At 43.6% G+C, this 144,179-nt stretch overlaps 1 protein-coding gene across 4 annotated transcripts; it reads left to right on the top strand.

Annotated features, from left to right (window-relative positions):
* The first annotated feature begins 61,506 nt into the window (after positions 1-61,506).
* AADAT (aminoadipate aminotransferase) lies at positions 61,507-133,117 on the top strand. Of its 4 annotated transcripts, none has more exons than XM_040418664.1 (14): positions 61,507-61,638; positions 87,026-87,094; positions 104,245-104,413; positions 115,397-115,529; positions 123,032-123,106; positions 123,433-123,642; positions 124,821-124,886; positions 125,179-125,261; positions 125,841-125,937; positions 127,064-127,125; positions 128,397-128,461; positions 130,468-130,574; positions 132,065-132,166; positions 132,876-133,117. In XM_040418664.1, the coding sequence occupies exons 1-14, from the start codon at positions 61,602-61,604 to the stop codon at positions 132,918-132,920; spliced, it is 1,320 nt and encodes a 439-aa protein (XP_040274598.1). In that variant the 5' UTR covers positions 61,507-61,601; the 3' UTR covers positions 132,921-133,117. The 4 variants fall into 4 exon arrangements, with proteins under 4 accessions (XP_040274598.1, XP_040274599.1, XP_040274600.1 ...); XM_040418665.1 differs by lacking the exon at positions 61,507-61,638 and adding an exon at positions 74,580-74,723; XM_040418666.1 differs by lacking the exon at positions 61,507-61,638 and adding an exon at positions 74,617-74,700.
* The last annotated feature ends 11,062 nt before the right edge of the window (positions 133,118-144,179 follow it).

The following is a 144,179-nucleotide window of genomic DNA, read 5'->3' as shown; positions in this document are numbered from 1 at the left end:
TAATGAGAAGTCCCAGTTCTCACAAGATCATGTTGCAATACGAGGCTCTGTGACAGAGAAACCTCCCCTAACAAAGAAGAGAAGTCACTTTTCACACCTCTGTATCTAGACACTTCAGATAAACATTTGTGGCACCAAAAATCTTGGCGGACATTACTTCAGAACAGGGAGACACATATTCATAAGAGAAAGTATGCCATGCTCAACATGGCCTAGAACTAGAATATATATCTCTTTTTTGACTGGTGACAGGTCCTCTTTAAACTAGTATGTTTAGGGTTATTGTCCTGCTGGAAAGTGATCCTCAGTCCCAGTCTCAAATCTCTGGCAGACTGAATCAGGTTTTCCTCAAGACTTGTCCTGTATTTACTGCCATCTATTTCAATCTGGATCAGTTTTCCTGCCAAATGTGCTGCCATCACCATGTTTCACTGTGTGGAATGGTGTTCATGGGGTAAGTGTTTGATCTGCACCACACAAAGGGGGAAATTTATTAAGCCCTGCACTCCAGAATTCTGTCTTCAAAAAGTCGCAAAATAGGGCTCTTGCAACTTTTTGGTCTCACTTGCGCAAACTTTTTGTTTTTTGCATTTTTACACCATTCACTCCAGTTTTGAAAAGTATGTAGAAAAGTGGGCATGGGTAGCTATATTAATGAGTTTCACTACAGATTTATGCTTGGGATTTTTTTTTTTTTAAGTTCCAAAAAAAGTCCCAAAGCCACTCCAGTAGGGGTTGGTGCAAAAAACTGGAGTAGCAATTCTCGACAAATGTGTTAGGTTAAAATCAATACTTACTTTCAATCACCCATCGCTCCCATTGCCATGCTTCCATCCTCCCTCCATCTCTGCTTCCTGTTCCTGCTTTCTCTGCTTACTGAATTTCCTGCTTGTCAAGAGGGAGCAAAAAGCAGAGGCCAGTGGTGGACTGTGAAGGGTCAAAAAGGGAGTGGTGGGGGACAGGTAAGGGCAGTATGAATTTATTTTATTACTTTTCACAATCCCGAGCCTTTAAAAAAAAAAAGGATATGGCTGAGCAGCCATATAGATCTATGTATTTATAGCTGGTTGTCATTTTATTTAACTTCAAATTAGAGAGAGAGAGAATCTAATCAGGTCAGAAAAGGTTTCTCTATGGCTCTCAGATGATCATGGTAAAAAATTGAGACCATGAAAAATAAATGTAGGCACTTTTTCTGAATGGTCCCTAATGTTACATTGGTGATTGCATTGATAAATAATTAGATTAGGTTACAGTTCTCTGAATGAATATATAAGAAGCCCAAAAATATATTAGCATGTGCAGACCTGAATAACAAATGCTGACAAGACACATCCTTGGCTGATCATTAGCACTGAAATTAAGTTACAAGGTCGGATGATCTTTTTGTGTACAGTATTGTCTACATCCATAACAATACCTCAAAGTAGACATCAAGGTCTTCTCACAGCAAAATGACTTAAATACATTTACCTGGGTGCTACAAATGCACTTTAGCCATCATGGTTTGTCGATTTTTCCAGGGGCTTTGGGATGTTGAACACGTTTTCTGAAAGAAAGCTCTTAATTATAAAAAGTGGAGCAGTTTGCAAGGTGCTTATCCTCTATGACATTCCCCGGCAGACAGCTGAAGGCCCTGCAATGCATCTTTCTGACACAGTAATCCTGCCGGGGAAGAGGCTGCGTTTCACCAACAGTTAGAAGCACTTTACTGACTTCAGGCATTTTCCGTTCTTCATAAATTTCTATTAACAAGCCTCTGTTTGCTGCTTGCTTTTAGTGTTATTTGTAGTGTCTCATGTAAACATTTTAAAAGCTCTTTGAAGTAAGAGACAGAAAAATGTATTTGTGAGAGAGCTTGGGGCTCACGCCGAGCAGAACTGGTCTAACAACTGACTCCATTTACTTGCTCCATTGACTTCATTTATAGTGTTTGTGTACGGTGTAAGGATCGGCAATGGGTTCTCTCACAAAGCTTTATTGGACCAGTAATATTATCTCTTTATTTAATGGACTAACTTTGGTCAATGAAGATGGATCAACCTATAAGCATTGTATGTTATCCATTGCCCCATACATAAAAGGATACCCCTAAGAATAAGTAAGGGTGTACACAATTATTGCGGTTTTTAATAGTTTATTTAAAGGGTTATCTGGGGATTTGATATTGATGACCTATCTTCAGGATAGGTCGTCAATATCTCATTTGTGGAGGTCAAAATCCTAAGATCAGCTGTTTGAAGGGGTCACAGTGCTCTGTGAGATATTCGGCCTCTTCCTAGACCAGTGAGGTCACATTCATCAGTCACAAGTTCTAGGCTTAGCCCAGTCCCATTCAAGTGAATAGGACTGAGCTGCAATACCAGGCATAGCAGCTATACAATCTACAGCTCTGTGCTTGGTAAGCTGTGAAGAGACCAAAGTGCTCACCTAAGCTCCGGTGAACGTAGCAGCCTCCTAAAACAGCTGATTGGCAGGGATGCCGGGAGTCTAACACACGCCGATCTGATATTGATGACCTGTCCTGAACATAGGTCATCAATATCAATTTCTCAGATAACCCCTTTAAAGGGAATCTGTCAGCAAATCTAACTATATGTAACCCAAGCAAAAATCTCAAAAGGTAATCGCCAATATGAATAGTGAATCAATTAAAATATAACGTTTAATATAGATATCTAAAATAAAGAGATACTGAAACAAACAAAAATATCCAGTTTTGATAGCAGTGATGCAAGACCATAAACACAAAGGTACAATGGTGCTCAGCGGCACCTACTGGGGACCAATTAAATGTAACCCGATTGTCCTACCACTTCCAGGTCATCAGGGTTGATAGTCCATTTATAGGTCTGATCCCTCTCCAAGAAATTGACAGGACAGAACGGGTATCAAAGACGGTGGGCAGAGTAGGGAAACTATCCTGAACCTATATAGCCCTGTGCAGGGGGTGTTACACTGGCCCTAAAATGGCCTAATTATGGAGCACCCGCCCTGATAAGGACGACCCCATACGGAACCTGTCCTTTCAATAGAAAGCCCTAAATTGCCCTATTCTGAGTTCCCTACATGCATGTTTTGCAATAAAGAAATCGGGGAAATCAAAAGTATAGCGGGGGGAATGATACATAGTGCTGCCTGACACAATGCAAAACATACCCTTCTTAGTATTATGTGTATTTCCCAAGAGCAGAAAATTAACTTTGATTCAAATGCAAATGTGATCTCAAGGTGCCCAGGGGACAGTGCATAACTGTTATAGGAGCCCAGGCATGCCTTCTTCGGAGCCCAAGCCCTGCTCTTTACTTATTCCCCGTATCTCCCCTTGCTCCATCCAGCCCACCACCTCCACTGTGACGTCCCATTCCTCCTTCAAATCTGGCCGACTCAGCGCATGCGCACTAAGTATGCGCACATAGTTAGATTTGCTGACAATTTCCTTTTAATGATATGACTTCTTAGAAATTGAATTTGTAGATATATATATATATAGATAAGATGATGTCTCCCAGGAAATGATTAATACAATTGGTTAAGCAAAACAAAACAAAAAAGTTCAATTAAACCTACCTAACCTCCTCTTCTTATTTCATTTATATGCACAACTATTGTTTTTCAGTGACCACGGTAGTAGTAGCAGCCCACAGAATTTTGTATGTCATGTTCATGACTAATTCCTTCAGTGTATTCCTACTCAGAGACTTGGTCATGCTTCACCCTTGTGTGTCCTAATGAATGTACATAGCATTCCTTACTTCCCACATCCTTGCACAGCCTCCTCTCTGCTCCCTCCGTCTATACATCAAAAATGTGTCCATGCAGCAGAATTTTGTCCAGGCACTGAAAAAACACTGGTTCATAAAATAAGTCTAGCAGAACACTTGAAGCAATGATTGGGGATATCTCTGTATCCATGTGAGACACAAGGCTTGTTCTAACTTTGTTAAAAGATATAGCCCTGTACTATATGATAAATGATTTTCATTTTTTTTTTTTTTTTTGTTACATTACTTATAGGACACTATTAAACCTCTGACAAATGCTCATACCACCTTACAAGTATTTTATAATTAAAATTCAGCTTTTATCAGTCAGCCTCTACCAATATTCTGAGGTGCACTGAAGAGCCACTTCTAATATGATTTATTTTATTACCCTATATCTTGTGGACTAATTGCAATTTGCAGTTCTTATTGTGGTTATTCCAACACAACCTCTGTGATAGTGCTCATTACAGCAGAGAACCCATCAAGTATATAGACCTACCGCAGAGTAATATATACTAGCTTCATTTTCTCACTGTGTAAACTTACATCTACCTTCCACATTACATGAATAACATGGATTATGAGACAATATTTTATTCATTTATACCCATATCCAACCTTTTAATGCTAATCTATAGTCACAATGTTGTTGCTGGTAACAATGCTATTAATAAAAAGGTGACCATATAATTAAATAGGTATTTCTGCTTACATCTGTGTTCCTCTAACCACGACCAGGGTCTGAAGACCAGAGGGGGCTCTTTAGTCAGTTACAATGCTCCTGGATGTTTACTTGCAATGCCTAGCTAAAGTGGTTGGAAAGGTGCCCATAATGCTATAATGCTTGGGGACCCAGTTCACTCAGCGTTTGCCCCTGACTCTAACCCATCTACATAAAGGGAATCTGTCAGCTAATCTAACTATATGCAACCTAAGTCAAAGCTACACAGTGCTGCCTAACACAATGAAAAACATCCCATTTTTAGTATTAGGGTGGGTTCACAAGTTTTATGCCTCCGTTTGACGTATACATTACAAAAAAAGCATACAAAAGCGCAGCACACCATGTTCTTGTATCCTGCATAGTGTTGTAAAAAAGCACACCTTTTTTCACAATGGTAGGAAAAAAAACGAATACTTATTTATTTATTTTTACAATGGAACTCTATGGTGAACGTATGCCACTGTATTGCAGTCTGAGGTATCCGTTTAACGTATATTTTTTTTTGTATACGTTAAAAGGATGGGAAAAACGTGATGTGAACCAACCCTTATGTGTATTTCCAAAGTGCAGAAAAATAACTTTGAGACCACATTTGCATACTAATCAAAGTGCCTACTGGGGTGTGTATAACTTTTATAGGAGCCCAGGCACGCCTTCTGCCGTAGCCCAAACCCTCCTCTTTACTTGTTCCCTGTACCTCCCCTTGATCCATACAGCACGCCCCCTCCACTGTGAAGTCACGATCCAGTTAAACACGCCCCACTAGTAAACACTAGTTTACATACACTAAATAAAAAGACACACATATGCATGTTTTTCTCAATATCTGACATGAAATCAGAATAAACCTTTCTTGTTTTTGGTCAATTAGGATTACCATAATTATTATTATTTGCCAAATGCCAGAATAGAGAGAGAGAATGGAATTTTTATTACTTTCTGCAATGTTAAAAGTTTACATACACTAAGATTACTACGCCTTTAAACAATTCTGGACTGCCCATATGATGATGTTAGGTTTGTTGGCAACATCTGAGTTAATTAGAGACACACCTGTGGATGTATTTAAATGCACATTTGAAACACACTGCTTCTTTGTGTAGCATCATGGGAAAGTCTAAAGAAATCAGCCAAGATATCAGGAAGAGAATTGTGGACTTTCACAAGTCTGGCTCAACCTTGGGTGCAATTTCAAGATACCTGAAGGTGCCTCGTTTATCTGTACAAACAATTATACGCAAGTACAAACAAGATGGGAATGTCCAGCCATCATACTGCTCAGGAAGGAGATGGGTTCTGTGTCCCAGAGATGAACGTGCTTTGGTCCGACATGTGCATATCAACCCAAGAACAAAAGCAAAAGACCTTGTGAAGATGATGGCGGAAGCTGGTAAGATTGTGTCAATATCCACAGTGAAACGAGTACTGTATCAACATGGGCGAAAAGGCCACTCTGCCAGGAAGAAGCCATTACTCCAAAAGAAACATAAAAAATCCAGATTAATGTTTGCAAATGCACACAGGAACAAAGACCTACCTTTTTGGAGACATGTCCTGTGGTCTGACGAAACTAAAATTAAACTTTTTGGCTATAATGACCATTGTTACATTTGGAGGAAAAAGGGAGAAGCTTGGAAGCCTAAAAACACCATCCCAACTGTGAAACACAGGGGTGGCAGCATCATGTTGTGGGGTTGTTTTGCTGCAGGAGGGACTGGTGCACTTCACAAAACAGATAACATTATGAGGAAAGATTATGTGGAAATATTGAAGCAAAATCTCAAGACATCAGCCAGGAAGTTAAAGCTTGGGCGGAAATGGGTCTTCAAAATGGACATACTGCCAAACTGGTTACAAAGTGGCTTAAGGATTACAAAGTCAATGTTTTGGAGTGGCCATCACAAAGCCCCGATCTCAATCCTATAGAAAATTTATGGGCAAATCTGAAAAGGCAGGTGCGAGTAAGGCGACCAACAAACATGGCTCAGTTACAGCAGTTTTGTCAGGAGGAATAGGCCCAAATTCCAACCAACTATTGTGGGAAGCTTGTGGAAGGATATCCAAAACATTTGACCCAAATCATACAGTTTAAGGGAAATGGTACCAAATATTAATGAAATGTATGTAAACTTTTGACTTTGCAGAAAGTAATAAAAATCCCTTAAAACATTCTCTCCCTCTCTCTCTCTCATTATTCTGGCAAATAATAATAATTATGGTAATCCTAATTGACCAAAAACAGGAAAGGTTTATTCTGATTTAATGTCAGATAGTGAGAAAAACATGCATATGTGTCTTTTTATATACATAGTCACATAGTTGATATGGTTGAAAAAAGACATAAGTCCACCAAGTTCAACCAAGGGATAGGTGGTGACCCGAATTCCAGAAGGAAGAGAAACTGATTTCTACACATTTTCATAAACATTAATGTTTACTTTTAAGAAATCATCTAAACCCTTTTTAAAACTATCCACTGTTCCTGCTGTGACCACGTCCTGAGGGAGTCTATTCCACAGATTCACAGTTCTTACAGTAAAGAAGCTTTGACGCTTCTGGAGACTGAGCTTTTTCTTCTCTAGTCGGAGGCAGTGTTCTCTTGTCTTTTGAGGGCATTTGACATGGAACAGTTTTTCACAGTATTTTATGTATGGCCCATTTATATATTTGTATAGGTTAATCGTGTCCCCCCTTAGACGTCTCTTCTCAAGACTTAATAAATTCAATTCTTTTAATCTTGTTTCATAACTAAGACCCTCCATCCCTCTGATCAGTTTAGTCGCTCTCCTCTGTACTTTTTCCAGCTGCAGTGCGTCCTTTCTATGGACTGGTGCGCAGAACTGAACTGCATATTCCAGATGAGGCCACACCAGTGCTTTGTAAAGTGGTAATATAAAATCCCTGCCCTGTGAGTCCATGCCTCATTTAATGACAATATCCTGGTGGCCTTAGAAGCAGCTGATTGACATTGTATGCTGTTATTTAATCTACCATCTACAAGGGCACCCAAATCCTTCTCTATAAGTGACTATCCCAGTGTTACTTTGCCTAGGACATATGAAGCGCGGTGACTATTACTACCAAGATGCATAACTTTACATTTATCCACATTGAACCTCATTTGCCAAGTTGATGCCCAATCACTTAGAGTGTTCAAGTCAGCTTGTAGTTCATTGACATCTTCCATAGACAGCACAATACTACATAGCTTAGTGTCATCTGCAAAAATAGAAATGGTGCTATTAATCCTGTCCTTGATATTAATAAATAGATTAAATAATAGAGGGCCCAGCACTGAACCTTGGGGTACACCACTTATAACCCAGGACCATTCTGAATAGGAATTATTGACCACAACTCTCTGGACACGGTCCTTCAGCCAGTTTTCAATCCAATTACAAACTATACTTTCCAAGCCTATAGGTCTATAATTACCTGTGGATGACCTAGACCTTTTTTTGAATATGAGCACTGCATTTGCCTTGCGCCAATCACTTGGCACTGTACCAGTATCTAGAGAATCTTTAAAAATTATAAACAGGGGCACAGCAATGATTGAACTGAGTTTTATCATGGATTTACCAAATTTTTCAGGAAAAACTGATTTTGGTGGTTGTTGATCGCTTTAGTAAGATGGCACACTTTATAGCATTGCCAGGTCTACCTAATGCTAAAATTCTGGCACAAGTGTTTATCGATAACATCGTGAAATTACATGGTATTCCTTCTGATGTGGTGTCTGATAGGGGGACTCAGTTTTTTTTCCAAATTTTGGAAGGCGTTCTGTACTCGTCTGGGGGTACAATTGTCCTTCTCTTCAGCCTTTCATCCTCAGTCGAACGGACAGACTGAATGCACTAACCATAATTTGGAGACTTATTTGAGATGTTTTGTATCGGAGAACCAGGAGGAGTGGTCCTCATTTTTGTCTTCAGCCGAGTTTGCCATAAATAACCGTAGACAGGAGTCCACTGATAAGTCGCCGTTTTTTGGGGCATATGGGTTCCACTCGCAATTTGGCACATTTTCTGGTACAGAGACTTCAAGTATACCTGAAGAGGAACAATTTTCCTCTTCTTTGTCATCTATTTGGTGGAAAATTCAAAATAATCTAAAAAAAAGGGGCAACAAGTAAAAAAGGTATGGCTGACGAGATGTATGAATGGTCTGGACCTGAGAGTGGGTGATTCTGTGTGGCTGTCAACAAGAAACATTAAGTTGAAAGTTCCTTCTTGGAAGTTGGGTCCAAGGTTTATTGGTCCATATAAGATCACTGCCATTATTAACCCGGTAGCCTTTCGTCTTGAACTTCCTCAGGCTTTGAAGATTCATAATGTATTCCATAAGTCGTTGAAAAGATGTGTCAAACCTGTTGAACCGTCCTCCTTGCCTCCTGCTCCTGTCATGGTGGATAGTTGACTCCCGAATTCTCTGTAGATCCCACCAGTATCTCGTTAACTGGAGAGGTTATGGACCAGAGGAAAGGATGTGGGTTCCAGCGGCCGACGTTAATGCTAGTCGTCTGCTGAAAGCCTTTCACCAAGCTCATCCGGATAAAGACGGTCCTGGGAGTCTGGAGGCCACCAGTGGAAGTCATGGTCTCTCCTGTGACAGGGGTCAGAAGATCTGGTGTTGGTGCTGATGTAGGTTCTCCTCTGGGTTCCTGCTCGTCCGCATACTTTGGAGTTCAGTGTTTTTCCTTTATTTCTTGTTTGTTGTTTTCCCCTACCTTTTGGTATTAGGCCTGAGGGAGTCTCCTGTTCCTTCAGCTGGGAAGGAACAGGTCATCTCTTGTCCGGACACTATTTCCAGGGCATTTTAGGGTCAGATAGGGCCCTAGGATACAGCGTATGAACATTCCTGCCATTAATGTCTATTCATACTGATAGTAGTCAGGGCTTGGTTTAGGGATTCACTCGGTGGTGACCTTTTCCCCTTTCTTTATTTTTTAGGCCTAGTACCTTTTTCCTTCCCTCTCATGGTCGGTGTGGAGTTATCTACCCACACAGCGCCGTGACAGAATCATTTCCCCAACTGGGATTGCTTGAATAGTGTGTGCTGGGTGATGACTGTTTGCTCTAAGAATGGTATTACCTGATGTAAGTTTCCGATAAGTATGAGTCTGGATAATCCTGTTGGGAAAACTTTCCAATGTGATGTCTAAAAAAATAATAGTAAAGGAATAAAAAAGTAAATCTTAGATTGAATGGATTGGCATTCATAATTTCGACAGAGGGAAGGCAGAGACATCGCCCTACCATATAAATAGGTTGTCTATGTATCTACCATACCACTGCAAATGTCGACTAAAGGGATTATCCAGACTGAAAAGGAATTTTTCTTCCCAAAAAGACATAACAAGATTGGCTAAAGAGGGAGAAAATTTAGCCCCCATTGAAACACCACTGATCTGCAAATAATAAGTATTATCAAAAAGAAAAAGATTATGAGTTAAGAAAAAGGAGGTAACCTCCACTATATAACTCTTTAGTTCTAATGTATAATCACTATATTAACTTAAGTGGTGTTGAAGAGTTAGTATTGCTATATCAAAAGGTATGCATGTCTACAAAAACATTACGTCACAGGTAAGCCATGTAAAAGAGCCACTCCATTTCTTATCATAAAACGCCCTAAAAACATCATTTGTATGCTTCAAATAGCACGGGACTCATCTGACAAGAGGTTGTAAAAGTGAGTCTAACCACTCCCTCATCCTTTCGGGGAGGGATCCTATTCTCGACACAATGGGCCGCATTGGAGGGGGTATGACATTTTAGGTAACGAATGTAGGATAGGTGTGACCAGAGAGTCTATGCCAAGATAGTCAAATTGTTTCTTAGAAATCATACCCCGACTGAATCCTTCAGAAAGAAGGTGTGAATACTGACTATGAAAGTTAGATTACATGGGAGCTTTCTGTAAGTGAGGGTATCGGATAACATAGAAACAATTTGATCCCGATAACACTGCTTATCCACCACCGAACCCCCCTTATCCGACATTTTAATAACATTTCACCTATCTAATGTGGCAAAACATTTTATTTGTACACATGCTACATCAACAAAAAGTTTTGCCGCATATGCTATTGATCATATAAAAATCCACCTAGAGGGGGGATATCAAGCGTTTGGTGTTAGATAAGGAAGCTTTTGGGATTTTCCGTCTCAATACAAGATTTCCAAATAGTTAACACTTCGTAAGGAATTAATGTATCAGTACTGATTTATGTTTTGCCTATAGTGAGGTTTTTCCACTAATGGACATTCTAATTATGGTGAGACGCCATTATTTATAGTATTTCCATTCCTGCAAATGATACTTTAATACTATTTTTATATATTTGTTCTTAAAGGATAACTGTCTTTTTTTTTTTTATTTGCTAGTTTATTAGAGCTAGGCATGTATACCTGAGTTAGTCTGTCAATGATTGCTAAAAGATCTGTAATTACCTTATAATAACAGCTTTCATTAATGTCTCCTGTCCCTTTCCACTGCTCCTGTAAAAGACTGTTGCTAGGGCTTGTCTGTCTCCGGCTAGGAAGACAGAGGGGCGGTCCCTCACATTGCATGCCTGGATTAGGCTTCAGTGTGAGGAGGCGTGTCTCTCAGTAATACAATCTGATTGGCTGGCAGGAAGCTGCTGGCTACAGCAAGTTTGTATGTGACCTGAGGGAATGCAGATCCTCATAATGTAGGATTCAAAACAGCCGTAAATAAGGGCGAAAACTCAAGGAAAACAGTGATAAGTGAAGAAACTAAAGATTGCTTTATGCATAATGCTGCTGCATTTGTAACATAGGCTAAAATGTATTTTTTGCAGAAAATATGACAGTTATCCTTTAATTATCAAACACAAGTACTATGGGGTCTTACATTGTTTGTACCCACATCATAATGTTTGTGTTTTAAATCACTTAATACTATGTGAACCCGCATCTTCAGGTGTTGTAGCTCTTTGATTTAGCTCCACCTAGATGCCTTCCCACATCCAGTGGGTGGCTGGCACCCATTATTAGGTCATACATATATTGGGTTCACATACCATTAGTTCCTAGTTATGATTAAGGACGCTTAGGCTACTTTCACATTAGTGTTTTCAATTCTGCTATTGAGATCCGTCATAGGATCTCAATAGCAGAAGAAAACGCTTCAGTTTTGTCCCCATTCATTGTCAATGGGGACAAAACTGAACTGAACGAAACGGAATGCACCAAAATGCATTCCGTTCCGTTTGGTTGCGTCCCCATCGCGGCGTTTTTCTGTCCGCGATGTGGTGCGGAGCAAGACAGATCCGTCCTGACACACAATGTAAGTCAATGGGGACAGATCTGTTTTCTCTGACACAATAGGAAAACTGATCTGTCCCCCATTGACTTTTAATGGTGTTCAAAACGGATCCGTCATGGCTATAGAAGACATAATACAACCGGATCCGTTCATGACGGATGCATGCGGTTGTATTATTGTAACGGAAGCGTTTTTGCAGATCCATGACTGATCCGCAAAAAACGCTAGTGTGAAAGTAGACTTAGTCGTCTGAAACGCATAAACTGGAACCTAGGAAATTCTGCTTCCACACCTATATGTATGGAACGTTCAAATAAACAGTGATGGCCAGTTCGCAGTGTTCGCCAGCGAACACATGCGGGCTGCCATCTTTAGTTAGGTTTCGCTCACCCGTCCGGCGATGCACAGGTAAGCCCTTACCTGTGCCTCGAGCCGGTCTGAAATCAAATGCGCTCACTGGGAGCAGGCAGTTCCGAGAACAGCCCAATGAAGGCACCCGGCGGCTGTTCTCGGAACTGCCTGCTCCCGGTGAGCGCATTCGATTTCAGACCAGCTCGTGGCACAGGTAAGGGCTTACCTGTGCATCGCCGGTAAGGGTGAGTCTAACCTTACTAAAGATGGCAGCCCGCATGTGTTCGCTGGCGAACACTGCGAACTGGCCATCACTGCAAATAAAGCAATATGGACTTTTACAACCAGTGCTGGATTTTTTCTTAAGAAGTTTTAAACTGACCTAGTTGCCCATAGCAACCAATCATATTCCACCTTTCATATCTCAGAGCTCCTTTGGAAAATGAAAGGTGGCATCTGGTTGCTATGGGCAACTAAGCTAGATTTCCTTTACACCTGTTTGATAAATCACTCCCTTAGAGTTTAATGACCTAAGAAACTGAGGGACAATAACATTTTGCCACAAAATCCTTCCAGCAACACATGGCGCACTACAAGACTTATGCTTTTACATGGCAGTAATAGGTAGACTTCAATTTAGTTGAGGTCCAGGTATTATAGCCAAATTATAGGCACAAAACAAACCTTTCCATAATTATAGACATCTTAAATGGAGTCTGTCACCAGGAAATTCACTGTTACCCCAGTGGCCATGCTTTGTAGGGCTAGTCAGCTGAATGTAATGATGGATGTACTTTTAATCCATATGCAGGTAATCCAGGTAATGAACTGAAGGTGGGTCCAAGCTACTCTGTGCACCTATGCTCCTCCTGCTACCTCTGCCAGCCTCTCCTTCTCCTTCCTAATTGACACAGCAAGGCACTATGACTATGCAGGAACCTGGCTCTGACAATCAAGAGGCAGAGGGATAAACTGGCAGAGGTAGCAGGAGGAGCATAGGTGCACAGAGTAGCTTGGACCCACCCTCGGTGCACTTAACTGCTCAATTGCATGTGGATTAGGGTCCATTCAGACGTCCGTAGTATTTTGCGGTCCGCAAACACTGATGCCACACATCGCTGGAACTAAATGGAGGATTCCTATTCTTGTCCGCAGCTGCAGACAAGAATAGGACATGCTCTATTTTTTTGCGGAGCCGCGGACCGGATGTTCGGGGCTGCGGACTGGAAATGCGGATGCGGACAGCACACAGTGTGCTTTCCGCATCTTTTCCGGCCCCATTGAAAATGAATGGGTCCGCACCTGTTTCGCATAATTGCAGAACGGATCCGGACCCCTTCTACGGACGTCTGACATAACCACTATACTCAGAACAGTCTATAGTGCTAATACTCACTCTTAGAGTTCATTCACACATCGGTATGTGCTTTGCGGATCCACAGATCCGCAAAACACAGACACCGGCAATGTGAGTTTCCACATTTTGTGGACCGCACATCGCCAGCACTATAGTAGAAAATGCCTAATCTTGTCCGCAATTGCGGACAAGAATAGGACATGTTCTTTTTTTTCGGGAACAGAATTGCGGACCCGGAAGTGAGGATCCGCATTTCTGGATCCAGACAGCACATAGTGTGGCCCCATAAAAATGAATGGGTCCGCTATTCCGTTCCGCAAAATGCAGAACAGAATTGCGGACGTGTGAATGGAGCCTTACCTGAACCTGGCCAGTGACCAGTGGATGCTTCCTTTCCATTCCTCCTGCAGCAATCCTCTGACCTTTCTTTGGCAGTTCGTTCCATCTCCAGTAACTCTGGACTGAATCCTTAGTAAGAAGAGGTTACAGCAGCCTTCTCTTTCACACCATGTGGCTTCAGCTACACAATCCTTCCTGTTGCTTGCTGCAACCCCTTATATATTGTGTAACAGTGGTATCTATTGTTATGGGTGAACCCTACAGTACCCATGAAATTACATGAAGACAGGGTGGGGCATAGCATGGCACTGCACATTTCAACATAACGCTGTGCACATAGGCTGAATACACAAAACAGACTGCTGATATTGCTAATCTTATCTTAAAGGGAAATTGTCCTACAAATAAAGGAAAATGTCAACATGCAAAAAACACATACCGCAAAGATTCCCTGTGCATATCCCACAGGGTCACTGGTCGTTCTAGAGATCCAGAGCCTGCTCCAAACATGAACCACCGTGAATGAAGTGTTCATCAATCTAATGCTTTCAGGCTCACATAGGAAACAACAGCTATTACAGAATAAATATATATTGCTTTTCAACCAGATGAGTATATTTGTTACACACTAAAGAGACTGAAATGACACTCCAACAACAACACAGATACTCACACAGGATAACCTTATTATAGGATTTCCAACATGGTGACCCTACTAAAGGTAAAATGTCTAAGGAGCAAGGCTGCCAACTTTTCCATATATGCACACACCTTCTGATTTTCCGTTTTTGCATTTTTCTTTTCTTATTCCCAGGAGTCCCAGAGCCATATCTATTTTAATTTTCCATTTACATAGATGTATGAGGGCTTGTTATTTGCAGGACAAGTTGCACATTCTAATGGCACCATTTTATATTGAATTTGGTGTAGTAGGAAGCTGGGAATAACTGCCAAATGTGGTGGAATTTAAAAAAAAATACAATTCCACCATATTTTTATGGGTTTCGTTTTTACGGTGTTATCACAGACTTTGCCTCTGGGTGTTTGCTGTGTAAAACAGCGGGCAACCAGCTGCTAAGGTCAGTGATTTCCATCAGTGATTTTGAGCCAAAACCAGGTGCGGGTCGAAACACAGAACAGGTGCAGATCTTTCCCTTATACCTTATGTCTGTGGAGGCTCCAATCCTGGTTTTGGCTCACAGTCACTGATGGAAATCACTGACCATAACAATGATGTATGAATAAAGCCTAAAACCTCAACTAAAACCTCAACAGGGCACAGCATATACATACAAACACCACTAGTCCTGAAGGGGTTGAAATCCGGGCCTTTTGACCAGTCTCTGTAATGAGAATTAAAATAAAAATGCTCCGTTTTTCCAGATATGGGTTCAAATGTATTTATTAGATTTTATTAACCAGTTTTCTTTCTTTTTATGTAAATGTGCTCCCATAAAAGGCATGCTTGGAGCTGCTTTTCTCAACCATTGAAAGACTGAACTCCGCTGACTTCAGACTTGTGTCTTGCTTTCAGCATTATCTATTATGTATGTCAATCAATAACTCTTGTTCTATGCAATCAGTGTGGAAATGTTCTAAACAGCTTTTTTTCTGACAGCAGGGAGGATTTTGCATCGTTTGCCAGCATAGCATGTAAAACTTAACCTTACATGGAAAACATAGAGAACTTTCAATGTATTCAGCAGACACAGTATATGAATTCTATTTGCATACAGTACACAACACCGAGTATGAAATACGTTATCAAGTTGGCATTCATTATAACAAAATGCCATTTATCTTTAGAGAAATATTGCAAGAGAGATGTATTATGCCATAGGAGTAGATCACGCACATGCTCAGCAGGCATTGCTGAGAATGGAGCAAGCAATTTATATACAGAAGAAAAACTCTTGCTTATTTTAATTTAAAATGACAACGGGTCTATTTTCATAGCACTTTCCATTTACTGATTGCTTGAGAAAAGTCTTGTATATTTTAATGTATCAACCTAATATAGTATTGATTTGGTGCTCGATTCAATTGCTGCTTCATCAACAAGAAAATGTAAAGTAACTTCCCCAAAGAAGGAATCTCCCTTCTTACAATGAACAGCAGTGCAGAACAATGGGGGCGTCTAGTGTAAGGACACCAGTAAATGGAGGGAGGAAACGCTGTACAAGACACTATTTTTACACCGTAAATTCAGCAAAACCCCTTGAGCAGCAGGCCATGAGGTGCTATGGCCTTGAGGACCAGATCAAACGGTTAGATTTTTTTTTTATGTTTTAAATCTCCCCCCCCCCCCCAAAAAAAAAATTAATAAATATTATATTTAAAGGGGTTGTCCGGGTTTAGAGCTTACAATAACACACTGCTTCCGCGCAGCAGTGTGTTCGGTGACATCACCGGCTCTGATGGGCGGGCTTTAGCTCTGCCCTAGCTATTTTACAGGCTAGGGTAGCGTTAATGCCCTCCCATCAGTGACGGTGACGTCAGTAGAGCCCGGTACGTCACTGTAACTCCAAAAAATGCCTTTGCCCTGCGCGATTCAGCGCAGGGCAAAGGAGAGCATCAAAGCATGAACAGCTCCGATGCTCAAGTCAGGGGAGTTGCCTGGGTGAAAATGGGGATATGTTCGGGTTCAGCTCTGAACCCGGATAACCCCCTTTAAAAAGACATATATTTATCAATTAATATCACTATTCCAGAGCCAGATATTACCCCATACAGTATATGTCCTCTATAGTGTTACTGAACAATAACAAAGACCAATATTAACAATGATACCACTACGCAAGGCCCACCTAATACCGTCACACCATAACCACCTATTACCACTATATATGAACGCAATAATATTATCCTACTGTTACTGGATAAAAAACACTATACAAAGACCAATATTACCACCATACATGGACTGCATAGTGGTAGATACCAGTTCTACACAGGTGCTCAGCAGACCATTTAAGTGAATACCTCCAGTAAAGTTACCTCCATAGTTATATATTATCTGATTTTAGTCATTCACTTATCCCATTTTCTCCATCCGGGTCAGATCACTATGATGATTTCTTCCAGCTATGCTTTGTTCTGTAGAGTTTGCTGCCCATATATCTTTGGTTCATAATTTTTCTAGAACTCTTCCTACTTTCCTACTTTCTTCTGTTGATACTCCCAATTCTGTGCCTATTGCTGCCTCGTTTGCCTATTACTGTACCTGCTGTGTGGTACAGTGCCCCCATGTACTGTATTTCAGAAATAATGGTGTCATAACTATAGTCATAATCCAAAAAACAGTAGTAATGCCAGAGATGGTAACAGTGCCTGACACAGTCGAAAAGCCCCCTTTGTGTCCCACAAAGTAATAGTGTCACCTTTTGTTTACAAGCAAGAACTCAATCCAGTGGGTAAAGATAAAAGTTATATAGTCTTTACTGAAAAGCCATAAAATTCATCCACCAAGATACAACATCCAGCTGAATGATTATGTGGAACAAGGAGCAAACTGAAGGAATGGATGACTCTATTAGAGGAGAGCACTACCACAATTAGAATTAAGTAGTTTAAAAGAGATGTGTATGACTATGCCCTTATCCAAGTTAATGAGAAGAGTTGGAGAAGAATTCCCCAAACACTAAAATCTATATTAAAGAATAAAGGCAAAAAGTGAAGCATCAGTCCTCTGTGCATGTAACATTTCTTCTTTCGACCTTGAGTTCTCGGATTTTCAAACACAGGAGCCAGATACTGATCAGGATCATTCACAACATACTCAGAAAACTACATACCTAAAAAAGCTAAAAATAAACACTAAAACAACTTTAAACAACAGAACAAATCCGGGAGGAAGAGAACAGAAAGCATCCAATAATCGTTACACACAAACTCAGGAGATGGGCGATGTAAAGCGAAGATTGGATGTTGTCAATCTCTCCTACCATTGTTTAACACCTGGACAGATAGACATTCTAAGGCTGGGTCTGATCTTTGCAGCAAAGAATTCTTTAGACACGTTTTTCAATCTTAAAAACATTAAAGGGGTTGGACACTTTCTCATTACTGTTGACCAATGTGTAAGTAAGATGACTATTTGACACTTACTAAAATAGCCTTTGTTGATATTCTATGCCTTTTGCTATATTTCATAAGCCATGTCCCCTTGCTGGGCAAATCTTCAGTGCTGTCCGCATAGAGGTGCTGTGCATAAGATGGCAGCTGATGGTCATGTGTCAGGCAAAATGCCTCCATGTGATGTCTTCTCCATTCAAACACACTGCACTTGCTTATACTCTCAAAAATACTTGAACAGAGGAAACATCACATGGAGGTAATTTCCTGGTCACATGACCTTCAGTCAGCAGCCATTTTATATAAATGACCTCCCAGTGGACAGCATAAAAGACTTCACAAACAAGGAGACATACCTTATGAAATATAGAAAACGGTACAGAATTTCAACAAATAACATATTAGTAAGTGCCATACAATTATTTTACAAACAAATTGGTCAAAAGTAACCAGAAAGCGGCTAACACCTTTAATAAATTATTTCAAAAGCTTACGCTAAAGAGACTCTTTCTAGTTACAGTCGATGAGACATTTCATTAGGACTACCCCTTCAACACAGATTGGTGCAAATAATATTTTTAAAAAGATGGATTTTTTTGGAACAGTATTCTTTGTTGAGTCTTTGAGATTTACAAGCACAGTCCATAGAAAAACATGGATTAGTCAGGAATGTGTTATAAAACAACCAACTCGACTTATTATCTTTTACAAGCATGTGTTCAAGCTATGGATAGGTTCCAGTCACTTGTTGTGGGGGACCTCAAGAACTTGTAGGATGCCACTCGAAATTTTTCAAACATACCCTTTCTTACAGGCAGCACCAGACACCTACCAAATTCATAGCTATAAGTGAGTGTTATTAAAATGCCAGATAAAGGAGATTCTGTTGTTATTATGGACAAACATATTTGCATGTCTCAAATATGTGAGTTGTTACCAGAGAGTGACATTTATGAGAGGCTGTCAACTAATCCAGCAGGACAATTCTAAAATGGTCTTAGAGGGGCACGGCCAGGGATTGCTTCCTAACAAATAACAATATTACTTGATAATTGCTTCACAATTTGTCCTTATCCAATATGCCCTCCCCAATATTCACAAGGGGTAAATCCTCCCTATATAAGACCCACAAAATCAGCTTTAGGTTAGGTGGACGAGAGGCTGGGGGAGCTTGCCATCTCCTCAAGCCTCTTGTCACATGAGACTTACTCTGTAGTTTCAATGAAAATATTTGGAAAGGATCATATTGCTAGCTTGACATTATGGGCTTACATATGTCCACTCTACATATGGCCGCACTTAAAGCGAACCTTTCACCTCATTTTCACTTTATAAACTAGCCACAGTACCTTATAGATTATCTTGAGTGTGTTGTTATCCATGTTAGTGCCGCTTTCCTGCGCTTTTTATTCATAAAAAAACCGTCTTATAAAGTTCTGATTTCTGCTCCAACAGTCAGGCAACAAGTCAAGGAGGTAGCCCTTCCCTCTCCTCTGGCCGTACCTCCCCTGCCCTAACGCCGCCTCTATGCTTTGTGATTGACAGCCGGCTCAGTCGCCGGGACGGCGCTTCTGAATCCTGCGCATGCGCCGTCCTCCTCATTCGCCGCGCGATCCCGTCTTTCTGGCGGACAGAAGCGCGACCATGTAACAGGATCGCGCATGCGCCGTACGCGATGCCTGCCTGTCTGCTCTCCCTCCCGTGCGCGCGCTCCACTATCTTCAGGCTCCAAGTGCCCCACGTGATCACTGTAGACTTGCCGCAGATTGCAAGCCAGTGATCATCGTGAGCGCCAGAAAGACGGGATCGCGCGGCGAATGAGGAGGACGGCGAATAAAAAGCGCAGGAAAGCGGCACTAACATGGATAACAACACATTCAATATAATCTATAAGGTACTGTGGCTAGTTTAAAAAGTGAAAATGAGGTGAAAGGTTCGCTTTAAAGCTCTCAAACATCATGTTTATAAGTATAGTTCTTATACGTTGTTACATCTGTTACATAATTTCTTACTCACCCAGCCGGCTTCCCCTACCATCTGGCAGTCCAGGTCAACTCTGGTCCTTCTCAAGCCAGCAGTGGTCCTGGCTGCCCTTGTCTTCAGTAAATGCTGCAGGCTACAGTCTTCATCCTGTTGTGAAGGCTCCTGGTCTGTTCCTTAGGGTGCACGGTGGCTCAATCCTGGCTTTGTAAAGGGAATCTGTCACCAGTTTTATGGTGTCCTAACTTAGGGTAACATAAAAAAGTGACACATCCCCTTAGGAAAATGCTGGGTCACTTTCTTTAATAGATGCAACCGTTTTTCCAGAGTCTGAAACAGTATTAAAGAGTGCCAGAGCATAATGATGAGTCCTGATATTCATGAGCTCCTGGCTTTCCCCGCCCACCTGCTGCTGATTCATATGGATAAAACTGTCAATCAGAGGTAGGTGGGCGGGGAGAGCCATGAGCTCATGGATATGGGGACTCATTGGCGTGCGCTGGAGCTATTAGGAGGGATGACAGCATAAAACTGCTGACAGATTCCCATTAAAGGGGCAGAGCGTGCATATTCAATTCCTTCCTCAGCCTATATTTTATTCTTGCATTTACTGGTTAAAAGGTTGGAAGTTATAATTCAGGTTTTGCTATGACTAATGCATTACACGGCCTAATTGTTGGCAATGAAAAGTACTATTAATGCTATTTCCCAATAATAGGCCCAAGTAAATGTGCTGCCAATCACCCGATAGCCGAGAAAAACACTCATCAACTGTGGACAGTAGCTGCCTGTTTAAATAGCCTTCCTCAGAAAGCATGTGACGCTGGCACGGAGCCTGATTGGTCTAGCGTCCTGACTCCTTGATAGGTCGAGCAACCCCACTGTCAGCGGGGCTGGTTCCCATAGCAACAGAGCGAAGTCTGTGACGCCATCATATTGCAGCCTGACTCGGTACAGGAGCGCAGACTGGTAAGTGTGTGACAATAGTCCTGAGCCAATACAAAACTAACAGGTCAATTAATAATAGAATATTCCAAAGCAGGCCTGCAGGTGGCAGCACTGCATTGGAATATACTGTATCCTGTATTCTGTAATGCAAAGATATCCATTACAGAATACAAGCAGCAATCTAATGATTGCTTATTATAGTCACCTAGGGCTAATAAAAAAAAAAATTTTTTTAGAATATTATATATATATATATATACAGTACAGACCAAAAGTTTGGACACACCTGCTCATTCAAAGAGTTTTCTTTATTTTCATGACTATGAAGGCATCAAAACTATGAATAAACACATGTGGAATTATATACATAACAAACAAGTGGGAAACAACTGAAAATATGTCATATTCTAGGTTCTTCAAAGTAGCCACCTTTTGCTTTGATTACTGCTTTGCACACTCTTGGCATTCTCTTGATGAGCTTCAAGAGGTAGTCCCCTGAAATGGTCTTCCAACAGTCTTGAAGGAGTTCCCAGAGATGCTTAGCACTTGTTGGCCCTTTTGCCTTCACTCTGCGGTCCAGCTCACCCCAAACCATCTCGATTGGATTCAGGTCCGGTGACTGTGGAGGCCAGGTCATCTGGCGCAGCACCCCATCACTCTCCTTCATGGTCAAATAGCCCTTACTTTCAAAGTTTTCCCAATTTTTCGGCTGACTGACTGACCATCATTTCTTAAAGTAATGATGGCCACTTGTTTTTCTTTACTTAGCTGCTTTTTTCTTGCCATAATACCAATTCTAACAGTCTATTCAGTAGGACTATCAGCTGTGTGACCACCTGACTTCTCCTCAATGCAACTGATGGTCCCAACCCCATTTATAAAGGTAAGAAATCCCACTTATTAAACCTGACAGGGCACACCTGTGAAGTGAAAACCATTTCAGGGGACTACCTCTTGAAGCTCATCAAGAGAATGCCAAGAGTGTGCAAAGCAGTAATCAAAGCAAAAGGTGGCTACTTTGAAGAACCTAGAATATGACATATTTTCAGTTGTTTCACACTTGTTTGTTATGTATATAATTCCACATGTGTTAATTCATAGTTTTGATGCCTTCAGTGTGAATCTACAATTTTCATAGTCATGAAAATAAAGAAAACTCTTTGAATGAGAAGGTGTGTCCAAACTTTTGGTCTGTACTGTATGTTTAAATCATTCCCGTTTCCGTAGAATAAGAAATAAACAATAAAAAAAATTAAATATAAGGGCATTGTCGAAATCGAAAATTCCTGTACTAATAAAATATAAAAATATTATTCCCATACGAAAAACCTGGCACTTTCACTTCACCTCCCCCCACAAATTCAAAAGTATTCAAAAAGTCATATATCTTCCAATGGTAACATTAAAAACTACAGATCATCATGCAAAAAATTAGTCCTCACACAGCTCCGTAGACATAACTATAAAAAAGATATGGGGTAAAAATATGGCGATGAAAAGAAAATATGAATTTCCAAAGTTTATAGTATTTTTCAGTATTAAAACACTAAGTAAGGCTACTTTCACATTAACGTTTTGTGCGGATCCGTCATGGATCTGCAAAAACGCTTCTGTTACAATAATACCACCGCATGCATCCGTCATGAACGGATCCGGTTGTATTATGTCTTCTATAGCTGCAGTGACCAGGATGCGGGTTTAATAGTCTATTGTTTGTTCGTGTCGCCAATTGCAGCGTGCGCAGGGTACTGTCAAAGGGCCCTTTAAGGTGTTATAATTCACGTACCAGGTTAGGAATGCCAAAGTGGTGTAATGTCTCTGTATGGTAGTGGTAATGGTGTCAACGGTGTCTCCTACCTGGGTACAGCTGGACTCCTGGTTCACTTGCAATAAATTGAGGGTGATGATAGTGGGAGTAATAGAGGATTTTGCAGCAGAAATTGAGATCCAGACTTTTGGTGAAGTTCAAACTTGTTTTTACTGATTGTAACTTTCATCCAAGCAAGATACAGCTTTTGTCTTAGGTCCCAGCAGGTATTGGCAATGCTTGGCAGGGATTTATCTTCTGCTCTATCAACCTGGAGCTTGCAGGAAAGGATGTCTGCTTTTTAGCTCTATACTGTGGCAGGAATTTGGCTTCTGCACTCTATCTTCTGCTGTCTCGGGACTGACTAGCTGAGGAGGAATGGCTTTTCCTGGGGTCTCTGGATTTTACTCACAGTTATCTTCACAGGGTATGGTTTCTTCCTGGAACTGGAGTGATCTGCAACTTTCTGCTTTGTTTCATCCAGCTGAGCTGCAAAGCTCAGACTGGGAATTTTATCAAATCTCAGCACGAGACTTGGTCCTTGCTATCTTCCCTATGCAGGGAGGGCTAAAACTGGTTCTAACTGTTTTTTCCTCCCTTGCTGAAGGATGTGGGAACCTCCACTTCCCTTCAGCAGGGGGGCAGAACAGAACAGGATTGTTCCACTCTGAACGGCCATAACATTAAAACTATCTCTACCAATGATGCTGCCACCTTCTGGTAGACCTGAAACATTACAAGGAAAAAATTTAATTCAAAATGGTTTTATGCACATTTGTAAGGATATAATCAAAATCACATCAAATGACAATATAACAGCTCCTGAAGGGCAGTAGCGGGGTAAAAGAGTTTAGTAACACAACTCTGGGGTGTTACATAGCCATGACAGATCTGTCTTGAACACCATTGAAAGTCAATGGGGGAACGGATCTGTTTTCTATTGTGTCAGAGAAAACGGATCCGTCCCCATTGACTTACATTGTGTGTCAGGACGGATCCGTCTTGCTCCGCACCACATCGCGGACAGAAAAAACGCTGCTTGCAACGTTTTTCTTTCCATGATGGGGACGCAACCAAATGGAATGGAATGCATTTTGGAGCATTCCGTTTCGTTCAGTTTTGTCCCCATTGACAATGAATGGGGACAAAACTGAAGCGTTTTCTTCCGCTATTGAGATCCGTCAAAGCAGAGTTGAAAACACTAATGTGAAAGTAGCCTAAGAAAAACTACATAAATATGGTATTGTTGTAATCGTACTGACCCAGAGAATGAAGGGCACAGGTCAGTTTTACTACATAGGAAACTCTGTAAAAAAAAATAACATAAAAGTGTGGCGTAATATTTTTTTTTCCAATTCCACTCCATTTAAAAAAAAAATCCCACTATATTGTATGCAATAGTAAATGGTGCCAGTAAAAAGTACAACTTGTCCCGTAAAAAAAACAAGCCCTATGGCTATGTGAACGGAAAAAAGTTATGGCTCTGGCAACGCAGGGGGTAAAATATGAAAACTCAAAAATGGAAAATTGCAAGGTCCTAAAAAGGTTAAATAAAACAGGTATACACAAGAGCATATACACGTATCTTATTCTTTAATAATAGCATAGCCTGCATTATACAGGCAAAGGCAAAAAAATATCCCAGAGTGTTTCTTAAAGCTAGACATTGAATCCCATGGATGAATTTTATGGCTCTTCAATAAAAATTACAGAACTTTTATCTTTAATCCCTGGATAGAGTTCCTGCTTGTAAACTAAGGATCTTCATGAAGAAAAGTGGATCTCTGTCCATGTGGATCCATCAGGCTGAATACCAAAGTGAGCAGTAAGCTGGTTTCTTATATATCTGCACTGCACCACCTTCTGTACCCCACACGATGAGGTGACAAATAAGTGACAAATAATACTGCCAAGACCATAAACATGTGTTACCACCACATAGTGCAGGGCTGCATACAATAGAATATAATTATGTAGGTTCCCTTTAAAGGGGTTGTGCAGTAGTATAAAATTGTACACCTGCTTTGCGGACTCCATTTAGGCCCCCACAGTAATAATCTTCTTTACTAATTTACTCCCAATCCCCATTTAGGCCCCATGCTCCCAAGCCAGCCCCACTGAGTGTAGTACTAGACTCCCATTTAGGCCAGCCCCCGCCATGCTCGGGGTGTCACCCTGCATCAGCTCCGCCACACAGCCTGGAGTGCAGCCTACAAGACTGAGGAGAATCTGATCTGATGACATGTCAGTACATATATGTGTGTCTGGCTTTCTCATAGGCCGCAGGTTGGTTCAGGCCCACGTCCACCATAGACCCTGAAAATACTGATAAGGATGCATACGCCAGCCACTGACCATATGAGCATTTTCCCGACACTGAGACCAAATGCACACGGTGTGCATTACGCATGGCTTGTCCAAGTTAATTTTTTGGGGAAAAATCCACAATGTAATACAGCACAGATAAGTACACGGTACATACATTTTCCACGTGCAAATTTACCGGTAGTGCGGATTATCTGCAGCATCTCAATTGTTTGTGCAGACTTGCAGGGCAGAATTCACCCTTAGCAACGCAAAGTGTGAAATCTTGGGCAAATCCCCATGAAAATCCACGTAATGTAACATGCAGATTTGTTTTGGAAACGCAGCAATGTCTGCAACTACACTGCCATGTGCACCCACCCTAAAAACTGTTCACGTGAGCTCTTTTTGTCACCTACCAATCATCCCAAACCATGTCAGACAGAGTAAGTCCGAGTTCACATCACCGTTATTTTTCCGTGCATACACAACTTTTTTCAGTCTAAAATCACGGATCTCAGACGGAAATGGCTCAAACGGATGCCAAATATGCATAACTGCTCAGGATCCGTTTTTTTTTTTTACAGGATCCAGTTTTCTTCATTTTTCTGTTCTTCTGATGGATCCGAAGAATGGAAAAATTATTGCTGATGTGAACTCAATCTAACTCATACTTTCTCCTCTGCACTGTAGAGAGTGGTACAAAAGTTCAATGTGCTCTCAGCTTTGTCATCATGGATCAAGGATCTGGGCACCAGCGATAATGTACCCTGTAAAGGAGAACGGAGAACGGCGTGTGCCCATTTGGCTAATACCCCAAACCCCTGGAATCATCCAAGTGAATAAGCTCTTCAGACTTCTACGCTGGGAAAAAGTATAAATATACACAGAGCTTCACTCACCACCTTGTAAACAATACATTTAAAATATGTCCTATAAATTCCTGTATGTGCGCTAGCCTTTAATCCTTCATCTCCTTATCTTCAATGTCAGCGTCTCGTCCACTGTTCAGTGGTGCACATAGATCTTGGCCGCTCCTAGTTCTACACGAAAAAGCAAATGGAGAATAGAAACATAGCACAGACCGTCCAGAAATGATGAAGAGAAGTAATCTTTTTTTCTACATATATATTCGCAAGGGAGTCAGTCAAACAAGCTCATCAAATAAAATCACAATTGGATTACAGCCACACGGTCAGGTTTTTACATGTACTAACCAAGATTGGCATTAATTCAGCCATTTGGCTAATAGCTTAAAGATCTCTACACAGTGTTTCAACAGTAGGTTTGGAACAACTGGGTCAACCAACGATTTGACTTAGATCTTCAATTTGTCATCCATTTTTTCTCTTGTGGCCATGTCCAGGGAGGTTCGCTACAGTTCTGTAAACCTTGAAGGGGTTCTCCAGGAATTAAGAAAATAAAAATACATAAGTATTACTTTATTATAAATATATTCCCAAATACCTTTCATTAGTTTTAATGGCTCATTTGTCTAGGGAGCAATCATTAGAAGAAACAAAATCGCCGCTATCCTATTAGTACACACAAAGCCTGTCCTGATCACACAGCAGGACAAGTTACTTCAGAACACTGAGCTAAAGAGCTGCCTTATCCTCCTCTCTGCTCTACTTGTCAGGGATTATGATCCTGAATACAGATGAGAAGATCTTCAGCCGAATCTCAGTAGGAATGGAGTTCATGAGGAGATGTGAAGTACAGAGAGGAGGGACAGGACAGACTGTGGTAATGGGGAGCTGTGGTAATGGAGACTTCAGACAAGAGCTACTGCTCATGAACTCTATACCTACAGAGATTCAGCTGATGACCATATTAAACTGTATTCAGGATCATAATCTCTGACAAGCAGAGCAGAGAGGAGGATGAGGCAGCTCTTTAGCTCAGTGATGTGAAGTAATTTGTCCTCCTGTGTGATTAGGACAGGTTTTGTGTGTACTAATAGTACAGTGGCCATTTTCATTTTCCTAATGATCGCTCCCCAGACAAAACGAGCCATTATAACTAAAGTAAGGTATTTGAGAATATATTTATAATGAAGTAATATTTAAGTATTTTCATGTTCTTAATTCCCAGAGAACCCCTTTAAACTTCTGAATAATATGTACAACCGTAGTAACAAAAACGTCAAGCTGTTTGGAGATGGTCTTATAGCCTTTACCTTTAACATGTTTATCTATAATTTTCTTTCTAATCTCCTGAGACAACTCTTAGCTTTCTTTAGTCCATATTCAGTGTGGTACCCACTATGATACCAGCAGCACAGTGACTACTTTTCACCCATTAGGCTCAGTTCACACCTGAGCGTTCTGAAAGGAGCGCTCTGTATGCGCGATTGTACGGGCGTTTACAAGCGCGCATACAGAGACAAGTGAACGCCCATTGTCGCGCGTTCCCGAAAGTCTATGTACGGGAACGCGCGCCAAACGCCCATAAAAACGCTCAAGTACTTGTTTGAGCGTCGGGCGTTTTACAGCGCGATCGTACGCGCTGTAAAACGCCCAGGTGAGAACCATTCCCATAGGGAAGCATTGGTTTCTCCTTGTTTAGCGTTTTACAGCGCGTAGGAACGCGCTGTAAAACGCTCAGGTGTGAACCCAGCCTTAGGGAAACTGACTGATTACAAGTTTAAAGACACCTGTAATGATAATTACAGGACACACCTTAGTTTAACATGTCCCTGTGGGAAAATTATTTAGAATATTTTCTAGGGGTACCATCATTTTTGTCCAGGTCAGTTTCATTAGTTTTATAAATCATTTTGTTGAACCACAATTCAAAAGCAATGTCTGATTTTCATTAGCTAATTGTCAGTAAATTTTTATTTATTATTAATTTTATCCATTTGAGTTATTTCAGTGGCCATTGTGAGGTTTTTCTTTCTCTAACAATTTCTACGTCCATGTGTGTATATACAGTATGATTGTATTTCCTAAGTACACATTTTACTGTGAAAGAAAAGCCAAACATGCAGCAAATTACTCTAGTCACTTGAAGATACCTAAGAAATCCCAGAATTGTTTTAATCACATTTTATAAGCGCTGATGCAGATATACACCGCATACATGTTAAATAAAGAATTCATATTAAGCACTATGTTAGTAGGCATTTGTGAAATCTGTGTTAGCACAAGTTAGCAAATGTTCCAAATCAATGGCATAACTAATCTAGGCAAATAGTCAGATTTAGTTTTCATAGCTGTCACAATGAATAGTGCTAACGGCTCCTATGACAGCATTGCCTTAAGAAAATACTGCATATTCTCCCACTACTATAGTAACAGTATGATTAGCATTGCATAGCCTGGCATTTCCTGTGGCTACCACTCATTTACAGTAGTGTTATGCTGACATCTAGTGGAGAGAATGAAATATGACTATGATATTTACTAAACCTCAGGAAAAAATTAGGAAGGAACGTTTTCCAACATGACAAAACAGGGTAAAGTTCTATTGAATAACTGATTATATTAATCAACTTCCTACCCGTTTTTGTAAAAAAAAAGCAAGAAATATGTTTAGTTAGGTACATGTCATTCAGGAGTCTGGGGAAGCTGATTGAAAACCAATGGAAGCTCTAAACATAGTCATATTACCTAGAAAACCAAAAGCAGAAGGAACAACAGTAGACTTTATATCTCCCTGCCAGAGTCCTTCTTTAAAGGGTGTGTTCCATCAGGGCACATTAACACTGTAGATGAGGGTCCTTAGCTCAGGAATACGCTAACACTTGGACAGGGGGAAGAACTGCTCACACAGACTCAGTCTGGCAGCCTTTAAAATTAAAAATATCACAGTAAACGATAAGTTCACAAGCTCATGTTTGTCAAGTCAAAAAGAAAGTTTTGCTTTCTCCATCAATAATTTTTGTTGTGGTAATACTGTAACTTCATTAACCCCTTGAGGACTGGGCTCATTTTCACCTTAACCTGTTTAGGACATAGGGCATACCGGTACTCCCTGATTTTCCGGTCCTTAATGACACAGGGCGTTCGGGTACGTCCTATGTATTTCCGATCACCGCCGCTCGGCGGGCGGTGATCGAAACAAGGTGCCTGCTCAAATCATTGAGCAGGCACCTTGGCTAAATGCGAGGGGGGGTCCCGTGACCCCCCCGTGTCGGCGATCGCCGCAAACCGCAGGTCAATTCAGACCTGCAGATTGCGGTTTTGCCTTATGCAGCGGGCGGCAGTGCCATCGGGTCCCTATGCGGCTGTAGGGGGGACCCGATGGCATGGAAGGCAGCGCGATGCCTTTCTGAGGCATCTGCGCTGCCTTCCGGTGACGAGCCTGTGAGATCTAGCCCCCTGTATCTCACAGGCAGGAAGCTGTATGAGTAATACACACTGTATTACTCATACAGCCAATGCATTCCAATACAGAAGTATTGGAATGCATTGTAAAAGGGATTAGACCCCCAAAAGCTGAAGTCCCAAAGTGGGACAAAAAATAAACAGAAAAAAAAGTTTAAAAAATAAAGTTTTCCCCCCAAAAAATTAAAAGTTTCAAGTAAAAATATAAATAAAAACGTTATTTCCCCCAAATAAAGTTAAAAAAAATTTTTTTATTAGGTATCGCCGCGTCCGTATCGACCGGCTCTATAAACATATCACATGACCTAACCCCTCAGATGAACACTGTAAAAAATAAAAAATAAAAACTTACGTAAATTTAAAAAAGTATACATATTAGGTATTGCCGCATCCGTATAGACCGGCTCTATAAAAATATCACATGACCTAACCCCTCAGGTGAACACCGTAAAAAAAAAGGTGTAAAAAAAGCCATTTTTTGTCACCTTACATCACAAAAAGTGTAATAGCAAGCGATAAAGTCATACGCACCCCAAAATAATCAAACCATCATCTCATCCTGCAAAAAATGAGACCCTACCTAAGATAATCGCCCAAAAACTGAAAAAACTATGGCTCTCAGACTATGGAGACACTAAAACATGATTTTATTTGTTTCAAAAATGAAATCATTTTGTAAAACTTACATAAATAAAAATAGTATACATATTAGGTATTGCCGCGTCTGTGACAACCTGCTCTATAAAAATACCACATGATCTAACCTGTCAGATGAATGTTGTAAATGCGGTGCCAAAACAGCTATTTCCTGTTACTTTGCCTCACAAAAAGTGTAATATAGAGCAACCAAAAATCATATGTACTCTAAACTAGTACCAACAACACTTCCACCCTATCCCGTAGTTTCTAAAATGGGGTCATTTTTTGCAAACTTTGTTAACCCTTCAGGTGTTCTACAAGAATTTATGGAAAATAGAGATACAATTTCAAAATTTCACTTTTTTGGGCAGATTTTCAAAAAAAAATTTTTTCCAGTTACAAAGCAAGGGTTAACAGCCTAACAAAACTCAATATTTATGGCCCTGATTCTGTAGTTTACAGAAACACCTCATATGTGGTTGTAAACTGCTGTACGGGCACACAGCAGGGCACAGAAGGAAAGGAATGCCATACGGTTTTTGGAAGGCAAGTTTTGCTGGTCTGGTTTTTTGACACCATGTCCCATTTGAAGCCCCCCTGATGCACGCCTAGAGTAGAAACTCCATAAAAGTGACCCCATTTTATAAACTACGGGATAGGGTGGCAGTATTGTTGGTACTATTTTAGGGTACATATGATTTTTGGTTGCTCTATATTACACTTTTTGTGAGGCAAGGTAACAAGAAATAGCTGTTTTGGCACCGTTTTTATTTTTTGTTATTTACAACATTTATCTGACAGGTTAGATCATGTGGTATTTTTATAGAGCAGGTTGTCACGGACGTGACAATACCAAATATGACTACTTTTTTGGGTTGTTTGTTTCAGTTTCACATAACAAAGCATTTTTTCTTAAATGATTCTTTAGTGTATCCACATTCTGAAAGCCATAGTTTTATTTATTTTTTGGGCGACTGTCTTGTGTAGGGGATGAGATTAAGGTTTGATTGGCACTATTTTGGGGTGCATATGATTTTTTTATCGCCTGTTATTACACTTTTTGTGATGTAAGGTGACAAAAAATGGCTTTTTTTACACCGTTTTTATTTTTATTTTTTTACGGTATTTACCTGAGGGATTAGGTCATGTGATATTTTTATAGAGCAGGTTATTAGGGACGCGGCGATACCTAATATGTCAGATTTTTTTCATTTATGCAAGTTTTACACAATGATTTCATTTTTTTAACAAAAAAAAATCATGTTTTAGTGTCTCCATAGTCTGAGAGCCCTAGTTTTTTCAGTTTTTGGGCGATTATCTTAGGTAGGGTCTCATTTTTTGCGGGATGAGATGATGGTTTGATTGGCACTATTTTGGGGTGCATATGACTTTTTGATCGCTTGCTATTACACTTTTTGTGATTTAAGGTGACAAAAAATTGCTTTTTTTACCCTGTTTTTACTTTTTTTTACGGTGTTCACCTGTGTGGTTAGGTCATGTGATATTTTTGCAGATCAGGTTCTTACGGACGCGGCAAAATCTAATATGTATACTTTTTTTAATTTACTTAAGTTTTACACAATAACAGCTTTTTTAAAACAAAAAAAAATGATGTTTTAGTGTGTCCATATTCTGAGCCATAGTTTTTTTTATTTTTTTGGGCGATTGTCTTAGGTAGGGGCTCATTTTTTGAGGGATGAGGTAACGGTTAGATTGGTACTATTTTGGTGGGCATACGCCTTTTTGATCGCTTGCTGTTGTACTTTTAGTGATGTAAGGTGAAAAAAAATGGTTTATTTAGCATAGTTTTTATTTTTGTATTTTTATTTTTACGGTGTTCATCTGAGAAGTTAGGTCATGTGATATGTTTATAGAGCCGGTCGATACAGACGTGGGGGCGATACCTAATATGTCAACTTTTCTTTTTTTCCCTATTTTTTACCAACTATTCTTTACTTTATTTGGGGAAAATGACGTGTTGTTTTTTCTTACTTGAAACTTTTAATTTTGGGGGGGGAAGGGGACTTTATTTTTTCAACTTTTTTTCAGTCAATTTTTTGTTTCACTTTGAGACTTTAACGTTTGGGGGTCTGATCCCCTTTACAATGCATGCCAATACTTCTGTATTGGAATGTATTGGATGTATGAGTAATACAGTGTGTATTACTCATACAGCTTCCTGCCTGTGAGATCCAGGGGGCTGGATCTCACAGGCTCCTCACTGGAAGGCAGCCCCGATGCCTAAGGAAGGCATTACAGCAGCACGGGGACCCGATGGCAGCGCCGATCCCCGCCGGAATGACTCATAAACACTGCAAACCGCAGGTCTGAATTGACCTGCGGTTTGCATCGATCGCCGATACGGGGGGGTCACAGGACCCCCCTCGGCATTGTCACAGAGTGCCTGCTGAATGATTTCAGCAGGCACTCTGTTCCACCCACCGCCCACCGCGCAGTCGTCCTTAAGTACCGGGCCATCAGGGCGTACCTGTACGCCCTGTGTCCCCAAGAGGTTAAAGGGGTTGTCCAAGTTTTTTTTTTTTTATTAACCAGTTCCTGCCCACCCACATAACTATAGAGGTGAAACTCGAAAAATTAGAATATTGTGCAAAGTTCATTTATTTCAGTAATGCAACGTAAAAGGTGAAACTAACATATGAGATAGACTTATTACATACATAGCGAGATATTTCAAGCCTTTATTTGTTATAATTTGGATGATTATGGCTTACAGCTTATGAAACCCCAAAGTCACAATTTTGAGGTACCCTTTGCTCAGAGGGTATGGATGATTTAGCCGACTAGAGTGTGACACTTTGAGCCTAGAATATTGAAACTTTTCACAAAATTCCAATTTTAAGCTGCATTAATGCAATTCCTTTTAATTTGCGATACCGAAATAAATGGACTTTTGCACGATATTCAAATTTTTCGAGTTTCACCTGTATACATGTGGGTGGTCAGGACATATTTCTGAATGAATGTTTTAAAACATCCATGCAGAGATTGCAGCTGCATGCTAATCATGAAGCTGCTGGAATGGAGAATCCACCGTCAGTTACAGCAGGGCTCCCCACAAACATGACAGGGATAGTTTTTCATCATCCCTGACTTCCCTTCGACTCTATACACAGCGCTCAAGGAGCGCTGCTGACATTGTAGGCTTAGTCAAGCCCAGGAGAGGCAGTTCTGTTAGTGTTAGGGACCCATCTGCAGAAGCCACCTTGAAGCTTGGTAGATAGGCCCGACACACGTTTGATCAAAAATGTGCGCAAAGAGCTTCTATTTTTTTTCTTTTATCGTAGGTATAATACCACTTTCATTTAGAATAATCCCTATTTCCCAGTTTTATTGTTTGTATGTGAGATGTTGTGCTGCCATACCTATCTTTGTTTGCTTTCTGCATGCTAGCTTTATGGATGTGCACCTGCGACTATGAATGTGCTTGTCTAAATTTTCTTGTAGTAGACATTGATAAGGAAGCGGCTATGCCATGTGACCACCAAGGGCCTGGAGTCTGCACAAGCTGGTGGGTCTTAGCAGACCCAAATCAGCTCTACAGTGAGGTTGTACAGCGCTGTATAACTTCTCTAGGGATTGTATTCCTCCTGTAACTATGTCAACCCCAGTTATAGGAGAAATCAGCAATAAAAAATATAATCTTAAATATGTCCACCAAAGGTTCTGAATGACCTTATGGAGGACACAAAATGTAAAATAAAAAAGAAAGTTTTTTTTTAAAAATAAAAGTTTCAAGATTAAAAAAAAAAACTTTTCCCTCATGAAGCTATTTATTATTGTAATGTGTAGAGAAAAAAAAAGGCATATTAGGAATGATATCACATGATCTAGCCCGTCAGGTGAACGCCATCAAAAATAATAAACTAAAACTATGCCAGAACAGCCAATTTTGTCACCTCACCTCCCAAAAAATATCAAGCAATTAAAAAGTCTTATGTATCCTATAATGCAGGCATGGCCAACCTGTGGCTCTCCAGCTGTTGTAAAACTACAATTCCCACCATGCCCTGCTGTAGGCTGATAGCTGTAGGCAGTCTGGGCATGCTGGGAGTTGTAGTTTTGCAACATCTGGAGAGCCTCAGGTTGACCATCCCTGCTATAATGGTACCAATGAAAACTCAGTCCGCAAAAAAACAAGCCCTCATATAAGACCATCGCTAATATGATAAAAAACAAAAATAATGACACAATTTTTTTAAATATTTTTATAGTGTAAAGGTAAAAATAAAAAAATTAAATATACGAATTTGGTATCTCTGTAATTTTACTGACCAGCACAATAAACATGTTGCTTTTCCCACACGGTGCACGGTGTACCCAAAAACCAATGGCAGACTTGCTGCCTTTTCTTTATAATGCTTCCCAAAAAGTGAAATAAAAAGCAATCACAAAACAGTACTAATAATGGCAACTTATTCTACAAAAAATAATCCTTCGCACAACTCCAGCAGTTGATCGAAACCAACATGGCACGCATAAACTAATCCATTAAAATCCTCCCTGCAAAAGATGGTCTTTTCCTTGTGAACCCTGCAGCGTACTCAAACAGCAGTTTACATCTACATTTATGGCATTTCTGTACCCAGCAGAACCTATCTACGAATTCAAGAATACAACCACCTGGGCACAACATATTGGGCACTGAAATTCCATATCTGTGGAAAAATTGCAATTTTCATTTTGCATGGTCCGCTGCACATTAATTTGTGCAAAATACCTGTGGCGCCAAAATGCTCACTCCAGCCCTCAATACCTTGAAGGGTGGTGTTTCCAAAATGGGGTCACTTATTGGGGGTTTCAACATTACTGGTAGCTCGGCACAGTCGTCATATGGATGAGCCACTGTGTCTGTTTAAACCAAAAAACTAGATACATGACTTGCAGGAACGTAGAGCTCCTTTCCCTGTGGTGAATGGTGAGGGATCTGAAGCTCAGACCCCAATGATCAGTATTGATCGCATACAACAAAGATCAGCAACAGACTCCCAGAATTCTCCTTACAAGAACAGCTGAGCAAGTGTGCATGCTGGGAGTTGTAGTTTCACAGCAGCTGGAGTGCCTGCACAATACAGTTCTGTGGTGCAATGTTCATGTACGTTCGGCTCTGGCTACACAGCAATCTTAGGTGCAACATCTGTCCCGTGACCAAGTATCACAGTGTAGCAGTGCAGCCATAGAACTGAATTGGGTCACAGCGTGACTCACAGGTTGCCGCAAACGCCAAATTCGCAAAATATACCAAACCTGATAGTTATTTTAGTTTCATATTTGTCATATGAACGAGTGCGTGGGGGATTGTATGGCGAGGGTGAGCAATAGTGACCCGCTGCAGGAGTGGGGCTTGCACGGGAGGAAGAAGTTGTGGGGAAGTAGCTGGGGGGAGGCCAGTTCAAAAATCTGCTATGCAGCCCAGTCATTTCTAGTTACGCCCCTGACAGGAAGCACAGTATAATAACATGAGGGCTTACTTTTCTCACTGGCACGCCCTAGGCACAACATATTGGGCATTGAAATGGCATATTTGTGGAAAAATTGGAAATGAATTTTTTTTACTTTGCAACATCTTCTGTGGATTAATTTTTGCAAAACATCTGTGAGGTTAAAATGCTCACTAGACCCCTTGGTAAATGCAAGGACAATAAGGAAAAGTTTGCCAAAACCCTTCCCTCTGATGACTGCCATACCCTCACTCTCAACATCATAGATGTCCATAACACACTGAGCAGTATCAACGCTCGCAAGGCTGCTGGCCCTGATGGCATTCCTGGATGTGTGCTTCAAGCATGTGCTGAGCAGCTTGCAGGGGTCTTCACTGACATTTTTAACCTGTCGCTTGCCCAGGCAGTAGTACCAGCCAGGGGCATACATAGAAATCACTGGGCCCCATAGCAAGAATCTGAATTGTGCCCCCTGAACCCGCCCACTACCCACCCCTGGCCCATCCCACCTCCGGTCCTGGCTCCTACCATGTCACACCCCCATTTGCCATTAAAGGGTTTCTGTCATGAGAAATAACATTATGTAGCTGACTGACAGCGATGTGCTAATGTCAGCATTACATAACAGTATGCTTTATAAGCCTCTGTCTGCCGCCGTTCTCTTAAAATAAAGACTTGTATAATATGCTAATGAGCCTCTAGGTGCTAGTGGGGCGTTGCTTCAGCACCTAGAGGCTCGGTCTACGCACCCTTTGGCAGGGTTGGTTGGATAACCCCTTTAACTCCTTGCTGCTGATGCTGAGTGCTTGGCCTTCATATAGTACATGGGACTGATCTTTGCTATGGTTAAACTGTATGCCAACATTTATATTTTAAGTATTATTATTAATTTGTGTTTCGCATCACTCTTCTTCAACAGGTACTAATTTTACCCCTTCCCATCCTACTGGGCCTATACTTAGTTTTTTTTTCTAGTCTCAGACATTCAAAGGGCCCACAGCTCTGCTGCTACATGGCGCATGTGACTTGTATGAAGCATCCCTACTCACAGTTACTCACATTAAAGGGACTCTGTCACCACTTTCTAACCCCCCCTTTTAAAAGTATTGTTATCTCCATGGCGCCCCTGTGATTACAAAGGTGTTGTTAGAAGATAAATTCGCCGTCTCCTTTTGATAAAAAGAGCTTTTATCTAACCTGTCAATCTTCTTGATAAGGTGCCCAGGGCGTTTCTGTTGGTCTCAAGCTGCCGCCCGCCGCCGCCGCTGTTGGTGCCCAGCTCCTCCCCTGATGCTTTCAGCGCCGCCTGAATGTAATGAAATACGCCTCCGGCTCTCGCTCAGTGCCCCCTCCTCCTTTTCAAAGATCCCGCGCGTGCGCACAGGCCTGTGCCTGATGCGCCCGTGCGGACATTTACAATCAGCCTCATTGAGCGAAGTGCGCATGCGCGCACTTCGCTCAACCTCCTCATCAGACGAGCACTGCAGCCGGCCGGCTGCAGTGCTCGTCTGATGAGGAGGTTGAGCGAAGTGCGCGCATGCGCACTTCGCTCAATGAGGCTGATTGTAAATGTCCGCACGGGCGCATCAGGCACAGGCCTGTGCGCACGCGCGGGATCTTTGAAAAGGAGGAGGGGGCACTGAGCGAGAGCCGGAGGCGTATTTCATTACATTCAGGCGGCGCTGAAAGCATCAGGGGAGGAGCTGGGCACCAACAGCGGCGGCGGCGGGCGGCAGCTTGAGACCAACAGAAACGCCCTGGGCACCTTATCAAGAAGATTGACAGGTTAGATAAAAGCTCTTTTTATCAAAAGGAGACGGCGAATTTATCTTCTAACAACACCTTTGTAATCACAGGGGCGCCATGGAGATAACAATACTTTTAAAAGGGGGGGTTAGAAAGTGGTGACAGAGTCCCTTTAAGGCTCCATTCACACGTCCGTGGTGTGTTGCGGACCCGCAAATTGCGGATCCACCATACACCCGCCCGGCACCCCCATAGAAATGCCTATTCTTGTCCGCAAGTTGCGGACAAGAATAGGACATGTTTTATCTTTTGCGGAGCTGCGGACTCGAAGATCGGGGCCGCGCTCCGCAATTGCGGCTGCAGACAGCACACTGTGTGCTGTCCGCATCCATTCAATCCCCATAGAGAATGAATGGGTCCGCACCCCTTCCGCAAAATTGCGGAACGGATGCGGACCCATTTTGTGGACGTGTGAATTGAGCCTAACCCTTCAGAAATGACTGGTTGGGTTCTAAGTTTTGATGTGGTTAGAGGGATCTGCCACTTTAAAGTGCATTCTGTATGTTGGGACCAGGCTGCTGTTTGACAGGAACCTATTTAAAAATAATAAACTTAACACAGTTGTGCTTACTTAGGCTGCCTGAACACTTCAGATCCCCCGCGATCAGACATCTTATTCCCTATCCTTTAGACAGGGGATAAGATGTCTAGGGGCGGAGTACCCCTTTAATATATGGTGCAGAAAGACAATACAAATGTGCCCACGGCCTAACTAACTCCTCCCATGGGCGTCTACCTATGACCCATCCGTATACCCACTTATAAGACCTCTTTACAAAATCCAGGTATCACAGGTTGAAAGGGAGTTCAAGATTGAGGTTAAGAAGTAAATGCCACAATTAAAAATGCTTAGATTCTATAGCAGTTTAGCTCAGGGGGCTGATCGGGACCAACTAGGCCAAAGCACAGATTACTGATCAAATGACATGACAGACACAGAGAAACTACATACCTACGTGCCATCTGAAGTGTGCAGGCAGCCTTAGTAAGCACAACGCCCCTCACAGTGATGAAGGCTATGCTATGGCATAGCATTGTTCAGGGTTTACAATCAGTGTTGCCCAAACTGTGTTAAGTTTATTATTTTTAAATAGGTTCCTGTCAAACAGCAGCCTGGTCCCAACATACAGAATGCACTTTAAAGTGGCAGATCCCTCTAACCACATCAAAACTTAGAACCCAACCAGTCATTTATGAAGGGTTAATGTGAGTAACTGTGAGTAGGGATGCTTCATACAAGTCACATGCCCCATGTAGCAGCAGAGCTGTGGGCCCTTTGAATGTCGGAGACCCTGAGACTAGAAAAAAACTAAGTATAGGCCCAGTAGGATGAGAAGGGGTAAAATTAGTACCTGTTGAAGAAGAGTGATGCAAAACGCTAATTATTAATAATACTTAAAATATAAATGTTGGCATACAGTTTAACCATAACTAAGATCAGTCCCATGTACTATATGAAGGCCAAGCGGCATGCCCTTTAAGTGGCCTAGACCCTCACACAGCGTCCAAACTGAGTAACCACCTGCCAGACAGTAGGTTATGAAGGCTCCCATGTTCCTATCCCATAAAGGGTCTGAGACCACCAAAATAAGTCCCACATACCAAGAGTACCTTAAAGAGGTTTTAAGTTAATACCTGTGAGAGCGGGGGAGATACTAATGCTGCTGTGACCACTTTGTGTTAGATCAGTGCGCCCACGTGCTGGGACCTGTCATTAAGATCCGTCCCATAAACGTGTAATATTTGGTTACCATGTCCCTGGCCCTTTCAGGGTCTGGGACCCCCACCATACACATGACTGAAGTAAATAACTGTAAGACAAGGAGAAAGACACTAAGACTGCTACTGTTACCGCTATGTGTTTGAACAGTGCGCCCACATGGCTGGGAACCTGTGAAAAAGATCCGTCCTATAAACTTGTAATATATGGCTACCATGTCCGTGGCACTTTAACGGTCCGGAAATCCCACCCTGAGTCCCACCATACACAAAATGTACCTAAAATATGATCAAAATAAATACCTGTAATACAAAGAGAGACACTACGGCTGCTGCTGATGCCGGCTGCTGCTGTGACCGCCGGTCATTAAGTTCCGTCCCATTAACTTTTAGGAAATGTCTGCCGTGTCCTTGGCCCTTTAAGAGACTGAGACCCCCACACTGAGTCCCAACATACACAAAATGTACCTGAACCATGATCAAAGTAAATACCTGTAATACAAGGAGAGACACTAAGGATGATGCTGCTGCTGTGACCGCTATGTGTTAGATCAGTGCTGGGAACTGTCATAAAGACCTGTCATAAAGTTCCGTCCCATAAACTTTTATGAAATGGCGTCCATGTCCCTCGCCCTTTCAGAGACCGAGACCCCCACCCTGAGTCCCACCATACACAAAATGTACCTGAGCCATGAGTAAAGTAAATACCTGTAATACAAGGAGAGACACTAAGGCTGCTGCTGCTGTGACCGCTGTGTAGTGGATCCGTGCATCTAAGTGCTTTTCCCAGGCATAAAGATCTGTTTGAAATCCTGGGGACTTAATGATAGGCTCCTCCCCTCCAGGCTTGGTTGCATGAAGAAAAGGTCCGGCAGAAGTATGCGTGACATTATGCTTTGTGCCGCCCCCTGTCACGACCATGGTTGTGGTCGTGACTCCTTGGTTCGCATGCAGTTGTCAGCGGTTTGTTTTATGTTGTCAACCACAGGTGTGAGCTCTGTATCTTGCCTCATGTGTGGTTGCCGTTGGCAACATAAGGTTGTTGGCAGTGGAGCGGCCAGAGCGCTTGCTAGGCGCTCGCTGTCACGGCATGCGGAGGCCTCTGGTAAAGTGTGGTTTTAGTGTTCACTTTCTATGTCTGGTGTGCACAAGGTTTATGTACGTGTGCCCTGTGACACTTCCCTTCACTTGTGGCTGCCCGTGGCAATGTGTGGTATTGTGTACATGTGGTGGCAGTGTCTCGGCCTTCTGGCTGACTCCCAGGCACAGGTTACCTGTGTGTTTCGATGTGTGTGCTGTCTCCCTAGTGTTTGTGTGGACAGCGTATTTGAGCACGGGTTCCAGTCAGCAAGGCTGTGGCAGGTTAGTGTGGAACTGCTTGGTTCACCTGTCATATCCATATGTCTGTTTATGTTCCCCTTCTCCTTGCAGCTTGGCTAGTGAGACTCCTGTTCGTCCGTGCCTAGGAGGAACAGGTCATCTTACCCTGCTCCTAGTTCAGGGCCACCCTGAGGGCTAGTAGGGACCCCAAGATTCCGGAGTATGAGCCCTCCTACCATCAGGGTCGGCTCATACAGCTAGGAGTCAGGGTCAGAATTAGGGACGCGATAGGAGGTGACCTGCTCCCTAGTTCTGTCGTCCTGGCCGAGCAGCGACCAAACATCTTCTGGCATTGCACGGCTGAGGGTTTCCCCCATTCTCAGCCGTGACACCCCCTCTCCAGACAACCAATGTCTGACACCCGATGTCTAACACCTGACCCCTGACGACTGACTGCTGATGGAGTTTTGGCTGATGGCTGACACCTGACAGCTGATGCCTGATGGCTGACACCCGATGTCTGATAGAAAAAGAGGTATATCCAGCTCACCCGTAATTTTCCTGTACATAGGTGCACGGAAAAGACCCAAGTAAGTCCTGATGAAAGTTCATGTAAAGAGGAAGGATCCAGCATCATTGTGAAAGTTTTTGGTCTGGTCTTTATTTCACCAAAAATGACATATACACGTCCAGTGACACCTTCTCCCACTCTCACCCGATTTACGCGTTTCGAACACTGCTGTTCTTCATCATAATCAAATGTGTTTGTTCCGCCTCGGACTAAAATAGGCTCAACCCCCATCCAACCGGAAGGGAGGAGGGGGCCGAACCCAATCGCTGGCGTATCAAATACCTGTTCAGACATATACACCCGTGATACATAAAACTCAATAATGAATAAAAACCATGCATAGGTGGGTATCAGCACTGATGTAGCATTGGCCATATGTGATATATATCTGCCATGGGCTTCTCTGCAGGCAACATCGAATCCCGATATGTCTGCCGTCACATGTGCAGGTTGGTCGCATATAATTCACAAAACCGCAAGGTGCGAATATGGTCCAAGAGATGCAAATCAATTCAGAGACCAAGTTCACTCCTACTCGTATAAGAGATCTCAGTGCATGAAAAACCCAAATGTGTAAGGTAATAAAATGACTAATAAAAACAAGTATAATAAAAACAAGTATAAAAACAAATGGCTTATTAGCTGTTATCTATATGTAGACTCAATAGAGATACATCAATTCCTTTTTCATGTTTAGACCATGTGGCTATCGAGTATTTAATCTCAGAATCCAGAAGGCTTCACGCAAGAGAATCTTTTGTTTAATATTGCCTCCTCTGATCGGGACTGTAACCCTTTCAATTGCAAAAGTCTAAATCCATTAAGGCTGCGATTATGTACACTAATGAAATGGTTCGCTGCATTAGACACTCCAATGGCTGTGGGGTTAGAGATGTAATTTAAATGTTCTCGTAATCTCTCCTTGTATTTTCTACTAGTACTGCCCACGTACATAAGATCGCACAAAGTGCATAAGATGATATAAATTACTCCCGTGGTATTACAATTAATATAACTTTTGATAGGGAAAATTTCAGTATGTGTTGAATTGCTAAATTGTTATGCACGCTACTTTACATGTTTTACAAGGATGACCTCCGCATTTTGTAAATCCTGTGTATTTTAACCAAGTTACTGGGGTTTGTTTTTTTGTAGATATGTACATGGATGGTGATAATATCGTGCCTAAGGTATTAGGTCTTCTAGACACGATCCGGCACCCATCTTTCAATACTTCACGGAGTATGTCATCCTCATATAAGATGGGGAGATACTTTTCAATTACTTTTTTTTATTATAGAAAATTGGCAACTGTATGTAAGCACAAGAGTGGGTTTAGAATCCCCATCTTGTTTGGTAGTACGTGTATTACATATTTCGTTTACATTTTTGTTATTAGTATTTTTGCGCTGGATTTAAGATGATTTGAATACTTTAACAATACCCACAAGTTAGATATGATTATACTACAGTGAGCGGGGCCCGTTGTAGTAGAATACAGTGACTGCACCGGGCCCCGCTGCCATTACAGAACCAGATGCCGGCCCCCAGCCCCTCCTCCCTCTCAGCCGATACACCCAACGGCCGCAGCATTCGCCCCATAAGACGCACTGCTATTTTTTTCCCCACCCCGTCTGATGGGGTGAAAAATACGGTACCTTTCTTCCCAATAAGCCATAGTTGAGGGAGAATTTTGCCCCAATTAAAACTCCTGCAATTTGGACGTAAAACACCCCATCAAATGAAAAATAATTGTGCGTTAGCAAATATGATGTTACTTCCAAGATAAAATCTATGAACATATCTGAATATTTACTGTACTTGTGTAAGTGGTATTCTAATGCCAACAGGGCAATAGCATGAGGAATGGATGGATACAGTGAAACCACATCCAAAGTTAACCATGTATATTCCTTCTGCCACTTTAAGTCATACATGTATCTAAGTACATCAGTAGTGTCTTTGATATATCCAGGAATTCTTTTGACAAGTGATTGTAACACTGAATCCAACCATTCACTCATTCTCTCCGTTAAAGATCCAATACCCGATACTATGGGTCGTAATGGCGGAGGGCTAATGCCCTTATGTACTTTTGGAAGAGCATGTATGATTGGCGTAATTGGTGAATCGACATTCAAAAATTTGTGTTGTTTAAGGCTAATAAAGCCTCTATCCTTCCCTTTGTCTAAAATGGAAACTAATTCTTCCTTGTATTGAGAAAGGGGGTTGTATTTTAGTATTTGGTAAGTTGAGCTATCAGACAAAACCTCCAACATCTGCTGATGATAGGAAGCCTTGTCTAGCACCACCACTGAACCCCCCTTATCAGCCATCTCAAATATGAGATCTGTTTTATTTTCTAATTCTTTTAGTGCTACCTGTTGTTTTTTATTTAAATTGTGTCCCTGTATTGTGTGTTCAGGATTATGTATTGACAATAATTCTTTTTCAATGACCTCTTGAAATACATCCATACTGGGTGTACGGAAATTTATAGGATAGTATTTATTATTGGTCATCTTAAAATCATGTTCACATGTAACCTCCCGAAAATCTGTGCCCTCAGATTGGAGATCTCCGAGACAGACTAAGGATTGTTGCTCTTTAAATGATAAGTTAGCATAATTATTTGTGGTTTTTGCGTCCGTGTCTGTGTCAGGGTCTCCAAGTAGCACAGATGATCCGTAAAAACATATTTTTAATGTTGAATTCCTCATAAATCTGTTTATATTTATAATAGTAGAAAAAAGATCAAAATTTGTAGATGGCACAAAATTCAGGCCCAATGACAGTACATTTTTCTGGTCCTCCGTCACAGGGTATTATTGGATAAGTTAATAACATCTAACACCAATTGTTCACTGTTATCCTCCTCTACTTGTTGTATAGCGGGGTTACCATCGAATGCGGTCTTTTTATGTTTCCGACCACCTCTTCTGCGTTGTTTTTTGGCAATTCCATTTTACCCTTTTGTTTCTTGTTTTTTTTGTAGTAAAATGGCTTCGTCTGAATAGCACTCGATGCCTGGACCTCTCGGCTGTCTTCCTCAATCGATTCAGGTGAGTCACTTGACATTGCAGATGTCTCCAATTCGGAATTACTGAAACTGACCCTGCGGGGTAATTCCGATTTCGATGGTTTTTTATTATTTTTATTGGTGTTTTTATATTTATTTTGGGCATGCTTATTCTTCAAAATGGACTTTGGGGTACAGTGTGGGTTGTCACGTCTGCCCCATTCATACACCTGATTATTATTATAATCATAAAGGTCTCTTTGGAATTTTTTTCATTTCGATTATATTATCCTCCATTTGTTTTATTGAGACCATAATATCCTGTTCCTTCTCTGAAAAATCAGGCAAAGATTCATATTTTCTCAGGGAGTCCTTGCATGCGTCAATTTTAATTTGTATGTTCGTGAGTCTCTCACTTTCATATTCTATTATCAGAGACATAAGTTGTAGTGAACAGTCTGTCAGTGATTTATTCCACTTCGATACAAACACGTTGGAGAATATGGTGGTTGTGATTTTTTTTTTAATCCTTAGCCCCCGTGGTATCATCGATTTCTCCACGTATTTCACAAGGGTTGTATGATCCCACCAGATTTTAGTCTCATGTGTAAGCAGTCTTTCAAGTTCTTGCATTAAACATTTCATATTATGTTCATCACTCAAATTGAGTTCTTGTGCTGAAAAAACTTGATCAGCTTTAGATCTGCGGTCTGAACATGATGCAAAAGCCATGTCTGAATGGATGTGGAGTGGGAGTGTGTTCACACTGTGTTATTTGGTTGTAAGACACAATTTGACCATGTGATATATAGTAATCACAATCAGGAAAACAGCGAGACACGGAAACTTGATTGCTTAAGAAAAAGAGGTATATCCAGCTCACTCGTAATTCTCCTGTAGATAGGTGCACGGAAAAGACCCAAGTAAGTCCTGATGAAAGTTCATGTAAACAAAGAGGAAGGATCCAGCACCATTGTGCTGACGGCTGATGGAGTTTTGGCTGAGGGCTGACATCTGATGTCTGACCCCTGACGGCTGATGGAGTTTAGGCTGAGGGCTGACACCTGATGTCTGACCCCTGACAGCTGACAGAGTTTAGGCTGAGGGATGACAACTGATGTCTGACCCCTGACGGCGTTTAGGCTGAGGGATGACAACTGATGTCTGACCCCTGACGGCTGAGAGCTGACACCTGACGGCTGATAGAGTTTGGGCTGAGGGCTGATGGAGGAGGTATTTTTTGACTGACGTCTGAGGGAGTTTTGAGTTAGGGGGGAAGAATTTTTGGCTGACGTCTGAAGAAGGAGGGAGTTTTTGATGAGGGAGGAGGGAGTTTTGGCTGACGGAGGAGGGAGTTTAGCCTGACGGAGGAGGGAGTTTGGTCTGAGGGAGGAGGACTGATGGAGTTTTGCCTGACGGAGGAGGGAGTTGTGGATGATGTCTGAGGATGTCCTAATATGTATGCCGTACATGCACCCTGCATGGCACTCGTCTTTAATCTGGTTATAAAGCAGTTCCGAATCCTGAAGTCTTCCACCCAACTGCAAGACATCCTGAAAATGGCTAGGAAACTGTGCATGCAATTCAGCCACTCTTAGGCCTCTTGCACATGACCATATGGCTTTTTCAGTATTTTGCAGTCCGCAAAAAATACGGATGACGTCCGTGTGCATTCCGTTTTTTGCGGAACCGAACAGCTGGCCCCTGATAGAACAGTACTATCCTTGTTCGTTATGTGGACAATATTAGGACATGTTCTATCTTTGAACGGAACAGAAAAATGGAAATACGGAAGGCATATGGAGTACCTTCCTTTTTTTTGCGGATCTACTAAAAATGAATAGTTCCATATACGGAACGCAAAAAACGGAACGTAAACAGGGAAAAAAAACGTTCGTATGCAAGAGGCCTTACACTGCAAACCACACCCTCCTTAAGCTGCAAAGGCAGAATAGCATTCCCCAACATTAGCTGATATGAAACGTTTCCACCCATTGGAACTCCACCCTCCACATGTTGGACCGACTATAAGAGCAGAGGAAGGCCGTAAACTATTTATTGATGATGCAGGTGGACAGGAGCACTCCCCTGTGTAACTTCAACGTTAGCCAGTGGCAGCTCATGCGTGACATCTGCTGTTTTCTCAGGCCGTTTGAGGAGGCCACTTTATTTGTCAATTGCCAGGACTACTGGATGAACATCATTTCACTCCTTCACGTCCTGGAGCAGATGCTGATAAATCTGGCTGGACAGGGTACAGGAGACGTCGCACCTACATCTCACGGCCACCTGAGCCCTGTGGGGTCTGAACTGGAGAAGAAGGAGGAGGCATTCACGCACAAGCAATGTATATAGAAATGGCTGGTTTTCCTGCACAAGTGACAGGAGAGGAGCATAAGGAGCAAGAGGAGCTACAGGGTGATGAGGAAGACCAGGCAGATGACCCTGACACACCGTGGCAGTATGCAGTAGAGATGGAGGCAGAGGAATGACTACTGGCTCTCCACCATGTTAGACCTTTGCTACCGCTCCAAAATTGGTGCTTTTTTTACCTGCTGAGAGGGAGGATAAACTAAACTACTACCGAGACATCCTATGTAGTCAGTTGGTCGTTACCTATGTGTGCCATCGCCCATCCTCACGAAGGTCTGAGCGCGGGAGCCCTCTTCGCTCGCATTCCACTGGCATGGCCGCTGGAGGGGGGTGGGTGGCAGGAGAAGCACCAGCTCCATCAGCAGCAACTTAAGTCTGGAGTCTCTAATGAGCAGTTTTCTTCACCCGCCTACTGAAGAAACCACCCATCAGCAGCAAGACTTGGAGCAGAACCTGAACCAGCAGGTGGTGCTATACTTGGACTGCACCCTGCCACCCGACATCCAAGATCCCCTGGACTACTGGGCAGCTAAACTTGATTTGTGGCCGCGACTGGTCGAGTTTGCCCTGGACAAGCTTTCCTGCCCGGCCAGTAGTTTGGTATCAGAGCGGGTGTTTAGTGAGGCTGGGGGCATAGTTATCCCAAGAAGAGCTCGCCTTTCCCCCAAAATGTGGAGGGATTGACCTTTGTGAAGGTGAATCAGGCGTGGATCAGCTAGGATTTCCACAGGCCAGTGTCTGATGCATTAGACTAGATCATTCTGGGTGCCACACCCAAACTTTGTGAAAATAGACCTGTTTCTTCTGGCCACCTGCTTCACCCACTATTCTGTTGCTGCCACCCACCTGATGCCACACACCTACTGCCACCCACCACCTTGTGCTCTTACTGCCACTGCTGTTGCCCCCCACCCTGTGACTGGGCCACTGTGTTGACTACTCATGCGGTTGCCACCTCACCATTCTGTAACTGGGCCACTGTATTGACTCCTCATGCTGTTGCTACCTCACCATTCTGTGACTGGGCCACTGTGTTGACTCTTCATGTATTTGCCACCCTCACTATTCTGTGACTGGGCCATTGTGTTGACTCCTCATGCTGTTGCCACCCTCACCATAATGTAACTGGGCCACTGTGTTGACTCCTCATGCGGTTGCCAACTCACCACTCTGTGACCGGGCCACTATGTTGACATTTCATGCATTTGTCACCCGCACCACTCTGTGACTGACCACTATGTTGACTCCTCATTCGCTTGTCACCCTCACCCCTTTGTGACTGACCACTATGTTGACTCCTCATTCGTTTGCCACCCTCACCCCTCTGTGACTGACCACTATGTTGACTTCTCATGCAGTTACCACCTCACCACTCTGTGACTGATCACTATGTTGACTCCTCCTGCAGCTGTTACCCTCACCACTGTGACTGGGCCATTGTGTTGACTCCTCATGTGGTTGACCCGCTCCCCATAACGTAACTGGGTCATTGAGTTGACTCCGCATACGGTTGCCACCTCACCTCTCTATGACGGTGCCACTATTGCCCCAGTTTGGCCTGGTTGACATCACTATTTATTTTACCCTTCTTCTAATCTGTCAGAAGGACGGAAAAATGAGAAACACAATGGATCCTGTCTTTGGAGCATCCGTAAGGCCTGTATCACACTGTCCCTATTTTGCATCAGGATATGCTCATGATTTGGAAGCCAAAAGCAGGAATGGGTACAAACCAGAAGACATGCAAACTTTCGTGTCATCTCTGTTTTGGATCCACTCCTGTTGTTTTTTTTTTTACTTAGCAATACTGATGGATTACTGACCAAATGCTAACCGTGTGAAGGCGGATGCTCAAAAGACAGAATCCGTTTGTTTGGGGTTGTTCTTATGACGGATGAGAAGAAGGACAAAATAAACAGTGACGTCAACACAAACTTACTACTGACACCCTCCCCACTCTGTCATGGGGCCACTACTTGTATCAGCGTGTAACAAAACAGGTTCTGGAGTACTTCCGGTTCCGGCGCTGAGATGCAGGACACGGAGTGAATGAGCTCCGATAACCGCTCACCCTACCAGCGCACCCGCTCAAAGTACAGCGCCAGAAGGGAGACCGGGAGTGGGGAGGAAGGTCCCCTGCATATCAAACGCATTCGGTTCATGGACCGATACCTTCTGAGGAGTGGGAGCCGAAAGAGTACACGACTTACAGGTGTGTGTGAAGGGGCAATGCTCAGCAAGATGGCGGATTCCCGCCCTGCATCACCGGAGACAGCCTCAGTCGCATTGACACAGTTTCCCACGCAACAAGGTGACTCTAATGTAGCACCGGCAATTGATTATAAGACTCTAGCTATTGAGGTCGCCAGACACTTGGCACCCGACATTAGAGAGACACTTTCTAAAACTCTGACGCAATCGCTGCACGAGCTACATGAAGCAGTAGCACAGCATGACTCCCGCTTGGACGAACTCGAGCGCAGGGTGTCCTCGATGGAGGACTTAGCAGCCAAGTCAGAGAGTGATGCCCAGGAGTTGTTTAAACAAAATGGCATACTGAGGGATCGTCTGGAAGATCTGGAGAACAGATCCAGAGGGAACAATCTGAGACTGCTGGGACTGCCAGAAAGTATCAAACCACAGGCCCTCATGGATATATGCGAGCAGGAGTTACAAACAGCTCTGGGACTAGAAGGCAGGTGCAAGTTGGAGAGAGCTCACAGAATCGGCCCAAACCCAGAAATCCGTGGTGCACGTGAGCAACGACTCAAAGAGGCACCCCCAAAACCTCGCCAGGTTATCATGAAATACCTGGATTACTGCGACAAGGGGGCAATCTTGCGGGCCTTTAGGTCCAGAAAAGAACCACTGAAGATCAGGGGTCACTCAGTCCTATTATTCGCTGATTACTCAGCGCTAGTGGCACGGATGAGGAGAGACTTTAGCCAAGTATGTTCAGCTCTGTATAAAAGGCAGATCAGATTTCAACTGCAATACCCAGCCCGCCTGCGGATGACCTTACAAGATGGCGCTACACGTTTCTTCAGAGATCCACTAGAGGCTGAAGGATGGTGTCAACAACTGGGGACTAAGAGCCGAGGCGAGAGCAAGAAATCCAGATCACCTAACCTGGCAGACCGTCAGGACTCACAAGTGAACCTGGAGGAGGAACCGCCGGCGAGTCAAGATCCTAGGGTTCGGGAGAGAGACTCTCATACAGAAGACCAATGCTCACCGGGCCATAGGAGAGCACACTTCAAGAACAGATGACTGCAACAACTCAATACATTATTGAGTCTTGAGTATCCTTTATTTTATAGTATGCTACCCCAGTTAAAGTAAAAATAGTTCAGATAGTTGTGCATCAGAACTGTATATGCTAACTACATGCCATTGTATGGGTTAATGTTTTATTTTATATTATACCACCCCAGTTTAAGCAATAACAGTTTGGATAGTTATGCACCAATACTGTTAATGCTTACAGGAGGCCATTGCATGGGTCAATGTGTTATGTTCAAGGGGAGGTTGCTGGTATATCAGATATTGTGGAGGCAATGCCACACTAACCTGATAGAGCCAAAGCAAACAAGTGGTGGGTGAAGTTTTGCATCTCAGAAAAAAGGAAGTCGGTAAAGAGTGTGAATTCAGGGGAGAAGGACGGTTTAAATACTACTGTTTATAAGGGGACGAAAGAGGGGGGGAGGGAGTTATAATTTGACGGAGGGGTATCACAGCCTATCTTAACATATAGTCTCGCGGACAGATTCCACCAGTACCTTAAAGGGACACTGACAGGCCAAATCAGCATATATAGTTAGATATATGACATTGCAGGTCTTATACAGTCTTTTAAAGCATATAAGTATCCCCCCTGTCCACCTTATAAAGAGCGAAATATAAAGTTTTATAACCTGCTTGTCCGGTCACCAATCTGCCCAAGGGGCGGCGTTTCATGTGAAAATGCGCCCAGCCAGCCTTCCCAACTGCCGTTCTGAAGCCCCGCCCAGCTCATCAATATTCACTTCGCTGGGCGGCGGCTAGAACTCTCCCCAGTCCCGATCCTGCGCATGGGCAATTCAATTGTCCGGGCATCGTTCATGCCCAATCTTCTGCGCCTGCGCCCCGCCGTGGTTAGATCGCGCCTGCGTACACACACAGCCTGCCTGCGTCTTCGAGGCAGCTGCAGCCTCAGCCATGCACTGTTCAGAGCAGCGCTTCAGAGCGCTGCTCACTCGCATCGTCAAAGGGGTTAATTATAGACAATTGAATTGCCCATGCGCAGGTTTGGGACTGGGGAGAGTTCTAGCCGCCGCCCAGCGAAGTGAATATTGATGAGCTGGGCGGGGCTTCAGAACGGCAGTTGGGAAGGCTGGCTGGGCGCATTTTCACATGAAACGCCGCCCCTTGGGCAGATTGGTGACCGGACAAGCAGGTTATAAAACTTTATATTTCGCTCTTTATAAGACTGTATAAGACCTGCAATGTCATATATCTAACTATATATGCTGATTTGGCCTGTCAGTGTCCCTTTAAGGGGCATTGTGAATAGGATGTCATAATGAAAGTGGTGTCATGGAATGTCAAAGGTTTGCGATCACCGCAGAAACGATGGATGGTGCTAAGACATCTCAAAAAGCCGAGCCCTGATATAGCACTATTGCAAGAAACGCACATGGAAGCAGGGGATTTTGAGCATATGGAAAAATTGTGGGTGGGAAAGGCTGTAGGATCCCCAGCAATCCAGAAGAAGGCGGGAGTCCTGATCCTGCTCAACAAACAGTTAAATTGTCAGGTGTTGCGTCATACAGCTGATAAACAAGGGAGGTGGGTCAGCGCCCTACTTCAGGTACAAGAGAGCCAATATAGTGTTTATAGCATTTACGTCCCGAATTCCAGCAATACCCAATTTTTTTGCGGAGTTAGAACAAACCCTCCTACAAGATGATTGCCCTAACAAAAACATAGGGGGAGATTTCAACTCAGTGGTAAGGGCCTCAGAGGATAGGAAAAGGGAAGGGAGTGGATTGGGGGGGAATAGAGCGCAGGATAGAACCATGGAACAACTAATGGATGGGGTGGGTTTGATAGACCCGTGGCGCAGTCTACACCCAGATGAGAGGAGTTACACATTCTACTCCCATGCAAGGGATTCCTGGTCACGTATAGATTACATCTTAATACACCACTCCTTGCAGGGCAGAGTGGAGTCGGCGACCATAGGAGACATGGTCATATCTGACCATGCGCCGGTGGAGCTGATTCTGCGGGACACCTACCTCAAGGGCTCAGACTATCTGTGGCGGTTTACATCACATATGATCTCAAACGAGGACTTTGTGAATAAAGTAGTGAGCTGGTGGGAGGAATATCAGGATACCAATAAGGAACATATGGGAGAGCCGGAACTGTTCTGGACAGCTTCCAAAGCCGTAATGAGAGGGAGGATAATAAACTATGTATTTGGAATTAAGAAAAAGGTTTCAGCACGGTAGGAGCAGGCAAGTAACAAGGTTAGACGGGCGTACATGGCCTTCTCAAAGGACCCCACAGGGGAAAATAGGCGAGGGTGGACTGAGGCACGCCAGGAATTTGACCAGTTTACAAGAGAAAAGGAGTCTCTGATATTCACATCTTATGAGGTGACCTTATACAAAACAGGGAATAAAGCTGGGTGACTGCTGGCTAACTTGGCCAGGGGTAGGAGGCAACCTCAGTTCATCTCCAGTCTTAAAAACAAGAATCATGATGTGGTCCATGATCCAGCTGATATAAATAACATTGTGGGGGAATACTATGAGGTTCTCTACAGACGAGGCACCAGCCAATTTAACTGACACGCTTCTTGACAAAGTATGCTTACCGCAGCTTACTCAAGAACAGGTATCACGCTTAAACACGGATATTACGGATGAGGAACTTCAATCAGTGATCAAGCGATTTGGAAACTCAAAAGCCCCGGGGCCATATGGTCTAACAGGGGAGTATTATAAAATATTGCGGACACAGATATCTCCTACATTAGTGCGACTATATAATGAGGTGTTAAAGGGGAAGGCCAGACCTGACAAGGAAAATGTTTCCTACTTTAAACTATTACCCAAACCGGGGAAAGACCCGCAGTTTCCAGGGTCATACAGACCCATATCGCTTATCAATGTAGACACTAAAATCCTGTCTAAGTTGATGGCGGACCGTCTAGCAGTCCTGATGCCCACCCTTATAGCCCCGGAACAAGTAGGGTTTGTGCAGGGACGGTCGGCTGTGACAAACATTAGAACCGTTCTAGCTGTACTGGACAGGGTCCATAATGAACCGAGGGAAGGAGAGACTCCAGCCATGCTCACACTGGACGCCGAGAAGGCATTCGACAATGTCAGGTGGGCATGGTTGGACGCGGTCCTAGATAAGATGGGATTCTGTGGACCCTTCCGGGTGTTTCTGTCCCAGTTGTATAGTAAACGATGTGGAGAGAGAGAAGTAACAGAGTTGTGGCACTCACCGGGATGTAAGTAGGTATCTTTATTCAAGCTTCCTTAGAAGTCGACACATGAGGGATCCAAGGGCGGACACAATGTTGTAAGACACTCAAGGAACATCAAGAGAAATTCGAAAATCTACGAGAAGGAGACGCCAAGTTACTTGGCGACAGTAGAGGATGATGAACTGGACAAACATGTACCCACTAAAAATATAGTTATCAATCTTACGGGCTCTGAACTGCCCCCTGGCTGTATCCCACTCCTCAACCGAGGGCTGGGATACAGCTTACCTGGACAGTTCAACCTAGTAGATTTTGAGATTGACTTATTTCTGTCTGTTCGTAAGTTGTACCTCAAAAAGCTGTTTGCTGAGACCCCTCTCCGGTGTCACGATTTCCACCTGTCGGGCAGATTTAATGAGGAGGAGATTGCTTGTATTCACTTCTTGTCTAATACTGAACCAGAGGAGCCTGCAGTCACCATGGGTTACATGAACAAGTACACAGGGGGCGTCGGGTCCACCTTCCTTCCTCCCATGCCGGCCGGCTCGGCTATAGACCTTTTCCACAAACGAGTATTAAGAGAAATTCGTGCGCTGGTGTATCCCGCAGCACCTTCTAATCTAACGATAGAAGAATCTTGCGCTCTTTTGTGGTTGAGTAAACAGACTAGTATGGTCATCAAGCCGGCCGACAAGGGAGGGAATGTGGTCCTAATGCCCAGGGAGTACTATTTGGAGGAGGCACACAGGCAATTGGGAGACCGCACGGTGTATTCTAAGCTTAGGGGGGACCCCATACCTGATGTATCCTCTAAGCTGTTCACCTTAATCAACCATTATGTGTTTAACAGATTTTTATCAAAAAATATGAAAGAACGACTTATTCCGGCCTTCCCCAAAATCCCTACATGGTACTTCGTACCCAAGATCCATAAATCACTGACCCGACCCCCGGGCCGTCCCATCATAGCGGGGATCGGTTCAGTGACTGAGCCTCTGTCTGGTTATATTGACTGGCTTCTCAGGCCCTTGTTAAGTAGTACTCCAAAGTATCTTAAGGATACGGGTGACTTTCTTCGGGCACTCAGCAACTTTGAGTGGCAGGAGGATTTTCACCTTGTCTCCTTAGACGTCGAAAGTCTATATACTCGTATTCCACACGACTTAGGACTTCGGGCAGTCAATACGGTCTTGAGTAAAACTGACAACTGCAATATTTATCGATTTTATCCACGAAGCATTGGACCTTGTTCTTAGTAACAATGTCTTCCAATTTGATGGACTCTGGTACCGCCAGGTACTAGGTACTGCAATGGGCACTCCCGTCTCGTGCACATTTGCCAACCTGTACCTGGCGGTATTTGAAGAAACCTACATCTTTTCGACGGATAACCCCTTTCTGTGCCATATTCACCTGTTTCTGAGGTATGTGGACGATATTTTTCTGGTCTGGTGGGGGATCGAGGGGTCATGCCATGCATTTTTCGATCATTTAAATGCACACAACCAGATGAACATGAAATTCACCATCAATTTTGGTGGTGAGTCTCTAGACTTTTTGGATGTGCATGTCACTATAAGGGATGGTACACTACACACCAGTGGCTATCGTAAGCCTACGGCGACCAACTCCCTCCTCCACCAGACCAGTTTCCATCCACCCTCAGTCAAACGTGCTGTCCCATATGGACAGTTCGTCCGATTACGCAGAATAAATGACACTGATGAAAGCTTTTTTAGGCAGGCCAGAGAGCTTAGTGCTAGGCTTCTGGATAGGGGCTATCCGTCGAATGGCGTTTCAGCAGCTCTTCGTAAGGCCGCCAAATTGAATCGTACCTCTCTGCTTATAGAGAGAGGAATTAATTCCAAACCATCACGCTTCGCCTTCTCCTTTCAATATAGTCCTGCCGCGGAGACAGTTAAACAGGTGATAAACCAGAACTGGGACCTACTGAAAGGGGATTCCTCTCTCAGCAGCCTCACTAATGAAAAACCGTTGATCGCATTTAGGAAGTGCCCCACACTCAAAGACAAACTCGTCAGGAGTGCATTCTCTACTCCTAAGGGCGAGACCTGGCTTGGGAAGCCTAAGGGCAATTTTAAATGGGGTCACTGTTCATTTTGTACACTCAATGTTTGCAACAAATATCTACTTATAGGGGGAATACCACATACTGTGCGGGAATTCATCAACTGCCGCACATCCTATGTGGTATATGTGTTTTTTTGTCCCTGCAAACGTTTTTATATAGGTAAAACTATCCGCCCCCTCTTTGAGCGCATCCGTGAGCATGTCGGCTCCATACGGACAGGTAAAGGTAGCCCACGCCTCATTGACCACATCCGCACTGCCCACGATGCTTATCCGCGTTGCCTCTCCTTTGCGGGGGTGGAGCATGTCCGCCCCATCCCCCGCGGGGGTGACCGGCATCGCCTACTCCTGCAGAGGAAGGCAAGGTGGATAATGCAAACGGGCGCAATGGGTGCGGCAGGCATGAATGATAGGAACGACATGTCCGTGTTTTTATAAACCGTATGCGTTCAGGATAGTTGGGCATTTGTTTGCAGGATGCAACCCCTTGAGATTTTGTGATTTCCTGCTTTTGCTTTTGTTTTCTGTTCTGCATTTGCTATTCTCTGCGCTGAAATGACGCGGCCTCTCAATTTATTTGAACTCTAAAGAACCACATACATCTGATTTTGTATTGCAGTGCTTGAAAAAAATCCCCCCCCGTCATTTATGCATGATCTTACATCAATATTTCGCCTGTTATGGGCACTAGCAAGCGATCTGCATTCGTTTTTGTGCTCATGGCTTTATGTGCTTACATTTATATTTGTTCCTGCTGCTCGCATGTTTTTAATATATGTCATTTATCCTAGGGCGCACAGCTGTGGCTGACGGCGCCGGCCGTCCCCTGTCCGCCTGTATAAAGCGCAAACCTGCGTCATGACGTATACAGCGGCCTGAGGAAGCGCGAAACGGCCGTCGCCGCTTGCAACATTGTGTCCGCCCCTGGATCCCTCATGTGTCGACTTCTAAGGAAGCTTGAATAAAGATACCTACTTACATCTCAGTGAGTGCCGCAACTCTGTTACTTCTCTCTCTCCACATCGTGAACTACAGTCTGGCATTCTCTGTTGCTGAGCACCGCATAGTGGATTTCTTTCATACCGCATCTACGTTGATTCAAATACTGAATAGCGGCTATACCAGTGGAAGCAGTGCCGCCGTGTTTCTCTCTCTCTCCGTGCATGTTCCAGTTGTATAGTAATCCTAGGGCGTGGGTGTATACCTCGGGCTTCCTCTCCAGACCTTTTCCACTCCAGAAAGGCACTTGACAGGGGTGCCCGCTGTCACCCCTTCTTTTCAATCTGGCACTGGAACCCTTGGCGAGGAGTCTGAACCAATTGGAGATATTTGAGGGGATTAGGATAGGAAATAGACAGGTTAAAACTGCATTATTCGCGGATGACATAGTCCTCTTCCTAGCTGATCCACAGAGGCACATTGGGAAGATCTTTGAAATGTTAGAGGATTTCGGGTCATACTCAGGGTAGAAAGTAAATACCTCCAAGTGTGAACTTCTGACTCTATTCTCAGACAAACGGAAGGCCATGCATTTACCACCTCATCTTTCGGTAACGCTAGTGAAATCCCACATAACATACTTGGGTATTAAGATCGGTAAACCTCCACACTCCCTATATCAACTTAACTACCCTCCTCTGATAGCCAAAATACTATCTGACCTATCCAGATGGAAAAACCTACCACTCTCCTTGACAGGGAGATGCCATCTAATCAAAATGATGGAGATGTCCAGGCTCTTATACCCGCTTCAGACAATACCAGTACTCATCCGACATGCAGACATTACACTACTAGAAAGGGGGTTCACTGGATTCATCTGGAAGGGGAAGAGGCCGAGAATAGCGCTAGAGAAACTAAAACTGTGAAAAGAACACGGGGGGTTAAATTTCCCAGAGATCCGAGGATACAACCTGACATGCATGAGCAGACATATCCTAGATTGGATAAATAAGACGTCATATCACTCGAATTTGCACTTGGAAGGGCAACTGGCTGCACCTTGGGATCTGGTAGCACTGCTACATACTAGCTTACCCAAACTCCTGCCCTCAATAAAAAGATCCTTAATATTGAGGGACACAATATTGACATGGAAAATCATGAGGAAACAATTCCAATTATCATATCAATTCTCCAAATACTTCCCACTTTCGCATAATCCTGGGTTTGAACCGGGAACAAATAGCAAGCTATTCCAGCCCTGGGTCTTAAAAGGGATTAGGAAAATGGGAGATCTATTCAAGGAAGGGGAAAACGGTTGGGCCACACTACAGGAAATGGAGGAAAAATGGGATTTGCAGGGACCAAATTACTTACCATATTTGCAAATGAGAGATTATAGCAGGAATCTTGTTAAAGATCTCTCACGGGAGTGGAAGACAAATGACTTCGACACAATACTGAGTCTTAAAACCAGACCTACAATTACGCTATTATATCAACTGCTGAGGGACAGATGGAGATCCAAAGATCGTACGAAAATATTCAACAAATGGGGACAGATACTGGAGATAAAAGAGATTTCCAAATGTACCTACTCTGGTATAACATCTCTATTCAGGACAACAGTTAATGAGAAGTGGCGAGAAACCCATATCAAAATATTGCATCATTCAATTTACGGTTTCAACTTCCCAGGCAGAGCTGGGGATTCAGAACGCTTGATAGCAAGTCCCCGATGCAAGACACCTCGGACTGATCTGTTTCATGGCCTGTGGAGTTGCCACAAGCTGGAAGGGTTCTGGAAAAAAGTGGGCCAGATCCTTAGACGGATAAGCAAGTTTCAGGGACATGTTACGCCAAACATGGTAATATTGCATGTTGCTATAGAATCAGGGAGTACAGATGTGGAAGGGGAACCCGAAAAAGTTTTATCACAAGCGGGACATAGGCTATTGATGGTAGCCAAAAGCTGTCTGCTCAAAATGTGGCTTAAACCTGAGGTCCCTACTAACGACATGATACTCACCCAACTACGCCATACATTCCACCTAGAGTGGCTAGATGCACTTAGTAAGAAAGAAGTCTTGGGTAAAAAGTTATATCAAGTGTGGAGGAATTTCATGTTGGAGTATATCCCTGAGTCAGATTATCTAAGGATAATGACCCCTTTTAAACTAACAACATGGTACATAATTGAGGACCTTAAAGACAGGTTGGGGAAACTAAAAGTATGTGAAGGAAGAGATAGGCATTAGTAGCACTATATTAGAAGAAATATACTGCGAGATAGGGTGGAAAGATAGACTGTGATAGTTTGGTGATGTGAATCTAGGGAATGGTAGGGGGGGGGGGTGATTAAAAGTTATGCATATTTGCTGTTTTGTATATCAATGTAAACAACAATGACTCTTTTGTTATGCTGTTCTTTATTTGGCATTTAAAATTTTCAATAAAGAAATAAAAAAACAAAAAAAAACAGGTTCTGTAGAAATCTATGTGGAATCAGCTGAAGACGGTGTAAAAGGAGTGAGCTCTTTTACTCTATAGTAGGATCTTGGGCCGCTGCATGGTTCTTTATACCCGACACTGAGATTGACCTATAAGGTTAAGTTCACACTTGAGTTATTTGGTCAGGTTGGGCCCCGTAACCGACTAAATAAGTGAAGTGTGAAGCGATTCTAAGAGTGATGCCTGTCAACTGCCGGTCATACAGACGCAAAATAACTATTTCAGTGGATTACCTATGCATGTTTCTGCTATGCACAGTGTTCTTCGCCAATATACAGGCTATCTGCAGCCGGGAAATAGCCGTTTTTAACGTTATTGGTCACAAATAAATTCGGATCAAATCAAATCTTTTTGGAAGATTCGGCGAACCGTCCGAATCGAATTTTTGAAAAGTTCGCTCATCTCTAGTTTTCACAGATCGGTATGATTTGATGTGTGTTTGGTCCGCACTACGGACTGAATTCATGAATGTCTCTGTGGTTTTTCCATTTACTTACTGTCAGTGGAAAAACAAGGCTGTGTGAATAAACACATTCAAATCAATGGATGCGTGTGCGGTCCATTATTCACTGATGTGTTAAAGAGGCCTAACACCTTATGCAACAATCACATCCACACTGCGTAAGAAAACCACAGTTTAAATGTATCTGTAATGCAGATACCCATCCATGGATTCCAACCTTTGCAATGGAGATGGTAAAATCCACAGCTATTCCCACAGCAAAAACTGCAGGTGAAAATTCCACTGAATTTTCCTTCACGAGTGCATATATCCTTTAATTTAATTCAAATAGCCTAGTTGCCTAGACTAGTAAACTCCCGTTTCTGGTCGGTATAAAACTTAACATTTATTTCATTTTATTTATTAGAAAAATAACATAACGGGAGAACAAAGAATAGTTTAAAATTCTAGGTGTGGTAGGGCACTAGTGGCTGGGATAGGGGTTACTTCACCCATATAATCAACCCCATAGCATCCGTTTGTCCCACTTTTTCCTTTTTGTCAGCAATAGTTTTACTTTGTTTGCCTAGGTGAGCATAATGCTAAAAATGCACTTATTCATTCACCCTAAGTCTCTGGAATGTCCAGTGATTTTCCTTTTGTGCAATTCTCAGCCACTGGTGTTCAGGCACGATCGAGTCTGCAGTTACTCCGTGCTGTAACACTTGGTCCTACCTACTCCTAATCTAAAAACTAGCACAAGAGCTCCCCCAACATGTTTCACCACTGGATGTGGCTTCTTCAGGGGATGGAGCTACTATCGACCTGATAGTTGATAGTAGCTCCATCCCCTGAAGAAGCCACATCCAGTGGTGAAACATGTTGGGGGAGCTCTTGTGCTAGTTTTTAGATTGGGAGTAGGTAGGACCAAGTGTTACAGCACGGAGTAACTGCAGACTCGATCGTGCCTGAACACCAGTGGCTGAGAATTGCACAAAAGGAAAATCACTAGACATTCCAGAGACTTAGGGTGAATGAATAAGTGCATTTTTAGCATTATGCTCACCTAGGCAAACAAAGTAAAACTATTGCTGACAAAAAGGAAAAAGTGGGACAAACGGATGCTATGGGGTTGATTATATGGGTGAAGTAACCCCTATCCCAGCCACTAGTGCCCTACCACACCTAGAATTTTAAACTATTCTTTGTTCTCCCGTTATGTTATTTTTCTAATAAATAAAATGAAATAAATGTTAAGTTTTATATCGACCAGAAACGGGAGTTTACTAGTCTAGGCAACTAGGCTATTTGAATTAAATTATAAGTTGAGTATCCCGGGTCTAAAGGGTCTTTGAAAATCATATATCCTTTAGCCCCTTTCACGTAACGATACGGATTTTGTCCGGATCTGTTGAGGGAAAAAACGATAATGAACCGAGGGAAGGAGAGACTCCAGCCATGCTCACACTGGACGCCGAGAAGGCATTCGACAATGTCAGGTGGGCATGGTTGGACGTGGTCCTAGATAAGATGGGATTCTGTGGACGCAAGTTTAGTCAGTTTTGCACACACCCAATTCAATTCACGCATTGCACCTGTATGCAAAACACTCGTGTCAAAGGGGCCTTAAGGTGCCTTCACATATAGTTTTTTCTGGTGTTTTTCTGCACTTTTGTGCAGATGTTAGCTAAAGGTCTATGGGAAATATGAAATGTAAGACACACAAGCGTTTTTCTTGTTCCTGGTGACAGAGACATCTGATCCTGTTTTTGGTACTAAATATGCAAATCCTGTATATACAGGTGAAACTCCAAAAATTTGAATATTGTGCAAAGTTCATTTATTTCAGTAAGGCTACTTTCACACTAGCGTTCGGGGTTCCGCTTGTGAGCTCCGTTTGAAGGCTCTCACAAGCGGCCCCGAACGGATCCGTAGACCCCCAATGCATTCTGAGTGGATGCGGATCCGCTCAGAATGCCTCAGGATGGCTCCGCTTGCCCTCCATTCCGCTCAGCAGGCGGACACCCGATTGCAGCTTGCAGCGTTCGGGTGTCCGCCTGGCCGTGCGGAGACAAACGGATCCGTCCAGACTTACAATGTAAGTCAATGGGGACGGATCCGTTTGAAGCTGACACAATATGGTGTAAATTCAAACGGATCCGTCCCCCATTGACTTTCAATGTAAAGTCTGGACGGATCCATCTGACTAACTTTCACACTTAGAATTTTTTCTGAACTATAATGCAGACGGATCCGTTCTGAACAGATCCCAACGTCTGCATTATAGGAGCGGATCCGTCTGTGCAGACACCAGACGGATCCGCTCTGAACGCAAGTGTGAAAGTAGCCTAATGCAACTTAAAAGGTGAAACTAACATATGAGATAGACTCATTACATGCAAAGCGAGATATTTCAAGCCTTTATTTGTTATAATTTGGATGATTATGGCTTATTGCTTATGAAACCCCAAATTCACAATCTCAGGTACCCTTTGCTCAGGGGGTATGGAATAATTAGCTGACTAGAGTGTGACACTTTGAGCCTAGAATATTGAACCTTTTCACAAAACTCTAATTTTAAGCTGCATTAATGCAATTCCTTTTAAGTTGCATTACTGAAATAAATGGACTTTTGCACGATATTCTAATTTTTCGAGTTTCACCTGTATAGGTGTTGTGGTAAGGTGTACAGTAAGGTGCTGGAAGGGGTGTATATTTCACCCAGAAGTCTCAAAATCCATAACGCAATTCTGCTTTTACCAGTAAACGAATAGCAAACAAATTTCATAACCGAAATTCGCTCATCTCTAATGTTAATAAATAACCAAGCAGGGCAATATACCAAAGGGCAAGTCGAAAAATCATTGGCTAACTTACAGCTATTACAGGGAATGTAGTAGTAGCTGTAAAAATACCTGTAACAGATTATCATATACGAAAGACGTGAAGAATGTCCAACTCACCTGCATCAATCTCCAAAGCCAAAGGTAGGTCTTTTTTATTATTTCATGTGATACGTTATACACAGTGAGTAGCACTGCAGAGAAATCCAGTCTGACAGCACTGATGTCTACTGTGATTGAAATCTAAAATCTGTCCTGCAGTTGGTGACTTGGTTATTTCCACCATGCAGATCTATCATACATACACTATTATTGTATTGTCTGTGATTTATTATTACAGCTAGATGTCCCTTTAAACCAGATCACCCATTCTTATTTCCACCCAGGTCATTCTGAATGGGTCGTCTTAAATGGGGTTCTCTGGGCTTTTAATATTGATGACCTATCCTCAGGATAGGTAATCAATACCAGATAGGCGGGGGTCCGACACCCAGCACCACTGCTGGTCAGCTGTTTGAAGGGAAGGAGTGTGCAGTGCAAACATGCCGTTTCCGTTCTCTCCTCCTGCTCGCCATAGACATAGCAGCAAGAGGAGGGAACGGAGACATAACTCGTGCGTGCCTTCCCTTCATACAACTGATCGCAGGGGTGCTGGGTGTCGGACCCCTGTCAATCAAATATTCATTACCTATCCGGATTGTCTGACAAATGCATTGAAATACCGGATATGTCTCTCCGGTGTCATCTGGAAAAATATTTTTTTGCATTTTTAAAGGTCTGCGCATGCGCGGACCGGAAGAACGGATCCGTCAATGCAGCAATTTTAATGCTGGATCCGGCACTAATACATTTCAATGGAAATTAATGCCGGATCCGGCATTCCTTCAAGTGTTCAGGATTTTTGGCCGGAGAGAAAAATACATCATGTATTTTCTCGGGCCAAAAAACATAAGAGGGACTGAACTGATGCATCCTGAACGGAATGCTCTCCATTTAGAATGCATTAGGATAAAACTGATCAGTTTTTTCTGGTATTGTGACCTTGTGACGGAACTCAATACCAGAAAAGAAAAACACTAGTGTGAAAGTACCCTTATCCAAGCGATTCTGAGATTGCCTTCTCGTGACATATTGTACTTCACGATAGTGGAAAATTTCAGTCAAAATATTTCATTTTTATTTATCACAAAATTTGAAAAATTTGCAACTTTCCAAATTTCAATTTCTCTACTTTTAAAACAGATAGTGATACCTCCTAAAATATTTATTACTTAACATTCCCCATATGTCTACTTTATGTTTGGATCATTTTGTGAATGCCATTTTATTTTTTGGAGCGTTGGAAGGCTTAGAATTTTAGAAAATTTCCAAAACCAACTTTTTAAGGACCAGTTCAGGTCTGAAGTCACTTTGTGGGGCTTACATAATAGAAACCACCCATAAATGACCCCATTTTATAAACTACACCCTTCAAGGTATTTAAAATTAATTTTTACAAACTTTGTTAACCATTTAGTAGTTCCACAAGAATTAAAGGAAAATGTAGATGAAATTTCAGAATTTCACCTTTCTGCCAGATTTTCAATTTTTCCTGTAACACAACCAATCAAAACTCAATGTTTATTACCCTGATTCTGCAGTTTAGGCTACATGCACATGAACGTTGTTTGTTTCCGTGTCCGTTCCGTTTTTTTTGCAGATAGGATGTGGACCCATTCATTCCAATGGCTCCGCAAAAAACGTGGACAGCACACATGATTATATAGTGTCTCCATTTTCTGAAACTCCATATTTTTTTTTTTTTGGGGGGGGGGTGAGGTGACGATTTGAGTGGTACTATTTTGAGGTGCATATGTCTATTTGATCACTTGGTATTACACTTTTTGTGATTTAAGGTGAGAAAAAATGGCTTTTTTTGCACATTTTTTTTTTTTACGGTTTTCATCTGAGGGGTAAGGTCATGTGATATTTTTATACAGCAGGTCATTACAGATGTGGCAATACGTAATATGTATACATTTTTTAATTTACGTTTTACACAATAAAAGCATTTAAAAAAAATATATATCATGTTTTAGTGTCTCCATATTTTTTTATTTTTTTGGGCGATTGTCTTATGTAGGGGCTCATTTTTTGCGGGATGAGGTGATGGTTTGATTGGTAGTATTTTGGGGTACATACAACTAATTGATCACTTGTTATTACATTTTTTGTGATGTAAGGTGACAAAAAATGTTTGTTTTAGCATAGTTTTTTTTTGTTTGTTTTTTACGGCATTCAGGTGACGGGGTGGATCATGTGATATTTTTATATAGCCGGTCGCTACAGATGTGGCAATACCGAATATGTCTGTTTTTTACAATTTTATGTGTTTTGGGAAAGGTGCTTTTTTTTTTTTTTTACTTTGAAACTTTCTTTATTTTTTTTATATGAAAAACACTTTTTTTTTTGTCCCACTCTGTATTGTAATGCATTGGTTGTCAGCTTTTATGCTGACAGCCTCCCTGTGAGAACCAGCCTAAGGCCTCCTGCACACGAATGTGTGCGCCCGTTGCCATATTGCGGACCGCATTTGCGGATCCGCAATACACGGGTTCCGTTCCGTGGGCATTCCGCATCACGGATGCGGACCCATTCACTTCAATGGGTCCGCAAATCCGGAGATGTGGAATGGTGTGGGACGGAAACACAGAATGGAACCTTTACGGGAGCACTACAGAGTGCTTCCGTGGGGTTTTGTCCCGTACTTCAGTTCCGCAACATGTCCTATCTTTTTGCTGGACGGCCGGATTGCGGACCCATTAAAGTGAATGGGTCCGCAATCCGCTGCAGCTGACCCACGGACGGTGTACGTGCATTGCGGCCCGCAATTTGCGGGCCGCAGCACGACCACAGGGCGCACAGGTTCGTGTGCAGGAGGCCTAAGGGCCTGGATCTCACAGGCTTCCGTAGAAGGCAAGCCCAATGCCTATGAAAGGCATCAGGCTGCCTTCTCTGCCATCAAGTCCCCATCACTGCAGCACGTAACTGTACCCTCTGCAAACCCCCTGCATGTCGCGGTCAGCTTTGACTGAGGCATACAAGGGGTTAATATGCAGCAGGGGCCTGGCTGTCAGTGACTGCCAGGTCTGTGCCGTGCCCCTCCCTCCCCCCAAAAAAACAAACAAAAAAACACCACAATGGGGGTCATTTACTATGACCCCTGCACCATAAACTAGCATACAAGTTGTGAATTTGCAACTTTTTAAATGCCATTGTGCCTAAAATATGGATGCAAATACAGTTTCTACACTGCCCTCTCCACTTTCTTAAAAGGGATGGGGTGGGGCGTGACGTGGACAGAGCGGCAGGTTTGTCATCATTAACGCTAGTTTTCTATGACAGCTAGAAGATGATGTAGATTTCATTTTAGGCCGAGTTCACACGAACGTGTGTGACCCGTGCCCGTGCTGCGGCCCGCAAATTGCGGGCCGCAATGCACGATTGCCGGCCGTGGGTCAGCCGCATCGGATCGCGGACCCATTCACTTTAATGGGTCCGCGATCCGCCCGTTCCGCAAAAAGATAGGACCTGTTCTATCTTTTTGCGGAACGGAAGTACGGGACGCAACCCCACGGAAGCACTCCGTAGTGCTTCCAAGGGGTCCCGTTCCGTGCGGCGAACTGTTCCCGTTCCCGATGCGGAATTCACACGGAACTATGGCCGTGTATTGCGGCCCGCAATTTGCGGGCCGCAATACGGCCACGGGTCACACACGTTCGTGTGAACTTGGCCTTAGACAAACGGACTGATGGCGCATGGGCTTAATGTATGACTAGGTGTGTGCCTCGTTATAAATTAGGTGCATCCTCCTGCAGAGCAGGGGGACAGTAAACCTGCGTAGCACATGCTGGTCTTTGATAAATGACCCACAAAGTAGTCTGGTGCGTGCAACTTTTCTAAGATTATGGCAGAGTCATCCACAGGGTGAGCACCACGTTAATGGATTGTTGCATAAAGCACTGGGGAGACATAATGGCGCAAGTTTACTTACATGTATCTAGAATTTGGCAAAACTTGGATGGCTACTGGTGCATAATAAAAGTATGGCAGAACAACATTTCACATACAAACAATAGAACTGAGAAATGGGGATCATTCTAAATTAAAGTGGTATTATACCTACTATAAATGAAAAAATGATAAATTATTCTTACCGGTAATTGGTTTTTCCAATAGCCTCCACAACGGCACTTACAGGAGGAGGGTGTCTCCACCCCCAGGACAGGAAACTACGCAGGAGCACACAATTTAAAAAGGCCTCCTCCCCTTACCTATTCAATCAATAAGAGAGGACACGGAAGTGATGCAAGAACAAAAAAATTTATTAAACATCAAATTACATCATTTGACAAAACAGAAGAATAAAAAAAGAGGGAAAACTCAGTGCCGTTGTGGAGGCTATTGGAAAAACAATTACCGGTAAGAGTAATTTACCCTTTTCCCTGGCGCCTCCACAACGGCACTTACAGGAGGATTAACAGAGTAATCAGCTCTAGGAGGGGCCACAGCAGAAAGGATTCTATGACCAAAAGACAAATCCTGGTTCTTAAGAATATCCAGCTTGTAATGATTTAAAAAAAGTCATAGGGCTTGCCCACATGGCTGCTCTGCAGATCTGGTCCAGAGAAACTGAAGCTGACTCCGCCCAGGAGGATGATACAGCCCTAGTTAAGTGAGCTCTTATTCTGGCAGGGAGATGAAGATCTCTCTGGACATAGGCTAAGGTAATAACATCCCTGATCCATCTTGCTATGGATGACTTGCTGGCCGCCTGTCCCTTGTTGGACCTTGGTATTGGAGGAAGAGATGATCCGATTGTCTGAAACTCTTTGTGGCATCCAGTTAGGATAACACGCTTCTTCTAACATCCAGGTTGTGGAATTTCGTATCTCTTTCAGTAGTTGGAAATGGACAAAAGGAAGTCATCGATACTTCCTGTTCACAATGAAACCTGGAGACAACCTTGGGAAGGAATGAAGGACAATGCCTGAGAATTATGCGATCGTCCAGGACTGTAAGATATGGAGGCTTGTAGGAAAAAGCCTGGATTTCTCCAATCCTTCCTGCAGTTGCTATTGCTACAAGAAAAACAGTTTTTTTAGGTGACTAGTTTTAAAGGGATCTGATCCAGTGGTTCAAATGGAGGTTCCATCAAGACTGGTGGAATGACGGAACGGATGGTAGGCAACCGTTCCATGTTCTTAAATAAATTTTGGATGTTATAACATTAATGTGGCAATGGCATCATCCGACAAACCTTTATTCTTTAAGGCGAGGCGTTCAGCCGCCTGGCCGTCAGGTTGAGTTGGTATATCTTTGAATGAAAAACTGGACCCTGATGGAGAAGGACGGGGATCGAAGGAAAGGTCCAGAATATTCCCACAGACAGCGGAGCAGTAGGGGGAACCAAGACCTTCTTGGCCAAAATGGAGCAATGAAAATTACTTGAGCCCCTTCCTCCTCCACCTTCATCAGAGTTCTTAGAATCAAGCTGAAGGGAGGGAACGCATAAAGTAGAGTCTTCGGTCATGTCTGGGATAGAGCATCTATCTATAAAGGCTGGTCTTGACGGGAGAGGGAGCAAAACCTCTTGGTCTGTCTGTTGTCCCTTGTGGCGAACAGATCTAGGTCTGGTACTCCCCATTTTTCGCAGATCAAATGATATATCTGATAATTTAGGGATCATTCTCCTTCCTTTGAAGTTTTGCGGCTGAGGAAGTCGGCTATTATATTGTTTTCTCCTTTGACATGGACCGCAGTTAAAGATAAGATTTTTTTCTACCCAAAGAAAAATGTCTCGAGACACTGACCCCAGGGAGCAGCTCCTTGTTCCCCCCTGCTTGTTCAGGTAAGCAACAGCTGTGGTGTTGTCTGATAACACCTTCATGTGTTCTTTTAGATTGGAGGAAGCCTGTAACATGTCTTCTCCCCATCTTCCCTAAACTATCTTTCCCTCTGCATGACCCCCCCCCCCCCCCCCCATTCTGAGCTGCTGGCGTCTGTGGTTATTATCATTTGTCTCTCCTGTCGCCAATGAACCCCCGCCTGCAAGTTCTTCCCCATTCTCCAGCACATCAGGGATTTTTTTACAGTATTGGGAATGTAAACATGCTTTTCTAGAGCGGAATTTGCTCCGTCCCAGAAGGATAAGAGGAAGGCCTGAAGGATCCTTGTGTGACTCTGAGCCCATCTGACCGACAGGATTGCAGCTGTCAGAAGGACCAAGACAGTCATGATATTCTTGATGGAGGAAGTCTTCTGGCTGCAGAAGCGAGAGACCTTTTGAAGTAGATTGTTCCTCTTCTCTATGGGTAAAAAGGACATTAGTAGACGAGAGTCTAAGAGTACTCCCAGGAAGATTTTTCTTCTGTCCGGGGACAGGTCTGACTTCTTGAAGTTTATAATCCACCCCAGGGTGGTAAAGCGTTTCTGAACCAGAGAGAGGTGGGATCGCAGGATTTCTTCTGAGGGCGAAGCTATCAGGAAGTCGTCCAGATATGGTACAATTAGAATCTCCTTCAGATGTAAGTATTTTGTTACTTCTGAGATTATCTTTGAAAATATTCTTGGGGCTGAGGAGAGTCCGAATGGAAGAGCTCTGAACAGAAAATGGGTTAGATGATCTCCTATGAAGACAGCTATTCTCAAATATTTCTGATGACATGGACATATCGGAACATGATGGTAAGCATCCTGGAGATCCATTATTACCATGTAACAATCCTGAGGGAGTAAGTTGATGGTTGTTTTTATAGTCTCCATCTTGAACTTCTTGTAGATGATGGATTTGTTTAGGGATTTAACATTTATTATCAAACGGAAGGATCCGTTTGGTTTTTGTACCAGAAATATTGGAGAATAGAAAACCGCATTGATCTCCTGGGACTGGAAGGAGAACTCTTTTTTTTCTACCAGAGCTGAACCCGGACATACCCTTATTTTCACCCAGGCAGCCCCCTGAGGCTAGCATCGGAGCAGGGCAAGGTCTCTTTTGTTTTCAATAACACACTGCCGGGTGGAAACTTCCACCCAGCAGTGTGTTCGGTGACGTCACCGGCTCTGATGGGCGGGCTTTAGCTCTGCCTTAGCTGTTTTACTGGCTAGGGCAGCGCTAAATCCCGCCCATCAGTGCCGGTGACGTCACCGGGGTTCCTGGCAGCCCCATGGAGAGCCCTGGTACGTCACCGGATCTCCAAAAAATGCCTTTGCCCTGAGCAATTTAGCGCAGGGCAAAGGAGAGCATCGGAGCATGAACTGCTCCGATGCTCATGTCAGGGGGCTGCCTGGGTGAAAATCAACTAAAAAGTTTGATGCCTTTTTTTTGCATAGGCAAGGAGGCTAAGATCTCCTCCCTCGGGGGGCCCACAGCCAAGTGCTCTTCTAACGGATTAAGCCAGACAGATAGTGTTCTGGCTGTGCAGGTAGAAGCGATACTAGGGCGCAGCATAGCCGTATTTGTCTCCCAGGCCATTTTTTATAAACTTTCAGATTTTTTTTGTCCATGGGATCTCGAAAGAGACCCATATCCTCAAACGGGAGAGAGGTTTTCTTAGAAATGCGGGCAACTGGGGCATAAATTTTTGGATTTTGCCTGTTTCTTCCGGGAGAACAAAAGTCTACCCGAGCCGTCAAATGAAGAAGCAGAGTCTGGATCAGATACCAGCTCCCGCTCATCCAGATCAAATGCCAGCTCAGAAGTATGGGATCTCTGAGACGGGGATGGATGTGGGGATTGGGGTGCAATTTTCAAGTCCACTGCCGCATTAACTTCCTCCTTAATCATAGCTCTCATGGAATCAAGGATGGAAGGGGACTCCTCTGTAACCACTTTTTCAGTGTACTTTTGACATAAGGCTTTTTTAGATTGCGATTGCGTTGCATTGTTCAGTTTTTATCGCGCGAGTGCAATGCGTTTTGCGATGGATAAAAAACTGAATGTGGTACCCAGACCCGAACCTCTTCACTGAAGTTCGGGTTTGGGTTCGGTGTTGTATAGATGTTATTATTTTCCCTCATAACATGGTTAATGTGGATTGAGGGGTTAAAAAAATAATAATAAATTAACTCACCTTATCTAATTGATCGCGCAGCTAGCATCGTCTTCTTGCTTATTTTTTCAGGACCTGCAAAAGAACCTTTGACGTAATCATGTGGAGAGCGCGGTGACGTCAGTGCAGGTCCTGCTGAATAAAGATAGAAGATCCTGAATGAAGATAGAAGTGGATGAGGTGAGTTAATTTTTTAACCCCTCAATCGACATTTTAGTAAGCATTCTGTATTAGGAATGCTATTATTTTCCCTTATAACCATGTAATAAGGGAAAATATTACAGTGAATTTACTTTAATGGGGTCCGGGGTTGCTCATCCCTATCATCTCCTAGCAACCATGCGAGAAAGATTTTGTCGCAGCCCCATTCCTTTCTATGGGGCCTGCGTTGTGTGAAAAACGCAGAATATAGAACAGTGTGCAATTTTCATGCAATGCACAAGTGATGCGTGAAAATCACTGCTCATCTGCACAGCCCCATTGAAGTGAATGGGTCCAGATTCAGTGCAGGTGCAATGTGTTCACCTCACGCATTGCACTTGCACGGAAAACTCGGGGGCCTAAGGCTTCTTGCACACGAACGTTGTGCATCCGTTCCGTGCGTTGGGGACTGCAATTTGCGGTCCCCAATGCACGAGCAACGTCCGTGTGGCGGCCGGACCGGATAGAGACTCATTCAACTTGAATGGGTCCGTGAGGCATGGACAGAGACACCATGGAAGCACTCCGTAGATGCGGAGTGCACATGGGCCGGTGCCCGTGTATTGCGGACCCGTCGTATGCGGGCCGCAATACGGACATGGGCACGCAATGTTTGTGTGTAAGAGGCCTTACAGAACTGCCTCTATTGGACTTGCCAAAGCCTACAATATTCAGGGCAGTGTAGGAACCAGCTACATTTATACTCTGCTCAGAAGCCCCAGGCAGATGGGCGTTGCTCAGTCTAAAAGAGGCGGCAGCCCTCAATATAGTATATAGTATGAGGGTAAATGGCTTAGTGGAAAGAGCCCTCGGTAAAGATGCGACAATGTGCATCACAATTGTGGCAAAAAATGTCATTGCACAGTAAACCGACAGTTAGATAAATGTGTCTAAAGATGCACCAAATTTATCATCCAGCCTGAGCCAATGTCTAAGTTTACACCGCCTATTAGACAGAATTAACAAATCATGGGGAAAATCAGGAAAATCAATTCTCGGGCATCACAAGAACAGTAAGGCACATCCCGCCAACAATACTGTGCACTACCACTGCAGACAGGCCATGTGACTAGAACTCCCTGCTGCCAGTGGCGTACCATGCATGGAGGTGCCAGGCACTGTGCTGCTTTCAAGGGGTTGCCCCACTGCAACACAGGATAGCGGATAAGTGGCTGATCACCGGGGGTTTGACGGCTAGGGCCCCCAACAGGTTACAAGAATGGAAGGAGTGTCCCACCGTTTGAATAGAGCGGCAGACGCGCATGCTTGTATGCCGCTTCATTCAGCCCTATGGGATTGCCAGAGATAGCCGAGTACAAGCGCTCAGCTATCTACTGCAGCGATAGTGTGCATGCCTGTCCACCTCTCCATCACACAGGTGAGAACATGGGGGACCATTCTCATGATCTGTGAAGGCCCCAGTGGTTGGACCCCTGTTGATCACTCATCTACTATCTCGTGGATAGGGGATAAGTTGTTGTAATGAGACAACCCCTTTCACTGCTTCTAATATAGTCAGATGAAATACCTACAGTTGCCACTAGGGGACGCTCACTGCATAAAGATCTATGCAGTGTCTATCGTAGCTGTATGAAATCATATGTACTGTGCTCCCCCTAGTGGTGGCTGCAGGTAGCCACTGCTTAACAATTTTCACTGGGATATGTTGCTTACTGAGGAGATTAATCAGTGTATTTATGGCAGTTTTACAGTATAAGTACATAAAAAATATAATATTTAAGGGCTCATGCACACAAATGTATTTTTCACTTCAATGGGTCCCCAAAAGATGTGGACAGCACTCCATGTGCTGTCCACATCCGTATGTCCGTTCTGCGTCCCCGCAAAAAAATAGAACATGTCCTATTCTTGTCCATATTACGAACAAGGACAGGACAGTTCTACTATGGGCCGGACGTTCTGTTCCGCAAAATGAGCCCTAAGATTGAACACTGCATATTTTAGGACTATAATAGTGCTAGGACACAACATTTTTTGGAAAAAAAAAATACTTTTTTTGCCAGCTTTTCTTTTTTCAAAAACCGCTGTGGCCATATGTTATAGTCAACAAGGATCTGTCACAATCATATTGGTGTTTGACCGTGACGCGGTTGCCGTGCAGACTGGTTGCCAAGGGCAATGTGTAGTTTGTGGTTTGCACGTGCACTTCCCCTTTAAGGTGTGCCTCCCTGCTGTTTGGTGAGCAAGGGGTTAATCTTTAGGCTAGTGGGGATTAAGGTGTTTCCTGGGTGTGGCCGCAAGCTTGATATAAACCCGTGGTTTACGGGCTGGGTGCAGTTGTACTACAGCCTTGCTTGGTGTTGGAGCTTTGCTCCTTGCCTGGGTGTTCCAGCCGAGCCCTTGAGGGCCACCTTATGGAACATAAATTGTCCTCCCTTTTGTTCCCTCCTTGTACCTTTACCCTCAATTGTTGTATGTGTGGTGTGAGTTTATGTTCTGGGTGTGTGCAGCATTTGATTGGTTGTTACATGTCTGGGCTGTTGTTGGTCCCTGCATGTATGCTATACGTTACCCTGTATGTTGATACCTCCGAAAGGGGGCTGGTTTCCCGGAGGGGTTAACCATTTGTCTGTATGCAGTGCTGCCCGGGGCTGCCGTGCTCCTTGTGGCATGGGGTCCAGGCAGTATCAGGAGTGCTGGATACCTGGGTGTGTGTGTTTTCTGTACAGTGTCCTGTTTGGTGTGTGGGCACCTGTACTTATGCATGGGTTTCAGTCGTGGTGGTAGCGGCAGGTAAGCGAGTTTTCCTGTGTTCTTACCTGCCGATCCAGATGCTGCTTGTGGTCACTTCCCTTCCACCTGTTACTAGGCAGCTGGAGAGTCTGGTTCATCTGAGTCCCTGAGGAACCGGTTGTCTCCTATTCCTGACCCCTATGCCAGGGACTGTCGGGGGTCAGCAGGATCCAGGTTCCAGTGCATGAGCCCTCCCACCTTCAGGGTTTGGTCAGGAGATCAAGGTCAGGATTAGGGCGGCTGTAGGTTGTGGCCTGCTCTTCATTGTTGTCTGGCCTAGTAACAGTTCAATTATACGGTGGGGTTTCCCCCACTCCCCACCGTGACAGGATCTATATAATTCAGTACAAACAGTGCAGTTTTTTTCTTCACTTTTGGTGCATTTTTTGGGTCAGTGGCCTGTTTTAGACACAATCTGATCTTTTAGCATGGGCGTAACTATAGCTATAGCCATAGCCGCCATGGGGCCCAGAGGTTGAAGGGAGGCAGGGATGGGCAACTTGCGGCACTCCAGCTGTTGTGAAACTACAACTCCCAGCATGCATACTTGCTCTGTTCTTCTCAAAACTGTCATAGAAATAAATGGAGCATGCTGGGAACTGTAGTTTCATAACAGCTGGAGTGCCGCAAGTTTCCTGTAATGTCTCATCAGACACTCGGGTGCAATAACATTGTACCTTTTTGTGGGGAATAACAATCTGGAGTCTTTTTGCCATTATGTAGGTTTCCTGATGTATGGTGCCATTCTGCATAGCTTTAAATCTTGCTACAGTACTTATGCTGCTGTTTTAATTTTCTTACTCTAGGTGGTGGGGCTCCATTTTAATTTGCTATGGGGCCCCATGAATCATAATTACACTTCTACCTTTCAGACGCTTTAAAGGAGTATTCTGGTTAAGGAAAGGGGATAACTATCAGAATGGTGGGGGTCCTACCACTGGAACCCTCACTGATCACCAGATCGGGGGCCCAGTACCTTGTGAAGCCCCCCTGAAATGGACGGAGCAGCTGGTACAGGACTCTGCTCCCTCCGGCACTCCCACAAAGGTGAATGGAGCTGCTCCGCCCATTTCAGGGGGCCTCCGTGGTGTACGGGGTCCCCATTCTCGTGATCAATGCTGGGAGTCCCAGCGGTAGGAACCCCCATGTATCTGATAGTTATCCCCTATCCACATGAAGTAATGTCATTTTCTGTAACCGGAATACCCCTTTAAGTCTGTCCAGACACAATCACACATTATGTGCTATCTCAAAGCCATGCCATAGTCTTAGAAACCAAGTTATCCTCTAACTCAGGGTACTTTCTCACTTGCGGCAGAGGATTCTGGCAGGCAATTCCGTTGCCGAATCCGTCAAAACGCATGCAAACTGATGGCATTTGTAAGAGATCAAATGCATTGAAATACCGGATCCGTCTTTCCGCTGTCATCCGGAAAAACTGATTCCTGCATTTATTTATTTCACTTTTTTTTTTTCCGTCTGCGCATCTGGCATTGTGGTATTTTGAATGCTGGATCTGGCACTAATACATTCCTTTGGGGGGGAAAATGCCGGATCCGGCATTCTGCTAAGTGTTCTGGATTTTTGGCTGGAGATAAAACCGCAGCATGCTGCGGTATTATCTCCGTCCTGATCAGTCAAAAAGACTGAACTGAAGACATCCTGAACGGATTGCTCTCCATTCAGAATGCATTAGGATAAAACAATCAGTTCTTTTCCGGTATTGAGCCCCTAGGACGGAACTCAGTGCCGGAAAAGAACACTAGTGTGAAAGTGGCCTCAGATACTTCAGGCAGGTACAAAAATAAAATCGCAAAAAAAAAAACTGCCAAAAATAATGATGTCAAAACGATGTCGCCCTTGTATGACATGCTGAGGGTCACTAATGCATTGAAACATGAATGGATCTGCAGTTATTGAGATGGCAGGGCTCACCCGGGGGTCACCTACCTACTACATCACAGAAATCAAACGTTTGGTGCAGTAAACTGGTGACTTGTAATTCACAGATTGACCACTAGGTGTCGAGCTTTTCATTGTAAGGCGTGTAAGATGCTAACCAGGACCTGGCACGAGGACGCAGCTGTCGCCCGTGCTCAGGGGTGGATTGATCGTGCCTGGCTGGAGGCATAAGGCCTCGGGGGTACTGAATAGGCAGAAGGTATTTGTGATCTCTAATAGACGGTACGTGCTGTGGCCCCTGTACTGCATGCATCGTGCGTCATATGTCCCATATGTGAGACATTTCTCCATGGGCTACTAGGAGAATCCAGACCTGCCCCCAAATGATCCTTCCATGTCCTTCACCCCGGCAACCCCAACCTAACACAGGGAGACCGCGCAGACCCCCGGGCAATGCTTTACGGTCACCTGCCTCCCGGGAGCCCATACAGTCTAGGGTTTCCCATGCTGCAGCACTGGGCACGTGACTGCAAAGCGGCATAACCTGGTCCTAAGATCTGACCTTGCTGCAGACCAAGCTAGAGACAATGGGGGAGATTTATCAAAAGTGGTGTAAAGGAAAACTGGCTTGGTGTCCCAAAGCAACCAATCAGATTCCACCTTTCATTTGTCAGAGCTCTTTTAGAAAATGAAAGGTGGAATGTGATTGGTTGCTATGGGCCCTTAGGCTGAATTCACACATCAGTTATTTGGTCAGTTCTTTCCATATTGTGATCCAAAACCAGGTTCAGGTCTGTCCCTTATGCCTGATCTCTGCGGAGGCTTCACTACTGGTTTTGGCTCATAATGAGGCCTCTTGCACACGACCGTATGGCTTTTTAAGTATTTTGCGGTACGATTTGAACGGATCCATTTTTCAGTTTTTTTCTTTCAGTAGTGTTTCCGCTTCCGTTCCATTTTGCAGTTCTGTTTTTCCATTTGTGATCCATTTTTTGCGGATCGCAAACAGAAGCCTACAATAATGTTTAAACGGTAAGTACATTAAAAAAAATGGGGCTGGGCATAAAATCTTCAATAGATGGTTCTGCAAAAACGGAACGGATACAGAAGACATACGGATGCATTCCATATGCATTCAGTTTTTTTTTTTTTTTTTTTAGCGGAACCATTCACTTGAATGGAGCCACGGAACGTGATTTGCAGGCAATAATAGGACATGTTCTAGCTTTGAACGTAAAGGGAATGCATACAGAGTACCTTCTGTTGTTTTTGCAGACCCATTGAAATGAATGGTTCCGCAAACGGAATCCGCAGAAACGGAACAGAAATGAAAAAAAAACAAAAACGTTTGTGTGCAAGAGGCCTAACTGACCAAATAACTAAAGTGTGAACTCAGCCTAAGGCTACATGCACACCACCGTATGTGTTTTGTGGTCCGCAAATTGCAGACACACGGTGTGCTGTCTGCATTTTTTGCGGACCCATTGAAATGAATGGGTCCGCATCCTATCCACAAAAAAACGGAACGGACACGGAAACAAACAACTTTCCTGTGCATGTAGCCTAAGGGCTCATGCACACGACCGTATGTATTTTGCAGTCCACAAAAAATACGGATGACGTCCGTGTGCATTCCATATTTTGCAGAATGGAAAGGCTGGCCCATAATGGAACAGTCCTATCCTTGTCCGTAATGCGTGCACTCCGTTTTCGTATATGTCTGTTCCGCAAAGAAATAGGACATGTCCTATTTCTTTGCGGAACAGACATACGAAAACGGAATGCACTTGTTTTTTTTTCTTTGCAGACCCATTAAAATGAATGGTTCCGCATACAGTCTGCAAGAAAACAAAAACTTACGGACACGGAAAGTAAATAGATTGGTGTGCATGAGCTCTAAGCCAGTTTTCCTTTACATCCGTTTTGATAAATCTCCCCCATTTTAGGCCTCCTGCACACAAACGTATTTGTTCCGTGCATTGGGGACCGTAATTTGAGGTTCCCAATCCACAGACTACCTCCGCCAGGACGGATCCAGACCCATTCAACTTTAAAGTGGGTCGGCATCTGTCCGTTCTGCAAAAAGATAGAGCAAGTTTTATCTTTTTGCGGGTCGGAAGTACGGAACGGAACCCCACAGAAGCATTCCGTAGTGCTTCCATAGTGTTCTGTTTCGCACCGCTCTGCATCTCCGGATTTGCAGACCCATTCAAGTCAATGGATCCGCATCTGTGATGCAGAATGCACACGGAACGGTGCCCGAGTATTGCAGATCCACATATGCGGCCCGCAATACGGCAACGGGACACCTACGTTTGTGTGCAGGAGGCCTTATTGTGTATGTACAGGGCTGTGAGAACTGGAGGTGAACATGGAGCCAGATGCAGTCAGGCTGCCTGACAAGTTCCAGCATCTTGACCGGTCACAAGAAGCGCAGACAAGTGTCACACGTGCGTCTTCACAACTTTGACCCATTACAGCTGCACACAACATATATTTTCCCCTCCCCCACGACAGCACCACAGAGAGAGGGATCCACCCCCAGGGACAGGAAACCTACAGAATAAAAAGGTGGAGCCTCTCTACCCCTTCAGTGGTTTCCTGTCCCTGGAGTTGGAGACCTACAGTTTTTTCCTTTTAGGTTCTTACCGTTGGTCTTTGATTCCTAGGGGCGCCCTAGAGGGCTAACGGTAGCTGCCGGGGTCCATCGTGCTGCTGGGCAGGCTGACAGGACCCTAGGATATGGAGGTGTTTCGGGGGCCCTCTGTGTCTTACGGCATGCATGTGGGTTACCTCTCAGGGAGAGCTCTGCCCCATGAAAGCGCCATCCGGCTGGTAGAAGGAGCGGCGCAAAAAGTGGGCATCCTTGTTTTTTGAAAATAGCGGGCCGGTGCGGAACGCCTCCGGGCACGTGATGTCAACGCCAGATAACTTCCGGTAGGCGATACGCGTGATGACGCGTTTCCGGCAGAGTCACGTGGGCGGTGTCTTCCGGGAGGCAGTGAGACGCAGAAGCGGTGCGCGTAAATGACGTGTTTCTGGTAAAAGTCACGTGGACGGCATCTTCCGGGAAGCGGTGAGACGCAGGAGCAGAGCGCATGTTGACGCGCTTCCTGTGAGGGACGCCGCTCGTGCTGTATTTAAGAAGTACAAGCCAGACCAGTACCTGAGCTATTACAGGACGGTCTGCGCTTGACTGCATGTATGAGGATCCCTTTCTTATAAACTATTCCCTCAACATTAGTAAATGTGCGGATTTAAGGTTAACTATTCATTTTTTCTTAGTGAATAGACTCCCTACTTTCTTCTTTCTGCCATGGAGGAAGAAAGAAGACCAGAATCTGCAGAGGGAGAAATGGTGAATCCCATCCTGGTAGTTGATCAATCTTCCTTGGGGTAAGTGGCTCATTTATGATACTCCATCTCAATTTTGGCCCTTTGTATTCTCTTTTTTCCAGCCTAAACCCAAGAAGATGCTGGCAAAAAGAAAAAACAAAGTGTGCGCTGTGTAGGACATCACTTATGTGAAGAAATTATGCCAAGCTTGCATCGACAAGACCATTTCTGACTAATCACCTTCATTGTTAGAAAATGTAAGATCACTCATTAAAACGGAAGTTAAAAATTACTTGAAGCCAAGCAAGAGGGCTAGAACATCTGTGACGGAGAAAATTTCAGAATTTAGCCTATCTCAGAATTACTCGTCCGACGACAGTGACTCTCCTCAGGAGTCGTCTTCTTCTGGTTCTTCCTTAGAAGATGAGATTATGGCTAATTCCTTTTTTTCCTCCAGAAGATACGGATAAGTTACTAAAGGTCATAAGATCTACCATGAACATTGAGGACGTCAAAGAAGATAAATCAGTAGCAGACTCTTTGTTTGAAGGGTTACAGGAAAGGAAAGGTCGTTGTTTTCCTGTACATAGTAGTATCATGTCCTTAATTTAGAGGGAGTGGAGAAAGCCAGGCAGGAAAGTCTTTGCCACTAGGTCCTTTAAGCGCAAGTATCCTTTTGAGGAAGTTAAAATTCCTCCTCTTGGGGGAAAGCCCCAAAAATTGACGTCTCAATTTCTAAGGTTTCAAAAAGATCCTCACTTCCCTTTGAGGATACTGGTGTGCTTAAAGAACCCTTAGACAAAAAAGCTGAATCTTTCCTTAGGGGAGCTTGGGAGGCTAGCTCTTTGGTTGCAGCAACTGGAAGTGCAATTAAAGAAAGATCCCTAGGGAAATTTTTTTATCTTCCTTGCCAACTCAACAAAAAGCGTCTGACTTCTTAACAGATGCTTCAGTCGATTTTATCAAGCTCAGTGCGCAGTCGGCATCCCTTACCAATTCCGCTCGGAGGGCCCTTTGGCTTAAGAGTTGGAGTGGGGGGGATATAGCCTCTAAACAAAGGTTATGTGGCATCCCCTGCCAGGAAGAATTTTTGTTCGGTCGTGAGCTAGATGACCTATTAGAGAAAGCAGCTGATAGGAAAAGGTTTCCGGTCCCTAATCCTTCCGTGGTATTTGGTTCTAGGAATAGGCAGTCCTTTCGTCCCTATAAGAATAATGCGGGTAGAAGACCAGTCAGAGATAAAAACCAGAGATTCAGATCCAATAATTTTTTGGGGAAAGGATTCCTATTTGGAGACTCTTCCTCTACAAATAGAAAACAACCTCAACAATGACGCCAGGTCAAAAATGGGAGGAAGGCTAAAATTCTTCCAGGCAGCCTGGGAAAAGATTGCAGGGCCTTGGGTCTTGGAGGTCATTCGTCCAGGTCTAAAACCAGATTTCCTTTCCTCCGCAAAGGTTCGTTATTACAAAAAGCATTTGTGTAAAAGGCTGTTTTCCCATAATAAAAATATAAAACCTTATAAAGATGTCCTAATTCCTGTTTCCCTAGAAGAGCAATCCGAAGGCTATTTCTCCCATCTTTTTCTAGTTCCAAAACTGGATGGTTCTCACAGGACTATCAATCTGAGGGATTTAAACAAATTTCTGGTGTACACAAATTTCAAAATGGAGACAATGAGGAATACGGTCCAGCTTTTCCCTCATTGTTTCATGGAAGTAATAGATTTAAAAGATGCCTATTTTCATATTCCTATGCATCAGAAATACCTCAGGGTGGCCATTCCGATGGAGGGTCATATTCAACAATATCAACTCCAGGCATTGTCCTTTGGCCTGTCCATGGCCCCAAGGATATTCACAAAGGTGGTAGCAGAGATGGTTTCATTCATAAGGATCAAGAACGTTTTGATTGTTCCATACGTGGACTATTTTTTGATCATAGCGAATTCACTGCTCAATTGTGAGAAGAGCGTTCAGATGGTTGTACAGAGCTTCCAAGAACTGGGGTGGATAATAAACTACTAAAAATCCAGATTAAAACCTGTAAAAAAAAAAAGAGGTTTCTGGGCCTGGTTTTGCATTCAGAGACACAGAAGGTGTATCTTCCAGAACAAAAAAATTGGAAACTAATCAGGTCACTTTCCTCCACCTCTGTGACTCTTCGAAAGGCAATGTCTGTTCTGGGGTCTCTAGTTTCTTGCATCCCGGTGGTGGAGTTGGCACAACTTAACAGCCTTCAAAAAGTACATGGGGGCATTGGATGTCAGAATAAAAATTTCAAACACGACATTAAAGAGTCTGTCCCTGTCCAGCCACCAGGATAATCTAATTCAGGGAGTCACTTGGTCCTATCCAGATCATATTGTCCTGACCACGGATGCAAGCCCTTGGGGGTGGGGAGCCCATATTCTGGAGTACAGTTTTCAGGGTCTATAGGCCCCAAGTCAGAGATTGTTCTCTTCTAATCGGAAAGAATTAGTGGCAGTAAGACTGGCCGTGAAAGCTTCTCATTCCCTACTAGGCACGGGCCACGTGAGGATTCTCTCAGACAATCAGGCGACCGTGGCATATGTGAATCACCAGGGGGGAACAAGATCGGTAACCTTAGGTTGGGAAGCGAGAAGATTGCTAGGGACATTAGAAAAACAGGTCAGTCATGTATCAGCTCTCCACATAAAGGGGAAGGAGAATGTTCAGGAAGACTTCCTAAGCAGGTACCCCTTGAAGCAAGGGGAGTGGGGTCCCTGAACAATTCTATATTTTCCATGATCACAAAGTCTTGGGGCATGTCGGTAATAGATCTTTTTGGTTCAAGCCAGAACAAAAAAGTGGACCTTTTTTGCTCGCTAAAAGCCAGGGAGTTCCCCTATGGGGTGGACGCCTTTCTTCTGAAGTGGAACTTCCCCCTAGCCTATGCCTTTCCCCGCTTCCAATTGATCCCAGCAGTCCTGAAAAAGATCAGGAAGGACAAGGCAAGGGTTATCCTCATTGCCCCCTTCTGGCCCAAGAGTGCATGGTTTACTCTACTCCGGACCATGTCGATATCAGACCCCTGGATTCTACCAGACATCCCGGATCTGCTGTCCCAGGGTCCGGTTTTATTATCCAACAGTGAGTGGTCTCCATCTGACTGCTTGGAATTTGAGCGGAACTTATTAATCAGGAAGGGGTTCTCTCAGGAACTCACTGTGACTTTGCTTAAAAGCAGAAAGCCTGTAACTATTTCTATCTACGCTAGAACCTGGAAGAAATTTATAGAATTTGGTAAACTTAACCCAAAAAATTTACCCTTATCTTTCTCTATTTCCCAGGTCCTGGAATTTTTACAGAACGGTCTTTCTTTAGGTCTGGCAAAGAGTACTCTTAAAGTACACGTCTCTTCCCTGTCAGTACTATTCGAGCAAAACTTTGCCTCAAATCCATGGATTATTAGATTTTTTAAAGCAGTTGATAGGATGAAGCCAGTCTTATCGCCCAGGGTCCCCCCGTGGGATCTTAATCTTGTGCTAAATTCCTTAACCAAGGCACCCTTTGAACCCATTGATTCTTCTAACATAAAACATCTTACTTACAAAATAGTTTTATTGTAAACCACTGCGAAAAGAATAAGCGAGTTGCAGGCTATCTCCATTAATCCTCCCTTCATTAGGGTTCTGGATGACAGTCATTATTCCACCTGAACCGGCCTTTTTACCCAAAGTGTCCTCTAAATTTCATAGGTCCCAAGAAATAATTCTTCCTTCCTTTTTGTGACCATCCTAAAAATTCTGGGAAGGTGGCATTTCATACTCTAGATGTCCGGAGATGCTTATTACAGTATCTCAAAGTTACGGAAGGATGGAGAAAGTCTTCTGCTTTGTTCATTCTCTTTTCGGAATCGAATAAAGGGAAGAAGGCTACCAAGAGTACCTTGTCTAGGTGGCTTAGGCTGGGTATTATACAATCCTACTTGGAGGAGGGTCTGTCTCCTCCAGTCTCGGTGAAGGCTCACTCTACTCGCTCTGTTTCCACTTCTTGGGCTGAAAGGTCGGGGGCTTCTATTGAGCAAATTTTGTAAGGCGGCCACGTGGTCTTCGCCTTCTACCTTTTTCCGTCACTACCGTTTGGATCTGCACTCTTCCTCTGATCTATCTTTCGGTAGAAAGGTTTTACAAGCGGTGGTCCCTCCCTAGGAAGGGTTCTATTCCTCTAATTCTCTCTGTGGTGCTGTCGTGGGGGAGGGGAAAAATGATGATTACACTTACCGGTAATCGGATTTTCCAGACCCCACGACAGCACCCTTCCTAATTCCCTCCCTTGGTGATAGTTTCTGTGTTTTCACATGGAGTAGCAGAAAAAAGATATATACATTTTTATGTTGATTTATATGGTTCAGAATGATTAATTGTGTAGGAGTCCCTCTCTTGCTCTCAAATGCACTGAAGGGGTAGAGAGGCTCCACCTTTTTATTCTGTAGGTTTCCTGTCCCTGGGGGTGGATCCCTCTCTCTGTGGTGCTGTCGTGGGGTCTGGAAAATCCGATTAACGGTAAGTGTAATCAACATTTTTTCTAATAAACTTTATGTAGCGCCAATATATTCTGCAGCGCTTAACAATTCAGGAGATTCATGTACAATCAAAATCATACTTTACATAGCAACAAACACGTCAACAATCAAAACAAGAGGAGTGACGGCCCTGGTCGCAAGAGCTTACAATCTATGAGGAGATAGGGGTGACACATAGGTTTTGTACAGTGGTGCAGCCATATTAACAAAATAGTGGAGTAGATATAAAGCCAGTGTGATGCGGTGGATGGTGTTTGGTGGATCAGGTTCAGAAGAATGATGTTAAAGGGGTGAATGGAGAAGAGTTAGGGTCCATTCACACATCTGTAGTGCATTGCAGATCTGCAATACACCCGGCCGGGCCCCCATAGAAATGCCTATTCTTGTCCGCAATTGCGGACAAGAATAGGACATGTTCTATTTCTTTCCGGAGCCACAGACCGGAAGATCGGCGGCGCGCTCCGAAAATGTGGATGCGGACAGCACACTGTGTGTTGTCTGCATCCATTCCGTCCCCGTAGAGAATGAATGGGTCCGCACCCGTTACGCACAATTGCGGAACGGATGCGAACCACAATTGCGGACGTGTGAATGGAGCCTTAGGCCTCTTGCACACGAATGTTGTGCATCCGTTCCGTGCATTGGGGTCCGCAATATGCTTATCCCCAATGCTCGGGAAACGTCCGTGCGGCCGCCAGGACGGATCGAGACCCATTCAACTTGTATGGGTCCGTGATCCATCCGCACCGCAAAAAAAAAGAACAAGTTCTATTTTTTTGCGGTGCGGAGGCACAGACAGAAACACCACGGAAGCAATACGGTCACGGGCACACAACGTTCGTGTGCAAGAGGCCTTAGGCCTCTTTCACACGGGCGTCGCGTGTGAGGGCCGGACCAGATGCGTTGCGGGAAAATGCACGATTTTTCCGCCCGAGTGCAAAACGTTTTAATGCGTTTTGCACGCGCGTGTGAAAAATCGGTATGTTTGGTACCCAGACCTGAACTCTGACTTCTTCACAGAAGTTCGGGTTTGGAGTCGCTGTGGATTTTACTATTTTCATGTTATAAGGGAAAATAATAGCATTCTTAATACAGAATGCATAGTACAATGTCCATTGAGGGGTTAAAAATAATCAAATTTAACTCACCCCATCCACTTGATCGCGTAGCGGATCTCCTCTTTCTACTTTCTTCAGGACCTGGCAAAAGGACCTTTGACGTCACTGCACTCATCACATGGTCCATCACATGCTCGTCCGTATGAAAAGGGCCTTAGACTAGGCCGAGTTGACACTTCAGTTATTTTTTTTCACTTATTACCATCAGTTATTGTCAGCCAAAACCAGGTGCGGCTCTAAACGCAGAACTGGAGGAAATCTTTCCATTACGCCTTATCTCTGAGTACACCACACTACTGGTTTTGGCTCACAATCACTGATGGAAATAACTGACCAAAAAACTGAAGTGTGAACTCAGCCTTGGGGCTCATGCACACGAACTTATTTTCTTTTTGTGTCCGTTCCGTTTTTTTGTGGACCGTATGCATTTCCGTATGTCCGTTCTGCAAAAAAATAGGACATGTTCTATTTATTGTCCGCATTACAGACAAGAATAGGACTGTTCTATTAGGGGCCAGCTGTTCCATTCCACAAAATACGGAATGCACTTGGACATTATCCGTACTTTTTGCGGACCGCAAAGTACATACGGTCGTGTGCATGAGCCCTTAGAGTCGGGGTCTCAAACATGAGGGCCCTGTGACCGTTATCTGCGGTCGACTAGTGTTCCTTTAGCGCAACTTCTATACTGCACTCTATTTTTTTACATTTTGTCTGCATTTAGGGGGATGGAGATATAGGGGGCGACAGCAGTCTGATTTACGATCTGTATAAATTTGGGGTGTAATTTGGGGTTTGAATAAGTTTGGGGTCTGTATAAATTAGGGGTTTGATCTGAGGTCTATATAAACTTGGGGTCTGCATGAATTTAGGGGCTGATTTGAGGTTTAATCTAGAGTCTGAATTTGGGGACTGATCTGGGGTTTGTATGAATTTGGGGGCTGATCTGCAACCTGCATTAATTTTGAGGTTCAGTCTGGAGGTCTGTAATAATTTTGAGGTCTATTAATCTGGAAGTCTGTAATTTGGGGGTCTGTATTAATTTTGGGGTCTGTCTGGAGGTCTGTATACAACCCCTATAATGACCCAATGCCTGGTCGCCTCATATAGATTATACTTACCCTGCTCATCCCCGTCGCGGCCTGCTATTGGCTGCTCCCCTGCACGGATCAAAACATCTGGCGACCGGGAGATGCAGCTGCCGCCGTGCGGGTATCAGGAGCAATGCGGGTGCCAGGCAGCGGGGTCAGTATAATCTGTATCAGGTGCCCAGGCATTTTGAGGGGCATTATAGGGGTTGGATAACTTCTTTGATTCTGGAGTCTGGTCTGGGAGTCGGTATACATTTTTTGCATTAAGAAGGGGTTGTTCAGCCATGTGAAATTTTATTTTTGAAAACCGATTTAAAATACCACAAAATAGTGCTACCGCTCTCATCGCGCTGTTTTTACCACTAGGGGAGCTCTTAGCATCACTCCAGGGCATGGCAAGCTGAGGTGAAGCTCACACATGTACAGTACAGACCAAAAGTTTGGACACACCTTCTCATTCAAAGAGTTTTCTTTATTTTCATGACTATGAAAATTGTAGATTCACACTGAAGGCATCAAAACTATGAATTAACACATGTGGAATTATATACATAACAAACAAGTGTGAAACAACTGAAAATATGTCATATTCTAGGTTCTTCAAAGTAGCCACCTTTTGCTTTGATTACTGCTTTGCACACTCTTGGCATTCTCTTGATGAGCTTCAAGAGGTAGTCCCCTGAAATGGTTTTCACTTCACAGGTGTGCCCTGTCAGGTTTAATAAGTGGGATTTCTTGCCTTTATAAATGGGGTTGGGACCATCAGTTGCGTTGAGGAGAAGTCAGGTGGATACACAGCTGATAGTCCTACTGAATAGACTGTTAGCTGCTTTTTTCTTGCCATAATACAAATTCTAACAGTCTATTCAGTAGGACTATCAGCTGTGTATCCACCTGACTTCTCCTCAACGCAACTGATGGTCCCAACCCCATTTATAAAGGCAAGAAATCCCACTTATTAAACCTGACAGGGCACACCTGTGAAGTGAAAACCATTTCAGGGGACTACCTCTTGAAGCTCATCAAGAGAATGCCAAGAGTGTGCAAAGCAGTAATCAAAGCAAAAGGTGGCTACTTTGAAGAACCTAGAATATGACATATTTTCAGTTGTTTCACACTTGTTTGTTATGTATATAATTCCACATGTGTTAATTCATAGTTTTGATGCCTTCATAGTCATGAAAATAAAGAAAACTCTTTGAATGAGAAGGTGTGTCCAAACTTTTGGTCTGTACTGTATTTGCTGTACATGTGATATATGTGGATATTACACGCCTGTAACACAGATGAGCAGGGATCTGTTTGGGCTGTGAGTAAGCTCTCCCTTTTGTTTCAATCCCGGTGGGCAGTGGTTTCTCTGGCAACATAGTGTAAGGCAGCTGGGAGTACCTCCCTTCTGTAGAGCGCCATGTACTCAGCTATGTATAGTAGATGGAATGCTTATCGTTGGATGGGATATTACTACCATCATCATCCTGAGCTGCTCTTAATGGGAGTAACACCAGTCCTTGGAGGAGACAACACAGTGTAAAGACACTGGGAGTACAACCCTACTATAGAGGGCAGATGTACTCCGCTATGTATTGTTCACTGTATAGGAGATGGAATGCTTACAGCGGGGGGTGACAGTACTACCACCACCACTATCCTAGTCTTGGAAGACTCTTTCAATGGCTATGTATAATATACAATTACCGCCATCCTGAGCTGCTTTCAAAAAAAAAAGGGCCAGTGTTTTTGTGACATTCATTTCATAAAGTCTATTACAAGAATGTGTTTGTTATTTTTTCTGCTTTTATCCTTTTTTAAGTATGTCTGTAGATGGCAGCAAAATATGCATGTAAAGAATACTACTGATGTTTTTAGTCTGAGAAAATCCTTCCATTAACAACAGTAGAGCCTGTAACCTAACTGCTAAGACTTTCTGCCTCCTATACAGCAGGCCCTGGGTTTGAAACCCAGCTGAGACAATCTGAAAAATGCGACAGAATAAAAGTTAAATATAAAGAGTTGTCCTCAAGAACGCTAAAGGGGACCGCCCCCAGGGCATACCCCTCTCATTGTCAGGGTGCCCATTGGACTCTTTTCAGAAGAAGGCAAGTAGGAACATGGGTCTCCACAGGACAGGGACTACAGGGAAGTTTTTTTGTGATGTGGATGCTCTGCGGTCTAGTGCCGTACGAGCCTCAGCGCAGCGCTGAACAGTGCAGTCTTAATAACTTTTTTATTAGAGACTGCTGCAGCTCGTAAGGCCGTATAGTACTAGACCGCAGTGCAACCACAGCACGATATGTGTGGTCCTACCCTAAGTCTATGTGAATGACAGGAAGAGGGTAGGAAGTTGGAAACTGAAAAGTCAGGGAACGCTCATACTACATCCAATAATTATTACACAGAAAACGTGAGCCAGGAGGGTAAGATCAGACCTGCTGCTGGTGGTGCCCCTCTGTCTGCACCATATATAATAAGTCTTGTCTTTACTTGTTCACAGACATGAATTACACTCGGTTTCTGACGACTGTGAGTGCAGCTAGGCAAACCTCGCCCATAAGAGCAATGAGTAAGTATACATGAGGGCAAAGTATACAGAATTATGCTTAACCACCTCAGCCCCCAGTGCTTAAACACCCTGAAAGACCAGGCCACTTTTTACACTTCTGACCTACACTACTTTCACCGTTTATTGCTCGGTCATGCAACTTACCACCCAAATGAATTTTACCTCCTTTTCTTCTCACTAATAGAGCTTTCATTTGGTGGTATTTCATTGCTGCTGACATTTTTACTTTTTTTGTTATTAATCGAAATTTAACGATTTTTTTGCAAAAAAATGACATTTTTCACTTTCAGTTGTAAAATTTTGCAAAAAAAACGACATCCATATATAAATTTTGCTCAAAATTTATTGTTCTACATGTCTTTGATAAAAAAAAAATGTTTGGGTAAAAAAAAAATGGTTTGGGTAAAAGTTGTAGCGTTTACAAACTATGGTACAAAAATGTGAATTTCCGCTTTTTGCAGCAGCTCTGACTTTCTGAGCACCTGTCATGTTTCCTGAGGTTCTACAATGGCCAGACAGTACAAACACCCCACAAATGACCCCATTTCGGAAAGTAGACACCCTAAGGTATTCGCTGATGGGCATAGTGAGTTCATAGAACTTTTTATTTTTTGTCACAAGTTAGCGGAAAATGATGATTTTTTTTTTTCTTACAAAGTCTCATATTCCACTAACTTGTGACAAAAAATAAAAAATTCTAGGAACTCGCCATGCCCCTCACGGAATACCTTGGGGTGTCTTCTTTCCAAAATGGGGTCACTTGTGGGGTAGTTATACTGCCCTGGCATTTTCCAGGGGCCCTAATGTGTGGTAAGTAGGTAAATGACCTGTGAAATCCTAAAGGTGCTCTTTGGAATATGGGCCCCTTTGCCCACCTAGGCTGCAAAAAAGTGTCACACATGTGGTATCGCCGTATTCAGGAGAAGTTGGGCAATGTGTTTTGGGGTGTCATTTTACATATACCCATGCTGGGTGAGAGAAATATCTTGGCAAAAGACAACTTTTCCCATTTTTTTATACAAAGTTGGCATTTGACCAAGATATTTCTCTCACCCAGCATGGGTATATGTAAAATGACACCCCAAAACACATTCCCCAACTTCTCCTGAGTACGGCGATACCAGATGTGTGACACTTTTTTGCAGCCTAGATGCGCAAAGGGGCCCACATTCATTTTATGAGGGCATTTTTAGACATTTGGATACCAGACTTCTTCTCACGCTTTGGGGCCCCTAGAATGCCAGGGCAGTATAAATACCCCACATGTGACCCCATTTTGGAAAGAAGACACCCCAAGGTATTCAATGAGGGGCATGGCGAGTTCATCGAAATTTTTTTTTTTTTTTGGCACAAGTTAGCGGAAATTGATATTTTTAATTTTTTTCTCACAAAGTCTCCCTTTCTGCTAACTTGGGACAAAAATTTCAATCTTTCATGGACTCAATATGCCCCTCACGGAATACCTGGGGGTGTCTTCTTTCCGAAATGGGGTCACATGTGGGGTATTTATACTGCCCTGGCATTCTAGGGGCCCTAAAGCGTGAGAAGAAGTCTGGAATATAAATGTCTAAAAAATTTTACGCATTTGGATTCCGTGAGGGGTATGGTGAGTTCATGTGAGATTTTATTTTTTGACACAAGTTAGTGGAATATGAGACTTTGTAAGAAAAAAAAAAATAATTCCGCTAACTTGGGCCAAAAAAATGTCTGAATGGAGCCTTACAGGGGGGTGATCAATGACAGGGGGGTGATCAGGGAGTCTATATGGGGTGATCACCCCCCTGTCATTGATTACCCCCCTGTAAGGCTCCATTCAGATGTCCGTATGTGTTTTGCGGATCCGATCCATGTATCCGTGGATCCATAAAAATCATACGGACATCTGAATGCAGCCTGACAGGGGGGTGATCAATGACAGGGGGGTGATCAGGGAGTCTATATGGGGTGATCACCCCCCCTGGAAGGCTCCAGGGAGACGCCTGTATGTGTTTTGCGGATCCGATCCATCTATCAGTGGATCCGTAAAAATCATGCGGACATCTGAATGGAGCTTTACAGGGGGTTGATCAATGACAGGGGGGTAATCAATGACAGGGGGGTGATCAGGGAGTCTATATGGGGTGATCACCACAGTCATTGATCACGCCCCTGTAAGGCTCCATTCAGACGTCCGTATGCGTTTTGCGGATCCGATCCATCTATCAGTGGATCTGTAAAAATCATGCGGACATCTGAATGGAGCTTTACAGGGGGTTATCAATGACAGGGGGGTGATCAGGGAGTCTATATGGGGTGATCAGGGGTGATCAAGGGTGAATAAGGGGTTAATAAGTGACAGGGGGGGGGGTGTATTGGTGCTTGGTGCAACATATTACTGAGCTACCTGTGTCCTCTGGTGGTCGATCCAAACAAAGGGGACCACCAGAGGACCAGGTAGCAGGTATATTAGACGCTGTTATCAAAACAGCGTCTAATATACCTGTTAGGGGTTAAAAAAAACACATCTCCAGCCTGCCAGCGAACGATCGCCGCTGGCAGGCTGGAGATCAACTCTCTTACCTTCCGTTCCTGTGAGCGCGCGCGCGTTCACAGGAAATCTCGCGTCTCGCGAGATGACGCGTATATGCGTGATTGTGCGCAGCGCTGCCACCTCCGGAACGCGAATCTGCGTTAGGCGGTCCGGAGGTGGTTAATTTATCATTTAGGTAATGATGCACATACAAACTAGCTATACTCCTGGAATGCATACATCGGGAGTAGTGTTGGGCGAGCAGGCTCTGCCGAACACTAATTTTATTCGCGATACTCTGCACATTGCGGTGTTCGGCCGAATCTCGAGTCTCTTACCCGCACGTTTGTTGGCTGCTACGCGCGGAGGTACTGGCACTCACTGTAATGCCATAGCCATGTTGGTTACTGGCATTACAGTTATTGGCTGGCCGTCATCGGGTGTTATATAGCACCCGATGACACGTGTTCGGCTCTGTCTTAGTCAGGGAGAGCTGTGCTGAAGAAGGGACAGATAGTGTAGTGAACTAGTAATATTTTAGTGAAAAAACTTGTTAGAGACCCAAAAGTCCTTTTAAGGACTATGCACTGATTTAGCCCAGTTAACATTCAGACCAGAAAATCCACCATATTCATTCACTACTTCTAGAAGCGCCTCCAGCGACCCACTTGTGTCTCCCAAATACACCAGCATATCATCTGCATATAAGGATAACTTCTCAGTTATCCCTGCGATGTTCCAGCCCTCTATACGACTACAACTATTTAAGAGACACGACAGAGGTTCCATCACCAATGCAAATATCAGAGGGGATAAAGGACATCCCTGTCGTGTGCCTCTATGTATGGGGAATGGTTCTGACAAACATTCATTAAGGCTACTTTTACACCTGCGTTCGGTGCGGATCCGTCTAGTATCTGCACAGACGGATCCGCACCGATAATGCAAACGCTTGTATCCGTTTAGAACAAATCAGTTTGCATTATTCTAAAAAAAAAAAAAAAAAAAGTCAAAATGGATCCGTCCTGACTTACATTGAAAGACAATGGGGAACGGATCCATTTTCAATTGCACCATATTGTGTCAGTGAAAATTGATCCGTTTGGCTCCGCAAAAGCAGAATGGAGACCAAACGCAGCCAAACTGATGCATTCTGAACGGATCCTTATCCATTCAGAATTCATTCGGGCTGAACTGATCTGTTTTGGGTCGCTTGTGAGAGCTCTGAACGGATCTCACAATCGGACCCAGAAACGCCAGTGTGAAAGTAGCCTTAACGCTGACACGAGCTGTGGGTTTCAGATACAGGAGTCTTAACCACTGCACAAAGATTTCCCAGAGAAAGGTCCATTCTACTGAGTCAAAGGCCTTTTCATTATCTAATGAGGCTATGGCTCTATTGCCTATTGGATGGGTAGAAGAGGAGGATGAGGATATTGAGAGTCATCCTCCTGATGAGGACAACAAAGTGTTGTCTGTTGTGTGTTGGCACACAACAGGGTCCCGTGACCCTTGCGTTGTACGCATTTTGGCCACCACCGATTACTGGTTGTTCACCCTTCTCGGCCCCCGCTACAAAGAGAACTTCTCATCTCTCATTCCTGTGGTGGAGAGGACGAGAAAAATGGTGCAATACCAGAAGGTCCTTGTGGAAAAATTGCTCCAAAAATTTCCAGCTGACAACGCTGGCTGCAGAGTACGTAGTTCCTTGGCCAACCAAGGAGGGTATACGAGGGGAACACACAGCAGTTCCAACAGAGGTAGGGCAACACTCTCTAAGGCCTAGGACAGTTTTATGACACCCCGCCAGCACCCTCAACCTGATGCGCGGCCTAGTGTCACAAGGAGAGAAAAATTATGCTGGGGGCATATTAACTGATAAGCGCATCCACCTGTCAACTGAAAATGCTGACAGGTTGACTCTTATCAAAATGAACAAGGCCTGGATTGCCCCTGACTTCTCTACTCCACCAGAGGAAAGCGGCTGAACATAAAGGCACTCTAAATGTGGCTTTTATAGTGTATTGAATACACTATTCCCATGCACCCCTTCCACCACTAAAAAGGGTATATGATTCACTCTCCCTTTTCTCGTCCTCCTCCTCCATCATATCAACATGCTTATTAGGCTGCCCTCGCCCCTAATGTTTTAGATGGTCAGCTCAGCAGCAGGAAACTCGCCCCTAATGTTCTAGAGCGGGCATGCTCAACCTGCGGCCCTCCAGCTGTTGCAAAACTACAACTCCCATGATTCCCGGGCAGCCTACAGCTATCAGCCTACAGAAGGGCATGGTGGGAGTTGTAGTTTTACAACAGCTGGAGGGCTGCAGTTTGAGCATCCCTGTTCTAAAGGGTCAGCTCAGCAGCAGACCCTCACCCCTAATGTTTTAGATGGTCACATCAGCAGCAGGCCCTCGGCCCTAATGTTTTAGATGGTCAGATCAGCAGGCCCTTGCTCCAATAGTTTTTGAGGGTCACCAGCAGGCCATCAATCATAATTTTCAAGGGTGTGTATGATGCCCTCCTTTATGTGTAATAAAGCGTGTATTGGAGTGCTGGTTCCTTGTAATTTTTGGCAGCCCTTTCACCTAGTGCATAGGCTTTATGAGTGTAGGAGTCCGACTACCTGAACAATTGTACCACAATGTGAATGAGGCCCTCCTTTATGTGATATACAGGTTGTATCCGAGTGCCTGCCTCTTCCTTGTATTTTTTTAGCAGCACTTGCACTTTATATACAAGTAAATATATATATATATGAAAAAAGAGGTTTGTCCAGCCTTTTGTTAGCGAAATTCCAGTAGCACTTTATTTCATACAAAACTTCAAACATCCAGGTACAGAAGGTATTAGTCTACGCGTTTCAGGCAACAAAACAATTACAATGGTCATGAGTAAGGGCTGTAATTGTTTTGTTGCCTGAAACGCATAGACCAATACCTTCTGTACCTGGCGGGAGTTCGCAAAGAAAAGGCTGGACAAACCTCTTTTTTCATATATACAAATTTTGCTCCCAATCCGGGTGAGGAAGCAGTCCATGCCTTCATGAATGAAGTTTCCAGACAGGTGAGAGCTGCTCTGATTACCCTTTGATAGAAAGTAAATATACAGGAAAGAATGTTTCATAACAATTTTTCCTCTAAAATTGATTTATCTCTGGTTTTGTGCATATTATTGTCAGTCTGTAAAAGTGGCGTACTACTCTGACAACATCGTTCCCAGCAGTGACCTGGGAGTCCAGGATGCATCCAGACATCCTCCCCATGCTGTTCCCGAACCATTTCAGTGGTGTTTACATCAGTTTCTGACCTTTTTCCTGTGAACCAGACACCCTCCCCTCTTCAGAGCTAGATTTGGGACGCCCAGGACTGCCATCAAGATTTTCTGATTTTATGGCTTCACACAGTTTTTATGAGGTCCCCTTGACCCACCCTGGTGTTACCTCGCCCCAGCTCCACCCCTGACCTGCTGCCCATTCCTCCTAATACATTAAATTTAGGTATAAATGATACCAATACAAAATCATATGAGTATAAACCCACAAGAAATGCACAGGACCAATGAATAAACAGTAAAAAACTATTACATGGCAATCAATAGTAGGTCTAGCTAGGGAAAACCTAAATCTGCTGAACAGATGACCTCCAGGAGAAGATTGGGGAGTGAAATGTCCATTGGGATGGTTGGTATTTGTACATTATTATTATTTGGTCAGAAGCTTTATGTTGTCTCTATTTAGACCTGCTATTGATTTCATAGTATTGTTTGCCATGTAATAGTTACTAAAGATGCTCTTGATGTACATTTCTAATTTGCTGTTTACATAAAAATGCCTAGATATCACCGTATCTGTGCAGTTAAGTCCCATCTATGTCTTTATAAAATATATTTCTATGGATCTAATTCATAAAGTACCATTTTCATTGCTCCTGTGCATTTCTGGTGGGCTTGTTGTGTACAGACCCTACACCGGGCATTGTTACTCGTGCTACAGAGCCTTATGTTGGTTTATATGCTGATATTACAATGTTGACAGAAACGCGAAAAAGTTATGGATCTTGGAAGGAGAAAAATGAAAAATCACTTGGTTCTTAAGGAGTTAACATCCTAAAACACAGTCCCACACAAATCAATTACTATATAGATCAGTCGAGTCACTGCTGCCTCCTCTCTTTCCAAGTGCTGGTCCTGGTCTTCAGCATTTAGATGCCCTCCTTCCTCTTCTCTCTGCTCCTGACTTGCAGTTTGAAATGGCGGGCACCCTGGAGTTTTATATGTCAGTCAGGGGAGGAGTGATCTTGCTGGATACTGGCAATCTGGGGGCAGAGCCCAAAGTTTTGATTAGGGGCTAATGGTGGCATGGGCCCAGCTACATGATCCTTTAACCACCTGCCATCTGGGCCATTTGCCCCCTTCCTGACCAGGCCAAATTTTGCAAAACTGACATATCTCACTTTATGTGGTAATAACTTTGGAACGCCTTTATTTATCCAGGTCATTCAGAGATTGTTTTCTCGTGACATATTGTACTTCATGATAGTCATAAATTTGAGTCAAAATATTTCACCTTTTATTTATGAAAAAATCCCAAATTTACCCAAAAATTTTAAAAATTCACAATTTTCTAAATTTCAATTTCTCTGCTTTTAAAACAGAAAGTGATACCTCTTAAAATATTTATTATTTAACATTCCCCATATGTCTACTTTATGTTGGCATAATTTTGGAAATGTCATTTTATTTTTTTAGGACGTTAGAAGGCTTAGAAGTTTAGAAGCAATTCTTCAAATCTTTAAGAAAATTGGCAAAACCCACTTTTTAAGGACCAGTTCAGGTCTGAAGTCACTTTGTGGGGCCTACATAGTGGATACCCCCATAAATGACCCCATTGTAGAAACTACACCCCTCAAGGTATTCAAAACCGATTTTACAAACTTTGTTAACCCTTTAGGCGTTCCACAAGAATTAAAGGAAAATGGAGATCAAATTTTTAAATTTCACTTTTTTGGCAGATTTTCCATTTTAATAAATTTTTTTCTTTAACACATCGATGGTTAACAGCCAAACAAAACTCAATATTTATTACCCAGATTCTGCGGTTTACAGAAACACTCCACATGTGGTCGTAAACTGCTGTATGGGCACACGGCAGGGCGCAGAAGAAAAGGAACTCCTCATGGTTTTTAGATGCCATGTCCCATTTGAAGCCCCCTGATGCACCCTTACAGTAGAAACTCCCAATAAGTGACCCCATTTTGGAAACTAGGGGATAAGGTGCCAGTTTTATTAGTACTATTTTTGGGTACATATGATTTTTTGATCATTCATTATAACACTTTATGGGGCAAGGTGACCAAAAAATTGGTTGTTTTAGCACAGTTTCTATTTATTTATTTTTACAGCGTTCACCTGAGGGGTTCAGTCAAGTGACATTTTTATAGAGCAGATTGTTACGGACGTGGCGATACCTAATATGTATACTTTTTCTCATTTATTAAAGTTTTACACAATAATGGCATTTTTTAAACAAAAAAATTATGTTTTAATGTGTCCATGTTCTGAGAGCTATAGTTTTTTTTATTTTTTGAGAGATTTTCTTATGTAGGGGCTCATTTTTTGCGGGATGAGGTGACTGTTTTATTGGTACTATTTTGTGGGACATACGCGTTTTTGATCACTTGGTGTTGCACCTTTTGTGATGCAAGGTGACAAAAATTGCTTGTTTTGACAGTTGTTTTTTTTTTTTTTTTTTTTTTTTTTTTTACGGTGTTCACCCGAGGGGTTAGGTTATGTGATATTTTTATAGAGCTGGTTTTTACGGACGCGGCAATACCTAATATGTATACTTTTTTTTTATTTTTTGTATTTTTAACTTTTTTTTTCATTCCTCACTTGGGGACTTTTTTTTTTTTACATGTGAAACTTTTTTTTATTTTTGTATTTTCAACCTTTTATTTTTATTTTATTTTATTTTACACTTTTCGTCCCCCATAAGGTCATACAAGACCTCTGGGGGACATTTACTTCACTTTTTTTTTTTCACTGTTGATTTCTCCTGTAACTGGGGCTGACATAGTAGCCCCAGTTACAGGAGAAATACACCCCTAGAGAGGCTGTACAGCAGCAATCCAGCGCTGTACAGCCTCAGAGCAGGGCTGATCGAGGTCTGTGAGAGACCTCACAAATAGCTCCTGCACACTCCGGTGCCGGAACAGGAAGCGCATAGCGCTTCCTTCTCTGCATACACAGCGCTCACCGAGCGATCCGGAAGGCAGGGACACCTGGGAACTGTCCCTGCCTTGTCTTAGGGTTGCCCTGCTGTCACTGACAGCGGGCAACCCGATCAGCAGCTGCACAATTAGCGTGCAGCTGCACTTTCTGAACGTCCGTTCAGAAATAGACGTCCACCCATAGGACGTTTATATCCTATGGGCGGATGTAAAGCGGTTAAAGGGGTTCTGCACTTTGTTTAAACTGATGATCTATCCTCTAGATAGATCATCAGCATCTGATCGGCGGGAGTCCGACACCCGGGACCCTCGCCGATCAGCTGTTTGAGAAGGCAGCGGCGCTCCAGCAGCGGCACGGCCTTCTCACTGTTTACCGCCGGACCAGTGACGTCACGACTAGTATAAACTTTCCATTCAAGTGAACAGAGTTTTGCCCAGCCAAGGCAAGTTGATACTAGTCGTGACATCACTGGGCCAGCGGTAAACAGTGAGAAGGCTGCGGCGCTGCTGGAGTGCCGCTGCCTTCTCAAACAGCTGATCGGCAGGGGTCCCGGGTGTCGGACCCCCGCCGGTCAGATGCTGATGATCTATCCGGGGGTAGCTGAGTAGCCGAGGTGGACCTTTGATGCTAGCAGTGGCACCTAAGGCCGAGTTCACACTTCAGTTATTTGATCACTTATTTCCATTAGTTATTGTGAGCCAAAACCCATAGTGAAGTTTACTCAGGGATAAAGTGTAATGGAAATATCGGCACATGTTCTGTGTTTTTGACCTGCACCTAGATTTGGGTCACAATAACTGAAGGAAATAACTGACCAAATAACTGAAGTGTGAACCGGAGTTCACATCACCATTTAGCTTTATGTTCTTCTGATCTGTTATGATGGATCTGTTATTTTGAGCATTAGTTATGATCAGTCTACATCAACTGATCAGTGATGGAAGTGCCACAAACTGATGCTAACTGAGCATACAGTAACTAGTGGTGCTCAAAATAACGGATCCGGTTTTGTTTTTTCTTTTCTGTTCTTTTGACGGATCAGAAGAACAGAAAGCTAAACTGTGATGTGAACTTAGTCTAAAGTGCTAACTAACAAGCGTCATTCTATTGGTAGTAATACATACTTATCAACATTTTTATTTGTTAACCACGCCCATTTTCAGCCCGGTACAGTGCAAATTTGCCAGGACTATCTCTGAAAATCATGGGACGGTCCCGGCAAAATTGGGACAATTGGCAAGTATGGTAATATATAAAAATAATATCTAAGCCTAAGGATGGTGTCTTTGGTTAGGCGCATGGTGAGTTTGGGAGTTGAGGCTTCCAATGTCACGTGACCCTGTGACATCAGAAGGTCCTTATGGTGCAAGGTATTTAGGCATTACCGTTTTCTCATTTTCCTATGTGTAAGTCATTATTGTCCCCCCATCTCCTTGTGTGTCACAGTCATTAGTGTCCCCTCATCTCCTTGTATATCAGTTATGAATGCCCCACCATCTCTTTGTGTGTCACAGTTATTGGTGTCCCCTCATCTCCCTATGTGTCAGTCATTACCATCCCCTCATCTCCATGTGTGTCAGTCATTAGGGTCACCTCATTTCCTTATGTGTGACAGTCATTAGTGTTCCCTCATCTCCTCGTATATCAGTCATTAATGTCATCTCATGTCCCTGTGTATCAGTCATTAAAGGGGTTGTCTGACTTCAGTAATTTGCATTTATCGTGTAGAGAAAGTTAATACAAGGCACTTACTAATGTATTGTTATTATCGATATTGATTCATTTGCTGGCTGGATTCATTTTTCCAGCAGATTATACACTGCTCGTTTCCATGGTTACAGACCACCCTTCAATCCATCAGTGGTGTTCGTGCTTTCACACTATAGGAAAAAGCATCAGCCTCTCTGGTGGCCGGGACCATGGGAGCGCACATAGGCTAGAGTTTTTTCCTATATTGTGCAAGCACGACCACCACTGATGAATTGAAGGGTGGTCTGTAACCATGGAAACGAGCTGTGTATAATGTGATAGAAAAATGAATCCAGCCAGCAAAGGAAGCAATATGGATGATAACAATACATTAGTAAGAGCCTTGTATTAACTTCCACTACATAATAAATGCCACTTACTGAAGTGAAAGGACCCCTTTAATGTCCCCCCATCTCCCTGTGTGTCAGTCATTAGTGTTCCCTCATCTCTCTGTGTGTCTCAGTCATTAGTGTTCCCTCATCTCTCTGTGTGTCACAGTCATTCATGTCTCCCCATCTCCTCGTATATCAGTTATTAATGTCCCCCCCATCTCCTTGTGTGTCATAGTCATTGGTGTCCCCTCATCTCCCAGTGTGTCACAAGTATTAGTACCCCCATCACATCAGTCACAGCCTCAAGTCCGGCACATGTAAAGCGTGTTCAATTCAGGCCCTAGCAGTGGCAACACTTTGCTAAACTAATCCCTAACCTATAGCAGTATTCACCATTGAAGCATCGGACGGGCCAGCAGCGTCTGACATCTCTCTGTCACTCTCTGCCTGCTTTATTACGGACACTGCCGGCTGCCTGCTGCTTTGATAGTGAAAACTGCTACAGATTAGTGATTAGTTTAGCAAAGCGGTGCCACTGCTAAAGCCTGAAGTGAACAAATTGTAGACATGATGACCGCTCTGACCGGGCCCGACCTGATGAAGTACAGTGACTGCGTCAGGCCCCAGCGCCAATGCAGCAACAGTAGATGATAGATGCGGGCCTCTGGGACCCCCCTCCGTCCCCAGATGGAGCTGCTCACTGGGCCCCTGACGGCGGCCCTGACTGAACCTCTTTCCTGTTGTCCTCTTACCTATACTCACACCTTCTTAGCTCTTTCCTACCACTATCTTTACTCTTAGCCCTAAAAACTCACAATGGGGTCATTGATGTCCCATATGGCATTTTATCAGGAGCCCAGCACAGGCTTGTCACTCGAGTTGACCGAGCATGTCCCAGTACAACAGTATAATTTATACAATTTAGGGGGTATTACAGGATTAGAAAAAATGTAGCTGCTAAGGCCCATTAACATCAATGGAGCTGTGCTTTAGTCCCAGACGCAGCCATTGAGCATGTGAGGCTCTGTTTTTGGCAGAAGGAAGCCATGTTTTATAATCCCGTACAACCCCTTTAACACAAAATCTTGAAAGAGCCGGTGTTAATAGATATGCATATTAGCAGAATGGCAGCTGTAGTAAAACTGCGATCACTGCCGCCCTGCCCGGAGAACGCACGCGATAACAGCTGACATGTTAAATTACAAAAGGGACATTAATTTGCCCCCCTTGTCACATAGGACGGCAGTGTAAGGATAAATGGCGATTGCTCGGAAGCTGATTTGCACATGGGCACATATTAACCTAGTGTCACAGCACTTAATAGCTCCCGCAATGTGTCACTTTTATGGCGCGTTGTAACTTTTACTGTATGAGTATAAATATAATATGAGGCTATGAGATTATAGACTTTTGTGCTGAAAAAATGGTAGTTGGTTGTTCAATGACAGAATTAATTTTAAGTACTCTGCTCATTTTAAAGTGAAATTCGTTTCTATAAAATGTGCACTTTCCTTTTATGTACAACAAGCCCATTACAAGGCATTGTTCAGGATTCGATCTTTTTCATCTCAGGAGGGCAAGGAAAAACGTATCATAATGTAAGAAATATTTGAAGATATGCGAATAGCTTTTTTTAGCAGTGTTTTTTTTTCTGAAGAAAAATGAAGCCCTGTTTTTTTAACCTTTATGTCAGAAAGCGTGCCTTGACCCATTTTTTTGTTCCACATACGTATGAACGATTACACCAGGCTCACAGGAGACTAAGCTGGCTGAAAAAAAATATATACATAAAAATGACTCCCTGTGGCTTGCACAAAGTCGGCTGATCCTGCCTTACGCTTGTAGTTTCAGGTGAAATTCTCCAGCGTGGACGGTAAAATTTTTCGACGCCCAGGAGTCGGCCACCAGCCATTATGAACTATATCAAACCGATTCGGCCGACTCATGGCTATGGGCGATATCCTGGCCTTGGAGTGTGTGAGCAAAGAGGTCTTCCCCTAACAACACTTATCCCCTATCCACGGGATGGGGAATAATTGTCTGATCACAGGGGGTCTGTGGCCAGAGGGTCCTTTGTTCCCCCATTTTGAGTGATCGTTGCACATGTCTGTCGCTCCATTCAGCTCACTCTCTTATCTCCACCAGTCCCATGTAGTTGTATGGTGTATATATGCAGTTGCTGCTCCATTTAAGCAAGAGAGCACAAGACCCCCTTTCTTGGGATCAGAGAAAAACTCCTTTAAATTATATAATTTCTGAGTGGACTGGCCAATGGCACTCAACGTGTCCCATCAGGAGGTTATCAGATTAGATAATTTGATCCTATAGTTTTTGCTAAGGAAAAGGCACCCACATACATTATTCTTGGCCAATGTATGTTTCGGCATATGTTAGGGGGGAAAGGGGGAGAAAAGATCAGACGTGTTGAATTTCAACATGCTCTATCTTTAATTTCAAGAGAGATAAGCCACCAGTGAAAGCACATGCATGCTCGGCTGAACTGAGTTTGCATGTGTATGTAGAGTTTGTTTGGTATAGCTGTCAGAAGAATACGCATTAGGCCAACAGCCGCCAAAAGTGTATGGCCATCTTAAAAGGGACTAGAAATGTCTGGTAGCCGCTTCTCTCCCTCCAGGTAGTCAGGGATTCTAGCTGCTGGCTAAACAACTGTTTGAGTACTGTGTACTGTTTATTAGCAGCACTTACTACAATATGGAAGGAATATTAGATTGCAGCAATAAGCTTAAGGCTCCATTCAGACGTCCGTAGAATGGGTCCGCATCCGTTCCGCAATTATCCGGAACGGGTGCAGACCCATTCATTCTCTATGGGGCCGGAAGAGATGTGGAGAGCACGCTGTGTGCTCTCCGCATCCGCATTTCCGGAGCGCGGCCCCGATCTTCCGGTCCGCAGCTCCGCAAGAAAATAGAGCATGTCCTATTCTTGTCCGCAATTGCGACAAGAATTGTCATTTCTATGGGGGTGTAGGCCGGGTGTATTGCGGATGCACAATTTGTGGATCCGCAATGCACTACGGACGTCTTAATGGAGCCTAAAGGGGTTATCTGGGAAATGATAATGAGGACTTATCCTCAGGATAGGTCATCATCAGAGGTCTCACTACATTTTTTCGAGAAGAGTAAAAATACTCCTCTTAACAATTTGAGGAGTATTTTTAGCCGAGGAGGAGTACGAATCTTGCGGTTATTCACATATATACACTGCTCAAAAAAATAAAGGGAACACAAAAATAACACATCCTAGATCTGAATTAATTAAATATTCTTCTGAAATACTTTGTTCTTTACATAGTTGAATGTGCTGACAAAAAAAATCTCACAAAAATAAAAAAAATGGAAATCAAATTTTTCAACCCATGGAGGTCTGGATTTGGAGTCACACTCAAAATTAAAGTGAAAAAACACACTACAGGCTGATCCAACTTTGATGTAATGTCCTTAAAACAAGTCAAAATGAGGCTCAGTAGTGTGTGTGGCCTCCACGTGCCTGTATGACCTCCCTACAACGCCTGTGCATGCTCCTGATGAGGTGGCGGAAGGTCTCCTGAGGGATCTCCTCCCAGACCGGGACTAAAGCATCTGCCAACTCCTGGACAGTCTGTGGTGCAACGTGACGTTGGTGGATAGAGCGAGACATGATGTCCCAGATGTGCTCAATTGGATTCAGGTCTGCGGAACGGGCGGGCCAGTCCATAGTATCAATGCCTTCGTCTTGCAGGAACTGCTGACACACTCCAGCCACATGAGGTCTAGCATTGTCTTGCATTAGGAGGAACCCAGGGCCAACCGCACCAGCATATGGTCTCACAAGGGGTCTGAGGATCTCATCTCAGTACCTAATGGAAGTCAGGCTACCTCTGGCGAGCACATAGAGGGCTGTGCGGCCCTCCAAAGAAATGCCACCCCACACCATTACTGACCCAATGCCAAACCGGTCATGCTGGAGGATGTTGCAGGCAGCAGAACGTTCTCCACGGCGTCACATGTGCTCAGTGTGAACCTACTTTCATCTGTGAAGAGCACAGGGCGCCAGTGGCGAATTTGCCAATCCTGGTGTTCTCTGGCAAATGCCAAACGTCCTGCACGGTGTTGGGCTGTAAGCACAACCCCCACCTGTGGACGTCGGGCCCTCATATCACCCTCATGGAGTCTGTTTCTGACTGTTTGAGCAGACACATGCACATTTGTGGCCTGCTGGAGGTCATTTTTGCAGGGCTCTGGCAGTGCTCCTCCTGTTCCTCCTTGCACAAAGGCGGAGGTAGCGGTCCTGCTGCTGGGTTGTTGCCCTCCTACGGCCTCCTCCACGTCTCCTGATGTACTGGCCTGTCTCCTGGTAGCGCCTCCATGCTCTGGACACTACGCTGACAGACACAGCAAACCTTCTTGCCACAGCTCGCATTGATGTGCCATCCTGGATAAGCTGCACTACCTGAGCTATTTGTGTGGGTTGTAGACTCCGTCTCATGCTACCACTAGAGTGAAAGCACCGCCAGCATTCAAAAGTGACCAAAACATCAGCCAGGAAGCATAGGAACTGAGAAGTGGTCTGTGGTCACCACCTGCAGAACCACTCCTTTATTGGGGGTGTCTTGCTAATTGCCTATAATTTCCACCTGTTGTCTATTCCATTTGCACAACAGCATGTGAAATTGATTGTCACTCAGTGTTGCTTCCTAAGTGGACAGTTTGATTTCACAGAAGTGTGATTGACTTGGAGTTACATTGTGTTGTTTAAGTGTTCACTTTATTTTTTTGAGCAGTGTATAATGCATAGGCCCACATAATGTTATGAGGCTGATATTTCTGCACGGAAACCATTGCTAGTCTCCCATGCAGAAATAAATGTAGACAATTTTAAATTTATCCAACATCCTACACTAAACATAAGACCGCTACTGCCACACGCAGCGCCCACCTGACGCTGCCATACACAGCGCCCACCTGATGCTGCCATACGCAGCGCCCACCTGACGCTGCCCTACGCAGCGCCCACCTGACGCTACTATATACATATGACATACACAGCTCTACCACATGCCCATTACACAGATAGTTTACTATATACACATTGCACACACAGCTCTGCTACATGTCCATTACACAGATAGAACTACTGTGTGAACACAGAAAACTGTATAATAGACTGGTTACACTGACATAGCCCTGCTTTATTCTCGCCTTCCATACATAAAGTACTTCTGCATTCTCCACCAGCACAGTCCTACCCTGAGCCTGTGTCCCCCTAACTCCTCCCACACACATAGCTGATCACATGACTGTGACATCACCACAGGTCCTGTAACCACAATGTAGTGTTTAGTCCAGACTCTGGAGCTGCTCCTGGTTAGAGAGATGTCCGTGAGGGGCGGGACTTCTTGGGAGAGGGGCGGTGCTTCATGTGTGTGCATGAGTCTTTTTTCAGGGAGGCTCATTGTGACCTCTGGTCATCATTATCACATCAGCGGGGGGGCCCAAGTCTCGGCATCCCCACCAATCAGCTGTTTCAGGGAGCCGCTGTGCTCACCGAAGCTCTGGAGAGTGATGCAGGCTCCCGGCAGCTTTCCAACGACAGCGCCGTACATGATATAGTGGCAGTGCTTTGTATTGCAGCTAAACTCCTCTGACTTGAATGGGGCTGAGCTGCAAATAGGCCACATGACTGATGTACATTGATGTCACTGGCCTAGGAAAGGGCTGCAGTGTTCAAGGCTTCTTCTAACAGATGATCGGTAGGGGTCGCCGGTGACGAACCCTCGCAGATCTCATACTGCTGACCCATCCTGAGGATAAGTCCTAAATTTATTTTTCTGGATAACCCCTTTAACAATCAAATCCATCAGATCATTATGTGACCTGTACTCATATCACCATTATTGCTAATGCTAATAATCTCTAGAAAGCTTTATAAGACTGAGAAGACTCAGGTACACATTCATGAGCATGCTATAAACAAGCTGAGATATGTTTAATACAGTCTGAGGTTTCTTGGGGTCACCAGAGAGCCCACCCTCCATTTATATAGAACAAGTCCACATCAACTTTAAATTGCATCATAAACACATTGTCACTACGCACAGGACATATTATCAGTAAGATCTGATCGGTTATATGTTCATGAATCCATAGTGGCAAGTGATCGTCCTCTCCAAATGGGGTTGTCTTCTGCTAGACCTTTTGGAGCGCATTATTGTGGCAGAGCATGCGACTACTGGAGGATCCTCTGGTGGGCCAGTATGACCCTGATTGCAAGACCAGCTTTTACTTGGCTGTTCTATATTTCTAACCTGCAGTATTTCAATTTTTTTGCAGCTGATTTATTAATGAGATCTCCGCCATCAGTCATATCACTTGCTGGGGGAGCTCCAAATCCAGATACATTCCCTTTTAAATCAACCAGTGTTACCTTGAATGATGGAACATCCATTGAAATTGGGGAGACTTTGATGAAGAAAGCACTGCAGTACACTGCAACACCAGGGTAAGTTCAGTAGCTTGTCATCAAAGATGGTATACAAAACTTGTAAAATCTGTTAAAAGGATGCAGTACAAAGTAAGAATCCTCAATCTATAGTTATTAAATCTTTAATAGTTTCCCATGTAATCACTCACCAATGACTGGTGCGTAATTTGATGTTTCTAGCTCGCTACCTAGGGTTACAACCTGTAGTTCATCTTCAGCTTGCTGGTGGACCATGCCCAATACCTGCAGGCTGTAACTGGTAACTAATGTGAGAGGCTCAGTAGTGAGGGAGCACATACATGTTTAGTTCCATCCCGCTCTGCACCCTAATAGTACTTTGCAGCGGAAAGGTTGTTAACGCCCCCCACCATACATGTGCCTGCACCATCACTTGTGGGTTCTAGCTATATTATACAGCTGGTCCCCCATTGTAATGGGCAGGATTGTAGGTAATGCTGCTCTCAGTTAAAAACTAAATCCTTTATTGCCATTTAAAAAATATATAAAAAACATTTAAAAAAAATCTATACATGATGAGTGTTGTCGAACCTGTAACAACCTGTACAATAAAATGAACACATTATTCCCTTTAAAATGGACATTGTTAAAAAAAATATATTAAATACCCCTCTCAGACTGCTGGTAACACCTATCTGTTGCTAGATATGAGACATCTAACTGCACTACTCTGTATTCTGCTTCCCCTAATATTAAGGCTGAACGCGTTTCTACATCTAATGATGTGTTATCAGGAGCCCTACAAACAAAGGTAACTGAGCATTGGTCATTTACAAAAGCAACATCGCGCGTGTAACTGCAGTGTACAGAGGCAGCGCATCCGCCACTTGTATTTGTAGGACTCCTGATGACACAGGATTCTTGTTGCAACAAAAGCCTAATTTGCATATTAAGAAAAAGTATCATAACTTGGGAACAAAGCGTCGGACCAACAAAAGAAAAACAGCGTTTTAACCACTTCCCGCCAAGCTAACGCCGAAAGGCGTCATCGCTGCGGCGCTCCCAGGTCACACTAACGCCGATTGGGGTCATCTCGCGTGAGCCGAGATTTCCTGTGAACGTGCGCACACAGGATCGGAAGGTAAACGAGTGGATCTCCAGCCTGCCAGCGGCGATGCGATTTTTTTAACCCCTAACAGGTATATTAGACGCTGTTTTGATAACAGCGTCTAATATACCTGCTACCTGGTCCTCTGGTGGTCCCTTTTGTTTGGATCGACCACCAGAGGACACAGGTAGCTCAGTAATATGTAGCACCAAACACCACTACAATACACCCCCCCTGTCACTTATTAACCCCTGATCACCCCAAATAGACTCCCTGATCACCCCCCTGTCATTGATCACCCCCCTGTCATTGATCACCCCCTTGTAAGGCTCCATTCAGACGTCCGTATGATTTTTACGGATCCACGGATACATGAATCGGATCCGCAAAACACATACGGACGTCTGAATGGAGCCTTACAGGGGGGTGATCAATGACGGGGGTGATCACCCCATATAGACTCCCTGATCACCCCCCTGTCATTGATCACCCCCCTGTCATTGATCACTCCCCTGTAAGGCTGCATTCAGATGTCCGTATGTTTTTTACGGATCCACGGATACATGGATCGGATCCGCAAAACACATACAGACGTCTGAATGGAGCCTTACAGGGGGGTGATCACCCCATATAGACTCTCTGATCACCCCCCTGTCATTGATCACCCCCCTGTAAGGCTCCATTCACACATTATTTTGGCCCAAGTTAGCGGAAATTTTTTTTTTTTTCTTACAAAGTCTCATATTCCACTAACTTGTGTAAAAAAATTAAATCTCACATGAACTCACCATACCCCTCACGGAATCCAAATGCGTAAAAATTTTTAGACATTTATATTCCAGACTTCTTCTCACGCTTTAGGGCCCCTAGAATGCCAGGGCAGTATAAATACCCCACATGTGACCCCATTTCGGAAAGAAGACACCCCAAGGTATTCCATGAGGGGCATATTGAGTCCATGAAAGATTGAAATTTTTGTCCCAAGTTAGCAGAAAGGGAGACTTTGTGAGAAAAAAAAAATATATATCAATTTCCGCTAACTTGTGCCAAAAAAAAAATTTGATGAACTCGCCATGCCCCTCATTGAATACCTTGGGGTGTCTTCTTTCCAAAATGGGGTCACATGTGGGGTATTTATACTGTCCTGGCATTTTAGGGGCCCTAAAGCGTGAGAAGAAGTCTGGGATCCAAATGTCTAAAAATGCCCTCATAAAAGGAATGTGGGCCCCTTTGCGCATCTAGGCTGCAAAAAAGTGTCACACATGTGGTATCGCCGTACTCAGGAGAAGTTGGGCAATGTGTTTTGGGGTGTCATTTTACATATACCCATGCTGGGTGAGATAAATATCTTGGTCAAATGCCAACTTTGTATAAAAAATGGGAAAAGTTGTCTTTTGCCGAGATTTTTCTCTCACCCAGCATGAGTATATGTAAAAAGACACCCCAAAACACATTGCCCAACTTCTCCTGAATACGGCGATACCACATGTGTGACACTTTTTTGCAGCCTAGGTGGGCAAAGGGGCCCACATTCCAAAGAGCACCTTTAGGATTTCACAGGTCATTTACCTACTTACCACACATTAGGGCCCCTAGAATGCCAGGGCAGTATAACTACCCCACAAGTGACCCCATTTTGGAAAGAAGACACCCCAAGGTATTTCGTGATGGGCATAGTGAGTTCATGGAAGTTTTTATTTTTTGTCACAAGTTAGTGGAATATGAGACTTTGTAAGAAAAAAATAAAAAATCATCATTTTCCGCTAACTTGTGACAAAAAATAAAAAATTCTAGGAACTCGCCATGCCCCTCACGGAATACCTTGGGGTGTCTTCTTTCCAAAATGGGGTCACTTGTGGGGTAGTTATACTGCCCTGGCATTCTAGGGGCCCTAATGTGTGGTAAGTAGTTTGAAATCAGAATCTGTAAAAAATGGCCGGTGAAATCCTAAAGGTGCTCTTTGGAATGTGGGCCCCTTTGCCCACCTAGGCTGCAAAAAAGTGTCACACATGTGGTATCGCCGTACTCAGGAGAAGTTGGGCAATGTGTTTTGGGGTGTCATTTTACATATACCCATGCTGGGTGAGATAAATATCTTGGTCAAATGCCAACTTTGTATAAAAAAAATGGGAAAAGTTGTCTTTTGCCAAGATATTTCTCTCACCCAGCATGGGTATATGTAAAATGACACCCCAGAACACATTGCCCAACTTCTCCTGAGTACGGTAATATCACATGTGTGACACTTTTTTGCAGCCTAGGTGGGCAAAGGGGCCCACATTCCAAAGAGCACCTTTTGGATTTCACCGGCCATTTTTTACAGATTTTGATTTCAAACTACTTCGCACGCATTTGGGCCCCTAAAATGCCAGGGCAGTATAACTACCCCACAAGTGACCCCATTTTGGAAAGAAGACACCCCAAGGTATTTCGTGATGGGCATAGTGAGTTCATGGAAGTTTTTTATTTTTTGTCACAAGTTAGTGGAATATGAGACTTTGTAAGAAAAAAATAAATAAATAAATCATCATTTTCCGCTAACTTGTGACAAAAAATAAAAAGTTCTATGAACTCACTATGCCCATCAGCGAATACCTTAGGGTGTGTACTTTCCGAAATGGGGTCATTTGTGGGGTGTTTGTACTGTCTGGCCATTGTAGAACCTCAGGAAACATGACAGGTGCTCAGAAAGTCAGAGCTGCTTCAAAAAGCGGAAATTCACATTTTTGTACCATAGTTTGTAAATGCTATAACTTTTACCCAAACCATTTTTTTTTTTTTTTACCCAAACATTTTTTTCTTATCAAACACATGTAGAACAATAAATTTAGAGCAAAATTTATATATGGATGTCGTTTTTTTTGCAAAATTTTACAACTGAAAGTGAAAAATGTCATTTTTTTGCAAAAAAATCTTTAAATTTCGATTAATAACAAAAAAGATAAAAATGTCAGCAGCAATGAAATACCACCAAATGAAAGCTCTATTAGTGAGAAGAAAAGGAGGTAAAATTCATTTGGGTGGTAAGTTGCATGACCGAGCAATAAACCGCTAAAGTTGTGGAGTGCCGATTTGGAAAAAAGGGCCTGGTCACTAGGGGGGTATAAACCTGTGGTCCTTAAGTGGTTAATCAAGTGCACCCAAACTCCTCTCATTTCTTTGGCCAGTCACTCCCTCGCTGCTTTCATTGAACAGCCAGGCAGTGGCAAAGCAGTGAGGGAGGGACTGGCAACTGAAATGAGTGGCGGTTGCCAACCAATGACCTCCCATATGTGCTCGATGGGCCAGTCTGGAGATGCTACATGCCATGGTAGAACGTTTAGGCTATGCAGGCTGCTCACAGTAGCACAAGCAACATGCGGTCTGGCGCTGTCCTGTTGAAAAACAGCTCCTAGGACACTTTGGAGAAATGGCCATAACACTGGTTCAACCACCAAATAAATGTACCACTGAGCCGTTAGTGTACCTGGAATGAAGACTAGAGGTGTCTGGCTACCGTACATTTTACCACTCCATACCGAACTGGTGTGACATTTCCTTGTGAAGACCTCTACATGGGGTTGCCCACATAGTCGTCCAGACCAATCTCCAGCTGTTATTGTGCCCAAGACAAAAGTGGGACATCGCTGAAGAGAATTGACCTCTATTGCAGCTTCTTCTGCCATCTTGCTGTGCGCCATCATAGATTGAGAGTGGTGGTGTGGTCAATGAAACATCTGGATTTTCATGCAAATGCCTTCTGATGGTTTGTTTAGATCCTGTTTGCTGCCCTAGCCTTGGAATGTGACGTCCAATTTCATTGAACAGTTCTAACATCTCGGCCTAGGCCCCTCCCACATACCACAGATTAGAACTAGGTGCTTTTAAAAATGTGATCATCTGCAGATCTTAGAGACACCTCCTACTTCAATTTGCATAACCTTACAGTTTGTCCTTCTTGTTGTTGCAATTTTTGTGTTGAGTGTAATATATATGTAATCTTTTTTTACCCATTTTCAAGAAAACAACATCCGCAGGTCCAGCCACAGTGGGTAATACTGCAGCCACTTATTATTGGAGTCATGAGTTCAAACGTAGCCTCTTTTTTTTAACCTGCTTTTAAGAGAACAAAACACAATGTTCATGTTCAACCACAATGGCCCAGTGGTTAGTACTGTAGCTTTTTAAGGTGGTTAGTTGATGTTTGAAGGGGTTGATTTTGGATGACACAGCCTATAAACGAATGTGTCAATCTACCATAAATGAACTGAACAGAACATAAACTAAATAACAGCATGCAGTGTAAACCAGCTGTGTCTAAGGGCAGCAGGATATTGGCAGGTATTAAAGGGGTTATCCCATCTTAGACAATGGGGGCATAATCGCACCTACAAGGAGAACGGAGCGGGGAAAGTTGAGGAGGGCGCACTGCGCATGCGCAGCCGCCCTCCATTCAATTCTATGGAGCTGCCGAAAAAAGCCGAGGGCTGGCTCGTCTATTTCCGTCAGCCCCATAGAAATGAATGGGAGCGGTGTCCTTGTATGCGCGGTGCGCTCCTATTCACTTCAATGGGAGAGGCGGGGAGCTGCGCCTGGTGGTGGTCTGACCATAACTCTCCACGGCTCCGTTCTCCTTGTAGGTGCGGGTACCAGAGGTGGGACCCGCACCTATCTGTCACGGGTGAAGTTGCAGATAGCTCTAACTTATAAATAAACGACTGACTGGCTTGATCCCAAACTAAGGAGCATATAGGTGAGCCCTTTAAAACCCTAAGAGCTCTCCCTGACTGCTATGCACATGCAAGGGTCTCAATGGTAGACGATTGCATGCCCACGTACCTAAGACTGTGTGACACCTGAAAAACCTATAATAGTGAGGGGACACGACCACTGGCTCCCTGCACTTAATACGGACGGAGTCAGGGTCACCTAGAATCAAGACAGCAAGGAAACACAATAAAGGAAAAGACTTATCTGAGCAAACAGCAGCAGCCTCCAGCAGTGAACACTTCATCCAGGAACTAGTATAAACCGCAAAGTGAGGCAGTATGGGAGGGAATATAAAGGAAGACGATTAGTCTACATAAGTGACACCTGGCAGAAGGAAAGGAGATGACAAAGTGAAACCAAAACAAAGAACGTCATACAAGAGGTAGAGAAGAACATCTCTCAGACCTTCTCACAGAACTGGCGGTGACAGTACCCCTCCCTTTACGGGTGGACTCCGGACACTCAGAGCCCACCTTCTCGGGATGAGACCTATGGAAAGCCCTGATGAGACGAGTGGCCTTAATGTCCGCCACTGGGACCCACATCCTCTCCTCAGGACCATAACCCTCCCAATAAACGAGGTACTGAAGAGAACCGCGGATAATGCGAGAATCCACAATCCTAGAGACCAGAAATTCAAGATTGCCATCAACAAAAATCGGAGGAGGAGGCAAAAAGGAGGGTACAGTGCGTTGGACATAAGGTTTTAATGGGGACCTGTGAAAAACATTATGGATCTTCCAAGTCTGAGGAAGATCAAGACGGAAGGCAACGGGATTGATGACGGACAAGATCTTGTAAGGCCCAATAAACTTAGGACCCAACTTCCAGGAGGGAACCTTCAATTTGATATTCTTTGTAGACAACCACACCAGATCACCCACATTCAGGCCCGGACCAAGCACACGTCTCTTATCCGCCACACGCTTATATCTCTCACTCATCCTCTTCAGATTACCCTGAATCTTTTGCCAAATAAATGACAAAGACAAGGAAAATCTCTCCTCATCAGGTAAACCAGAAGACCCCTCTCCAGAGAATGTCCCAAACTGCGGATGAAACCCATATGCACCAAAAAATGGTGACTTATCAGAGGACTCCTGGCGACGGTTATTTAAAGTAAACTCAGCAAGGGACAAAAAAGAATACCAATCCTCCTGATTCTCCGCCACAAAACAGCGCAGATATGTCTCCAGATTCTGATTGACGCATTCAGTCTGACCATTCGACTGCGGGTGAAAAGCAGAAGAGAACGACAACCGAACCCCCAAGCGAGAACAGAAGGCCTTGCAGAATCTGGAAACAAATTGCGTGCCCCTATCAGAACCGATGTCTGAAGGAATGCCATGCAATTTAGCAATGTGATCAACAAACGCTTGCGCCAGCGTCTTAGCATTGGGTAACCCAGGAAAGGGAATGAAATGCGCCATTTTGCTAAAACGGTCCACTACCACCAGAATCACAGTCTTCCCCGAGGAACGAGGCAGGTCCGTAATGAAGTCCATGGACAGATGCGTCCAAGGACGGGAAGGAATGGGTAACGGGAGGAGAGAACCCGATGGCCGTGAATGAGGGACCTTGGCACGAGCGCAGGTTTCGCAGGCTACCACAAAACCCATCATGTTTCAGGATTGTGATTTGATGTGGAGCCCCCAGATATTTTGTGGGAATGAATTGGATTTTATTACATTGCATTTATTAGATTTGTATCGAATTTGTATGATAATATAATAGGCATCCAGTTGATCAATGAACTAGACATTAAAATCAATAAGGATTATGTGGGCCAACTTCCTAAAAACCCACATAGCCGTAAAAACATCACCCAGCTCGTCTCAAGAAAGATTCAAAGAAATTACTCATTCACCAGACAGGAGAACAGAGGAATAAATTTCCTAAATGTGGTTATCCCACACATGTTCTAACAAATTGATAATCAAACCTAGTAACATTATGGGAATCTTCCAAAAACATTTAGCGACTTTGAGGGCTGTCACAGATTTACATGACATTGTAATTTGTAACCAATTCAGTCCGTTTTGGCGGCTCGGATGCGGACCCATTCACCTCAATGGGACCGCAAAAGATGCAGACAGCACTTCGTGTGCTGTCCGCATCCGTTGCTCCATTCCCTGGCCCCGCAAAAAAAATAGAACATGTCCTATTCTTGTCCGTTTTGCAGACAAGAATAGGCATTTCTACAATGGGCCGCCCGTTCCGTTCCGCAAATTGCGGAAGGCACACGGGCGGCTTCCGTTTTTGGAACGGTCGTGTGCATGAGGCCTAACTTTAGAAAAGGAGATGATCACTTGGTGACAGGCTAATGCAAAGTCACTATGAGCCACCAAGACCTTCTGGAACTTGGCTTGACCGCAGGGTTTTAGTGACCTACAAATGTGGTAACTATAGGGCATATCCTTTCATTAAAACTGCTGAAACTGTCAAATCAACCACAGCAGGAAAAGTTTGAATGCCAGGACTACGCATATTGCATGAGAGTTCATGAGTGATCTACATTTTTTGCATATGCCCACTGGATTATATAGACAAGACAAAAAGGGAATTTAGGAAATTGACTTGAGAACACCTAGGAGAGACATACATAAGTATCTCGACATGCTTTTGAGGTGCATGGTGGAAATATTTATTCACAATCTTTTTGTTTGATTGACGTTGTGAGACAATTGAATGTATGAAAAAGTCCTGACACATTTTCCCTATATGACTTGCTTCACACTAGCGCTAAAATCGTCTGGTAGACTGTTCCGGCAGAGGAACAGCCTGCCGGATTTCATTGTATCCGGCATAGCCAGATACTACCTTTCCCCGTTGGAGCCCATTGACTATAATGGGACTTTCCATACTCACTTCAGTAGCCTGATGTCAATTTTACCAGGACTACAGTAGTTTAACATTTTTAATTGGTATTACTATTACAGAAAGCATTGGAATATGGCTAGGAATAATTAGGGCCAAGCTGTAGTTTCCTGTTCACTTGGCGGCCTGGAGCTCCACTGTGCAAGGGAAGATGTTGAAGCTGCCTCGGCACTGGTTTAGCTCTGGTTCATTCTCAGGAACAGTGGAACTCCCTGCAGTTGTATCCTAGTAATAAGTTAGCACCTTCTGTAATGGGAATACCCCTTTAAAGAGGACCTGTCACCACAAAATGCAATGTCATCTGAAAGCACCATGTTATAGAGCAGGAGGAGCTGAGAAGATTGATATATAGTTTTGTGGGAAAAGATTCAGTAAAACCTGTAATTCATACATTTATATATTTGCTATTTCCACTTTATGTGAAGAGCTATCAGTACAGGAGGGAGGGGTTATCAGTGACTGACAGCTATGCACACTTATACATAACCCCTCCCCCTATATACCGATAGCTGTACACAGGAGGTGGGAAAAGCAGATATATAAATTCATAAATTACAGGTTTTACTGGATCTTTTCCCACAAAACTATATATTAACCCGTTCAGCTTCTTCTGCTCAATAAGGTGGTGCTTTCAGATTGCATTGCATTTTGTAGTGACAGGTCCTCTTTAAGACCCATTTCCAGCTGGATCTAGGAATGCTATTTTTATAGTTACTGTTCCCTTTAGCACAATGAGTGTTGATTTTCCTTTCCTCTTCCTTCAAGCAGAGCATGATAACTAAAAATGTCACTCCTCGTTCCCATAGAAATCATGTGACATTTTTGTATTGTTTATGTTAACTTTTATAAGTTATTTAACATTTTCCCCAATCCATGTTGGAGATTGAAATGTGTCCTTTGAAATGTCTTGAAGAATACTTATATAGGCATCTGATCTGTTGTCAGCACCTGGTGAATATTATGAGCGGTGCTGCTCATTCATTCCTGCAAAGAGAATTATAATTGTATTTGTTTATATAGCACAAACATATGCCATAGTGCTGTACAGAGATGGTTAGGAATTTGTTTTGATTTCCCTAAAAAGTCCAGATTGGGGGGGGGGGGGGGGAAGCTAGGGAGAAAGAGAGACACTAGTATGCTACCATCAAAAACTTAGTGAATAAAAACAGTGGAAAATTATTCTAAGAAGGACATCAAGATATTTATACATATACATACTACAGAATCAAATCAGTTCTATCAATTTGGAATTCATCCTGAATTTTCCAAACAATTTGGGTACTAATAAACCCAAATATTTCACAATTTAGAGGGACATTGCCTGGCCTACAATAGGCCTGAAAAAACAGATTACCCGCCCCCTCAGAAACCAAGAGTAGCATACTAGTCACTCATTAGTCCTAGGAGACCACATGCCAACTTTTGGGGCAATTGGAGCATATTTGATTCGGGCAATAAAAATGCTCATCTCTAATGAGTACCTGTCATAAATAACCTCTCAGTATGTTTTGGAGAAGATGAAAGCTCCATACAGTTATTGGACTTGAGCTCAGGCCCCAGATCTGCAGGGCAACAGTGTTAACCACTGAGCCAACTTTGTGCCCTAACCGCTGCAGAACATCATAATGCACACTTTAGATTCTGCAGACAAGGATGAGGGTGTTTCATATAAATCAGTGTGGAACAGAAAGTTCGCCTTAACTCGCTATAGCGTTGCAGCAGGTGTGTATTAAAAGGAAAAAGATGCTTGGTACAGTAAGTAAATAAAATATTAGAAGTCACCACAGCTTTCTGTGACTCTATGAATGCTGTTGCCTGTGGCCTCATGAAAATATAGTCACCTAATATTTGGATAAATAATCACATATATAATTTTGTCTTATTTGGTTGCTGTGTCTCAAGTGTCAGTTTATTTGGTTCCTCTATAGCAGGCATCTCAAACTCGCGGCCCTCCAACTGTTGCAAAACTACAACTCCCAGCATGCCCGGACAGCCTACAGGTATCAGCCTACAGCAGGCCATGGTGGCAGTTGTAGTTTTACAACAGCTGGAGGGCCGCGAGTTTGAGATGCCTGCTCTATAGGATGTTGCCGATATTAGTCTGTCATAGAGTATTGTGGTAACTTGTGATAATTGGGGAGGCACAAATGTACATTATAGGAGAGAATAACATCATTTTGTAGCAATATTCTGACTCCTTCTATTTGGTTGAGCACATTTGTATTATATCGATTCTTAAAAGAATTGTATTATGCTATTGTTATTTTATGTAATCCAGTTTGTATCCATTCATTTATATTAATATTTAGAGTTCCAGAATTGGTGGCCTGGTTGAAAGAATTGCAAAAAAAGCTGCACAATCCACCAACCCTAACATACGCCCCTGACAAGGGACAGATGGCTATATGTGTCACAACTGGCAGCCAGGAAGGATTGTCAAAGGTAGTATTGTCTGTTTTTAGAGATTTTAGATTTTCTGTTATTTTCTAGCTAAACTCTGCATACACATAGAGTTACAATGCATTTGGAAAGTCTTCAGATCCTTTCACTTTTTTCACATTGTGTTATGTTGTGGCTGTGCGGAAAAAAAAAAATCAGGGTTTTCCCCATCATTCTGCACTCAAAACGCCATAATGAAAAATGTGAAAATACAGGTGAAACTCGAAAAATTAGAATATCGTGCAAAGTTCATTTATTTCAGTAATGCAACGTAAAAGGTGAAACTAACATATGAGATAGACTCATTACATGCAAAGGGAGATATTTCAAGCCTTTATTTGTTATAATTTGGATGATTATGACTTACAGTTTATTAAAACCCCAAAGTCACAATCTCAGGTACCCTTTGCTCAGGGGATATGAATTAATTAGCTGACTAGAGTGTGACACTTTGAGCCTAGAATATTGAACCTTTTCACAATATTCTAATTTTAAGCTGCATTAATGCAATTCCTTTTATTTGCATTACTGAAATAAATGGACTTTTGCACAATATTTTAATTTTTCGAGTTTACCTGTGTGTGTGTGTGTGTATATATATATATATATATATATATATATATATATGTATATATATATGTATATATATATATATATATATATATAATATCCAGAGCATGTGAACAGCACCGCAGAATATGTGCAAATCGGGTGCCAGCGGCTGTTGGAGTGATCCTTACTCCCAAAATATATAAACCAGAAAAGTCCATGGCACTTCCTTAGATAAAAAACACTGGAACCTTTCTCAAGCAGTGATGCATGAACGCTGTGGTAACAGACTCCTGTCAGATGGACCACGTGACCACGATGTCTTTGGTCACATAGTTTCTCGCTCATATCATTGGGGGACACAGGACCGTGGGTATAGCTTGCTGCTGCCACTAGGAGGCGACACTATGCTGAAAACTGTTAGCTCCTCCCCTGCAGGCTATACCCCCTCTAGCCTGGAGAGAGCATCTCAGTTTTTAGCTTAGTGTTGTAGGAGGCAGACCTCCCTGCTTAGCAGGGTGGCTCTTTTTACAATTTAATTTAATTTTTGGTTTTATTTCTGTAGGTTCAAGGGGCACAGATTCGCATGGCGTCTTTGTCTCCCTGGGAGGCTAGCCGGTGTCGGTTGTCCCACCGCCTTGCCCCCCCCCCCCCCCCCAAGAAGACAAGTTGACCAGGGCAGCCTCACTCCCCTGCTTCCCACCAGCAATAGGGCCACCTACTCACCAGCCCTACCCTGCCCGGACCCCTTCTGCCAGCGGTCCCTGGGTGGCCCTGCTGGGACGACATTTAAGGGCGAAGTTCACAGAAGACAGGTGAGTATTATCCCCCCTTTCCCCCTCCCTCTGCCCATCATCTGTCCCTGTCTGCTGGGGTAGCGATCTCCCTCCTCCTGTGTTCGCCGACTCCAACCTCAGCGATCCTCAATGGCGGCGGTGCACTGCGAGGGTTAATGTCTGCAGCATCGCGGCTGCAGCGTTACTTCAATTACAAGGAGGGCCGTCCTCGATATCTCCCACTTGCAACACGCCTCCTCCCCATTCAACTCTCATAAGCGAGGCAGTATGACCGGCACTATATTAACCCCTTCCCGTCTCATGGCGGCTCCTGACATGCGAGCGCCGGGGAGGCGGGGCGTGGCTTCTTCCTCGCAGTTTCCTCCGCACAATCTGCATGGGGAGGCGGAGCCTATTTTACCACCGCGGCACTCCAGAAGACCTCTCCAACGCTCCTTTTGCCACAAGGAAACAGGACCTGGGACTTCTAATGGTAGGAGATCGCTACCCCCTCCAGCATAGAGAAGCCACACAATGCCCGTTCTGGCCAAGACCCCTCCCCAGGCACCCTGCAGGACCACCTATTATGCCTGCACCTCATGTTCTGTAAAATTCCCTCGTGGCCAGTCACTCTCACTATGCTCTGCATGTCAAGCGGCCCCACAGAGCCATCTATCCATATTCTCACAACCCACAGACCCCTCTGGCTGTGGAGAACCTGACTGGGCAAGGTCCCTGTCCCGGGTAGTAGACCTCTCCAAATTCTCCCATTCCACCCTGTCATTACTGGGCCGTTTGGTAGAGAAATCACCCCCGGTGCAGCCCTCACCTTCGCAAGGTGCACAAACCAGGAGCAGGCTTCCTAGCAAGCGTCCCAGATCAGGTCGTCATTCCTCTTCTGACGCCTCTGCATCCCCTCCCCCTCCCGGTTCCTGATCTCAGACGTCCTCCATTTTAGGTGACGCACTATCAGATGGTGAGATTGCGGATTCAGATACGGATATGGACCTGGAGCAGTCTTCCCAGATTGCGTCTATGGTGGATAGTCTGATTTCAGCTATCCAGGATACTTTCTAAGTTCAGGAGAAACTCCCCTCCACCAGCCACCAGGGAGTGACGCTTTTGCGTGCAAGGCAGACCCCTAAGTCCTTCCCCGTACACAACGATTTTTCCGTTGTCGCAAAAGCTTGGGACCAACCAGGTTTACGCTTCATCGTTCCAAAGCGGTTAGACCTGCTCTACCCTTTTCCAACTGATTGTGTGGAAAAATGGGCCTCGCCTCCCAATGTAGACCCACCGGTTGCTCGCCTCGCAAAAAACACGACTATTCCGGTGGCAGATGGCTCCTCTCTCCAGGACCCAGTGGATCGGCGCATTGACTCGCTATCTAAGTCAGTCTTTGCAGCCAGTGGTTCAGCCTTACACCCGATCTTCACATCTGCATGGGTAGCCAAGGCAGTTTCGGAGTGGGCCATCCGTTTGAAACAAGACCTTGCGACCAATCTTCCTCCGACGGAACTCCAGTCCTTGGCGGTACAAATTTCCCAGGCAGGGAAGTACCTCTGCGAAGCGGCTCTGGACGCGGGGACGATTGTCGCCCGCTCCTCGGCTCTCGCAGTATCTATCCGCCGAGAGCTATGGCTTAAAGTTTGGTAGGCAGATTCATCATCTAAACGTTCTCTTTCAAGACTTCCCTTTGCCGGGTCTCGACTCTTTGGTACCCGGCTAGATGAGATTATTTCGGAAGCAACAGGAGGAAAAAGCACCCATTTACCGCAACCCAAGGCGAAATGTTCCTTTCGTCCTAGGGTCACATCTTCCCGTTACCAGTCCTTTCGTAGGTTTGCGGGCACTTGTCCGGCGGCCCCACCTGCAGCTAGACCACCCAATCAGGATCAACGAAAGAGCCCATTCTTCAAACCCCACCCAGCATGGCGTCCGCGAGCCCAACAGCCTCGTTCCGCTCCCGGGAAACAGCCCTCAGCATGAAGGTGCGGCCCCACCCTTACAGGTGGGGGGTCGTCTCCTTCTTTTTCAGGAACTGTGGCGGACTCATATATCAGACGCTTGGGCACTAGAGGTAGTGACATCAGGATACAAGATAGAATTCAAATCTATCCCACCCAACCGTTTTTTCCTCTCCCAACCGCCCAAGGATCCAGTTCGGGCGGCTGCTTTTTTCCAAGCAGTTCAGTCCCTTCTCATACGGGGGGTGATAATTCCGGTCCCCTTACACGAAAGATTTACGGGTTTCTATTCAAACCTCTTACCAAAAAAGGAAGACGATGTCCACCCAGTGCTGGACCTCAAGATAGTGAACCGCTTCCTCCGCATTTAACGATTCAGGATGGAGTCACTTCGCTCCGTGATTGCCTCATTGGTGCAGGGGGAGCTCATGGCGTCCATAGATATCCAAGACGCCTACTTACACGTTCCCATCGCACATCTACGTTTTCTTCGGTTTGCCATTAATTCATGTCACTACCAGTTCGTCGCCCTGCCATTCGGCCTAGCGACAGCTCCGAGAGTGTTCACAAAGGTACTTGCCCCCCTCCTGGGTCTCCTGCGCTCCAGGGGCATTACTCTCCTCCCATATCTAGACAATATCTTAATCAAAGCGTCTATGTTTTCCCAATGCGAGGAGAGTCTTCAGATCACATTGAGCACCCTGTCCCGCTTCGGGTGGATAGTCAATCGGCGGAAATCCTGCTTGTCTCTCACCACACAAATCAGGTTTCTTGGCATGATACTAGACTCAGGTGCAGCCGTAGTACGCCTGCCACTAGACAAGAGTGTGGACATTCAGAGATCTATACGTCTATTACTCCAACGCCGCAATACGTCTATCCGCAATTGCATGCGGGTGTTGGGCATGATGGTGGCCTCCTTCGAGGCCATTCCCTTCGCTTAATTTCACACAAGGTATTTTCAACTAGCCATTTTGTCATCTTGGGACAAATCTCTGGATCGCCGGATCCGTCTGTCCCTCCAAACACGTACAGCCCTCAATTGGTGGACAGAGTCTGCGCATCTGATGGTGGGGAAATCCTTCCTTCCAGTGATATGGACGATCATTACAACCGACGCCAGCCTTCGCGGTTGGGGCGGAGTCCTCGCCACACGGACAGTCCAGGGCGTTTGGTCTCCATCGGAGTCCAAACTAACCATCAACATATTGGAACTCCGGGCCATTTATCTCTCCCTTTATCCATTGGACTCCACTTCTGCAGGGTCGTCCGATCAGGGTACAATCGGACAATGCCACAGCGGTGGCTTACATCAACCACCAAGGAGGGACTCGCAACCTTGCGGTGATGCAGGAGTCTGCGAAGATTTTACAGTGGGCGGAGTCCCATGTTCCGGTGATTTCGGCAGTCTTCATCCCAGGAGTGGACAACTGGACGGCAGACTTTCTCAGCTGGACAACAGTGGACCCGGGGGAGTAGTCCCTCCATCCGGAGGTGTTCGCGACCATCTGCCTCAGGTGGGGACGTCCGGAAGTGGACTTGTTGGCGTCCTGGTTCAATCACAAGCTCCCGTGCTTCCTCTCTCGCGCAAGGGATCCAACAGCACACGACATGGACGCTCTCGTGGCACCTTAGGACAGCTTTGCGTTCCTTTACGTGTTCCCACCGTTACCACTTCTACCTCGGATCCTACGCAGAATCAGGAAGGAAGGTATCAAGACAATCCTCCTCGACGAGCTTGGTACTCGGAGCTCATTCTTCTGCTAGGAGATGCTCCGTGGCCTCTGCCACTCAGAGCTGATCTGCTCTCCTAGGGCCCAGTCTTCCACCAGAGTTTAGATACGCTACGTTTAACGGCATGGCTGTTGAAACCTTTCTGTTGAAACGCAGAGGTTTTTCTGATGCGGTCATCCGAACCATGATTAGGGCCAGAAAACCTTCCTCTTCTAGGATTTACTACCGGACCTGGAAATCCTTCTTGCGCTTCTGCGAGGAACGAGCTCTTCCTCCCAGGCGTTTTTCCCTTCCTACGGTTCTAGCGTTCCTTCAGTCAGGATTGGATCTGGGCATGGCTCTCAGTTCCCTCAAAGGGCAGGTCTCGGCCCTGTCCATTTTTTTCCAAGGTACTCGAACCGTCCTAGGTCCTGTCAAGACTTTCTTGCAAGGAGTAGCTCACACCGTACCCCCATAGCGGCCCCCATTACACTCTTGGGGCCTAAACCTAGTTCTCGGTTCACTCCAGTCAGCGCCGTTCGAACCTCTGAGAGAAGTTTCCGTCCGTCTACTTTACTGGAAAGTGGCCTTTTTTGTGGCCATTACTTCTATTCGACGGGTTTCGAAACTGGCAGCTCTGTCCTACAAGGAGCCCTTTTTGGTGTTTCACCAAGACAAGGTGGTTCTTCGTCCAGTGCCATCTTTTTTACCAAAGGTTGTTTCTGCCTTTCACGTGAACAAGGCCATTTTTTTTGCCCTCAGCCTTCCCATCCACGGGAGGTTTCTCTCCATCGTCTGGATGTAGTACGGGCCTTGAAGATCTATCTGTCCGTGGTGGCTTCCTTTAGACGCACTGACGCTTTGTTCGTTATCTCGGAAGGCCATCGTAAAGGTTTGGTGGCTTCCAAGGTGACTATTGCTCGGTGGATTCGCTCGGCCATTGCCGAGGCCTATCGTTCCAGGGACAAGGTTCCTCCACCCGCGATCACGGCTCACTCTACCAGAGCGGTTGGGGCTTCTTGGGCATACCTCCACCACGCTTCATCGTCTCAGTTGTGTAAGGCAGCGACTTGGTCCTCTCTACACACCTTTACTAAATTTTACCGGGTGCATTCTTTGGCCTCGGCGGATGCTTCTCTCGGCCGCAGGGTTTTGCAGGCCGCAGTGCAGTGACTTCCATAGAGAGTTTGTTTGGGAGAATTTTGTTTCCCTCCCCGGGGACTCCTTTAGGACGTCCAACGGTCCTGTGTCCCCCCAATGATATGAGCGAGAAAACGATATTTTTGTGAACTCACCTGTAAAATCTCTTTCTTAGCATTGTGGGAAATCCCTAAAGGGGCTGTCCACAAATTATACAAAATGTCTCCAAGCAACTCGTACTTAAATGTGAATAGGGTAGCTTGAATCCAATTGCAGAGCTACCTGGGGGAAAGCCACTGTACTGACTTGGTGCCTCACTACACGCTGCTTTCACTTTACATTGCTGGGCGTTCCAGGATCGCATCATTACAATCTATTGTAGGGCAGGAAGATGTTGCATGTGTGATATGCTGTGCTAGCTGATCAGCCAGAAATTTTCCAAGAGGAATGTTGATAAGTTTGCTGTTGTAGAGCAGAATTCCCGCTGGACAATAGATTGTAATGATGCGATCTTGTAAAGCTTAGCAATGTAAAGTGAAGGCAGTGTCTAATGAGGCACCAAGAGCAGTGTGTAGAGTGGACCCTCCCCACCACTCCCACCGCCATAAATACACACACTCGTACAAATACATACACCTTTTCCCCCAGGCAACTCTGCAAGTGGATTCAACCCATTCCTGGAGAACACCTTTAAATAGTCACCATTTTTCTTGCGTTTTAAAGGGTACTTTCACACTACCGTTATTCTTTTCCGGTATTGAGTTCCGACCTAGGAGCTCACTACCGGAAAAAAACTGATCAGTTTTATCCTAATGCATTCTGAATTGAGAGCAATCCGTTCAGTAGTATGCATCAGGATGTCTTCAGTTCGGTCACTTACGGTATTTGGCCAGAGCTGCGGTATTTTCTCCGTCCAAAATTCCGGAACACTTGCCGGAATGCCGGATCAGGCATTATTTTCCATTGAAATGCATTAATGCCGGTACCAAGTGTTCCGGCAAAACGGATCCAGTTTTCCGGTCTGCGCATGCGCAGACCTTTAAAAATGCAACAAACAAAAAAAGACACCGGAGAGAGACGGATCCAGTGTTTCAATGCATTTGTTAGACGGATCCGGATCAGTCTACAAATGCTATCCGTTTGCACACGGATTTCCGGATCCGGCAGAACTGTGAAAGTACCCTAATAGAAACATATGTGTCGGCAGATAAGAACCATTTGGCCCATCTAATCTAATGTCTTGAAGATCCATGTGGTAGTAACTAAACTCTAGACAGACAGATCTTACTGGCACTGAATTTTATAATGCCAGGAATTGATACACTGTTATGTTAATTATTTCTCTGACCAATTATTATAGGTATTTGAAATGCTTGTAAGTCCTGGAGATAACGTTTTACTGGATTCACCAACCTATTCTGGAACTCTGGCAGCTGTGAGTATATTTTTGTATATTTTATGTACTTTTACTCCTATTCCAAGCCTGCACCCAGAATGATTATATAATCACGTGACTGCATCATCCAGGGGATCTGGGACTGTATGATCATCTGCATTGCCACCTATATGACTGAATAGACAGAACTTCACAAAGACAATGTGTCACCATGGCCAATAAAATACTTTTTATCTGTTTTATGCTTTACATAAAACTGTAATAATGTATTTTGTAATATTATATCCTTTTAAATAGTAATGTTAAGAAAAATGAGTGTATAGTAAGATAACAATATTCAGCTGATTAAGCTTTTTCATTTGTAGGTAAAACCACTAGGATGCAATCTCATTGGTGTCCCCACCGATCAACATGGAATTATTCCTCAGGCTCTCAAAGACATTCTGTCTCGATGGCGACCAGAGGATGTCATCATACCCGAAACGAAATCCCCCAAAATTCTTTACACTATTCCAAATGGAGGCAATCCCACAGGAGCCTCTTTGACTATAGAACGCAAAATAGAAATCTACAAGGTACAAGGCAATTAGAAAGTAGCTATGGTGACCACGTAGTAACTTTACAAAGTGTGACTGTCATCTAGGCAGCATTTACTTATGTCTTTACGACACAATAGTGGTGTAAAAAAGTCAAATTATGGCGTGTGCACATATATGCACAATAATTTACGACTTTTGACGCTTTTCACCACATTAGAAAAGGGGGCAGCCGCAGCACGCCGGATTTACTTAGAAACTGGTGTAAGTTATAGCTGAAGTAGATTTCAGTTTCTGGGAAGAGCGTAGCCGGTGTTTTTAAACGTAGCTACACTCCCAGCTCTAGTGATCCAGGCAGGTGGGCACACATTAGGCGTCTCGCATAGACTGCCAAGACAGTGATTTAGTTATTGGGCTCGGGAAAATATTATATATTCGGCAAAGAGGTGCGCATAAGGCGTCTGCCTAGGCAGTGAGTGAAACCTGGCTGACCGGGATACACAAAGCACCTCTGACAGCCAGGAAGAGAAATACAACCCTAGAAATCTGAAAGAAGCTAGGAGAATTAATCTCCTGCAGCCGACCTCCATTCATATCCATGGGGCAGCCAAAAATACCGTAGCTGAGTGCTGGCTCGGCTATTTCCATCGACCCCATAGAAATGAATAGGAGCAGTGGCTGAGCAAGCGCGGTGCATTCCCATTCACCTTCCCCAGTCCATTCTCGGTGTAGGTGCGGGTCCCAGAGGTGGAGGCATATCCTAGCACTATGCCCCCATTGTCTCAGATGGGAATACCCCCTTAATAATAACATATCTGAGCTTGGAAGTGTACTATATACGGTATGTTTTCATCTTTCTTTGTGTTTTTTTTTTTAGTTTTAATAAATATTAATTAAAGCGAAGTATTATAGGGCTATTAGGGAAATGAACCCAATGTAAATGGCTCATAGCCATTATTTTCTTTTTCGCACTTTGCCCTACCTTTAACCTTGAACAGGTCTTTGCTTTCCTCTGACAAGACTTCAGTTTGGCGCATGGCAGGGCAGAGATGTATCTAATATATTATGAGATAAATATTAGACAAATAAATTAGACGCATCTCACTCGGGCTCAAAGGGATCGAGACTGGAGTATGGGAGTGCCAGTCTTAATAAATGTCCCTCAGTGGGCTTTGTTTTAGAGATTGAGTAATCATATTTCTCATCTCTTTTAATAGCTTGCGCAAGAATATGATTTGATTATTGTGGAGGATGATCCCTATTACTTTCTCCAATTCAATAAGGTGAGCCATTGCAACTTTTAGCAACCTTGTCTGTTAAATCTAAAATAGAGAACGTACTTTAAATCGCCTTGTATGTTTTCTGAGCTTTATAGAATGCTGAATAAATGAGCACAACCTTGAACAAGGTGACATGCACACTTCTTGTTTTTTGGATTGAGTAACTGTAATATTTGTGATGGGCCTGTAGGTGGCTTATTGTGTAAAGGTTTTCATACAGCTGCCCTTCCGAAGATTCGGTCTTATCAATTCTGAACTATTTTAAAAGTCTTCTTTTTGTCATCGCTTTCCCTAGCCCTGGACACCATCATTTCTGTCAATGGACATTGATGGTAGAGTTATTAGAGCGGACTCCATGTCAAAGATTCTTTCCTCAGGGTAAGAGCATTATTTCTAACTTTTTAGTAAAGACCATGGGCCAGATTTATCATTCCTCTGACAGCTCACTCCACTTTCACATAAGGCTAAAGTCAGTTTTAGCCAAGTCAGATTTATGATCGGCCCTTTAAGACTGTAATAAATGTGGTTTGACGGTAGCAGTTTATCCGTCAGTAAGCAGCTTTACAAAAGTCGCACATCTTTACGAAAAAGTCGCATGTTCTATTAAAAAGTCTCATAGGATATGCATGGTCCTCACTGGAGTGAAATTGCGCATTTTTTTGCGACTTTTTAAATAGTCGCAATAGTAAATCTGTCTAGAGATTAATTTACATAAGAAAACACGGCCACTTTCAGAAAACTGGCGAGCATAGTGCAGAGCAGAAAAAAGTTGCAAATTTTTGCGACTTTTTCACTCCATTATTCTGACTTGAGCTAATGATAAATCTGGCCCCATGATTTCAGTAATGAATAGCTTCCTGAATAAATATTACACAGCGTATCTAATAAAGCATATAACATTGTAGTTATACTTTCAAAAGAGAAAACAGTGTTTTTTGTTTTTTCTCCATCTGCCAGATTGAGGATTGGCTATTTATCAGGCCCTAAAGCCCTTATAGACCGGATAATACTACACATGCAGGCGTCGACACTACATACAAGTGCTTTTACTCAGGTAATTGTATAGGATTTTCTGTGAGCAGTTTTTTATTCCTCCTATACTGCCACTCATGTTTGTTCTTCTTAAAGGGTATGTCTACTTTTGCACCAGTTTCTTATTCTTTGTTACTGTGTGTTAAGTAGAAATGGTGCAACATGGCTAATATTCTTGATTAGGATATTCTCCCCTTCTTTTGGGTATATGCAGCTCTTATATCACCCTAGGTGCACTAGTTAGCTAGTTTAGCTGCTGCACCAGGTTTATCCAGTTTGGTGATCCCTGGCACCTCACTAAACCGCTGCAGCCGGCCAGGGATTTAGCAGAGGAAAAGTCCACCAAGATGGTACCTGCTATTACACTCTCCATTCTGACCTAGCAGGTGGGTCCCTACTACGATACCGCATCTATATGCGCTAACGTGGAATCTGGAAGGAAGCGTTTCTTCTCGGCAAACGCCTGCTCTTGAAGGAGACCGCTGCATGTAAACACCATCGCTCGTCCCCATACAGAATCATTGTTTGCTGGCAGCATAGGCAGTTTAGACGGCAAAATATACTGCTAGCAAACAATGATTTAGGTGTCTGCTTGAATAATGCTATTACGAGCGTTTCTTTCATTCATCTGGTAATCGGTGGCACCTTTACACTGGCAGATTATCGCCAACGAGCATTTGTACGAACACTCTTTAGTGAGAATCTGCCCGGGCAGTGTAAAGGGGTCTTTAGAAAAAACTGCGTACAAGTTTTCATTGACTTTTAGTTAGTTTACAATATCCTGGGCAGAAAGGCCGCAAACACACATGTCGTGTTATTTTGTAATATACAAGTGTAGCTTCGACTTGATGAGATATTTTTGCAGTAGTACAATAGATGCCACTAATTGCAATTCAGCAGGGGCATTCTAATGAGAAAGAAAAACATTTTACTAACATACCAGTTCTATTTCACTATACATTATTACTATTAAATATAGTTATAGATAGGCCCTCTTCACCTGGAATAACTCAGACATGAATATCCTTAAATACTATCTAATGCTGTAGCCAGAGTGTGAGCTGCTTTTTCATATATATTGCAATCACATTATTAATAATAGCGCAGCCATTGGCACATGTCTACAACGTGGACTGCTCTGTTTTCAGGTAATGATCCTACAACTGCTGCAGAAATGGGGTATAGATGGCTTCTTGGAGCATATAGAGAGGTATGGAACTTATTCTTTGGGTAAAATCCTTATTAATTGCTGTAAGTGGAATTTGTTTTTAGTTTTTTTTATTAAAGTTTACCTTTAAGACATACCTGCAATTGAAAATAAAAATTTGACCGCATTCCCGACTCCTTCTATGCAATAACTACCATCATTCTTTTGATTGTAACCTTTTGACTCCCGAATTTTGCTGCCTTCAGTTACTAAATCTGCATCCTGTAAGCCATATTGGCTCCCAGTGTTCAGACAGTCAAACATAAATTCTACAAAGCTTACCTTCATTCCGGACTTTTCTTCTTCCCTCCTTCTATCATCTCTCCCTTACAGCTTATGTGGAGTGTACTAGGTTTGTTCCAAAAAGTAGTTGATCATTCTCATAAAGGTAGTTTGTCATTCTCATTACAAGATACAAAATAATTTTTCATCCTAGTACAAAACCATACAATGGCACCTTTACCCCTTCAAAAAAAATAAAAGAAAATAAATCCTTCCCTAAGGCGCCTCACTCAAGGATCCAGTATATAGTTGTGTAATACACTCAAATTTCCTATTAAAGGGGTTCTCCGGGCTTTTAATATTGATGACCTATCTTCAGGATAGGTCCTCAATATCAGATTGGCGGGTGTCCGACACCTGGCACCCCCGCCGATCAGCTGTATGTGTGCACGTGGCGTCTCCCATCTATCTTCCTGCTGCTGCTGATATATCTATGGCACAGCAGCAGCGAGCAGGAAGGGAGACGGCACGTGCACACTGCGCGCGCTGTCTCTTCATACAGCTGATCGGCGGGGGTGCCAGGTGTCGGACCTCCACCAATCTGATATTGATGACCTATCCCGAGGATAAGTCATCTATATTAAAAGCATGGAGAACCCCTTTAAAAGGGTTGTCCGTTGTAGACAACTATTTGTCCATAGGATAGGGGATAACTGTCTGTCAGTGGTGGTCCCACCACTAGGGCCCCAGCCAATCATGAGAACATCGGCCTGTTCTCCTTTGCCTGAATGTAGCTGCGGACATGCATGCGTGCTGTTGCTCTATTCAGCTCTATAGGGCTGCCGGTGATAGACTAGCTGAATGGAGCAGTGGGCATGCATATGTCTGCCGCTCAATTCAAAAGGAGGGCACAGACCCCCATTCACTATTGTACAGTGATAGCACTGTAAGCAGACAGTTAGCAGCAAGTGGCTTTCGTATATAATAAAAGGTAAACAATCTCAGTACAAAAAAAATGTCTTTTGTTTTTTTTGCCTTTTTGTGGCTTGCAGTGTCATACAGTTCTACAGGGCACAGAGAGAAGCCATGCTTGCATCTGCCAATAAGTGGCTAACAGGTGAGTGAACAGGTCAAAAGTATGTGCTGAACGGGCATTTTTCTTACAATACAAAGTGGTCTAATGTGAAAAGCCATCTTATAATATTACATGTAAAAGGGCTTAACGCATGGCAGGATTTAAAGGGTTTTGGCCTGTATCCTATATTGATGACCTCTCCACGGGATGGGTCATCAATATCAGATAGGCGGGGGTCCGACTCCCAGAAACCCTACCTATCAGCTGTTTGAAGAGAATTCTCTTCACTGTTCACCTGCTCGCCGTCAACATTGCAGAAGTGAGCAGGTGTTATTACAACGGCTCCGTCCATCCCAGTGACTGTATTATAACTACACCTGCACAAGTGCTGCGTTCTGATCAGCAGCGGAGCTGGGATTCGGATCCCCGCCAATCTGATATTTCATCAGTATATGGTTGATTTTATTAAAAAAAAATTGATATACGGTACTTGAAATTTTTTACCTTGCTGTTTCAGTATAAGCTAAAGTCCTCTTTTATCACCTTTGCTAGCAAAATAGACACTATTTGCAATGTCTGTGTTCATTGTTAAAAGATTGTGTGGATCCCCAATAGGAAACTAGTTGTGCAATGTAACATTTACCAGCTTCAGAACCAGAAAAAAAAAAAGAACAAATTTAATAAATCGACTTGAATGAATAAATGTTCCAGAAGCATATTTTTAGACCAATTTTCAACACTGACTTCTGAAACCCAAATTGCTGGTTAGCTACTCCTAAATAAACATAGAAACTAAAGGTGCATTTACACCTTGCAATGAGCAGCAGGTTGTCATGAAGGAACGTTTCCTTCCTGGCAGTCGGCTACTCACTCACTAGACAGCAAGATCTGCTGCTCAGAAACGATCATTTAGACGTACGCACGCCGTGACCTGACATGCTGTGTGACATCAGGCGCAGAGCAGGAATGATGGAGGGCCGGCGGCGCCCCTGCTGGAAAGTTAAGTTGGTGCGACTAAGGCCCGGCGCCCAGAGTGCACAGCGTCATAGCAACCAATGACTCTGTGCACTCCGGGTGTCAGGAGGAGCAGGGGAGGAGAGCTTCTGGCACAAGGGAGGAGAGCTTCTGGCACAAGGGGGTAGCGCTTCTGGCACAGGGGGTAGCGCTGCTGGCACAAGGGGGGAGCGCTGCTGGCACAAGGGGGGAGCGCTGCTGGCACAAGGGGGGAGCGCTGCTGGCACAAGGGGGGAGCGCTGCTGGCACAAGGGGGGAGCGCTGCTGGCACAAGGGGGGAGCGCTGCTGGCACAAGGGGGGAGCGCTGCTGGCACAAGGGGGGAGCGCTGCTGGCACAAGGGGGGAGCGCTGCTGGCACAAGGGGGGAGCGCTGCTGGCACAAGGGGGGAGCGCTCCTGGCACAAGGGGGGAGCGCTGCTGGCACTGGGGTGGGGAGAGCTGAAGGCACTGGGGTGGGGAGAGCTGAAGGCACTGGGGGGAGTGGAGCTGATGGCACTGGGGTGGGGGAGAGCTGATGGCAACGGGGGGGAACTGATGCACTTGGGCTAATCGCACAGGGGAGAACGAAGGGTGTTGGGGACTGATGGTAGGAGGTCTAATGAGTTTTTATAAAGGAAAACAGTCAATTAATTTTTTCTTATTAGATTACTTGATTAATCGTAAAAAATAATCGATAGAATACGAAATTTCGAAAATAATCGTTTACTGCAGCCCTAATGGGCATATTCAAGTGAACAACACAAAGCTGCCACAACCTGCACCAACATGCTGCTAATAGACAGCATGCGGGTAAACAATGAAGAAGCAACAATGCTTGCACAAGTGCCACGGCTCCTTTAGTCAGCTGACCTGACTGAAGGACCTGCACCGCTCTCATATTGATGACCTGTCCTAAGGCCGTCAATATTCTAAAGCTAGAAAACCCCTTTAATATGGTTGCTAATGATGAATAAATGTTCTCTGTATATTGTGGATTGAATATGTAGTATTATGTGTTACTGACAGTGTACTCTTTGTTTCATTTAATTGGAAGGCTTGGCTGAGTGGCACAGTCCTACAGCAGGCATGTTCCTGTGGATAAAGATCCATGGCGTCCCAGATACACATCAAATGATCATGTTAAAAGCAATAAGCAAAGAGGTAAAGAATCAGTGTTTGGAGTTGTTTTACAGCTATTCATACTGTGCAGTCTTTGATGCTCCACTTGATCACAGAAAGAAGACACAAGAGTGGTGAGTTGTTTTTTATGATGAGTCAAAGGTTTATCTATAGCAGATAAGCAGAGCTGACTAAAGATACCCATTTAACCTTCAATACGTTCTTTCCCAATATATTGAGCTGAGCATGTATGTGCTTTCAATGGGAAGAGAGGCCGACATTACTCTGGGGGCCTTAACTAAAAACTGATCTCAGGGGCTCTAGTAAAGGGCCATTGGTTGTTTATATATACTTTGTTAGTACAGAAAAAATATTGCAAATCATTAAAGGGGTTGTCCCGTGAAAAATATTCTATATTTTTCAAACCAGCACCTGGATCTGAATACTTTTGTAATTGCATGTACCGTAATTAAAAGTTATTCATTGAAATCTATCTGTATAGCGCCACCTGCTGTTTGTTATTTTTCTAATTTCTTTGTCCTGCTCACTGAGATGGAAGTACATGCTCGGTTCCATCCTTTAAAGGGAACCTGTCACCGGGATTTTGTGTATAGAGCTGAGGACATGGGTTGCTAGATGTCCGCTAGCACATCCGCAATATCCAGTCCCCATAGCTCTGTGTGCTTTTATTGTGTAAAAAAAACAACGATTTGATACATATGCAAATTAACCTGAGATGAGTCCTGTCCCTGACTCATCTCACATACAGGACACATCTCAGGTCAATTTGCATATGTATCAAATCCTTTTTCTTTTACACAATAAAAGCACACAGAGCTATGGGGACTGGGTATTGCGGATGTGCTAGCGGCCATCTAGCAACCCATGTCCTCAGCTATATACACAAAATCCCGGTGACAGGTTCCCTTTAACTGCCACCAGCTGCAGCAGAAAGGAAACGCCCCTAAGCTGCCAGCTTGAAATAAATCTAGCAGAGCAATTGGAGCAATTAATAGGGATATATCTGGATCCATGTGAGTTTATAGTACTGGGTCTTTGTTAGAAATAGATTGCCATGTACTATATGATACCAGCTTTTCATATATATATATTTTTTTTATTAATCATGGCATAACCCCTTTAAGAGTTAATGAGTTTGAGGACTGAGATTTAAAGGGGTTTTCCCTGATTACTATAGTTTTAACAGATATGCTCATGTGGTTGCATTTTAATGTGACAGTTGGGGGCGAATTTTACTTTAAATGATTGCACTAGTAATTCCTCCCTAATATCTGATTATCACAAGCAGTATCTCAAGGTAATGTTGGGACATGATCTACAATGATCGCTTTCAGCTTTGCCCAAAGAGCCCCTAGTGAACCCAGGATATGTCATATCTTGTCTATTATTGGGAATGATTGGTGATTGTGATGCGGTGGTTAAATAAGTGAATGTACAGTAATCCATGACAAGCAAAATAGCAAACCATGGTGTAAAGTGTGTATCAAGTTTAATATCTGTTGTGTTTGTAGGTTCTTCTAGTTCCTGGCTCAGCATTTAATATTGATAGTTCAGAGCCCAGTTCTTACGTGAGAGCCTCATTTTCTCTCTCTACTCCAGAGCAGATAGACCAGGTAAGTACAGTGTTGTTATATAGATGACACGGGGCCACCTACTAGTCCCACCTACAGCATGTGTTGATCTAGAGCAGTGTTTTTTTAACTCTAGTCCTCAGGGCCACCTGCCGATCAGGATTTGAGAATATCCCACGGAATGAATACCTGTGGTAAGTCCTGATGCATTGACAATAACTATATCACCTGCTCAATATCAAGGAAACCTTGAAAACATGGCCGGCAGGTGGGCTCTGGGGACTGGAGTTGAGAAACACTGATCTAGAATAATGTAAAAAAAAAAAAATTCCTTCCTGATAGCAAACATGGTAATCAGAATAAATCCCTGGATCTCCTCTACAGAAATCTAGTGCACTGAATTGAATATCGTAAAACTGCACTACATACTCACATACTGTATATAGTATTGCAAATTAGTCAGTGGTTCAGAGTAGCATATGTTACTAATACCGGGTGGGTATGAGCATTTCAGAAGTGTTTTCCCAGAATCAATTGTTTTTCTGGGATCCCCTGTAACTGGTTTATAACAAAAAAAAAAGTTGTATGGTACCCTCAGACACTTTCTGAATGTTGTATTTCTATTTTCAGTTTTTTTGGGGGGGTTTTAACCAGAGATTCTGTAAATAACTGAACTTTGGCATTAACATGAACTTTGTTTTATCTTCTATTTCTTTTACCTTAAACTTTTTCACAATTTTGGCCATTGTAGGGACTGGAGAGACTGGCATCTCTTATCATTGAAGAAAGAAAATGAACCTGTTATTTACCAGGATATCTCAAGATCTTAGGGGAATGACCCAAATAGCCATCAGTTTTAAAATCAGTAGTAGGCCGTGGAACACGGCCGTGAGCGGTCCGTGGTATCCCGGCCTGGCATCCTGCTGAGAGCAGGAGCGCACGGCGTCATTGGTTGCTATGATGCCGTGCGCTTCATGCCACCACTGCACTACAGTAATACACTCCTATAGATCATACGAGTGTATTACTGAAGTGCACGGCATCATAGGAACCAATGACGCCGTGCACTCCTGCTCTCAGCAGGATGCCAGGCCGGGAAACCACGGACCGCTCACTGCCGTGTTTTATTCGGCCGTATTCTGAACAAAGATGTAATGAATATGTATTTTCATGCTGCTAGTAGTAGTTTTATCATAAAACCACTGTTCCCTTGAAGCATTGTGGCAGCGTATCGCAGAAGCCATCGACCATTCAGATTAAGGCCTCCTAAATCGATCTGTTCGATCCTAGAGAGAACTGTGCAGCCATACACTTACAGCTGCGCAGTTCTCTATATTCCCTCCCTACACCCATCTCTCTGACCGATGCAGAGATGAAACAAGCAGCTGGACCATCAGGATTCAGCCACCTTTTATAACCAAGACAACAATGGAGTGTGAAGATGGGAATAACCTTCTTAACTCCAGGTATTCAGCTTTAACACCTTCGTTGTCCTCTACCAGGAACTGTAATTAATCCCCTTTACTGTCATAGGTCACCAGGGAACCTTAAATTAAAGTACTCCTACCTCTGGCTTCAGTGGTTGTGTCCCGCTTGGAGACACGTCCCCACTGAGGCCAGTGAATGGCTGCAGCAGTGCATGTGATGTCAGATAGAACATCACATTTGCAGTCCACAGGAGTCCAGAAGTGGCAGGGCTGGAACCATCGACATAGGATAACCTTTGAACCCCTTTACTACCTTGGACCACCAGTGATACTTGGAATAACCTGCTGCTCTAGACCACCAGAGATTCTAACATGAACCAGTACACTGCCATACACCACTGTGAATACTGATATCAACCCTTTAACTGCTCTAGATCACTAAGTTTTCTGTTACACCTTTACAGCAATGATCCGTCAGGGATGTTGGCATTAACCTATTCCCTAGTATGGTTTTCTCAATCTTTTCACGTCAAGTCTCCCCCCTAGTGACAAAAAGTTCCAGCCAACTACCCCAAGGAGGCGAGCAGTAATAAATGTTAACAAAATAAGGCTGTTCTCACTTCACAGTCAGGCTATGTTCACACAGCAAAAATCTGCTTCATAAAAACAGTGTCTCTAAGCAGCCCTTATAGCCATCAGTAGTACTAGTGTCCCCTTTAGTGCCCTGTAGTAGTATTAAAGCCCCCATAGTATACTCCAGAAGTAATAGTGTCCACCTATAGTGCCATCTGGCCCAGGTATGCTGCTCCAAGGTGCTAAAGCAAAATAACAAACTCAAATACCTACCTCACTCCGGCTCCGTGCCACTATATGCGATGCAATGCAGGACACTTCCGGCTGTACCCTAATTGCCCTGCTCATTAGCTACAAAAGCTTGGAGGGAACATCACAAAGAAAGTGAACTACTTTAGGAACAACATGTGAATCAATCGAAGGCAATGAACTATTTTCTAAGGTTACAAGTAAGCACTTTTGATCTGGTTTACGTATATACAAATGCATAATCTGCACCTAATCAGAAAGTAAATTTTTTAAGAATTATCATGAAATCATATAAAAAAAATCTGAAATAAAGAAACAAAAGATTTTGAAGGAAGAATAGTTATTTGTGGCTCATGTGTCTCCACAGATTAAAGAAGTAGCAGTTTATATGCATATTTATTGTAGTGATTTGTAATCCAAGAAACAATTAAAATGATTAACGACTACAAATATTTTTTTCAAGGCTATTGAATATTACAATTTTGTATTATAAATGTATTTTATATTCTTCCAATTTGATTGTAGTTATTAGTTAATAAGGTTTAAAGGGTTGCTCAGCCAGTGAAATTTTTTTAAAGGTCAGAATGGCATTGGCAAAATAATTCATACTCGCCTCACCCCAGCGCACCCCTTGCGGTGCTTCCACAGTTGGTGTTTGTCTCTTCTTCCTGAGCTCTCTCAGCATACGGAAATAACCACTGAGCTAATGATTAAGGCAAGCAAGCTGTAGAGTTAAAGGGGTTTTGTCTGGACCACCCTGCAATCTAGAGAGACCAGCGCTTTTTCCTATAGCGTGTAAGCACAGCCACCGCTGCTGGATTGCAGGGTGGTCGTAACCACGGAAACGAGCAGTGTATAAAGTGATGGAAAAATTAATCCAGCCAGCAAAGGAAGCAATGTGGATAATAACAATACATTAGTAAGTGCCTTGCATTAACTTTCTCTACATGATAAATGCCACTTGCTGAATTGACACAACCCCTTTAAAGTTACATAACCCTTGTCGCATGTTTGCCCAGTTTTCATTACGATCTAGACAACCATGGGTATGAGAGAGACCTACACTTTCAAAATAGTGGTGAGTAAGCTGACTTAGTATAAAACGGTCATGAAAATGTGTGAGAGGCAGTAAGAAAAAACTTTTGAATACTTAAAAAAACATAATTATGATACTAGAAAACATACAATTAAAGGGGTTGTGCAGTAGCTTAACCCCTTCCCGACCTTTGACGAACTGTTACGTCATGGGAACCACTGAGTTCCCGCAATTTGACGTAATAGTACGTCATAGTGATCGCGTGGGCACCGGAGCGGTGCGTGCGATCACTGCAGGGCCCAGCAGTCCGTGGTAGCCGGGCCCCTGCTGTATCCGCCGGAATCGCTGTAAAAGTCAATGCCGGCGAATTAACCCCTTCTATGCCGCGGTCCGCGCTGATTGCGACATAGAAGAGGTTTGTGTCGGGTGAGGGAGAGCATCGAGTCCCCGCTCTGCTGTGGCGGGGACCCGATGCGACACAAGGCAGCCCGATGCCGTGCAGAGGCTGCCCAATGCCTTGCACGGCATCGGGAACTGCCTTCTACGGGAGCCTCAGGCTGGGTCTCTTAGGCAACCTGTTAGTGTATGACTCAGTGTCATACACTAACAGGCAATGCATTACAATAGAGATGTATTGTAATGCATTGCAGAGGGGATCAGACCCCCAAAAGTGAATGTCATAAATAAAATAAAGTAAAAAAAAAAAAAGGGTTTTTAATAAAATTTATAAAGTAATAAAATTAATAAAGTAAAAAAAAAAAAAAAACGCCCCTTTCCCCTTATTTTATAATAAAAAAACTGGAAAAAACAAACAAAACCCACACATATTAGGTATTGCCGCGTCCGTAATGACCGGCTCTATAAATATATCACATTATCCACCCTGTCTGATAAACACCATAAAATAAATAAAATAAAATAAAAACAGTGTAAAAAAAAAAAGCTATTTTTGTCACCTTACATCACAAAAAGTGCAACACCAAGCGATCAAAAAGGCGTATGCCCCCCAAAATGGTATCAATAAATCTGTCACCTCATCCCGCAAAAAATTAGCCCCCTACCTAAGACAATCGCCCAAAAAAAAAGAGCTCTCAGAACATGGAGACACTAAAACATCATTTTTTTGTCAAAACTGCTATTATTGTGCTAAAGTAAAAAAAAAAAAAAAAAGTATACATATTAGGTATCACCAGGTCCGTAACAAACAGCTCTATAAAATTATCACATGACCTAACCACTCAGGTGAACACCGTAAAAAAAAAAAAAAAGCCATTTTTGTCACATTTCATCACAAAAATTGCAACAGCAAGTGATCAAAAGGCGTATTCCCCCCAAAATAGTACCAATCAGACCGTCACCTCATCCCGCAAAAAATTAGACCCTACCTGAGAGAATCGGTCAAAAAATAAAAAAGCTATGGCTCTCAGACTATGAGACACTAAAATATGATTATTTTTTGCTTCAAAATTGCTATTATTGTGCTAAAGTGAAAAAAATTCTAAAAGTATACAGTACAGACCAAAAGTTTGGACACACCTTCTCATTCAAAGAGTTTTCTTTATTTTCATGACTATGAAGGCATCAAAACTATGAATTAACACATGTGGAATTATATACATAACAAACAAGTGTAAAACAACTGAAAATATGTCATATTCTAGGTTCTTCAAAGTAGCCACCTTTTGCTTTGATTACTGCTTTGCACACTCTTGGCATTCTCTTGATGAGCTTCAAGAGGTAGTCCCCTTGAGGGGTGTAGTTTCATTTTTGGGTGGTTTCTATTATGTAAGCCTCACAAAGTGACTTCAGACTTGAACTGGTCCTTAAAAAGTGGGTTTTGGAAATTTTCCGAAAAATTTCAAGATTTGCTTCCAAACTTCTAAGGCCTCTTTCACACTTGCGTTGTCCGGATCCGTCGTGCACTCCATTTGCCGGAGGTACCCGCCGGATCCGTAACAACGCAAGTGAACTGAAAGCATTTGAAGACGGATATGTCTTCAAAATGCGTTCAGTGTTACTATGGCACCCAGGACGCTATTAAAGTCCTGGCTGCCATAGTAGTAGTGGGGAGCGGGGGAGCAGTATACTTACAGTCCGTGTGGCTCCCGGGGCACTCCAGAATGACGTCAGAGCGCCCCATGCGCATGGATGACGTGATCCATGCGACACGTCATCCATGCACGTGGGGCGCCCTGACGTCACTCTGAAGCGCCCCGGGAGCCGCACGGACGGTAAGTATACTGCTCCCCCGCTCCCCACTACACTTTACCATGGCAAACAGGACTTTAGCGTCCTGGAAGCCATGGTAACCATTCAGAAAAAGGTAAACGTCTGATCCGGTAATGCGCCGAAACAACGTTTAGCTTAAGGCCGGATCCGGATTAATGCCTTTCAATGGGCATTAATTCCGGATCCGGCCTTGCGGCAAGTGTTCAGGATTTTTGGCCGGAGCAAAAAGCGCAGCATGCTGCAGTATTTTCTCCGGCCAAAAAACGTTCCGTTCCGGAACTGAAGGCATCCTGATGCATCCTGAACGGATTTCTCTCCATTCAGAATGCATTGGGATAATCCTGATCAGAATTCTTCCGGCATAGAGCCCCGACGACGGAACTCTATGCCGGAACCCAACAACGCAAGTGTGAAAGAGCCCTAAGCCTTCTAACGTCCCCAAAAAATAAATAAAATGTCCTTTTCAAAGTGACCCAAACATGAAGTAGACATATGGGGAATGTAAAGTAATTACTATTTTTGAAGGTATTACTATCTTTTATAAAAGTTGAGAAATTGAAATTTGGAAATTTTGAATTTTTTTTTGTAAATTTGGTATTTCTTTATGAATAAAAATGTTTTTTTTAACTTATTTTTACCACCGTCATGAAGTACAATATGTGACGAGAAAACAATCTCAGAATGGCCTGTATAAGTAAAAGCGTTTTAAAGTTATCACCACATAAAGTGACACATGTCAGATTTGCAAAAAATGGCCTGGGCAGGAAGGTGAAAACAGGCCCGGGGTTGAAGGGGTTAATATTGATGACCTATCCTCAGAATAAGTCATCGATATTAGATTAGTCTCTGCACCCCACCGATCGGCTGTTGGGGACCATGGTGCTTGTGCTGCTTCCTCTTCAAAATTAGGTGCACTTCAATTTCTTTGCGGTAACAGTCCAGAGTAATTCAAACTGCTCCGTCCCATTCAAGTGAAGTCAAAGCTCCAGCACAAATTAAGAACAGCCTGAGTTCCTTGTATTAATTTGAGGCTAGTTGGCACAAGAAGAGAGGCCATTATAGAGTAGGATCCTATCCCAAAAAAAGTTAACCTTGTTGTGGTAGATGGGCACAAAAGATTTTGATCAAAATATATTTGCTGAGTACCTCATATTCATTTATATAGTGAATGTCGCATTAGTTCTTATAGTCAGTGTTTGCAGACTGCTAAGGATTGTGTTTTGGTTTTATGGTAAGGAATGCTTACACATACCTGAACACTTGTTTCATTTTACAGGATGTGCTGACTGATTTTATGTTTTGAAATACCAACTACTTTCCTATATAAAGTAACACTAACCCATATACATAATAGTAGCAGATAACCAATAAAGATATGAGGTTAAATAGTATGAAGAAATCTCATAACCACACAGTATATATGATTTTGATATATATTTAAGCACCTCATTCATTTATATAGTGAATATAGCATTAGTTCATATATTCAGTGCTGTTGCACTTTGTGCACCAAACCCGTCACTCTGTGCACCCTTGCTTCTCCTGCTTCCTCAGTCAGCCCCTTCATTTCCTTACTAATTGACAGGTCCAGGTCCCAGCAGAGGCAATGAGAGGAGCAAGGGTGCAGAGTCACTTAGACCTGCCCTCGGTGCACTTAATTGCTCATCTGCATATGGATTAAAAGTACAATTTCTCCAGAATGGAGCAGTGGATTGCTAAATAAAAGGTATTATTACATTCAGCTGACCTATCCAAATGTAAAGTGTGTGTTATTAGAGTGGGAAATTCTTGATCCGTTCATTCCAGGAGGACTCGCAAGGATTTCTAATAAAATTTAGATTTATTGCAGTTTTCATTAAGGTTGAATTGGAAACAGAAAATTACAGAATAGTATATTACTATTACATAGACTGTCAATTGTCCATTGTGAAGGTGTGATGTTGGAGGTCAGAGACCCCAATACAGTACCTAAAGGCTCTTATACTGTATGGCTTCCTTGCCCCCATATCTGTCTGTCAGTCATCTATACCAGAAAGTACAGGTACAGTCAGGTCCAAAAATATTGGGACATCGACACAATTCTAAAATTTTTGGCTCTATACACCACCACAATGGATTTGAAATGAAACGAACAAGATGTGCTTTAACTGCAGACTGTCAGCTTTAATTTGAGGGTATTTACATCCAGATCAGGTGAACGGTGTAGGAATTACAACAGTTTGCATATGTGCCTCCCACTTGTTAAGGGACCAAAAGTAATGGGACAGAATAATATTCATAAATCAAACCTTCACTTTTTAATGCTTGGTTGCAAATCCTTTGCAGTCAATTACAGCCTAAAGTCTGGAACGCATAGACATCACCAGACGCTGGGTTTCATCCCTGGTGATGCTCTGCCAGGCCTCTACTGCAACTGTGTTCAGTTCCTGCTTGTTCTTGGGGCATTTTCCCTTCAGTTTTGTCTTCAGCAAGTGAAATGCATGCTCAATCGGATTCAGGTCAGGTTATTGACTTGGCCATTTTATAACATTCCACTTCTTTCCCTTAAAAAAACTCTTTGGTTGCTTTTACAGTATGCTTTGGGTCATTGTCCATCTGCACTGTGAAGCGCCATCCAATGAGTTCTGAAGCATTTGGCTGAATATGAGCAGATAATATTGCCCGACACACTTCAGAATTCATCCTGCTGCTTTTGTCAGCAGTCATATCATTAATAAATACAAGAGAACCAGTTCCATTGGCAGCCATACATGCCCACGCCATGACACTACCACCACGTTTTACTGATGAGGTGGTATGCTTAGGATCATGAGCAGTTCCTTTCCTTCTCCATACTCTTCTCTTCCCATCACTCTGGTACAAGTTGATCTTGGTCTCATCTGTCCATAGTATGTTGTTCCAGAACTGGGAAAGGCTTTTTTAGATGTCTTTTGGCAAACTCTAATCTGGCCTTCCTGTTTTTAAGGCTCACCAATGGTTTACATCTTGTGGTGAACCCTCTGTATTCACTCTGGTGAAGTCTTCTCTTGATTGTTGACTTTGACACACATACACCTACCTCCTGGAGAGTGTTCTGGATCTGGCCAACTATTGTGAAGGGTGTTTTCTTCACCAGGGAAAGAATTCTTCGGTCATCCACCACAGTTGCTTTCCGTGGTCTTCTGGGTCTTTTGGTGTTGCTGAGTTCATCGGTGCGTTCCTTCTTTTTAAGAATGTTCCAAACAGTTGTTTTGGCCACGCATAATGTTTTTGCTATCTCTCTGATGGGTTTGTTTTTGTTTTTTCAGCCTAATGATGGCTTGCTTCACTGATAGTGACAGCTCTTTGGATCTCATCTTGAGAGTTGACAGCAACAGATTCCAAATGCAAATAGCACACTTGAAATGAACTCTGGACCTTTTATCTGCTCATTGTAATTGGGATAATGAGGGAACAACACACACCTGGACATGGAACAGCTGAGAAGCCAATTGTCCCATTACTTTTGGTTCTTTAACAAGTGGGAGGCTCATATGCAAACTGTTGTACTTCCTACACCGTTCACCTGATTTGGATGTAAATACCCTAAAATTAAAGCTGACAGTCTGCAGTTAAAGTCTTATAATATGTAGGGTGAATCTAAATCGCACCTCCTCATTCCTATGCTTCTGATATGACCATTGTTTACAATTATCAGCATTTCTTTTGATAAAACATGGCTATACAGCACTGTTATCAATCATTTGCTGTGCACTATAAAGAGGCAATTAGTATACAGTTTGATCAAAGAGCATAGGCCCACTTACCGCGACAAGGTTGCCTCTTGTTTAAGTGGGAACCTACTCTAACCATGGCGCGGCTCCGTGCGGCGACCACCGCACCTCCACACCGCTCCAGCAGGCAATGGGACCCAGCAGCCGCACAGCGGCCCCACTGTACAGTGAGGCCACCTGGGCCCCGGGTCCCATCACTCCACCGGCACGGCACAGAAGCAGCGACTGCAGCCGTCCAGCGCCGCATGTGAACTGGTGCAAAAGGCTCACCTGTTCACAGCCTCCCAGGAACTCCAACTGAGATGTGGTAGGAATTTATAGACCCTTTGCAGACTTCTGCTAATTTAAAAGCACCTGAGCCAAATGGGGAGGAGTGCTGACTCAGGGGAGGGGGGAAAAAGAACTTATAGCGGAAATTCTTATAATATGTAGGGTGAATCTAAATCGCACCTCCTCATTCCTATGCTTCTGATATGACCATTGTTTACAGTTAAAGTCTGCAGTTAAAGCACATCTTGTTCCTTTCATTTCAAATCCATTGTGGTGGTGTATAGAGCCAAAAATGTTAGAATTGTGTCGATGTCCCAATATTTATGGACCTGACTGTATGTAGGTGCTTTATTCCTTATGCATGGAAAACTAAAAATATAGGCTTGATGTACTCATACAGTATAATTATTATTTATTTGAAAGAGTCATTAATTCCATGGCACTGTACGTCAAGAGGGGGTACAAATACACAATATAAAAATACAAGAAACTATTCACAGACTGGTACAGAGGGAGAGAGAGGATTTCCATTGCCTTGTGTACTAATATACGTACTATAAGAGTTGTATTATATTATTATAGCACATCATATTTAACACATAGTGGTAGTCGTGCTTACACACTAAAAAGCATCCGCCTCTCTGGTGGCAGGGACAATCACAATACAATAATAAGTGTCTTGTATTAACTTTCTCTACATGATAAATGCCACTTGCTGAAGTGAGAGGACCCCTTTAACCAAGTGTCACGTGTGCCAATGCTCTACACCAGGCATGCTCGACCTGCAGCCCTCCAGCTGTTGTAAAACTACAACTCCCACAATGCCCTGCTGTAAGCTCTTCAGGCATGCTGGGATTTGTAGTTTTGCAACAGCTGGGGGGCCGCAGGTTGCTTAGTTTCTTAAGGCCCTTTACACTGACAAAGAAAACTGACCATTGTTGGGAAGGAAGCGTTCCTTCCTGACAATCGCCTGCTCGTCAGTGCAGGTGACCTCTTTATTTACTTGAAGTGATCTCCCCTACAGTATGGGGAGGAGTGATCGCTAATGCCATCGCTCATCCCCATATGGAATCATTGTTTGCCAGCAGTACAGTACTGTTTAGATGGCACAATCTGCTGCTGGCAAACAAAGATTTAGGTGTCTGCACCAACCATCTAATAACCGATGAACAAGTGCTTTCCTCGCTCAGTGGGTAATCGGTAGTATCTTTACACCGGCAGATTTATCGCTAACGAACGTTAATACGAAGGCTTGTTAGCGACGATCTTTGTAAAGGGGACTTTAGTCTGCAAATTTATGGCAGAATATGAGCTGAAAGCCTCATGCACATAGCAGGGATCCTGTAGACTGGCACACAGATTTTGCTGTACAGTGGTCTGTCGGATTCAGCATGTACTGAGAAACGTTCTGTACATATGGTATGCAACTTATTTTCTGTTGGAGAAGGTAATAAAGGGATTTTCACTAGGATATGCCCCCATTGTCTTATAGGTCCTACCTCTGGAACCCGCACCTATCTCCTAAATGGAGCCCTGCAAAGTGGCTGGAGGACTCCGGTGACCGGTCCGGCCACCACCAAGCGCTCTCTCCATAGAAGTGAATGGGAGCGCACCGCGTATGAACAGCCACCACTCCCATTCACTTCTATGGGCCTGACGGATATAGCTAAGCCAGCGCTCGTTAATGCTTTTGCCCAGTGGTGGCGAACCTATGGCACGGGAAAAAGTCTAAGGCGTACTAATGAACAGTGCATAATGAACAGCACAAACAGCGAACTGAATGTAGGCAGGCTAATATAGCTAAATGATAAAGTACATGAAGGATATACCATATTGGACTGTAGTATTCAGGTTAAATTGCTGTGTTGGCACTTTGCGATAAATATGTGGGTTCTTGGCACTCAGTCTGTAAAAGGTTTGCCATCACTGATCTGGCTCATAAGGTCTGTTGTTTTACAGCCCTGGAAAGGCATTGCTATTAAATGCGACACTTTCCATCATTCAGAATCAGTTTCTCAATTACGCACACCTATTCGTCTTGCCGATATTGACAGATGGACGTGTTTCATGCTGTAACACAAGATAAAGCTCTCTCTACCTTAAAAGCTTTTATCCCTCAAGGGATCATAAAGTCTTGCAGTAGTTATCCTTTAATTTATGCTGTGTTTTAGAACATTAAATAACTGTCAGTGACATGACATCTCTTTGTATAGGATATTTCCTTTTATAAATTCTACTGTTCATTTTTTTTTCTGTTAAAAGTGCTTGAAATGATTATAGTTCCGAACATTTGTCTGTGTCCAGCAGCATGGCTATACAGGTATCAGAGGTTTCAGGACCCTCCTGCTATATAAGGGAACAGCAGCATGGTATACCTGGCCAATAATGTCATCAGATTATAAGCTGTCTACCTTGATAAACTGTTCATCTTTATTAGGTGTAAGGGCAGTGTCATCAACACAACAGAACAAATTAGCTGGGGGGGGGGGGGGGGTCTAAGGTATAGCTTTAATCAAAAC

This window comes from Bufo bufo, chromosome 2 (genome assembly GCF_905171765.1).
Source record: "Bufo bufo chromosome 2, aBufBuf1.1, whole genome shotgun sequence".
NCBI classification, from domain to species: Eukaryota; Metazoa; Chordata; class Amphibia; order Anura; family Bufonidae; genus Bufo; species Bufo bufo.
Note: the sequence above shows the minus strand (reverse complement) of the source record. Positions and strands in the feature narration are given on the sequence as shown.

Coding starts and splice junctions, on each gene's coding strand:
- AADAT (XM_040418664.1), top strand. CDS start 61,602: ATGTCCAACTCACCTGCATCAATCTCCAAAGCCAAAG. Junction 125,938..127,063: donor ATACAAGTGCTTTTACTCAG/GTAATTGTATAG, acceptor CTCTGTTTTCAG/GTAATGATCCTACAACTGCT. Junction 132,167..132,875: donor CTCCAGAGCAGATAGACCAG/GTAAGTACAGTG, acceptor TGGCCATTGTAG/GGACTGGAGAGACTGGCATC.